The sequence below is a fragment of the Anomaloglossus baeobatrachus genome, chromosome 2, assembly GCF_048569485.1.
Source record: "Anomaloglossus baeobatrachus isolate aAnoBae1 chromosome 2, aAnoBae1.hap1, whole genome shotgun sequence".
Taxonomy (NCBI): domain Eukaryota; kingdom Metazoa; phylum Chordata; class Amphibia; order Anura; family Aromobatidae; genus Anomaloglossus; species Anomaloglossus baeobatrachus.
Window position 1 is genome coordinate 553,718,615 of NC_134354.1, and position 144,179 is coordinate 553,862,793.

General features: G+C 42.6%; 1 protein-coding gene and 3 long non-coding RNA genes across 4 annotated transcripts; 3 read left to right on the forward strand and 1 right to left on the reverse strand.

Moving 5' to 3' along the window:
• The first annotated feature begins 2,600 nt into the window (after nucleotides 1-2,600).
• Nucleotides 2,601-85,946, forward strand: LOC142289895 (uncharacterized). The gene is made up of 5 exons (XM_075333836.1): nucleotides 2,601-2,858; nucleotides 3,557-3,707; nucleotides 3,810-4,858; nucleotides 85,351-85,758; nucleotides 85,852-85,946. Exons 1-5 carry the CDS (start codon nucleotides 2,672-2,674, stop codon nucleotides 85,944-85,946), a joined length of 1,890 nt encoding a protein of 629 aa, XP_075189951.1. The 5' UTR covers nucleotides 2,601-2,671.
• Nucleotides 85,947-95,867: 9,921 nt separating this feature from the next.
• Nucleotides 95,868-96,523, reverse strand: LOC142290380 (uncharacterized). Its single transcript, XR_012750280.1, has 3 exons — nucleotides 96,443-96,523; nucleotides 96,268-96,355; nucleotides 95,868-96,186 (listed from the first exon to the last, which is right to left on the reverse strand). It is a non-coding gene; the product is annotated as an uncharacterized LOC142290380 (long non-coding RNA).
• A 7,744-nt stretch (nucleotides 96,524-104,267) lies between these two features.
• LOC142290381 (uncharacterized) lies at nucleotides 104,268-105,059 on the forward strand. Its single transcript, XR_012750281.1, has 3 exons — nucleotides 104,268-104,348; nucleotides 104,436-104,523; nucleotides 104,605-105,059. It is a non-coding gene; the product is annotated as an uncharacterized LOC142290381 (long non-coding RNA).
• A 3,980-nt stretch (nucleotides 105,060-109,039) lies between these two features.
• LOC142290382 (uncharacterized) lies at nucleotides 109,040-109,790 on the forward strand. The gene is made up of 3 exons (XR_012750282.1): nucleotides 109,040-109,120; nucleotides 109,208-109,295; nucleotides 109,377-109,790. It is a non-coding gene; the product is annotated as an uncharacterized LOC142290382 (long non-coding RNA).
• The last annotated feature ends 34,389 nt before the right edge of the window (nucleotides 109,791-144,179 follow it).

The window sequence follows — 144,179 nt, forward strand, 5'->3', positions numbered from 1 at the left end:
AGTGCAACGCTAAATAATTTACCTCCTCCCAAGGTGGAGAATAGGTGTCACAAATGTAATCACATATATAATACAGAACACATATTAGTAGTGGCTTTTTTGGTCACTACATATATTTGTCATGAGAGTACCTTCAACTTGTAGACAAACATCTTGGCTATCTCATACATAAATTTGACTTGCAACTATTTAGCATATAATAAGTTATGTAGATTCTTGTCATGTCACTGCATTGTTACTGTTTTACTCCTAAAAATATAAATGTAAAATTTTATATTTTGTTAGTATTTTGTAAATCTATTTGGCTTTCAACACTGCCTGAAAGCTGCTGGACATGCTCTCATTCAGATTCAAGCATTTCTAGACCAAAATCTCTTCTACATGTTTCCAAAGTTGGTGCATACTAGTCGACCTTCTTGGGTATGAATATAGCTTTTCCTTAAACTCTACCCACAAGTGTTTGATTGGGTTGAGGTCTGGGGACTGTGAGGGGTTATCCAGCACCTTTACTTCTTTGTCATTGAACCATTTCTGTGCCAATCAGAGCCTAGTCTATTGACGTTCGTCTCATTTCTCCAAATCACTCATTTCCAATCTTTTACAGTTTACTTTTCATACTTGAGCCAATGCTTTTTATAATGAGATGGCTTCTTCACACTTTTTCATGCCGCCATCCTAAACTTGGGTGACCTGTGTCACCCAGTGCTTGAATAGACAATGGTGATCTCAGTACTACGAAGCTTACGAGCAACCTCCACTGCTGTGTTTGTCGTGTCAGAAGAGATAGACCTTGCTGAGAGCCGACTTGTTGACGCTAATATTTTGTCTGGACATCCACATCTTCCCTTTTGAACTTCGTTACATATTCTTTCAATTGTGATGACACTCACATGATGCAGTTTGGCAACTTTCTTGACCGAGAGACCACTATTGATGAGCTAAATTATAAAATTTCTATTTTTTGAGGGAAATCTTCATCAAGGCTTTTCCTTGATTCAGTTCAGTTACTTTCACTTGGGATTCAACCTAGAAACATGATTAGTGAATGAGAAAACAGGTTGTAATTTGTAGCATACAGGAAGAAAAAGATTTTCAAACACGAGTAGCGGAACAGTAACAATGCAGTAACATGACAAGAATCAGCATAACTAGTCATATACTAAATAGTTGTAAGTAAAATTTATGTATGCGATAGCCAAGATTATTGTCTATAAATTCAAGGTAGTCTCATGTTTAAACCTGCAGTGAATGGTGAGATTTGGAGCATGAAATTAAGAAATTCAAAACATTATCTTTCTACTCTTCACTACTCCTCAGTGAGTGCCTCTACTACATGTGAAAATTTTATATATATATATATATATATATATATATATATATATATATATATATATATACCTACTTCTAGTCCACCATGCTGCAAATCAGTTTCAGGATGTGGGAAATCTTCTTATGGCATAGGCAATCTTTATGTAGAGCAACTTTTTTCAGAACCTCAGAGAATTTTTGCCATCAGGTGCCATGATGAACTCTCAGTGACCAGTATAAGGCCTCTCTCACACATACGTGAAAATCACGTACTTGCCGCGACATATGTATTTTTCCTGCGTGTTGCGTTTGGTAAGTACGTGTCTCCGGTACATGCAGGCCACGTGTGTTCTACGTGTCCTATCCACGATAACACACGGAGAACCGGTAATTTGAATACTCACGTGGTCCTTGCTGCTGTCCAGGGTACTGGTCTTCGGCTCCAGCCCCACCCACTCCCCGATGATGCTGCTTCCGGCCGAGCAGAGGGGTGGAGATTAGCACCCATGACATCATGCCCACCTCTCCATAACACGCTCATAATGAGCGGCGGTCGGCAGCAACTGTTTGCAGCGGAAGATTCTGCAGGGCTTATGGAGGTGAGTATGTGTCACATGTTTCTCCGGCGTGTGTCACACGGGACCGCATCCACACTACCTCCGTGTGGTACGGTTGCGGGCCGTGTGACACCCGTGATGCCGGAGAAAAATGGACATGTCGGAGTCGGAGTGAGGAACACATGGACACACGTAAGTACAGAACGGACACACGTTCTGTTCCAAAATACTTTCGTGTGTCCAAACCATTAGGAATACATAGGCCCACATGTGTACATGTCTCCGGTACCTGAGAAAACTGTCAAACATGTACCGAAAGCACGAACGTGTGACAGAGGCCTAAGGCCTGCGCCACACATCCGTGCCTCCGGTACGTTTTTGGCATTTTTTGCACGTACCGGAGACACGTGCTGATGTTGACATACTATTTTTAATCTAAAAAGCCTCACGTCAGTGTTTGCGCACGGAGCGTGTGTCCGTTCCGTGCGTACGTTTGAGCGTGTCGAAAAAGCGCTGACATGTCCGTTTTCCACCGGCATCACGTCCTCACAGATCCATTAAATCCTATGGGTCCGTGTTTACACGTACGTGATACGGATGGCCTCCGTATGCTATCCGTGTGGTCCGTGTCCGTGTTTTAATTAGAAAGTTTGTTACACTCTGAAATACTTTCAGGTGGCGTAGCTAACATATTTTTTTGCACAAAACTAACTGTGCATTTGCAGAAGGAGTGAGCAAGCAAGAAGTTGTAGTTCTGTGTATTGCAAGATCTATTTTGAGCAAACTTTCGTCTTCGAAATATAATAATGGCACCACGGGTGGACACGGAGAAACTTATAACAGCTGTCGAGACTCACCCACCATTATGGGATACACGTGTAGATGGTTACCATGACCGACTGACAGTTGAGCGCCATTGGAATCAAGTAGCTGAGGAAGTGTACCCCAATAATGCATGGTCTAGATGTTCTCCTGCAAAGCGTGCTAAATATGGTAAGTTGTTGTATTTTTTTATAGTTATTTATTTAATATCTATATTTGGATTTGTTCATACTTGCAAACTGTGATTGTTTTGGCATAGTTATGTTGTCTTTTAGTGTAAAATCCTATGAGAAGAATTGGTATATGTACTACTCAATATATTGAGTTCCTGTACACTTTTTTCATAGTATCACCAAACTTTCATAAGTGTCAAAAATCAAAGTATACTTAAATTTGTAATCTGACTTGGAATTCTTCATGAATTTACTTAATTAACTGATTAAACTGTCATGTGTTTTAAAATTCCCTGTTGTATTAGTCTAAATTTAGTATCACAATTGAAAATCTTGTTTTGTTTTTTTTTTAAAATAAAATTGTTTAAAATGACATGTCAATATCATTACCTACATGTATCAAATAATATTTCTAGTAATTTATAGCCAAATGTCATTGCAAAAACACCAAATTATAATTTAAATATAGATGACAATTACTTAAAATATAATTATTCAGAAATATTATTTGGTTATGTGTGAATGTCTAAACATGTTTTTGAATGAAGAATATCTAAATAAATTATATTTCATCCTAAGTATTTGACCAACATAATTGTGTTAAATTGTATATTACATTTCGCAAACATTATTTAAATTAATGTGTGCAGATTTATGGAGAATGTTGCAAGTGACATATTTTTTTATTTTCCACAGTTGACTTGGTAAAAAGGCGTTGGCGTTCAGCCCGTGATCAGTACCGAAGGGAGTACAACCCTATACCATCCTCATCCAGCCAAGGCCGCAAACGCAGATATGTCTACTATGAACAAATAAGCTTCCTAGCACCCATCTTAGAAGTTACACAGTAAGTTTTATTTTTTTTGAAAAAAAAAAAAAAAAACCCCCCTGAAGATAATTGGACAAAGATAAATGTTAAGATTGTAATATGTTTTTTCATTTCTTATAGAACGGAGGATAATCTTGACGAATCAGATGATGAACCAACAGCAGGTCCCTCTGCTACAGCCACCTCAGCATCAGAACAAGAACCTGCCAGAGAAGACATTGAAATTCCTGAGACTCAACAAGATGCAGCAAATGATTCACATGAGGGTGGGACAGAGAGTGCACAAACCAACACCCAAGGCTCATCAACGCAACAAACAACCACACCAGCTACACAATCAACACAAACAAATGTACTTCCACGTTTTGCACCACAACCTCTACGTGCAAGAAGAATCCGCAGACCTGAGGAAATGAGATCCTTACCGGAAATAATTGACACACGCATTATTCACATAATGAACACTTTAATTCCAGAAACAGATGCCGAGCGTTTTTGTCGGTCTTTATCTACTAGCTTAACCAAAATTCCTTCAGATAGGCAGGAACGTGTAAGAGCTGCTATGCTTACCCTACTGTCAGCTAGTCAGGCAGAACAGGAACCAGTGAGAGTGTATGAGGCCATAGAAAATTGGCGTACCATTATGCAACAACATACAGTCCCAAACACAACAGACAATCAAAATACAATTTCAACACAAACAACAATGGCAACTGTAATAGTCAATAATCCACTATTACAACAATCTGGACAACCTTCAATTGCTTCAAGTACGTTATTCCCAACACCAATTAGACAAGGGTATGTTGCAACCAATACTGGTGCCTTAAGCACAGTACAAAGTGCTACCTCTCAGCAACCCATGAACTATATGAATTTACAACCAACTCAAACTACTAGTTACTTTACTCAACCCACAAATATTGGTGGTTTACCTAATTTGTTTCCAGGTTCAACATACCCACAATCATTCATGATGCCTCATTATCCAATCTCAACTATGTTACCTACACCACACTTACAAACATCAGTCAACTATCCTCAAGGTCAACAACATACACACACACAATACCCAATTACCCATGTAGATCCACAGGTGTACTCAACCACAGGCAATGTGTTGGGACAAACCAGCATGCAACAGACTGTTCCACACACTACTGTAGCTAGTAATAGGAATGTTGTTCAGCAAACAACTGTTTCCATTCCTGAAAATACGATTTCTGAGGCCACACAAAACAACATACTCAGCAACACTCAGGTTACTTCACTAGAAGATCTTGTTGACTTGTGATGCACATTTTTGTTAATCTTAACAATCAAACAACAAATCTGATGAATGTGTCAAAATGTTAAAAAAGAGGGATTTCCAAAAATGTGCAAACTCAGAGTTGAAAAGATTTTAAAAACATGTGTGATTATACTTAGTGACGGATCACATATATGTTTTATGGCCTTTATTTTTTGAATTTTATGAACACATTTTTACCCAACCAATTTGATGGTTAGATTAGTTCTAATATTCTGAAAACACAGTTTACAATTTTTTGGTCTATGTCAATGTCCAACATGATAGCAACTTAATTGGCCGACATTTTTCAACATTGTAAGCAATGCACACATTTTCTTTACAATTACTCTTGTATGTAAAGTATATTTTGTATGTTATGAAGAATAGCATCAAAATTTACATTTAGAAAAATTTAACACAAAATGAACAATATGTACATTTTTAATGTGGATGTGAAAAAATAACATCCTTACTTTATGGATTAATATGCTTATTCTTAATAAAAGATTCTGTTTTTGAAGAAAAGAAACATGTTTATTATTGATATTTATTAATAATATTGCATTTTTTCAATAGACGATTAACATTATTAATGTTGTAAGTTTGAAATAAGTTTCCTAAAACATGATAGTAACACAGAAATGTACATACACATACATACAACATTCAGAAAACCATGTTGCTAACAGAAATGTCAGTTTATGATTAACGCATTTGCCCTTTAATACTAGTTCGATTTAAGCTCTTAGATGTTGAGAAAAATTAACCAAGTTCCTATAATAAAAAAAATTTATATTTTTATCAACAAAAAACCATCACAATCTTAACAATCAACACTATTATTAGTATCATCAAAACAATTAAAGTAATCAGTAAATAAATTTCTAATTTGTAAACCAGATGTCACGGAATTATGAGACATAGGTTCACCTGTGGGATTAACAACATGGTTTATCTGAAATTCATCATCCACATAAGTTCCTCCTTCATGTATCCGACAGTAATTGTGAAGCACTATGGTAGCCTTGAGTACAGATGTGACAAAGGTTGGCTGCAACTGAATCGTTGTCTGATAAATGCGCCATTTGTTAGCTAAAATACCAAATGCACACTCCACATAACGTCTTGCTTTAGTTAGCCGATTATTAAAGTACTGTTTCCTGTCATCAATGGATCTCCTTGGATATGGTCGCATAACATGTTTGGATAATGCAAATCCTGCATCTGCTACCATCACATATGGTGCCAACGGTCCAGATGTACCAGGTAGGGCAACTGGAGGGGGGATCAATAATGAATTTTCTTGCAGGCGTTGGGCTAATCTTGATGAACGAAAAATACGGGCATCTGAGGCACTACCATAGGCCCCAATGTCTGCATAAATAAATCGGTATTCTGTGTCAACCAATGCCAAAATAACAACGGAAAAAAACTTATGAAAATTGAAATAACGTGACCCAGAGTTTGGTGGCTTTTTAACTCTGAAATGCTTGCCATCCAAAGCTCCTATGCAGTTAGGAAAGTCAACAGAGTCCTTGAAGCCCTTAGAGATTTTCAACCAATCTTCTCTGTTTGGCTGAGGCATCATTTCTTCTTTTAAATGTTGCCATATCATGTCGCATGTGTGACGTACTATAACGGCAATGGTTGATCGACCCAACAAAAAATCAAAATGTAAAGCACTAAAAGATTGACCAGTCGCCAAGAATCTATGAAAACAAGACAAACAATGATTTTCAATTAACACTATGTTTTTTTAAATTAAAACAATCATAAGAAAACACAAACATTGAATCAAAAATGAGATTAGATCAATAAAGATCAATTACACATTTCAATGTGAAAAATAACACATTTACACAAATTACAAAAATAACAAATATAATACCTCAGAGTCACCATAAATCTCTCCTCTGGGGAAATGGAAAGCCGCATCCAAGTGTCCTGATGTTGCAAATGAGGTCGTAAAATATTTAGTAAGTAATCAAAACTCTCAACTGACAACCGGCAGTATGAAAAAAACTTATCTGGGAAATTCCGTAACTCAAAAAATAAAGTATGGAAATGACCATGCATAGGCCGCATCATCATTAGTGGATGCACCCACAATCTGGTTCTTCTTACATTATCATATTGCAACATGTGGCGTCGAACGCCAAAACGACGAGATATAATCCAACATAAAAACACTAAGGCCTCCGTGGATAATGGCATTGCGACAATTTTGTCTCAACACATAGGTGCTCCAAGGCATAATACAAGCAGGAAACAGTTTATAGTTAACTTATATTTATGTCCTAATCACATACACCTATGTGTCATTTAATTCCAAGTAATCACCATTATCTCAATGTGTGAAACATGTGAAACACGCACAAAAAACGGACTGCACACGGAACACACACTGACGTATTTCACGCACAGGAAAACGCACACACGTACACACGTATGACACACGATATGCATACGGACACCACACGGAGGGGAAAAACGGACTGCAAATACGGAACACGGACACAAAAAACGGACTACACCAAACGTACGTTTTTTACACGTGAGTGTGGCAGAGGCCTAAGACAGTGTGTGAGCGATAACAACAAATTCAACACACCTGCTTTTTTTTCCACACCTCAGACTTTGTAACACTGAGTCACATGAGACCGTGGAGGTAAAATGGATAATTGGGCATGTTTGCCATTTTCATTTAGGGGTGTACTCACTTTTGTTGCCAGTGGTTTGGACATCAATTTCTGTGTGTGTTGAGTTTAGAAACCAAATTTACACTGTTATACAAGCTGTACACTGAATACTTTACATTGAATCAAAGTGTCATATCTTTAGTGTTGTCCCATAAATATATATAATAAAATATATACTAAAATGGGAGGGGTGTACTCACTTTTGTGATATACTGTATATGTAAATATATCTACATATTAAAAAATAAAATTATGTTTGGGAGAATAACTTTCAACATTTTTGTTCAGCACATAGCTTATTTTACTTATTACTTTGCAACTCACACCAGAATCAATTACATTGTTCAGTTGGATAATAGCTATTATTGCCGTACATTATATTAATTTAAAAATAAATGAGGTCTTGCTTGTACAAAAAGAAAAGAAACAGTTTTGCCATAAATGTCAGGAAAAGGTTCTGTGGAAGTCAAGAATCCAGTTACAAAAAAAGTGTTAGAATTGGGCATTTATTGCTTTTGAAATAGTGAAAAACTGTTGGCACTTAATGGAAATGAAGAGAGACTCAATCTTAACTACGTTGGAAAATAAACTTTTACATACTAGTAATAGTTGCCAGCATGACTCCGTACAATTCACACTCTGTGGTGGCAGAACAGCTCTTTCTGAGTGATTCTGTTTAGCAAGGGTGTAGGTTCATGTCTCAGCCATGTTTGTATAATCATTAGTAATTATTCTGCACCCTAGTTGTTTATTCTTTATATAATAGAGCTTTTTAACTACCCCATTACTTTGGCTCATGGAAATAAACTCTACCGTTCCTTGAGCATTATACCGTAATACTGAAAAAACAAAGTTACTAGTTTCTTGGTAATAGCAAGACCAATGCCTTGTGATATACATCGTATATAGGATATGACAACAAATCAATCATCACCATGATTATCAATGATTTGGTCATAGAATTAATTTATGGCTCGCTTATGGTTATGACTCAGTGGTTCCAAGTACATATGTCATCCACTCACGCTTCTCTTCAGGAGGAAAGGAGAAATAAATGAAAGATTGTTTAGGGAAAAATCTAATGAGAATGTTCCAGAATTCAATTCTAAAATAAAATTTGAGAAAATAAAAGTAGATTTGCCAAGGGTGGCGTCACACTCTACGATATATCGGGCGATATGTCATCGGGGTCACGGATTCCGTGACGCACATCCGGCATAATTAGACATGTCGTAGCATGTGACAGCTACGAACGACTGTGAACGAGCAAAAATACTCACCTTATCGTTGCTCATTGACACGTCGTTCATTTTGAAAATGTCGGTCCTCCTTCTGTGCACCGGTTGTTCATCGTTCCCGAAGCAGCACACATCACTCTGTGTGACACCCCGGGAACGACGAACACAGCTTACCTGCGTCCCGCCGGCAATGCGGACGGAAGTAGGTGGGCGGGATGTTACGTCCCGCTTATCTTCGCCCCTCCACTTCTATTGGCCGGCCGCTGTGTGACGTCGCTGTGACGCCAAACGTCTGTCCCCCTTCAGGAAGAGGATGTTCGCCGCCCACAGCGATGTTGTCCGGGAGGTAAGTGCTTGTGACAGGGGGTTAACGACTTTGTGCGCCACGGGCCAGTAATTGGCCGTGACGCACAAACGACGGGGGCGGGTACGATCGCTTGTGCAATCGCACAATAGATCAAGGAATCTTTTTCTGTGTTTTGCTATTTATATGGTACTAGCTGTACTACCCAGCTTCGCCCAGGTTAATAACTGCTGTTAACAACATAGAATGTATTAACAAAAATGTATTCTGCACACAAAAACCACAAAACAAATAGATAGAAATGTAATTATTAAAAGGCAAAAAGTAAGCTAATAGAAGCATTTCACAACATATATTTCAACACCACAGATATTCCACACAGATTTAACTAAATTGGCCAAGTAATGTGCTCCGTCTGTTTCTGTCCCCGTCTGTCTCTTTCCCCGTCTGTCTCCTTCCAGGTCTGTCTCTTTCCAGGTCTGTCTCTTTCCAGGTCTGCCTCCTTCCTCATCTGCCTCTTTCCTCGTCTGCCTCCTTCCTCGTCTGCCTCTTTCCTCGTCTACCTCTTTCCTCGTCTGCCTCTTTCCTCGTCTGCCTCTTTCCCCGTCTGTCTCTTTCCCCGTTTGTCTCTTTCCCTTTCTGTCTCTTTCCCCATTTATCTCTTTCCCCATCTGTCTCATTTCCCGTCTGTCTCTTTCCTGGTCTGCCTATCTCTGTCTGCCTCTTTCTTTGTCTCTATCCCTCTGTTCTTTCCCCATCTGTCTCTTTCCAGGTCTGTCTCTTTCCCCGTCTGTCTCCCCATCTCTTTGTCTGTCTCTTTCCCTTTCAGCCTGTCTTTGTCTGTCTCTATTTCTCTGTCTCTTTCCCCTTCTGTCTCTATCAAGGTCTGTGTCTTTCCCCATCTATCTTTGTCTGTCTCTCTGGCTTTCTCCTCCTTCCCTGTCTGCCTGTCTCTGTCCCTGTCTGCATGTCTGTCTGTCTCTTTCCCCATTTGTCTCTTTCCAGGTCTGTCTCTTTCTAGGTCTCTTCCCCGTCTTTCTCTGTCTGTCTTTTTCACCGTCTGTCTCTTTCCCTGTCTGTCTCTATCTCTGTCTCTTTCCCTGTCTGTCTCTCTGTCTGTCTCTCTGTCTGTCTCTCTCTGTCTCTCTATCCGTCTCCCCACCGACATCTTATTACCTCACATATAAGCTTCCTATACTATGAATGTCGTTCGTTCCTATAGCAACCAATCACAGCTCCTACTAATAACCTGTAGTTCCAGGCTCCATTTAGTTTAATGAAGGCATGTTTTTTGGAGAGTAACTGTAAAGCGTGGGGTTAAATTTTCCTGTCAAAACATAGTCTACGACGTTCCCTGGGTCACATGAGGTGTCTGTGCAAAATTTTGTGATAGTAAATGTGACGGTACGGATACACTTTTTGTTTCACTTTTTCCCCATTATGTAGATAGGGGCAAAATTGATTGGTAAATTGGAGCGCGCGGGGTTAAAATTTAGCCTCCCAGCATAGCCTATGACACCCTCAGGGTCCAGACGTGTGAGTGTGCAAAATTTTGTGGCTGTAGCTGCGACGGTGCAGATGCCAATCCCGGACATACATACATACACACATTCAGCTTTATATATTAGATTTTCTTTATAAAAAAAAATATAAAGAATGTATGGCAGTTTAATGTTATTAAAATTTAGTTTCAGGGATACATTTTGGTGCTGGAAAACAAAACAAATGGAAAAGGGTTCTTTCTGTAAAAAATGTCCCCAAATGCCGTCATATTTTTAAGGTCCAGGGCCAGCTTTCCACAACTGCTTTAGATTCTGTATTTTGACTGCAGCAGGCCATCACTAGAGTTGAGCGATGTTAGAGTTGAATGGTTTCCCAATTTCATGTTCGAGTGATTTTGGGCGATGTTCGAGTCGTTCGACGAACTCGAACGATTTGCTTAAAGTTCGGCAGTTCGAGTTACGTTCGAGAACGGTTCAATCACCAAAAGCGTGGCTTTTCACAGTAAGTATGTGCACATGTTGCGTATCTGCATACATCCTGCGTCCCCAGCATAATCCCTATTTCTTTCCTACTCACCGATCATGGGTGCCTCGCTGCACGGCTGTCACAAAGCTACGGCTTCTTTTCCTCTTTTGAAAATGTCTGCCGCTTCATTATTCAATCAGGTATTCCGTGCCTTCCCCGCCCACCGGCACCCATGATTGGTTGCAGTCAGACATGCCCCCACGATGAGTGACAGCTGTCTCACTGCAACCAATCACAAACGCCGCTGGTGGGCGCGTCTATATCATGCAGTAAAATAAATAAATAATTAAAAAAAAAAATGCAGTCCCCCCCAATTTTGATACCAGCCAGGATAAAGTCACACGGCTGAAGGCTGGTATTGTCAGGATGGGGAGCACCATGTTATGGGGAGCCTACCACCCTAACAATATCAGCAGGCAGCCGCCCGGAATTGCCACATCCATTATATGCGACAGTCCTGGGACTCTACCCAGCTCATCCCGAATTGCCCTGGTGTGGTGGAAATCAGGGTAATAAAGTGGTTAATCATGCCAGGCGTCTCTCCGAGATACCTTCCATGATTAACCTGTAAGTGAAAGTAAATAAACACACACAGTGAAAAATCCTTTATATGGAATAAAAGACAAAAAACACCTAATTTACCTATTTATTAATCCACAAACAACAATCCAGATCCAAAAGTAATGCACACGACGCTTTCAGCTCTGCTACATAAGGATGACAGAGAGCCCCGTAGAACATGAGCACTCTGTGTCCTCTCCACGCAGCACCTGAAGTGAGCCGTGCTGTCACCGGAGACTTCACTCTGCAATGCAGAGGTCAAGATAACCAAATCTTCCAATGTATCTCATTAAAGGCAGTTGCTCAATGGTTAGAGCTACTACCTAGGGAGCATTAGTTCACGAGTTCAAGTCCCAGCCTCCCCGGTAAAGAATTTAATTATTTTTAATTATAATTATTATTTATTTATAATTATAATTTAATTTAGTTTAATTATGCACTGAGGGAGGAGCCGGACATCAGCTGTGAGCCGCGGGACACACCTCTAAAATCGGAGCAGTTCATGGAATGAGGCTGCATTGCTCTCTCCTCTCTCTCATCTCTCTCTCTTCTCTCTCTCTCCTCTCTCTCCTCTCTCTCTCTTCTCTCTCTTCTCTCTCTCATCTCTCTCTCTCATCTCTCTCTTTCTCATCTCTCTCTTTTTCTCTCTTTTTCTCTCTCTCTCTCTTGTTCCTTTTCTCTCTTTCTCTTTTTCTCTCGCTTTCTCTTTTTCTCTCTTTATCTCTCCTCTCTCTTTCTCTCTCTTTTTCTCTCTTTTCTTCTCTCTTTTTCTCTCTTTTTCTCTCTTTTTCTCTCTTTCTCTCTCTTTTTATCTCTTTTTCTCTCTTTCTCCCTCTCTCTCCTCTCTCTTCTCTTTCTTCTCTCCTCTTCTATCTCTCCTCTCTTCTCTCTCTCTCTCTCTCTCTCTCTCTTCTCTCTCTCTCTCTCCCTCTCTCTCTTCTCTGTTCTCTCTTTTCTCTCTCCCTCTCTCTCTATTCTCCTTTCTCTCTCTTTTCTCTCTCCCTCTCTCTCTTCTCTCTGCCTTCTCTTTTCTCTCTCTTTTCTCTCTCTCAGACCTGGCGATGATCAACTGATGCGGTCACCTGACGGCATCAGCTGACACTAAAAGTCGAGCAGTGAGGCCGGCTTTTTATCGCCCGGCCAGCTAAACTATCAGCTGCTGCTGTCGGACAGGAGTCTGCACTGAAGTGTGTGGTTTGTTTTGTTGTTTTTTTTGCACTCATGCATCAGCTGATTGTATAAAAGCCGTTTATACAATCAGCTGCTGTGTCATGTGATCAGGACCTTGAACCTGACACATCATCTGATCGCTTTGCCTTCCAGCAAATTGATCAGATGATATTGGATCCGGATTGGACGGCGCGGGACCCTTGACCCAGGATTACTGCGGAGGGGGGTTCTTTATTTCAATAAAGAAGCAGTCACTAATTGTGTTGTGTTTTATTTCTAATAAAAATATTTTTCTGTGTGTTGTGTTTTATTTCATCTGTACTAGATATTTATGGTGGCCAAGTCTAATATTGGCGTGACACCATGAATTTCGGGCTTAGGGCCAGTTGATAATATACAGCTAGCCCTAACCCCATTATTACCCAGCGAGCCACCCGTCACCAGGGCAGCTGGAAGAGTTGGATACAGCGCCAGAAGATGGCACTTCTATGAAAGCGCCATTTTATGGGGTGGCTGCGGACTGCAATTCTCAGCAGGGGTGCTCAGAAAGCATGGGCATCTGCGCTGAGGATTCCAATCCCCAGCTGCCTAGTTGTACCTGGCTGGATACAAAAATTGGGCGAAGCCCACGTCATTTGTTTTAAAAATTATTTCATGAAATTCATGAAATAATTAAAAAAGAAATGGACTTCCCTATATTTTTGGTTCCCAGCCGGCTACAAACAGGCAGCTGGGGGTTGGGGTCAACCCGTAGCTGCCTGCTGTACCTGGCTTGAATACAAAAACATGGCAAAGCCCACGTAATTTTTTTTGGGGGGGCAAAAAACTCCTGCATACAGTCATGGATGGAGTATGCTGAACATTGTAGTTCTGCAGCTGTTGTCTGCTGCCTGTCTGTATGGAGGACAGCAGACAGCAGCTGCAGAACTACAAGGCTCAGCATGCTCCATTCACTAGTGTATGCAGGAGAGCAGACACCAGCTGCAGAACTACAAGGCTCAGCATACTGCATCCAGGACTGTATGCAGGAGTTTTTTTCCCCCCAAAAAAAAATGACGTGGGCTTCGCCATATTTTTGTATGCTAGCCAGGTACAGCAGGCAGGTACGGCTGCCCCAACCCCCAGCTGCCTATTTGTACCCAGCTGGGAACTAAAAAAATAGAGAAGCCCTTTTTTTAATTATTTCATGAATTTCATGAAATAATTAAAAAAAAAATCGACATGAGCTTCTCCCCATTTTTGTGTCCAGCCAGGTACAACTAGGCAGCTGGGGATTGGAATCCGCAGCACAGGTTGGCCCGAGCTTTCTGGGCCCCTCTGCTGCGAATTGCAATCCGCAGCCACCCCAGAAAATGGCGCTTTCATAGAAGCGCCATCATCTGGCGCTGTATCCAACCCTTCCAACAGCCCTGAAGTCAGGTGGCTTGCGGGGTAATAATGAGTTTATATTAGCTTTGTTTTACTAGCTAGTATTAAGCCAGAGATTCTTAATGTCAGGCAAGTTTGACCCAGCCATTAAGAATCTCCAATAAAGGGTTAAAAAAAGACACTACACAGAGAAAAAATACTTTAATAGAAATAAATACACAGACACACTTAGAGACTCCATGTTTATTACTCCCTCTCATCCCTCCACGATCCATGGTTTTCTGTCTTCTTTCTCCTTCAACCCATGCAGCTCTGCTACATCAGACAGCACAGCATGTGAGGAAGAAGGCTGCTGCTCCCCGTGCAGTCTAATCACTCAGTGAGTGAGCAGAAGCTGCGGGCTGTAAGCGGTGACATCACCACTGACAGGCGGGTTGCTATAGCAACGGGGATCTCCGTTATTCACCGGCTGTGGCCACCAGTCCTTGCATGTGGGCTGACTCTGTAAAGAGCACACACATGGAGGAACGGGGAACCGACCATGTGCCAGAGCATTTCGCTGATACACGGAGATGCTGGAACGATTACCGCGCACCAGAGAGATGCACTGACAGGACCTAGCATGACATCTAGCCATGTGACCAGTCTGTAGCCAATGAGATAATAGACACGTGACTGGTCACATGCTCTTTTGACATCACGATAGGTCCTATCATCAGTGCTGGTTACCGGGAGGATGCAGTGATTATCGGAAGGAAAAGCGGCGGGAGATAGAGTGCAGGACGCGTCGCGGGGACCTATAAGTGTTATGGCAATGTGTATTAACTGTATGTGTACATGTATAATGTGTTTTTAAGTGTTTTGTGTTTGCCTCCCATTGTTTTCAATGGGGTTCGAGTGGTTCGTCGAACGGTTAATCGAACGTTCGTCGAACGGAGCCTCCGTTTGACGAACCGAACCAAACTCGAACAGAAATTCAGCTTTGTTACGATTAAATCAATGTTTTTGAGGGATAAGATAACGTTTTCAGTTATACCATTTTTATTTACATATGATTTTTTGATTGTTTCATTCCACTTTTTTTTATGAGCTGTATGATGAAAGGACATAGTTTTTGCTACATTTTTAATTTTCTTTTTTCTGTTGTGCACTAAAGGGGTTAACTAGTGTAACAGCTTTATAGTTTGGATTGTTCCAGATGTGATAATATTAAATGTGTGTACTTCTTTTTGTATATTATTGTTATTACTTAAATATAAGTAGTTAGTGGTGTAATATTATTTTCATTCTCTTTGTTCTTTATTTTCTGATTTCTTTAAATATTTTTTTAACTTTTTAAACTTTTTTAAACTTTTTTACTTAGACCCTACATGGCACATTAACTTTTTCCAGTCTGATTACTGGTATATTGTATTGCAAAGTACCTACATTGCAATACATTATTCCTGTCACAGAGACACTAACATAAGCCTTTTAGAAGATGCTTCTGGCATGGACTTACAGACTTTCTGTAGCTGGATGACCAAGACAAAAAGTCATAGCTACCTTGGTTTGGCATGGTAACTATTCAGCCCGTGAAATAATGTCACGGGGGTCACGGTCGGGGGGAATGGGAGATCATTCCCTATACCAGCCTCCTAAATGCTGTGTTTAAGGTGTTCAACAGCCAGGGGCAGGCATGCACCCACTCTGGCTGTGACATCCATAGCTTAACTAAAACTTAAGCCGAGCTCCTGGTGGGGATCATATGGGCCCAGCTCCTGTGCTTGCATGATTGCCATAATATACCAGTATGTCCATTTGGGGGAAATCACTGCAAAATATGACATACTGGAATGATAAACTCCAAAAAAATATTTTAAACAATGCTCACACTTTTGGTAGGGATACACTTGTGCTTAAGTTTGATTACTTAAAAAAAATCCTACAGCCCTGCTGACATAGTCCTTTTAAGTAAATATGACTTGAGCACGATCCTCCACAGATCGATCTGCATATTTCTAATTTTAGTGAAAGAAAATATCATTATTTTATTCATTCCATGTGAGTTAATGTCTGTAAAGCAACTAAAGGATTGACAAGTTTACTGAAGAGGTTTCATATACCTTATTGTGTGCAGTTTTGAAAATTGTATCATATTGGGGGAATACCCAATATTTAGACCCCTCAAGTCAGTTCAAAATTGGTAAACTTTAAAAGCTTCTAAAAAGGACTAGAAATAATAGAATTCAAATTGACAAGTAAATTGATTTTCCATTACTTTCCCTGTAAAGATGTGTAACAGTCATATGTCTCCTTAAACTGTACTGAACTCTTTTCAAACTCTATAATACAAACAAGAACTGTTGAGTAGGATAAACGTTAAGTCCAAAAAGTCTATTGCAGCAACATCCTGCCATGGTACTATTGTAGTGTGGCATGTACAAGTCTCAAATATGACTAATTAAGCAGGTTTGCTAAAACCAACCAGTTCGGATAAATTTGTTTATTTTATTGTGTTTTGTGTTTAGATTTAGTTTAGCTTTTTTTTAACCATTTATTGTTAACAAACAAATCCCCTCATTCAAAAAGCCAGATGGGCATACACAGAAAGCAAAAAATCAGTCAAAAGCCTGTACTATGATCTGCAGCATACAGTTGTAAAATTAGATTATTAACCCCTTATGGACGAAGTCAATTTTGTACTTTATGCCCAGGTCATTTTTTGCAATTCTGACCAGTGTCACTTTATGAAGTTTTAACTCTGGAATGCTTCATCGGATCCCGGTGATTCTGAGATTTGTTTTTCTTGACATATTGTGCTTTTATGATAGTGGTAAATTTAGGAAGCTATATTTTGCTTTTATTTGTGAAAAAATCGGAAATTTGATGAAAATTTAGAAAATTTCGCAATTTTCATGCCCTTAAACCAGCGAGTTATGTCACACAAAATAGTTAATAAATTACATTTCCCACATGCCTACTTTACATCAGCTCAAGTTTTGAAAAAATATTTTTGGGGGTTTGGAAGTTAGAAGGGTTCAAAGTTCAACAGCAATTTCCCATTTTTAAAAAAAAATAAAAAAAAAAATACAAAACCATTTTTTTTAGTAATCACATATCATTTGAAGTGACTTTGAGGGACCAAGGTAACAGAAAATACCCAAAAGCGACACGATTCTAAAAACTGCACTCCTCAAAGTACTCAAAACCAGATTCAGGAAGTTCATTAACCCTTTAGAACAGGGGTGGGCAATTAATTTTCCCATGGGGCCGCATGAGAAGTTGGGATGGTTTTAGAGGGCCGGACTAATATAATTAACTTGGTTCTAATAATATATATATATATATTATATATATATATATATCTATATATATATATACACACACACGCATATATACTGTGCGTGTATATAATATATATATATACACATGCACATAATGTATACATACATGCACACACAATCCCCATATACTACATCACTACCCCCGCCACATAATACACCTGTAATATACATCCCTTTACACTACACCTGTAATAAACTACACCTCTATATACTAAACCACTATATACTACATCACTACCCCCCTATATACACCTGTAGTATACTACACCACTACACCCCTATATACACCTGTAATATAACGCATCACTATATACTACACCAGTGATAACCTACATCACTACACCCCTATATACTACACTTGTATTAAACTACACCACTACACCCCTATATACACCTGTATTATACTACACTACTATATACACCTGTATTATACTACACCACTATTATACTACACTCCTATATACTACACCTGTATTATACTACAGCACTACACCCCTATATACACCTGTATTATACAGGTGTATATAGGGGTGTAGTATAATACAGGTGTATATAGGAGTGTAGTGGTGTAGTATAATACAGGTGTATATAGGGGTGTAGTATTATACTACACCCCTATATACACCTGTATTATACTACACCACTACACCCCTATTTACACCACTATTATACTACACCACTACACCCCTATATACACCTGTATTATACTACACCACTACACCCCTATTTACACCCGTAATATACTACACCACTACACCCCTATTTACACCTGTATTATACTACACCACTACACCCCTATTTACACCTGTATTATACTACACCCCTACTTACACCTGTATTATACTACACCCCTACACTACTATATACACCTGTATTATACTACACCACTACACCCCTATATACACCTGTATTATACTACACCACTACACACCTATATACACCTGTATTATACTACACCACTATATAGCACACCACTACACCCCCCATATACCACATCTGTAAAACTACATTCCCATATACTAAACCACTACACCCCAAATATTTGTCAACAATTAAACCCCACCCCCCCATTGCCCCCGCAGCTTACTAGTAACCACTCACCTGTCTTCTTATTGTCCCCTCCTCAGGCACCTCCATACGTTCCCCCCTGCTGAGCAGCTTCTCTTTCACATGCGCAGGCTGCGCCGACGCTGTATTCCTAGGAGCCGCTGCTTCTCTCCGTGCGGCCCCGACTGCTGCAGCGTCTTCTGCTGCTGGGCGGGAACTTTTCAAATGACACACGCGCGCTGTACTGACGATATCAGGGCGCGCGTGTGTCCCAGAGAAAAGCTGCTGCAGGGAACAGAGGAGAGATTCCTGCGTTCCGCTGCCTGCACTGACTGTGCGGAGCTGCAGGACCTGTCCTCTGTTTACTACCCGGCACGCAGCGTGTGATGAGGGCAATCTGACCACGGGCCTCCCGGATCCTGGAGCTCCGGACAACAGGTCAGATTGCCCTCATCAATGACCGGCCAGCAAGGACGCCCTGAGCCAGGCGAGCCGGTCACAGAGAGTAGGCAGGCCGGATGTGGCCCGCGGGCCGCCCCTTCCCCAGGTCTGCTTTAGATGCTCCACAAGAACTAAAGTGATGCGGAATGAAAAATAATAAAAATGATCATTTTACATAAAAATGTGCTCTAGCACAAATGTATTCATTTTTAGAAGAAATTTTAAAACAAAATTGACCCCAAAATGTGTTACCCAAATTCTTCTGAGCACGCTGATACCCCACATGCGGTCAGAAACCTTTGGTTGGACAAATGGGAGGACCCGGAACAGAAAGAGTAATATTTGAATTTTGGAAAGCAAATTTGAATGAAATACAGTAGATTGTAGGGCCCCTAATTTACCAAAACATCATAAACCCCCGCAAGTGACACAGTTTTAGAAACTAGACCTTTCAAGGAATTTATCTAGATGTTTGGTGAGCCCCTTGAGCCCTCGGGTGCTTCACAGAAGTTTATAATATTGAGCTCTGAAAATAAAAAAAAACATGTTTACCACAAAATTGTTATTTCAACCAGATAGCTTTTTTCACAAGGGTAACAGGAAAAAATGCACCAAAAAATGTATTGTGTAATTTCTCCTGAGTATGCCGATACCTTATATGTGGTGGAAATCAACTGTTTTGGCGCACGGCAGGGCTCGGAGGTGAAGGAGCACATATGACTGCACAATTGGCTGGAATCATGAGGGAATGTCGTGTCGCGTTTAAATACCCCCCTAAGGTGCCTACACAGTAGAGCTCCCCCACAAGAAACCCCATTCTGGAAATTAGACCCTTCAAGGGTTTTATCTAGGAGTATGGTGAGCATTTTCAACCGACAGCTACTTCACAGAATTTGATAACTTTAGGTTGTCATATTGAAATTTATTTTTTTTTCCACAAAAATGTTGCTTTAACACCAAGTTTCTCACTTTTTCAAGAGGCGACACTAAACAGTGGACACCACAGGTTTGTTACCAATTTCTTATGAGTGTAGCAATACAACACGTGGTCAAAAACCTCTGTTTGGATAAACATTAGGGCTTGGAATGGAAGGAGCACCATTTTAATTTTGGAAAAGTTGAAATAAATTGCGGGAACCATGTTTGCAGGGCTCCTAGGGTACCTATATAACAGAAACCCCCACAAGTGACCCCAATTTGGAAACTAGACCCCTGAGGGATTTTATTCAGGGCTATAGTAAGCATTTTGAATACACCGGTACTTTGCAAAAATGTTGTCGTAGCAACAAATTTCTCACTTTTAGGCTATGTTTCCACGACCCGGTGACGCCGCATCTAGTACACAGTGCCAGCCCTGCGGACTTCAGCTCTACTCTCCTTGCGGAGAACACTCATGTCTCTACTGCATAAATTGACATGCTGTGGCTCAGGAAGTTGCACTGCAGGTCAGTTTATGCTGCGGAGAAAGAAGCACAGTGAGCAGGAGATTTCTAAAAATCCTTCCACTGTGCTTGTACTGCGCAACAGAGCGTTATGGACACAGCGAAAATACTCTGCATCTAAAACGCTGCGAATCCTGATCATGGGCATACAGCCTAAAAAGCTAGGATGGATGGATGATAAACACATATAATATTCCACCCCCCTGAATATTCTAAAATGGCACCCCTTAGTGACCTTCATGTATCACTAAAGGGTGCTTAGTCTTGTATTTAGCTGAGAAAAAAAAAACAACCAATGTGGGGTTCCCCCCCCATTTTTGGTTGCCAGCTAGGGTAAAGCAGATGGCTGCAGCCTGCAGACCACATCTGGTAGCTTCACCTTGACTGATAATCCAAAACAGAGGGCACACCAGGCTGTTTTTTTTTAATTATTTGTAAATAAATAAATAAATTATTTATTTTTTACCGTTCCCCTGGTGCAGTAGCAAATGGGGTAATAAATGGGGTTGATACCAGCTGTAATGTCATCTGGCATCAAGCCCTGGGGTTAGTGATGTATCGGCGCCACATACCCGACATCACAGTCTGTCAGTAATGAAAAAAAAATAGACGACAAAAAAAAAATTATTTGAAAAAACACTGCCCAAAACATTCCCTTTCTCACCTATTTATTGAAAAGGAAAAAAAAATCGGGGTCCTCTGTAATCCATTTTAGAGGTCCCACGACAACTCTGGACCTTGTAGAATATAGGAGTGTGCTCAGGGAACATATCTTCCATTTTCTGGAAGTGCAGATCCTCCATTTGAGGGGTGTGGATGCAATGATACTGCACCCACTCTCCCCAGGTCCACAGCAGTAGTGTAAGTGCTGTAAGCTCAGCGTCACTGAAGGCAGGATGCTGGCTGACAGCAGCTCTGCGCATGCTGCTGCCATCTATTAAGAAAGAGGAGGAGGAGGAATCACTGAAGATCATTGCTGTGCAAGGTACCGGGGACACCGGGGAAAACTAGGTGGGTTATAGGGGGTGAGCTAGCAGGAACTGGGGAGGAGTTTTCTGTCACATCTGTCCATGGCACATGTGACAGAGATCAGAGTAGGAGGGTAAATGCGGCTTGCACGCTGGTCGTGCGCACCGCCATCTTGGAATATGAGGAAGGGGTTGGTAGTCGAGAGGGCACTTTGGCGACACTAGGGGACTGGAGGGGACTGGGGGAGGAGATTTATCTCCCATCTGACATGTTTAATCATACTAGGTGGGAGATAATTTTTTTTTACTGACGTCGCCATTTACTATGACATGACCATCGATATACGGTGTATACCAATGATCATGTGACTGAGGACCGGAAAAAACAGCCTGAATTGTGACCTCCAGGTTCTCAGCTACCCCTGGTAGCTGAAATACCAGAAATTTTCTGATGCTGGGGGGAGCTATTTACTTTTTTCTACCGCCGTTTTAATCCATACCGTGGTCTTAAAGAAGTTAATACAGGTATGCAAAAAGTTAGATGCATATTTTTTATTTGAATTTTTAAACCATTCTTATACCTCCATTGACAAAATGATCATTATAAAAAATTCTACGTTAATAGATACATACAAAGAATGCAAAATGTGGCAATAGCCCATAATACTGTATCATCATGTGCAGCTGTCAAATTGGATTAGTAAAATATGTATGCAATAAGTTAAATACACATAATCTTTTTAAATTTGTTTTAATATACGCTATTTTTCCTTCCTTAACAAAAAGGCCCTACCTAGAGTTGAGCGAGTACCTGACTATTCATATTCGCTATACTCATAACGAGAACTGTCTAATACTCGTGTATTTGTTCCGAACAGCATGTGCAATGTAAGTCAATGGGAAAAAAGTCTCAATGTAACGAGTAACCCGAAAACTGTACTATTCGTGCGAGTAGCAAATAATGCGGCATTCAGGTTACTTGGTACATTTTGACTTACATTGCACATACTATTCGGAACAAATATGCGAGTATAAGGCTATGTGCGCACGTGTGCGTATTACATGCAGTTACGTTGCGCTTTGTAGCGCAGCATAACTGCATGTGTCCTGCATCCCCTGCATAATCTATGGAGATTGTGCAGGGACCATGCGCACGTGGCGTCTTAGAGCGCAGCGCTTCGACTGCTGCCCGAAGCGCGCGTTCTAAGAAGTGACATGTCACTTCTTCCGTGCGCTTTTCCGGCAGCCCCTGCTCCGTCTATGGCAGGAGCTGCATGCAGAGCGCACGTTCTCTGCCGGCACCATGCGCTTCAGAACGGAGCTTTTCAGCTGCGCTCTGAAGCGCACCTTTTATGCGGTGCAGAGCGCACACGTGCGCACATAGCCTTAGAAAGTACTCGTCATGAGTATTACGAGTATGAATAGTTAGGTACTCATTTAACTCGAGCCTAATCAAAAATGCTACGTTAGTATCCAGATACAAGCCCCAGAAAGCAAAACATGGCAACAGCCTACAATATTATTGTTGTGCATGTGGTATGCAAAAGATTTTTTTTTGTTTGTTTGGTAACAAAATTTAACCCCTCTTTTCCCAGAATAGACATAACTAGAAATGCTAGATTGTTACAAGTTCCAAAAGATAGCATCTGCACTATGGCACTGTATAAGTCTGACTGGTATGGATCATGGTTGCCAACTTAACTTTTTATTTATTCTGCACATCTTATCAAAAAATCACAGACAGAAAATATTATTTACTGACAAATTGGAAATCCATAAAAAATTCTTATAATTGTGTGTTACATACCTAAAGCCCATAGCTCTGACAGACACTGTAAACTGTAAATTATAAATATTACAATCAAAATAATCTGTATAAGATTCTTTAGCTTTTTAAAAATCATGGATGCCTTACATTTTTTTATGAACAAAGCAAAAAAGTTACTTATTTTTATGAAGTATCCTGGAATTTCTGGATGGTTGGCCACCCAAGTATAAATGTAAAACTTTACTAGTAAAATAGTTGTGCAAAAAAAAAAATGTTTGTGACATGTAAACTTTGTGAGGTAGCTATACACAAATTATCTGTTTGAGTTTTGGGGATTTTTTATGTTTTTAAAATTAATTAACCCGGTCTTCTAAAAACTGATTGTACAACCAGTATGTACTTGCTTGGGCTGACACTGATTTCCAATCTTTTTTGTATAAATATTTAGCTTTGTAACATGATGCTTTCTAGTGCATGAAGAGTGATAAAAAAAGGGAATTTGAAATGCAGGAAGCATTCCAGGTACACCATATTACTGATCAATCTCACTAAAGCCCGCTACACACGCTTCAATATATCTCACAATCCGTCGTTGGGGTCAAGTTGTAAGTGACGCACATCCGGCATCGTTTGTGAGGTATCTGCGTGTGACAGCTACATGCGATCAGGATTGAACGCAAAACCGTTGATCGCAAACACATCGTATCATTCTCTAGAATTGAGCGTTTTGTTGCACGAACCTAGTCAATTGTAACGTGTGACATCCCTCATACGATTGTGATGTCTGAGGCTATGTGCGCAGGTGTGCGCTCTGCACCGCAGCTTAAAAAAGGTCTGCTTCAGAGCGCAGCTGAAAAGCTGCGTTCTGAAGCGCCTCACAATGTCTGTCATGCACTAATCTCTGTCAGTCCGTCACTATCTCTGTCCCTCTCTCTCTGTCCATGTCAGTCTATCCCCCTCTCTCATATACTCACCAATCCCCGATCCTCGGCGCTGCACAGCATTCACACTGCTCCGGCGGCTTTTACTGTTTTGAAAAAGCCGGCCGCCCATTAAACAATTTCGTATTCCCTGCTTTCCCCGCCCACCAGCGCCTATGATTGGTTACAGTGAGAGACGCCCCCACTCTGAGTGACAGGTGTCACACTGCACCCAATCACAGCAGCCGGTGGGCGTGTCTATACTGTGTAGTGAAATAAATAATTAAACAATTAAAAAAAACGGCGTGCGGTCCCCCCCATTTTTAAAACCAGCCAGATAAAGCCATACGGCTGAAGGCTGGTATTCTCAGGATGGGGAGCTCCACGTTATGGGGAGCCCCCCACCCTAACAATATCAGCCAACAGCCGCCCAGAATTGCCGCATACATTATATGCGACAGTTCTGGGACTGTACCCGGCTCTTCCCGATTTGCCCTGGTGTGTTGGCAAATCGGGGTAATAAGGAGTTATTGGCAGCCCATAGCTGCCAATAAGTCCTAGATTAATCATGTCAGGCGTCTATGAGACACCCTCCATGATTAATCTGTAAGTTACAGTAAATAAACACACACACCAGAAAAAATCCTTTATTAGAAATAAAAACACACACATATACCCTGGTTCACCACTTTAATCAGCCCCAAAAAGCCCTCCTTGTCCGGCGTAATCCAGGATGATCCAGCGTCGCATCCAGCGCTGCTGCATGGAGGTGACCGGAGCCGCAGCAGACACAGCCGCTCCGGTCACCTCCACACAGCAAATGAACGCGGGGAAAGCAGGGAATACGAAATTGTTTAATGGGCGGCCGGCTTTTTCAAAACAGTAAAAGCCGCCGGAGCAGTGTGAACGCCGTGCAGCGCCGGGGATCGGGGATTGGTGAGTATGAGAGAGGGCTGCTAACTTCAGTTACTCAGGAGATTAGCGGTCACCGGTGAGTCTTCACTGGTGACCGCTAATCAGGGCGCGACACAGACAGAGCCGCAGCATGACCATGAAGTCGGGTGAAGTTCACCCGAGTTCATTCTGACAGTGCGGCTCTGTCTGTGTCTGCTGTCATCTGCCATTCAGCTCTGCTACATGGCTGTCTGTGTCTGCTGTTAGCGGCCATGTAGCAGAGCTGAATGGCAGATGACATAGTAAAAACGCATCCCTACACATTACACACGCTTGTCAAGTCAATAAATAAAAAAAAAAAAAAGGTGCCCAATGCATACGTCACAGAGCACATGATCTAAAGGATCGCACATAACATTGATCAATTTAACATAGACTACTAACGCTCGTGTGACAGCAAATGAACGAGCAACGTGAAATCTCATAGATCCCGTATGCAACCTGGGCGTGTCACATCGCAAATGCGATTGTACAACTAATTGCAACGTGTAAAGTGGGCTTAAGCCTAGCACTGCTGGGGCTTTCACCTCTCACAATATCCATTGAAACACTGAATTATTCATAGATCAACTACTACACTCAGCATTTTCAGTGCTGAAGTTGTACAAAGCAGTCTTTCTGGAGTATTTGTCTAATGGTTTAGCGGCTTTCTCTTCCCATCTACAATGAGAGGTGTATACTCCACGGCTAATTTTCTAGGCCAAACCCCCCCATAAAATGGCAGCTGCTTCCCCTGCCCGTGATATAATAAGGGCTATGATAGTCCTTGCACTGCACCATGTTATATGATAGCTGCAAGGCATTTTAGGAAAGCCTGTCATGCCAAAAATCATGCGAGCCTTTAATTGTTGAAACATTTTTTGACATTTTATACCATTTTATTTTTTAGGGAGGTGAATTGCAAGTTATTTACTGTATATTCTGAACAATATTGCTGATGTAAAGTAGATAAAGTATATTATACAAATTAGTTAATATCTTTATTTTCGTAAATAAACACAAATCATATTGGCTTAAAGTTACCATTAACATATATTACAATGTGTCATGAAAATCAGTCTTGGAATTACTGTATATATTCAATTTTTTTTTCACCCCATGCCTGTTAGATTTGAAAAATTGGCAAATGGTCAGGAATGCCAAAACTGTCTGCATCATAAGGCTATGTTCACACAGGGCGTTTTTGCAGCGTTTTTTTTAGCTGCAGATTTGGCTTGGTTTTATGCAAATCCATGCTAATAAAATGCTGCTTTTTACAGTCCCAGCAAAGTCTATGAGTCTTCTGTAATCTCATGCACACACGCACAAACACGTCAGAAATTTTTCCTGACGGTTTTGTGAAATACCTCCGGTTTTGCTGCGTTCTGAAAATATGTTAATTCTTTTCAGCGCTTTTCCTACAGTTTTTCACCCTAGTGACAGGTAGACTCATAAATACCTTCGAGTCCACCTGTCACTAGATGCCCCGGATAAATTCCGGGTAACTGGCTGACACCTAAATGGTAATGGGGATAGGGATATTGCAGGAGGCACGCTATATTTACCGCATCCCTGGCACAGCTTTACCTCCCGCGGCTCCTCCACTTCCTCGTTCATTCCATATTCACTGCTTTCATCTGTTGCAGTCAGACACGCCCCCAGCATCTGACTGCAACCAACCACAGACCTGGTCTGCAGTCTAGCAAAGAGAATGAATGAGCCGTGCATTCAGTGGTGACCTCACTCAGGCTATTTACGATCACAGGTATCGTCAGCTGTGACCGGGAATCACCTACGTGACGAGACCGCTGATTGTGCGGCTCATTCATTCTCCGGAGCTCACAGCGGGCGGTTCTGTTCTATGGCTGCGCGCTGTGATCTTCAGATGTAGCAGAGCTGAATCATCGTGGGACCTCGTGTGGATTACGTCGGACCTGCAGGGGTGATTATGGTGTTAATAAAGTGGTGAAAGAGGGGGCTTTTTGTATTTTATTTCAATAAAGTACTTTTTCGGTGTTTATGTTTATTTCTTGTCACTTATTACAGATTGGTGTTGGGTATCTCATCGACGCCTGCCATTACAAATCTAGGGCTTAGAAAGGGGAGCTAGCAAAATCTGAGGGTGGCATGCATCATATAAAAAGTGCAAATTGATGTATTTATTCCAACTGTACTATAATGCAAAATGAGATTTTTAGCAAATAATTGATCAATTCTTTGAGCCACCCTGCCACTTCATGACAAATCTCAATAGGGGGTTCTACTCTATATTATGTGTTTCATGTGCCATGCGGCCTCCTAGATAAATTAAAAGCAGAACCATATTGTAGCACACATATCTTTAACCTATATATAACTGATCCCATGTTACAAAAAAATCTAGGGCTTATTCACAGCTATGAGCAGCTTATTACCCTGATTGCCACCCCACCGGGGCAATTCGGGAAGAACCAGGTAAAGTGCTGGTATTGTCGCTAATATTTTTAGGCTGGGTCTCTCCAGCCTGAGAATACCAGCTCCCAGCTGTGGGCTTTATCTTGGCTGGGTATCAACATTGGGGGGACCCAACGCTGTTATTTTTTTTCATTATTTATTTAAATAATTTAAAAAAAAACAGCATGGGGTCCCACTTATTTTGATACCCAGACAAGATAAAGCATATCTGGGGAATGCAACCTGTGTCTGTAGGCTTTATCTGCGCTGCGTAAATTTGGGGGACCCTATGTCATTTTTTTATTTATTTATTTATGTTTTACTGTACAATAGATCCACAGACTCCAGTGGGGGGAGTGGGGGAAGCAGTGAATATGCATGAGGCTAATGAGCAGCACCGAAAGTAGGAGGGGCCGCGGGAGCAGGTATGGATGATCCTAGAATTTAAGGGCTCCTTCCAGGTTAGTGGGCGTGACCAGCTGGGTTAGTGGGTGTGACCAGCAGGGATAGTGAGCTTGGCCATGTTTTTTCCTTTCCACTACCATCATCCATCATGCTTCGCCCCCCTGCCCCCATGTGATAGGGGCCTGCTGAAGACGTCATACCTGGAAAAATACACTCTAGCATCTACCAGAGACTGGTAAGTACAGCGCGGCTGCTCTACTTTTTTTTTTTTCTACCTTTTTTGTTATTACTCGAGTGCCAGATCCAGGTCAATACCGGCCCGGTCCAGCACTCGGGTACTCTTGAACCCTTGCAGGTCTTGACATCACAAAAAAAAATGCTGTAAAAACGCCACAAAAACCCCACCAAAACCGCAGATGATTCCCACGAGACATTCTGCCACAAGGTCAGGTTTTGGTCAGGAAAAAATGCTGCAAAATTGTCCTGTGTGAACATAGCCTTAAGGGGTTAAAAGTGAACTTGCTACCTACAAATCAGTTTAACATTTATTTTTAGACTGCAGATTAAGAGAGAAAAGATGAGGAAAATCTGAGCTCTGATAAATTAAGTTCTTTAATTGAATACTCTAAGAAAAAGAAACTTAACCCTCAATATATTTATATTCTGATGTTCTCAGTTAAATAGATATTTGGGAATTGCAGCAAATTGCATTAGCCTGAATAGAGCCGTCCTGGATCATGCAGCTGGGAAGATACCTGTCTGGAGAAAAATCATACAGTATTGAAATAAAACTGTGGTTTCTTTGACAGGGTGGTGTCTACGTAAGAATTATTAATAATTAATATAGATAATAAATTTAGCCAAAATTGTAATACTTAACACTGAGCTACAAAGAAAGCAAGCTATACAAATGACTGACTTCAGTTGACAATGTCCAAGAGAAATATTCCCTCTCTTATTCTATAGAGGAATATGGTCTATTAATTACCTTTTTCCCTCAAAGTATTCCCTTGCAGATTATAAAAATGTGGGAAATTCTTCTTGCACTCAATTTTATATGTTTTAATTCAGTTTAAAAATAGCTATTGTGATGGCAATATTGACAGAATAAGCTTATAAAATGCAATTTAATTGATTGTGTTCATTGAAGTTGACTGCTAAAACAATTTACAATAATCGTTGTTAAGCTGATTCAGGTGATAGTTTTATTAACCATAAGCCTCCAACAAAGTGAGGCGGAAAAATGAGTCATTCTTGGGCTCCGAGCCTTTTTCCGAGCAGCAGTTGTATTGGCAGTAAATTAGTCTTTACTGGGGCACAGCCATGCAAATATGACTTGTAGACTAGAGGTAAAGAAATATTGATTTATGATCAGGACTTCTCCAGGTTGTCTTATATGTGATAGCTTATCTAGCTAGATTATCACTTGACCTTGCATGGACACTAGTTATGTTTACTTCGCATCAGCTGGTTAAGGGTTTTAATTGTACAATTGTTTGAGATTGTTAGGTCTGGGCAGATGTTGCCCTAGGGTTCAGAAGCTCTGGAAAAGACACCGATAAGACCTTTTATCAAAATACTTTATGGCAGCTTTGGACTGTAAATTAGTCATCACAGTCGTAGAAACCTGCTGAGCTGTGCTTCACTGAAATACAAAATGCACACGGAACAAGGAAGAAAAATAGCTGGAAGAAAACAAAACAAGAAAGAAGAAGAAAACTAAAATGTCCTTTCCCATAATGGAGCAAATATCCCAAGTCTATATATGTATAGGCCTGCAGAATATATTTGGGTTGCTATTCTTGAGTATGTTTTTATGCTTGCAGCTATTTGAACCACATGCTCCAGGCTTGTACTTCTTCTGCAATGATCTAATGCATAATGCAATAAAAGGAATTCTTAGTTCCCAAGCAGAGGAACAGAAGCTGCCTTTACGACTCATCTCTTATAGATCAAAGAGAGACAGACTTTATCTTGTAATGCTAGAGTCCCAAAGCCTTCTATTCAATTTACTCTTGATTATCTACATTTACTCTATATTTTATTCATGCATTTTTTACATACAAGTGTGCATGACGAATTGGCAGTATCTCAATGAAGGAAATATTTTCTGTCTCATAAAATTACAATCTGAGCCATTCAGAATATCCTCTAGATTATTGAAATGATAAGGGCTGAAGTATGTAGCTTGTGTGATTTCCACTGTATTTCAACCTTTATTTGCATTAATCTATAGATATTTTAAAAGAAAGGTGACATTGTATGCCCTTTTATTCTACAGTTTATTAAAACATTTTGCTCAATAAACAGGACTACAAATAATATTTGCACACAGGGTTCTCGCCCTGTCATGTCATTAACTTCGCCAATATTAGACATGGCCACCATGAATTTCTAGTACAGATAAAAAAAAACACAACACACAGAAAAATATTTTTATTAGAAATAAAACACAACACAATTAGTGACTCCATCTTTATTGAAATAAAGAACCCCCCTCCGCAGTAATCCTGGGTCAAGGGTCCCGCGCCATCCAATCCGGATCCAATATCACTTGATCGGTTTGCTGGAAGGCAAAGCGATCATATGATGTGTCAGGTTCAAGGGCCGGAATCATATGACACAGCAGCAGCTGATTGTATAAACGGCTTTTATACAATCAGCTGATGCATCAGTGCAAAAAAAAACAAAAAAAAACCTACACACTTCTGTGCAGACTCCATTCCGACAGCATCAGCTGATAGTTTAGCCGGCTGGGCGGTAAAAATCCAGCTTCACCGCTCAACTTATAGTGTCAGCTGATTCCGTCAGGTGACCGCATCAGCTGATCATCGCCAGGTCTGAGAAAGAGAGAGAGAGAAAGAAGAAAGAGAAAAAACAGAGAGAAGAGAGAGAGAAAATAGAGAGAGAAAAGAGAGAGAGGGAGAGAGAGGAGAGAGAAGAGAGAGAAGAGAGAGAGAGGAGAGAGAAGAGAGAAAGGAGAGAGAGAAAGAAAAGAGAGAGAGGAGAGAGAGAGGAGAGAGAGAAGAGAGAGGAGAGAGAGAAGAGAGAGAAGAGAGAGAGGAAAGAGAAGAGAGAGAGAGAGGAGAGAGAGAGAAAGGGAAAAAGAGAAAAAGAGAGAATGAGAAAAAGAGAGAGAGAAAAAGAGAGAGAGACTGAGAGAGACTATGACTGAGAGAGACTGAGAGAGAGAGAGAGACTGAGAGAGAGAGACTGAGAGACTGAGAGAGGGAGACTGAAAGAGACTGAGAGAGACTAAGAGAGAGAGAGAGAGAGAAGAGAGAGAGGAGAGAGAGAGAGACTGAGAGACTGAGAGAGGGAGACTGAGAGAGACTGAGAGAGAGAAGAGAGAGAGAGGAGAGAGAGAGAGAGCGGAAAAAGAGAGACTGAGAAAAAGAGAGAGAGAGACAGAGAGAGAGACTGAGAGACTGAGAGAGAGAGAAGAGAGAGAGGAGAGAGAGAGAAAAGAGAGAGAGAGGAGAGAGAGAAGAGAGAGAGGAGAGAGAGGGAAAAAGAGAAAAAGAGAGACTGAGAAAGAGAGAGAGAGAGAGTAATGCAGCCTCATTCCGTGAACTGCTCCAAAAGGAGAGAAAGAAAGGAGAGAGAGAAAGGAAAGAGAGAGAGAAAGGAGAGAAAGAAAGGAGAGAGAGAGAAAGGAGAGAGAGAGAGAGAGCGAGCGAGGAGATGAGAGAGAGAGAAAGGAGATGAGAGAGAGAGAGATGAGAGAGAGAGAGAAGAGAGAGAAGAGAGAGAGAAGAGAGAGAGGAGAGAGAGAGAGAAGAGAGAGAGAAGAGAGAGAGGAGAGAGCAATGCAGCCTCATTCCATGAACTCCTCCGATTTTAGAGGTGTGTACCGCGGCTCACAGCTGATGTCTGGCTCCTCCCCTCAGTGCATAGTTAAATTAAATAAAATTATAATTATAAATAAATAATTCTAATTTAAAATTAAAAGAAAATTAATTTTTTTACCAATATCATTTGATCGGTTTGCTGGAAGGCAAAGCGATCAGATGTGTCAGTTTCAAGGGCCTGAATCACATGACACAGCAGCTGATTGTATAAACGGCTTTTATTCAATCAGATGATGCAACAGTGCAAAAAAAAAACAAAACAAACTACACACTTCTGTGCAGAATCCTTTCCGACAGCATCAGCTGATAGTTTAGCCGGCCGGGCGGTAAAAAGTCGGCCTCACCGCTCAACTTATAGTGTCAGGTGACCGCATCAGCTGATCATCGCCAAGTCTGAGAGAGAGAGAGACAAAGAAGAAAGAGAAAAAAGAGAGAGACGAGAGAGAGAAAAAAGAGAGAGAAAAGAGACAGAGGGAGAGAAAGGAGAGAGAAGAGAGAGAAGAGAGAGAGGAGAGAGAGGAGAGAGAGAAAAAAGAGAGAGAGAAAAAGAGAGAGAGGAAAGAGTGAGAGAAGAGAGAGAAGAGAGAGAGAAAAGAGAGAGAGGAGAGAGAGGGAAAAAGAGAAAAAGAGAGACTGTGAAAAAGAGAGAGTGAAAGAGAGAGAAAAAGAGAGAGACTGGGAGAGACTGAGACTGAGAGACAGAGAGAGAGAGACTGAGAGAGAGACTGAGAGAGACAGAGAGAGAGAGAAGAGAGAGAGGGGAGAGAGAGAGAGAGAGGGGAGAGAGAAGAGAGAGGGAACAAGAGAAAAAGAGAGACTGAGAAAAAGAGAGAGACTGAGACTGAGAGAGAGAAAGAGAGAGAGAGAGAAAGAGAGAGAGACTGAGAGAGACTGAGAGAGAGACTCAGAGAGGGGAGAGGAGAGAGAGAGGGAAAAAGAGAGATAGAAAGAGAGAGAAAGGAAAAGAGAGAGTGAGCAATGCAGCCTCATTCCGTGAACATTTCTGATTTTAGAGGTGTGGCTCACAGCTGATGTCCGGCTCCTCCCCTCAGTGCATAGTTAAATTAAATAAAATTGTAATTATAAATAAATAATTCTAATTTAAAATTAAAAATAAATAAAAAATTTTACCGGTACTAGAACTCATGAACTAATGCTTCTGAGCTTCAAGCGCTCTAACCATTGAGCTACTGGCTCTAAATAAAAACATAGGCAGATTTGGTAATCTTAACTTCTGCATTGCAGACTGAAGTCTCAGATTACAGCGCGGTTCAGTTCAGGTGCTACGTGGAGAGGACACAGAGCGCTCCCTGTCATCTTCATGTAGCAGAGCTGACAGTGTCATGTGGATTACTTCGGACCTGGATTGTTGTTTTAGGATTAATAAAGAGGTAAATGAGGTTTTTTTGTCTTTTATTCCAAATAAAGGATTTTTCGCTGTGTATGTTTCTTTACTTTCACTTTCAGGTTGATCATGGAAGGTGTCTCAGGGAGACGCCTGGCATGATTAACTCATTATTACCCCAATTGCCACCGCACCAGGGCAATTTGGGAGGAGCTGGGTGGAGTCCTGGGACTGCTGCATCTAATGGATGTGGCAATTCTGGGTGGCTGCTGGGTGATATTGTTAGGGTGGTGGGCTCCTGATAACGTGGTGCTCTCCATCCTGACAATACCAGCCTTCAGCTGTGTGGCTTTATCCTGGCTGCTATCAAATATGGGGGAACCGCATATTCTTTTTTTTTTTTTATTATTATTATTATTTATTTATTTATTTTAGTGCATGATTTAGAGCCGCCCGCCGGCAGCTGTGATTGGTTGCAGTGAGACAGCTGTCACTCATCGTGGAGGCGTGTCTGACTGCAACCAATGATGGGCGCCGGTGGGCGGGGAAATCACGGAATAACTCATTGAATAATGAAGCGGCAGCCATTTTCAAAAGAGGAAATGCCGCTGAAGATTTGTGACAGCCATGCAGCGAGACACCCGTGATCGGTGAGTAGGAAAGAGAGAGGGATTGTGCAGGGGACGCAGGATGCATGTAGATAGCAATATGTGCACATAGCCCTACTGTGAAAAGCCACGCTTTTGGTGCTCTAACCGTTCTCGAACGTAACTCGAACTGTCGAGCTTTTAGCAAAAAGCTCGAGTTCGTCGAACGTCTTGAACACCCCCCAAAATCACTCGAACATGAAATTGGCGAACCTCGAACATCGCTCATCTCTAATTATGGGGCTTTTTTTTTTTTTTTACCTATTCCTTTTGTGAAAATTTGAAATCTGGGGTGGTAAAGTGGTAGTGCTTTTAGTGGTAAAAATGTAATTATTTTTTGTTCACCGCACAATAGTATAACATTTTGTGACACACTTGTAGCGCCAATGTGATCAGTGCATACCTGGATAAATTCATTGAGAGGCGCAGTTTGTAAAATAGGGTCACTTGTAAGTGGTTTCTATGTTTTGGTATGTCAGGGTCTTTGTCAATGGAACATTGCACCCGCAAACCATTCCAACTAAATCTGAACTGAAATATGGCCCTTGCTTCCTTCTTCACTTTGAACTTTGCCTCATAAGTAGTTTTTGACCACATTTGGGGTACTGGTGTACTCAGGAGAAATTGCACAAGTTGTATGGTGCTTTTTGTCTTGATACCCTTGTGAATTTGAAAAAAATAATTTCTGTGGTTAAAAATGTATTCTTTTCATTTTCACAGATCAACATTATAAAATATGAAGCACCTGGGGGTTCAAGGTGCTCACCAAAGAGCTAGTTAAATTTTTTAAGGGGTCTAATTTGCAAAATGCGGTCACTTATGGGGAATCACTACTGCTGAGGTACATCATTGGCTCTCCAAATGCAGCATGGCATGTGCTGTATATTCCAGACAATTTTGCTTTTAAAAAGTAAAATGGCACTCCTTTCCTTCCGAGCCCTACCGTGCGCCTAAACAGTTGATTTCTACCACATGTTAGGTATCATCGCACTAAGAAGAAATTGCACAACAAATTGTATGGTGCATTTTCTCCTGTTATTCTTGTGAAAATAAAATATTTGGGGTTAAAACAACAGTTTTGTGGTAAAAATGTAATATTTTTTCATGACTCGATGTTATAAAATCCTGTGAAGCACCTAAGGGTTCAAGGTGCTCATCAAACATCTATATAAATTCCTTGAGAGGTGTATTTTAAAAACTGGGGTCACTTGTGGGGTAGCTCCACTGTTAAAGCACCTCAGGAGCTCTCCAAATGCAACATGGTTTTTGCTTTCTATTCCAGATAATTTTGCTCTCTAAAATACAAATGGGCGCCTTCCTTCCTGAGTCCTGCCGTGCACCCAAACAATAGATTTCCACCACATATGTGTTATCAGCATACTCAGTAAAAATTGCAAAAACATTTTATGGTGCATTTTCTCTTGCTTTAGTGCCTGTGAAGCACTAAAAGGGTTAATAAACTTCTTGAATGTGATTTTGAGTATCTTGAGGAGTAACCATTTTAGAATGGTGTCACCTTTGGGTATTTTTTGTCAACTAGGCCTCTCAAAGTCACTTCAAATGTAATGTGATCCCTAAAAAAATAGATTTGTAAATCTTGTTGGAAAAATGAGAAATTGCTGATGAACTTTGAAATTTTCTAACTCCCTAGAAATAAAATTATGTTTCAAAAATTGTGCTGATGTAAAGAAGACATGTGGGAAATAATGGCATTGTGTGACATAACTTTCTTATTTAACTTGATTGTTAAGAGCATAAAAATTCAAACTTTGAAAATTGCAAAAATGTGAAAATTTTCATCAAATTTCCAATTTTTCCACAAATAAATACAAAGAATGGGTCTACATTTACCAGTTTCATGAACTACAGTATGTCATGAAAAACAGTCTCAGAACCACAGGGATCCATTGAAGCATTCCAGAGATATAACCTCAGAACATGACACCAGTCAGAGTTGTAAAAAAAAAAGGCCTTGTTATGAAGGTGAAAACAGTGTGCGTGGTAAAGGGTTAAAAACAATCATGATTCAGTCATGCAAGTCACTGCATTGAGTGATAAATTCTTACAGAAATCATTGTCTGTGAACACAGTTTGCCATACACAATTCTCAAATGCAAGTTAAAGCTCTATCACGCAAAGAAGAAGCCATAAAGTACAGTACAGACCAAACGTTTGGACACACCTCATCTCTAGAACAACTGTTAAGAGGAGACTTTGTGTAGCAGGCCTTCATGGTAAAATAGTTTCCAAGAAACCACTGCTAAGGACAGGCAACAAGCAGAATAGACTTGTTTGGGCTAAAGAACGCAAGGAATGGACATTAGACCAGTGGAAATCAGTGCTTTGGTCTGATGAGTCCAAATTTGAGATCTTTGGATCCAACCATCGTGTCTTTGTAGAAAAGGTAAACGAATGGACTCTACATGGCTGGTTCCCACCGTGAAGCATGGAGGAGGAGGTGTGATGGTGTGGGCTTGCTTTGCTGGTGACACTGTTGGGGACTTATTCAAAATTGAAGGCATACAGAACTAGCATGGCTACTACAGCATCTTGCAGCGGCATGCTATTCCATCTGGTTTGCGTTTAGTTAGACCATCATTTTTTTTTTTCATCAGGACAATGACCCCAAACACACCTCCAGGCTGTGTAAGGGCTATTTGACTAAGAAGGTTCAACAAGTGCTAAGCATCTCTGGAAACTCCTTCAAGACTGTTGGAAAACCGTTTCCGGTGACTACCTCTTGAAGCTCATCAAGAGAATGCCAAGAGTGTGCAAAGTAGTAATGAAAGCAAAAAGTGGCTACTTTGAAGAGCCTAGAATATAAGACATATTTTCAGTTGTTTCACACTTTTTAAGTATTTCATTCCAGATGTTTTAATTCATTGTGAATCTACAATTTTCAGAGTCATGAAAATAAAGAAAACTCATTGAATGAGAAGGTGTGTCCATACTTTTGGTCTGTACTGTATATAAGCACTGTACAGAAATGCTGTCTTCTTCGCTGGGCTAAAGCTCATTGAAAATGGACTGAAGTAAAATTCAAAACTGTTCTGTGCTGAGATGATTCAAAATTCTACATTCTTAATGAAAATTATCATATTTTTGTATATAGACTGCTCCACAGTATCCTTCTTTCACCAATTTATTCTCAAAAATGTTCACATGAAGTTCTGAAGTAGTCCACATTCTTCAAATGTAGGTCAAGCGACTATGGATAGCAGTAAAGAACAGCTATTCACATGCGCTTGGTAGTGACAACAACTCTTACCAGAGCCGCTGGCTGAAGGCTGCATTCAGTGAGGCATGGTGTCGCTGATGAGAGTTGTCATCACTACTCCACATAGTTTTTTCATTTATTTTTTATGTATTTACAAGTACAGTAAACTACACACAAAATTAATTCATTATATATCTGATGGATATCTATGTGCCTTGTGTGTGTAGTTTACTGTATTTGATAATAAATGAATGAATGAATGAATGAATGACTGACTGAATGAATGAATAAAAAAAACCAAAACAATGAGGGGGATCTCTATTTTTGATAACCAGCCAAGGTAAAGCATACAGCTGCCGGCTGATGTTATCAGGCTGGGAAGGCCTAAAAACAGCCCAAAGCAGCTCTAGAAATGATGCATCCAATGACCTTTGCCTGTCTTTTCCTGATTACCCTGGTGCAGTCGCAATCAGGGTAATATTTTTGGGGTTGATGTCTGCTATGTAATGTCAGTTGGCATCAATCCCATGGGTTAGTAATGGAGAGGCACCTATCATACACCCCCACTACTAACCCAGCCCCCCAACACAAATAAGAAAAAAAGGTTTGTTTGAATAAATCACCCACACTACCTCTCATTCACTAATTTATGAAAATATCCCCACGAAGCTCAACTGTCATAGACGACTTTACCTAAATGCAGCTCCAGCGACTGTAAATAGCTGTAAAGTGACAGTTGTCATCATTACCCGGCGCCTGTGAATAGCTGTACTTTACTGCTATTCACAGTCACTGGAGCTGCATTCGTGGAACGGGGACTACAACATACCTTCATAGGAACATCTATGATAATAAATCAGTGAACTTGGGATAGTGTAGGGGAATCTTTATTCAAATAAACTATTGTTTCCTGTGTATTTTTTTATTACTGTGTTAGTAATGGGGGTGTCTGATCTCTCACTACTGACACCAGGTCTTGGTGCCAGCTAACATTACACAGCTTAGTAATGGGGGTGTCTGATAGACATCTCTCATTACTGACACCAGGTCTTGGTGCCAGCTGACATTACACAGCTGCCATCAACCCCAAAAAATATTAACCCAATTGCTACCAAGCCAAGGCAATCAGTAAGAGTCGGGCAAAGCACCAAAATTGGTGCCTCTACAATGAGCTGGTATTTTTAGGCTGGTAAAGGCCAAATAATTATGGGCCTTACCAGCCTGATAATAGCAGTCCACAGCTGTCTGCATTACCTTGGCTGGTTACCAAAACTTTTGGGGACTCCATTCTGTTTTTTTTAAGTAATTCATTGAATTAAACAAAGCTAAAAACACCGTTTAGTGCCATTTGAAAGGCACTATAGAGTTTGCAAGTATACAATATATAATGTACTTCAATAGCAATTAAGCACTGTCTATATCCCTGGTTTAATCTTATTTTTCTCTCCTAGATCAACAACATGTCATTTTTTAAAATTACTTATTTATTTAGTTCCCAGTAGTAATCTGGGAGTCAAAGATGTGTCCATGCATCTTCACCATGCTGTTCCCTTTCCATTTGAGCACTGTTTCCATCCAGTGCAACAAATTTCCTGCCCTTTTGTTAGGGTCTTCCAGAAAAATGCTGGCTTTTCCCATAGATTTCCATTATGCTTGGTACTCGAGTAGAGCCTGTTCGAGCATCTGACCTGCTCGATTCGAATATCATGCACTCAAGCGTTTTAGTGCTCCCTCATCACTAGTAGCCTAGTAAAGTGCTTCATTATACCAGAATACTCCTTTAAGTTAGATGCACTATACTGAGTTATTTGAGGGGAACCATGTTCTGCTATTGCAGAGAGGGGCCACAGTTTCAAACTCTGTCTTTAAAAATGTTATGAGTCTGAGATATTTTTTTTAAGCTGGATAAGCTTATTTAGATTATTGTTAATCCAATTCTTAATCTGTTAGTTGCAAATGCTGAGAGAGTACTAATTCTAGTAGTATGGTGTAGACATATATCACTTTTACATTCATCATGGTTTTGTCGTTTTCTTTTTTTATTGCATGTCCAGAAAAAAATAACGTTGAAAACCCCAGGGGATTTTTGCTATCAGTTTCCTTTTCTACCAGATATTAAGCATTACAATTCTCTCTAAAACTATTTAGAAGTTAGGCAAATACAAGTACAGCATGACATTGTGTCTACTTTAGATTGCTGCAAAATCTAAGGCAGTATCTTGGTATTTTAAGGCTATGGGCATGGCTACTCGATATTCCCAGTTTATTAAATAAGTGTTTAATTTGAAAAATATGCAAAATTCTGTAGCATTGTAGACAATGTAGACACAGATCTGCATGCAGCAGTTAAACATAAAAGGCACATTAAAATGAGTTTCAAAAATTCCATTATGAACTGTTCTAGAAACAGAGAACATGTTGATAAAGATTCTGCTTACTGAAGCTTATAAAATAGGTTCTGGAGCCATACTTGTAAGCATATGTCTAGGAACGGCCGATAGCCAATCCCTTGTTGGCTTTCATTGCTCCTATTTTGTAAGTTTCATTATTCAGCAATGAACAGCCTTTGCGTTTATATAGTGTAGTTCTTTTCATAAGGTTAAGGGTCTATTCACAGGCTCTGAATGCCAGAAATAACAATCACTTTAAATTAGACCTCAGTGCAATGAAGTTGAATTTCATGCTGTCTTTTGAATTCTTGCTGAACAAAGTAATGATTATTTTTCTCCCTGTTCAGTACTGACACTTGCCACATATTCTTGTCTTAATAATCAACCTTTATATTTCAAGGAATGTAAAATATATGTTTGAAAATGTTCTCCAGAGTTTTTCAACTGTTTGGAGTTTGTGACTAAATAGATCCAAGGAAATACAGTGTTAATTAAAGGCAACTTTTTCACATGATTCAGGGTCTTTCATTCTTGAACTGTTTGGAATAGCTGATTTACATAAGAATGGTTCCTCACTGCTGTTCTTGCATAATGTCACAATAACTCTGCTAACGAAGGAACAGCCGGTGAGAAAAACCGGTGAGCAAACAGATTCATTGCTGGGCTTTTTGCGTTTTTACACATTGCTGAATTCTAGTGATTGCTTCAGTCAGTAAGTTCATAGTGTTAATTCTGCTCTGTACACCTTACCATCGATATAAGAGGGGTGAGTGCTATCGCATCTACTGATACCTGCCTGTATCAAAATGGGACATATGCATGATATCTGACCATATATGTGGCAGGTATCCATACATGTAATGTCCCCTGCTCCACTCACCTCTCAACACAGAAGTGACCAGTGTAGAACTAACTTTTCAAGCCAGGCTGTAACACTATGGGATGATGATAATAATGATGAATACAGTTCAATCACTATTAATCTGCATCTACTTATTTTCTACATTTACTGCAGTCTAATCACTTTGTCCTTTGACAAATTCTTACCATTAAACTATAGATATTTACCTATTATTCATTTTGTAGAAGTTGTAATTCAGGTATTTGCTAAATTTAGAAACAAAATGTTCATACTTGCAGAAAAGTGCAGTGCCAGACTTTGCCTGCAGATGGCACAATGACATCTGAAAGTATTAAAAAAAAAAAAGAAAGAAAGAAAAACATTTCAGAAATATCTCACAGCTGTATGAGTTACCACAAAAGAGAAACACCTACTCTCACACGGAGTAATAGAAATTAGAATAAATATTTTGTCATGCAATTTATCCCAAATGCAAAAATACCCAATACATGGTTAGAAACTACTGTTTGGACACACAGCACTTGAGTCAGGAGAAGCTCCATTTGTCTTTTGCAATTGCAAATTTTCTGAATTTTTAAGCTGTCCCCCAAAAAAATCACAATTGACTGTTTTGATACTATACCCCTCAATGAATTAATCAAAGAGGATAGTGACCACTTTCTAACTACAAAAGCATTTATAATGTTATCTATCATGCTTAAATGATGTGGTTTTCTTCCACTAAAATCTTGTTTATCCGCAATGTTTTTATTTGCATAAGGTAAAATGGAAGAAAGAGAACCATTCATTTGTAGCATAATTTTTTTTAACTACTGTATATATCTGGCTAGAAACTATTGTTTGTGACATAGCTGTAGATAATGACATGGTGTTAGGACCAGGTGGACGGGCAGACCCAGGAGGTGGATCCACTGGGCTGAACACCTCACCGAAGGCAAGGTGCCCAGTAGCCGGAGCACTACGGGTAGCAGGACAGTCCGTTCAGAGGAGTGGAGTGTAGAAGTCCCTGGGACCACGGAGTCACTGAAGGTAGTCCGGGTGACGGAGCTCAGGTTCGGAGGCCAAGATGATGTCAGGCAGAGTCCGGAACCGACGGAGCAAGAAGACGGGTCACCACAGGGATCGGAGATGGTATGAACTGACGGGATGGCAGACCGTCACCGTTCGGGGTTCGGGTATCATCAGGACCGGTTGGCGAGGCAGGAGCGGCTCTAGGAGAGAGATAGGTAAGTATACCACAAGACACAAGGAGACCTGACTCCTAGCTTAGCAAAACACGAAGAACAGGCCCCGCCCACTTGGAAAGGATCTCCCTATATACCCTGTACCGGATTCTTCAATATCCTGTTGGAGGACACTGGCCCTTTAAGAGAGGGTCAATGACCGCGCGCCCTAATGCGCATGCGCGAGGCCCGGGTGCCAGAAGCCAAAGCAGGGAGCGGTGAACAGGAGGCAGGAGAGCCGGGCTGGAGCAGAGTTGCCGACGGGCGCCGGGAGCAGGGACCGGGCTGCCTGGGGACCGCAGGTGATGGAGCATGGAAGCTGTGGAGCGGGGGACGCCTGGCAGAGGAGCCGGGGAGCGAGGCAGGGGAGCCGGGGAGCGTGGCAGGGGAGCCGGGGAGCGTGGCAGGGGAGCCGGAGAGCGGGACAGGGGAGCCGGGGAGCGTGACACATGGAACACACATACAAAAATAATACTTTGATTTAATGCCGCTAGGCAAAAATTCATATACCCGAACACGAGGTTCTTGGTTTAACATTGTGATCAGACTCTATGAAGCGCACTGTCTGTCACGTCACGGTGAATCTCTGAGTGGGTCTTAAAGGTGCAGCACCACGCACCAACCACCACTGCACTGACAGTGCACCAGCGGGCAGGTGACCTGCGGCCTCACAACAACTATGCTTCAAGTTTGAGTCCACATGACTCCAGGCCACACCTTCCACAAGCAGAAAACCACCACAACAATGGCTGCCACACAGCACAAATGAAAGGAGCTGGACATCCCTATGAAAGGAGCTGGACATCTCACCTTCCACAAGCTGCTAGTCTTTGAAGTGAGAGCAAAAAATGGAAGAACCCCTCTTGCAGTCTTCTGCTATTTAAAACTCTTTGTGCCAAATGGGAAGAGTGTTGGTTCAAGTAAAACAAAAACAGAGGGGGACAGATGATTCAATGTGACATAGCTGTAGAGAAAGACATATATTATTCGTATTCGAAAATCATACTTTGATCTAATGCCTCTAGGCAAACTTTATATACCTGAAAATGAGGTTCTTGGTATAACATTCTGATCAAACTGTATGAAGGCCACTGCCACATCACGATGAACCTCTGAGTGGGTGCCTAACGTTTTCAAGCCTTAAAGGTGCGGTGTCATGTGCCAACCACAGCCGCAGCGACAATGCACTAGCTGGAGAGTGCAATAGAGGTTCTGCCATTTTTGATCTCAGTTCACAGACTGGGAACTTGTGGAAGATGAGTTGTCCAGGTACCAGTTGTACAGGTGTTTGTACTGTGTGGTGGCCATTGTTACAGTGGTTTTGTGCTTGTCAAAAATTACCCCAATTCACAGACAATTCCAATCAATTTATTAATGTAATCAGCTTAATGGCACTATATATTTTCACAACAAATTATAACATCGGCCATTTTCACAATCATTAATAGAAGAAAATAGACCTCGCAATTCATTTTGAAACACTCTTTAATATAGCAATACCACATATGTGATTAAAAACAACTGTTTAGGCACAAGACTTGGCTCGGAAGTAAGGCCCACAGTTGTTTTTCAGAAATAAGAATGCAGTTGGTGTTACAGAGTGAAAATTGGAAATATGCCATTGCAGTGCCTATACATTGTGCCCAGCCTGTGCTTCTGGCAATAGGGCTGGGGCCAGTACCCAGCACACCCGGGCAAGTACTGGGGTCCTGAACAGACAAGGGGGGGGGCACTCACTGTTAGCAGGGATGGTAATCTATTCTGTGGCCTTTGGGCTATTTTCTGGGGACCCCAGTGCTTGAACCAGCAGCCTCACTGGCTGCTGGTCCTTTTCACCAACACTTCCACACAGTTTTTACTGCAGAATGCTGCATGCACTGAAGTTCATCTGTGTACAGAGCTAGTGTGCAATGCACTTCTGTCCCACAGATGAATCCAGGAGCTGCAGCACCAGCATCCCCTAGTGCTGCATGCCCTTCATAGCTGTATGCCTCCTCTCAGAGCTGTATGCCTCTCCCAGAGCTGCATGCCTCCTAGCAGAGTTGTATACCCCCCACCCCAGTAATGTGTATGCCCCCAGAGCTGTATGCCCCTCTACCAGAGTAATGTGTATCCCCAGAGCTGTATGCATTCCCCCAGAACTTGCTTGCCCCCCAATGCTATGTACACCCCACCCCAATACTGTGTATTCCTCCCAGAGCTGTATTCCTCCTGCCAGATATGTATACCTGCCCCGAGAGCTGTATGCACCTCAACCCCAGTAATATATATGCCCCCATAGCTGTATTCCTTAAACCCTAGTAATGTGTATGCGTATGTATAATAAGTGGTGAGACATCTTTATTCTTTGTATCAATAGGATTACAATTACTGTACATTATTATTATTAGATTTACCCCATTTTGTTAGGATTTACTAATTTTGCACACTAAAAATGTTTTTTATTGTTTTTTTTAATTACCATATTTTAAAACCAATAGCTGTTGCATTTTTTTGCCAATAGAGGGCATTTTTTGCTAGAAGGGTTTACAATTTTATTTATTCCATTTTGGACTATATTGTTTAAACGCTTTTTACTACAGTTTTTGGGAGTCATAATAAACAAATAAATGGCAAATTATGAATTCATTAATTGTTTTAATCTATTTTTTATGATCTTTAATGTGCAGAAAAAGTAATGTGGCTAGGGTTGAATGAACCTGAGCTGTAAATTTTGGGGATTTACTGGACACCTAGTGTCCAGTGCTCAAGTCCGAACATAGACTTTTCTGTACCCAAGTTCGTAGTTCAATGCTGAATAAAGCTTGTTGAGAGGCTTCAGCACAGCTAATCAAGAAGCTTTAAAGCTGTGAGCACTTCTGCAGCCATCACAGCCATGCCATATATAGGCATGGTTGTAATTAGCCTGTGCACCACATGAATTGAGCTGTATAAAAGCTGAGTTGATCATCAGCTAGTTGTTTATAATTAAAAAAAAATAGCAACAAAAAGAGGATAATATCCTCCAAAAATTAAGTATTACTCACAGCAAGTTGGGCTGCAGTGTGTACATTGCCCAGGCCAAAAACTAGTGCTCTACCAGGACACAGCTAAACCCCCACTAAAGTGGAAGCATCACAGGTGCAGGAGAAGCAAATCACACACACAGCTCCATGGAATGGAGGGGGGAGAATGCTAGATGATAAAACTGCACACTACTGGCTTGCATAGAGCGCTGGTAAATGACATCACATGCTCATGTAGGGAAAGCAAAATAACCAGCAAGATGAGCAATACTGAAAGTACAGTCCCTGACAGAAGTTCTGTCGCTTATCCATGTTATGCAAATAAAAGCTTATAACTTGACTTTAAATTCATCCATTGGCTTCATAAATTACTCTTTTGAAAGCTGAAACCCTCCCAAATTTGGATAAGGTTATGAAAATAAAGTTGCTGCAAAGCTGAAATATTGATCATTTAACCCCTTCACGACCGCGGGCAGTAAAATTACGTCCTATTTTAACGTGACTTAACGACCAGGGACGTAATTTTACGGCCTAAACTTCATTTGATTGCCGTGGCCAAAGCAACGGCTTTCAAATGATGTCCCCTGCTGTTTCTTACAGCAGGGGACCTTTGCTTGACCCCAGGGGGATGGCATCGCCACCCCCCATAGGCAATCGATGTGATTGGCTGTTCAAATCTGAACCGCCAACTACATCGTTCGCACTAATTTCGGCAAAAATAATGCCCGAATTAGTGCGATACTGTGAGATCCTGCTATGATCTATTGTAGCAGCTACAGCAGATCATAGCCGGATCTCTAACATGTCGCCTCCAGCCCCTGCAGCACTGATTGGAGCGATCGTGCTATGACGCGCAATCGCTCCAATCAGTGTGCAGTGGGGCGGTCTGATCTGCGGGTGGCCGCCCTCCCCAGGCCTGTCCTGGTCTGGGGACCCTCCCCCAACATGTCTGCAGCGTGGAGTGGCTGGTACTTTTGGTACCACGCCACCGCTGCTGCTGCTGCCGCCGCCGCCTCTGATGTCACCGCCGCTCCTGCTCCAATGGTAAGTATTCCGCTCCCTGCGCGCTCCCGTGAAGGCCCCTGCGCGCTCCCGTGAAGGCCCCTGCGCGCTCCCGTGAAGGCCCCTGCCCGTGCCCCCACCGATCTGCCCCCCTACGCCCCGATCTGCCCCCCGGCATCCCGATCTGCTCCCCACGCGATCTGCCTGCCTCCTCTGTCATCTCTATTCTGCTTCCAAGGTTCCTTCCTTCTGCCTTTGCTTCTCCGCCCCCTCTGCTCTCCCTCTCCCCCCCCTCAGTCCCCCCTCTCCCCATCCCCTTCTGCCCCCCCCGACGTCCTCTTACCTGCCTTCACGGGTCGTCCGAGGTCTTCACTGGCCCGATCACATCTACCTCCATCGCTGGGTCCTTCTGCTGATCTGTCCAACGTCCTGCCTGCTGCTGGTGTAAAGCTGTCTATCTCACTGCCTTCTTGTTCCTCTGCAGCTCTTCTGGTCAGTGATCCTCTTGGTACTGTGAGTATAACTTTTTTTTTTTTTTTCTTGTATCCTGTCCATTTTTACACTTCATCCGTCCATGCGTCCCGCCAAGCGCTGATCCGTTATCTGCATCCCTGCTCAATTTTTGGCGTGACTTTTTTCCGTATTCGTGACGCTTTTTGTATCGCGTCCGTCCGTGCGTCCCGCCGAGCGCTGATCAGGGATGCAGATAACGGATCGGCATCCCTGCTCAATTTTTGGCGTGACTTTTTCCGTATTCGCGATGCTTTTTGTATCGCGTCTGTCCGTGCGTCCCGCCGAGCGCTGATCAGGGATGCAGATAACGGATCGGCATCCCTGCTCAATTTTTGGCGTGACTTTTTTCCGTATCTGCGACGCTTTTTGTATCGCATCCGTCCGTGCGTCCCGCCAAGCGCTGATCAGGGATGCACATAACGGATTTGCATCCCTGCTCAATTTTTGGCGTGACCTTTTTTTTTCGTATCCCCAACGCTTTTTGTATCTCATCCGACCGTGCGTCCTGCAGCGGCCGATCAGTGCACCGCGTCTGTGCGTTTGAAAAGTTAAATGGCGTTCCTTCTCTTCTGAACCCCACCATATGCCCAAACAATTACTTTCCACCACATATGAGGTATCTACGTACTCAGGAAAAATTGAAAAAACATTTTTTCCTGATACCATTGTAAAACAAAGCTACCTAGTTGATACAAAAATGTTGTGGTTAAAAAAAATAATAATTTTCACGGTTCAACGTTATCAACTTCTGTGGAACCCCTGGGGGTACAAGGGGCTCACCAAACATCTAGATAAATTCCTTGAGGGGTCTAGTTCCGAAATGGGGTAATTTGTGGGGGAGCCCCACTGTTTAGGCACCATAGGGGGTCTCCAAACGTGACATGGCGTCCGCTAATGATTCCAACCAATTTTGCTGTCAAATGGCGCTCCTTCTCTTCTGAGCCCCGCCATGCGCCCAAACAATTACTTTCCACCACATATGAGGTATCTGCGTACTCAGGAGAAATTGCACAATACGTTTTATGGTGCATTTTTTCCTGATACCCTTGTGGAAAAAAAAGCTACCTGGTTCAAGTGACAGTTTTGTGGTGAAAAAAAAAATTGTATTCATGGCTCAACATTATCAACTTCTGTGGAGCCCCTTGGGGCTCGCTAAACATCTAGATAAACTCCTTGAGGGGTCTAGTTTCCAAAATGGGGTCACTTGTGGGGGAGCTCCACTGTTTAGGCACCATAGGGGGTCTCCAAAACGTGACATGGCGTCCGCTAATGATTCCAACCAATTTTGCAGTCAAATGGCGCTCCTTCTCTTCTGAGCCCCGCCATGCGCTCAAACAATTACTTTCCACCACATATGAGGTATCTGCGTACTCAGGAAAAAATGCACTATAAATTTTATGGTGAATTTTTTGCTGATACCCTTGTGAAAAAAGCTACCTAGTTGAAGCAACAGTTTTGTGGTAAAAACAATTTTTTTTCTTTTCACAGCTCAACGTTTTAAACTTCTGTGAAGCCCCCAGGTATTCAAAGTGCTCACCAAACATGTAGAAAAAATATTTGAGGGCTCTAGTTTCCAAAATGGGGTCATTTGTGGGGGAGCTCCATTGTTTAGGCACCTCAGGGGGTCTTCAAACCCGACATGGCGTCCGCTAATGAGTGCAGCTAATTTTGCACTCAAAAATTCAAATGGCGCTCCTTGCCTTCCGAGCACTGCCGTGTGTCCAAACATTTGATTTCCACCACATATGAGGTATCTGCGTACTCAGGAGAAAATGCACAATACATTTTATGGTGCATTTTTTCCTGATACCCTTGTGGAAAAAAAAGCTACCTAGTTGAAGCAACCGTTTTGTGGTAAAAAAGTTTTTTTTTCTTTTCACGGCTCAACGTTATAAACTTCTGTGAAGCCCCCAGGTGATCAAAGTGCTCACCAAACATCTAGAAAAATTATTTGAGGGTTCTAGTTTCCAAAATGGGGTCACTTGTGGGGGAGCTCCATTGTTTAGGCACCTCAGGGGGTCTTCAAACCCGACATGGCGTCCGCTAATGAGTGCAGCTAATTTTGCACTCAAAAATTCAAATGGCGCTCCTTGCCTTCCGAGCCTTGCCGTGTGTCCAAACATTTGATTTCCACCACATATGAGGTATCTGCGTACTCAGGAGAAAATGCACAATACATTTTATGGTGCATTTTTTCCTGATACCCTTGTGGAAAAAAAAGCTACCTAGTTGAAGCAACCGTTTTGTGGTAAAAAAAAAAAAAATTATTTTCACAGCTCAACGTTATAAACTTCTGTGAAGCCCCTAGGTGTTCAAAGTGCACATCAAACATCTAGAAAAATTATTTGAGGGCTCTAGTTTCCAAAATGGGGTCAATTGTGGGGGAGCTCCATTGTTTAGGCACCTCAGGGGGCTTCAAACCCGACATTGCGTCCGCTAATGAGTGCAGCTAATTTTGCGTTCAAAAATTCAAATGGCACGCCTTCCCTTCCGAGCTCCGCTGTGCGCCCAAACAATTGATTTTTACCACATATGGGGTATCAGCGTACTCAGGAGAAAATGCACAATAAATTGTACAGTACACTTTCTCTTTTCTCCCTTGTGAAAATGAAAACTTTATGGCTAAAGTAACATTTTTGTGTTAAAAAGTAAAATTTTCATTTTTTCCTTCCACATTGCTTTGGTTCCTGTGAAGCACCCAAAGGATTAATAAACTTCTTGGATGTGGTTTTGAGCAGAGTGAGGGGTTCAGTTTTTAGAATGGGGTCACTTTTGGGTATTTTCTGTCACCTAGGTCTCTCAAAGTCACTTCAAATGTGATGTTGTCCCTAAAAAAAATTATTTTCTAAATTTTGTTGGAAAAATGTGAAATCGCTGATGACCTTTGACCCCTTCTAACTTCCTAACGAAAAAAAATTTGTTTCGAAAATTGCGCTGATGTAAAGTAGACAAGTGGGAAAGTTTATTTAGTAACTATTATGTGTGACATATCTCTCAGATTTATGGGCATATATTTTCAAAGTTTGAAAATTGCGAAATTTTCAAACTTTTTGCAAAATTTCCTAAATTTTCACAAATAAACGCAAAAATTATCGCTTTAAATTTACCACTGACATGAAGTACAATATGTCACGAAAAAACTATCTCATAATCGCCAGGATCCGTTGAATCGTTCCAGAGTTATAACCTGTCAAAGTGACACTGGTCAGAATTGCAAAAAATATCCCGGTCATTAGGGTGTTTTAGTGGCCGGGGGTGAAGGGGTTAATGAACACAGAAAGGTCAGATTTTGGCAAAAGAAAAGTTTTGTCACCTTGTCATATAATGCACCCAATCCTAGTTTACATCCTCCCCTGTGCTCACTAAATGATCGCTTAGTTAGTGGGTGTGTATAAAAAGAAACCGAGCACCCCAGACCATCACTTGAACTGCAACTTGACTTCTGACAACATGCCAAAAATCCACCCTGTGACCAAAGCCTTGATTATCAAGAGGCTGAAGACCACATCTACTGCAGAGATGGCTGGCACCTTTAATGTGTCTCAGTGTCAAGTACAAAGAATTAAAAAAGATTTGAAGAGACTGGAATTGTTTTTGACAAGCCCAGGTCCGGAGGACCCAGCAAGACAATTGCTCAGGCTGAACATTTGTTGGTTAGAAAATGCAAAGCCAGCCCTTCTTCCACTGTAGCAGAGCTCCAAAAGGCCTGGTCATCTGAAGTCCCTGTGTTAACTAGAACAGTTTGTAGGATTCTGTCTCGAAATGGCCTCCATGGTCGAATCAGTGCCCAGAAGCCAGCACTAAACAAAAGGCAATTAAAAAACCTTAAAGTTCCTCCTGGCAAAGAAGATCAAGGTGCTCAAGGACTAGCCAGCCCAGTCACCAGACATGAACATCATTGAGCATGTTTGGGGTAGGATGAAAGAGGAACATTGGAAGAAAGAAAACAAAGAATCTACATGAACTCTTTGAGACGTGTAACACTGCATTCTTTGCTATTCCTGATGACTTCATCAATAAATTGTATGAATCATTGTTGAACCGCATGGATGCAGTCCTTCAAGCGCATGGAAGTCACGCAAGATATTAAATATGGCTCTAATAGCACCACAACTTCATTCACCAATTTTATGTAACATATCTTTGTATTAGAAGTTAATTATTTTTTTGAATTTCCCATTACTTTCTGTGGGCGACAAAACTTTTGTCTTGCCAAAATCTGACCTCTCTGTGTTCAATGATCAATATTTCAGCTTTGCAGAAACTTTATTTTCCTAACCTAAACCAAATTTGGGAGAGTTTTAGCCTTCAAAAGAGTAATTTATAAAACCAATGGATGAATTTAAAATCAGGTTATAAGCTTCTATTTACATAACATGTATAAGCGACAGAACTTCTGTCAGTGACTGTATTGTAAGGACATTCTATAAGGCTAAGTTCACACACTGCGTTTTTTGACGCTGCATTTTTGTGCGTTTTTGGCCGCTAAAAACGCACAAAAACGCACCCGTGTCAAAAAACGCATGCGTTTTTACCGCGATTTGGTGCGTTTTTCACTGCGTTTTGCTGCGTTTTTGATCTCTGCATTTTTCTGCGGTTTTCCAATGCATTGCATGGGTGGAAAACGCAGAAAAACGCAGGAAATAATTGACATATCCATTTTTTTTAAGCTAAAAAACGCAGCTTAAAAAAACAGTTGTGTGCGGACAGCAAAATTGAAAACTCATAGACTTTGCTGGGGAAGCAAAGTCATGCAGTTTTGAGGCCAAAAACGCACCCGAAAAACGCGCAAAAACGCCATGAAAAACGCACTGTGCGCACATAGCCTAAGTGGTCACCTGGCAGCTCTAAAATGGCTATACCAGTCAGACTTAGTGAAAGCCATTTTACTTACCAGATCCCATGGGCTACATTGGCCTTCAACTTTTAACCTTTATAAAGGTGTAAAACAAAGGACTGAACCAGTGAAGCACAAGACTATATCTGGGAGCTTCCAACAGTATAGTGTTAGCAGGGAGCTTTTTTTTTCTAATTGGCTGAAGCAGGGAGATGATAACATTAGATGAACAGCACACTCACAAATTCTATCAGACTAGACAGCATTGCATATCCAGCCACTCAAACTATTTTGGCTTGACAGATCCTGCGTTATCTAGAACTTCTGGTTCCTACACCTCCTTCTTCACTTGTGCCTCCCACAAAGTGAATACTGTGACTCCTGGCAGCAGAAACTGACATGTGACAGCTATCCTTCTTTTCCTCATGATTGTCTTTCTGATAATCAACCACAGATAGCGCCTTGTCGTTGCCATTATCCCAATCATCATCCACATCTACTGCTTTATATACTCTTCCTCCTCTCCATTTGTTGTTTTGTCAGTAAAAATAAATGTGGGTGCTCAATAAATATGCATATGTCACCTATTTGGCTGAAAACTGAACTCCTACTTGTGCAAATTCACCACAACTGATGCCAAATCACCTGGGTTATACTGCCCTTTTGTAAAAGAATTGCATGCACTCAGTCTTTATGAAAGTTACTTTGCTTAGCTTTCTTATTTTTTGGGATCTCGGGCTCAGTGATATCTTACTTTTTGCTTCTTGAGCTGATATTTTTATTTATACCATTTTTCTGTGAATGTTACATTTTAATCACCTGTAGTTGCATTTTTAAAAAAAATTGCGAGACCAAAAACGTAATTTTGGCGTTTGGAATTTTTTTCTTGCCATGCCGTATACCGATCAGATTTATTAATTTGATATAATAATAAATCTTTATATCTATAAACATATTCCACAGCGGTTTACAATACAGGAGGTTCATATACAAACAAGTAACAGTTATAGAAAATACAAGAGCAAAAAAGACAACCCTGCTTGTGAGAGCTTACAATCTACAATGAGGTGGGGTGGGGGAAATAAGGTAAAAATGCTTATTTACAATGACAATCCAGCCATATCAAAAAAATGGGGGATAGATAAAGGCTGCCTGAACCAATAAGATAAAACTTTGAGATACTTTCGGGTCCTGTGGAGTTTGACGACAAGTTATGTTCTGAGAAGTCGTGAAGGGACTGTGTGAATTGAATTTGATTAGGGAGTGAGATAGGTTACCCTAAAAAGATGTGTTTTTAGGGAGCACCTGAAGCTGACTAAGTTGTAAATCCTCCTAAGTTCTTGAAGTAGAGCATTCTAGAGGATTGGTGCAGCTCGGAAGATGTCTTGGATCTGGGTGTGTGAGGTTCGGATTAGTGTGGATGTTAGATGAATGTCATTTGCAGAGCATAGAGAACGGGTAGGGAGATAGACAGAGATGAGGGTGGAGATGTAGGGTGTGCTGTACTGTGGAGAGCTTTGTGGGTGAGAACAAGCAATTTGAATTGGTTCCTGTGATATATGGGTAGCCAGGACAATAACTGACACAGAGCGGAAGTATCCGAGTAACGGTTAGCTAGATAGTGAATCTGGCTACTACATTAAGGATGGACTGTAAAGGAGAGAATCTAGTTAGGGGGAGACCAATTTATAGAGAATTACAGTAGTTAAGGTGGGAGTGGATCAGGGCCAAGGTGAGGTTTTTTTTAAATTTCCTTTGTGAGAAAGGGGCGGATTCTAGAGATGTTCTTGAGGTGTAAGTGACAGGAGCAGGCAAGAGATTGTAAATGAGAAGTGAAGGAGAGATCGGTGTCAAGTATAACACCCAGACAGCGAGCTTGCTGCCTAGGAGTTATCATGGTTCTGCACACAGAGAGGATGATGTCGGGTATAGGACGGTTAGAAGATAGAGGGAATGGAAGTAGTTCAGTTTTGGAAAGGTTAAGTTTCAGATAAAGAGCAGACATGATGTTGGAAAATGTAGACAGACAGTCACTGGTGTTCTGTAGTACAGCAAGGGTGAGGTCAGGAGATGAGGTGTATAGTTGGGTGTCATCAGCATAAAGATGGTACTGGAAGCCAAATCTACTGATGGTGTGTCTAACTGGGGCAGTGTAGAGGGAGAAAAGAAGAGGGCCAAGGACTGAACCTTGAGGGATTCCAACAGTGAGGGGAAGAGGAGAAGATGTGGAGCCAGCAAATCATACACTGAATGAGCGGCCAAAGAGATAGGAAGAGAACCAGGACAGCACAGTGTCCTTTAAGCCGAATGAATGGAGTGGCTATTTCTGAATGTGGTGATAGTAAATATGTGTGTATTTTTAACTGTTTTATTTTCAGTGGGGCAAATGGGGGTTGATTTGAAATGTTAGTTTTTGTTTATTTTTTCATATTTTTAAAAACTTTTCTTTTACATTTTTTATTTATTTTACTATCCCCAGGGATTTTTATTACTGCACGGTATGATTGCTTTTTAATTTCTGCTGATTAGAGCTGAACAGCTCTGATCAGCAGAAATGCAACATTCAGCTCTCACAGGAAGTGAGTCATGGTAGCATCATGGTATCAGCTGACCTCACGCTGCCATTGCAACACTAAGGCACCCCGTGATCACGTCACAGGGTCCTGATAGTTGGCAGGAAATGTCGAGATCCCTGCGATGGCCATTTAAATTGCGCTGTCGGTATTTGAGAGTGCGATCTAAAGGGTTAACAGGCACAGGTAGATCAGATCAGCAGAAATGTGTGGGGATTACCGCAGGCTCACAGCTGGAGGCAACCAAGGACGTAACAGTATTTCCTTACTGTACAAGGGTTAATCATATAAGCCCTTAGCAGTACCCCACGTCAAGCTTGCTGGCGCAAGAGTCAAAGTGGAGTTTTGTGTCCGCAACTAATCCAGGCCATAGGCCCATCCATCTGGTCCGGAAAGAGTCACTTTCATTCCATTCATCTATAAAACCTTTGAAAAATTTATCTTTAGATATTTATTGGTCCAGTCATTGACGCTTGAACTTATGTTTGAGCCATCACCGGCAGGGACCTCTTTTCTCCTGTATCAGTCTGTGCCTTGCACTGTTCATGATATTTGTACTTGTTTCATTATGTAAATAAAACACCATGGATATGGCTCTCTAATAATAAATAATAATAATGTGTCTTGCTCATTTGTGGTTAATTTTCAGCCTACCTTATCTTGGCTATGTCTCTGAGTATTGAACTCTTTCTACTTCTGGCTACTCCAGGGAGCTTGCAGCTCTGGAGTTTGACATCACTGGAGGATAATAGGTTCCTGGTTGCTTCATATTTGATTCTTCTCAAACCTTTGGTAGTTAATGCACATCTTTTTTTATAAACACATTTTTTTGCAACTCTGTTGACTATGTGCAACATAATTTCATCTGATCACACTTTAATATCTTAATAATTTAAAGAGTGCTGCATCTTTCTGTAAGATTTTTAACAATATTTGACTGTTCAGAGTTTGTTTAGTCTATTCTTTGGCTCATTTTGCATAAAGAAAACATGCTGCCTAATAATTCTGCACACCTTAATGAAGGTTGTTGATATCCTTAAAACCGCTTATCTGCTTAACGACTGCGGGCAGTAATATTACGTCCGTGCGATCATAGTGTTAATCCCCACCTACTGCTGCGCACATGTCAGCTGATTTGTACAGCTGACATGTGTGCCTGGCAGGTACGAGTGGAATCACTATCCACCCGTACCTGTTAACTCCTTAAATGGCACTGTCAAATGTGACAGTGCCATATTAACGGTGATAGCGGTAGAAGTTTACTCACTGCCCTATACTGGAAGTCACGTGATGTGATCACGTGGATCCAGTGGTTGTCCTTTTTAGCATATGGTCATGTGATGACTCCTGTAGCTCACATGACTTGGTCCTTTAACCAGCACCCAAGTACAGAAGGTTATAAAAGATGATAATTTTTCCTGATCTGACTGGTGCTGCTCTTATTGGGAGAAATGAATGAGCAATCAGACAGCTGATCCTTATAGCCCCCAGGGTTACTAGTAAAATAAAAAAAAAACTTTAAAAAAAGTTTGGAAAAATTAAAAAAAAATAAAAATAACCTAAAAGCTTAAATCACCCCCTTTCACCCCATTAAAACAATAAAAAATATACACACATTTGGTATCACCGCGCTCAGAATTGCCTGATTTTATCAAAATATAAAATCAATCAATCTGATCGGTACACGGCATAGCAGCAAAAAAATTCTAAATGCCAAAAGTACGTTTTTTGCGCAAAATGCAATAACAGGTAAAGAAAATGTAGCATCTGGGTGAAAATGGTACCATTAAAAACGTCAGCTCGAGATGCACAAAATAAGCTGTCACTGAGCCATAGATCCCAGAAAATGAGCACGCTATGGGTCACGAAAAATGGCACAAAACGTGTGCCACGTTTTTGGAACAGATTCTGACTTTTTTTTAACCCTTTAAATAAAAGTAAACCTATAGATGTTTGGTATCTGCAAACTCACACTGACTTGAGGCTTCACACGAACACATCATTTACCATATAGTGAACACAGTGAATAAAATATCTCAAAAACAATAGTGCACTTTTTTTTGCAATTTTTGCGCATTTGGAATTCTTTTGCTTTTTTTCCAGTACACTAAATGGTAAATCTCATGGTTTCATTTAAAAGTACAGCTTTTTCCACAAAAAACAAGCCCTCACATGATCACATTGACTGAAAAATAAAAAAATTACGTCTCTCGGAAGAATGGAGAGAAAAAAAACGGAAAGCGCAAAAACGGCGTGTCGTGAAGGAGTTGTTACACAAATACACATCATATAATATGCTTCCAGACATTAAGCATTCAAGTTTATACAGCTTGGATTTGTAAAATATGTAAAAAAAAAAAAAACAGATGATATGGTCTAAATACTCACTTGCCTTATAATTGTGCACTCAGTGTAATATGAACTTTAATTTTTTACACAAAATGGATAGGATTTGTCTGAAAAGCTGAAGTGCAGGGAACAGAGAGAAAAACTAAGTTAATGGACATTTTACTGTTCTACAGAGACCTGATGTTTCCCCAGGCATCAAGTTTACCCAGCAATTTCAGAGCTGGGTTTCTGGTTTTCTTCTTCTTTATTGACAAGTGGCTATTATTATTGAATGTGATAGTTTAAAGTCAGGAGTTTGTGTGGTTAATAAAACATGCTGATACATTTACAACAAAGAAAATATAACGTTCACATATAAATCAAGCTAATTTTCCATTTTACATGTCAATTTAATTTCAATGTCAGAGCTACTTTAGAAAATGACTTAGCATACACATTGGACATAGCTGGACAAGGTAACATTAAAAATGTATATTTCATGGAAACTTTTCAGGGTTTCTGACAAGAGACATACAGAGAAAGGTCACCTAGACAAAAGTTTATTTGGCATCATGCCTCGATATCATTATAGCTATTGCATTGAAGCAGCTAAATAAAGTAAAAAATGATTTTTGTGAGCGTCAGTGTCTATTGGACAACAGTGTGCATATTTTATTATAAGAAAACAAAAAGATCTGATAGAAAACACCAACGCTAAATGGTTGGTCAATTTTGGGCATCTGTTTTAGCTATATACATGTATTTTAAAAAAAACAAACCTTTTTGGCCATTGGGTTTCATTACATTTTTTTTAATTATTTCATTGCAAATTCAAATCTAATGTAGTCTGTATCCATAAACCAGCTGAATGGAAGTCAGAAATAAACAGTAAGGCCGCGTGCACACGTATTTTTAAGCCCAAACCAGAAGTAAACAATCAAAGGAAAAATAGAATAGACACATGGCCCCCACTTTATATCGACGCCTGGTTTTTGCTTATAGTGAGATAAAAAAAAATCTCCCCAAATGCTCAACGTGTGCACTTGGCCTTAGGCTGTCAGAATAATCTCACTGACAGATTCTGAAGTTAAAAACTCTTTTTATTACACATTTCCTCACACTATCCAGGACTTCTGTCCAGAAGCATATGACCAGACCAGTCTATTTCTTTTTAAAAGAATAGCAGCTTTTCTAAATGAAATGTTTTACAATTGGAGGAGGCTGCTGAACTAGTCAGTGTTTGTCAGCAGCCATTTTATAGACAGAACTGCTGGTCAGGCCCCCTTCACACATCCGTGAAACACGTGCGTGTTTGGTCCGTTTCTGTATGTACCGGAGACACGGACAAAGATGCACCAATGTTAATCTATGTTTGAGGTCACACGTGCGTTATTTCATAATGTCCGTGTGTCCATGTCCGTGATCCGTATGTGTTTCCGTTTTGCACGGAAGCATGTCCGTTTTCTGCACGGAACACGCACATGCAGACACCATGAAAGTCAATGGTTATGTGCGCACAATACGTGACATGGATAGATCTCTGTATGCTCCGTGTACGTTTTGTGCTTTTTTCTAGTGATGTCGGTCATTCTTTCTTTTCCTGTCTATGTCGGTCAATCTCCCTCAGTCCGTCGGTCGGTCTCTCTGTCTGTCTGTCGGTCTCTCTCTGTCTTGTCTGTCCCTCTCTCGCTGTCTGTCGGTCAGTCTCCCCCCTCTCTCATACTTACCGATCCCCGATCACCGGCGCGGAGCTGCACGGCTGTTCACTAAACTCCGGCGGCTTTTCCTCTTTTGAAAAAGCCAGCCGCTCATTAAACAATCTCGTATTCCCTGCTTTCCCCACCCACCGGCGCCTATGATTGGTTGCAGTTAGACACGCCCCCATGCTGATTGACAGCTGTCTCACTGCAACCAATCACAGCCGCCGGGGGGTGGGACTATACTGTGCAGTTAAAAAAATAAATAATTAAAAAAAACGACGTGCGGTCCCACCCCATTTTGATACCAGCCAGGGTAAAGTCACACGGCTGAAGGCTGGTATTCTCAGGATGGGGAGCTCCACATTATAGGGAGCCCTCCAGCCTAACAATATCAGCCAACAGCTGCCCAGAATGGCCGCATCCATTAGATGTGACTGTTCTGGGACTCTACCCGGCTCTTCCCGATTGGCCCTGGTGCGTTGGCAATCGGGGTAATAAGGAGTTAATGGCAGCCCATAGCTGCCACTAAATCCTAGATTAATCATGTCAGGCGTCTCCCCGAGATACCTTCCATGATTAATCTGTAGGTTACAGTTAAAAAACAGACACACCCGAAAAATCCTTTATTAGAAATAAAAAAACACTAACAAATTCCCTTGTCACCAATTTATTAACCCCAACAAAGCCCTCCATGTCCGGCGTAATCCAATCCACGGACCTCCAGCGTCGCATCCAGCTCTGCTGCATGAAGGTGACAGGAGCAGCAGAATACACTGCCGCTCCTCTCAGGTCCACACAGCAAATGAGGTGAGTAGCGCGATCAGCTGAGCTGTCACTGAGGTTACCCGCAGCCACCGCTGGTATCAAATTGGGGTGGGACCGCACGTCGTTTTTTTTTTAATTATTTATTTATTATTTTAACTGCACAGTATAGTCCCGCCCCCCGGCGGCTGTGATTAGTTGCAGTGAGACAGCTGTCAATCAGCGTGGGGGCATGTCTAACTTCAACCAATCATAGGCGCCGGTGGGCGGGGAAAGCAGGGAATACGAGATTGTTTAATGAGCGGCCGGCTTTTTTAAAAGAGGAAAAGCCGCCGGAGTTTAGAGAACAGCCGTGCAGCGCAGCACCGCGCCGGGGATCGGGGAACGGTAAGCATGCGAGAGGGGTACTCCATTCAGTCACTCTGGTGATTAGCGGTCACCGGTGAGTCCTTCACGGGTGACCACTAATCAGGAAGCGACACAGACAGAGCCGCGGTATGACAATGAAGTCGGGTGAAGTTCACCCCAGTTCATTCTCTACGCGTGACTCTGTCTGCTGTCATGTATCTACGACATTGTGCATCCCAAACACGCATAAATTCACACGGACAACACATACACATGTCAGTTATTTCTCTCACGCATAAACGGACAACCAACACGCACACACGGCTAGCATACGGCATTCACACAGATGGCACACGGACACAAAAAAAGGACACAAAAACGGAAAACGGACCCGAAAAACAGACGTAACACACGTGCGTGTTTTTTCACGGACATGTGAAGGAGGCCTCAGTGTGTGAAGAAAGCTGTACTAAGGCCAGAGTCACAGTTGCGAGAGACTCTCGCGAGTATCACATCGCGTCACCTGGCACGGCCGCACACACTCCTGACAGGAGCAGGTCGGCTGCATGTATTTCTAAGCAGCTGAGATGCTTCTGTGCACAAGGAGGCAGGCCATTTCGGGTGATACGATGCAAGCCTCTCGCAAGTGTGAATCCGGCCTAACAAGGGACAGTGACAGACCAATTTACTTAAGAACTTTTGAGTGTACTCATTCTGACAGTCTAGCAGGAAAGTTTTTAATTCTTTTTTATGTTTTTTTTTAAGCCTCACAGATGATTTGTGGCCACAGACTTCAATAAATTTAAAAGTACAAGGAAACAAGCAGCTTGCACAAGCCAAGTGGTTCAAAATTTTAAATGAAAACACATTGCAAAAATGTTTTTTTATCACAAAATACATGCATTGAACTAAAGAATGGCCCCAAAAGGAGGCTAAAGGCCCAGTCACACAACAATGACAGGGATCGCTGGTAAGTCGCTGGGAGGTCGCTGGTGAGATGTCACACAGTCAGACCTTACCAACGAAGCAGGAACGATATAGGTTGCAGTAGCGACCTGTATAACGATCTCAGCAGTCACTGTGACCCTGTCACACAGTGTCAAACACAGAGATGTGTCCTGCCCAGCAGGACATCACCTTTGAAGAAAATGGCTTGGACCATTCGGCAACGACTAGAGATCTCACAGCAGGGGCCTGATCACTGGTAGGTGTCACACATAACGAGATTGCTAACGGGATCGCTTCTGCGTCACAGAAACCGTGACTCAGCAGCGATCTCGCTAGCGATCTCATTATGTGTGACGGTACCTTAACTCGTTTAAATTAGGAACCTACTATCAAAGCGATTTTGTGCAAAGCAGTTTGACAGGTCTGAAGTTGCCTAAAATGTTTTCACATTTGGCTTTTTCACACTAGTTTCAGCCAGTTCAGTAAAAATGAGTTGACTTGGAGTGGAATAGATTCCTGGGCTTGACACCCCCATGCCATCCCTATGAGACACCACCATTACTAAACTGGAAAGTGTAGAATTAAGAAATACACACACAAAGGGAAAAATAGTTTGTTTGAATAAACACTCTCCAACACTCCCTTGTTCTCCAGTTTATTAATTTAAAAAAAAAAAAACATTCTTTTTGGAAACCTGAAGTATTTATAGATACTCAAAAGACTGAACTCATATACATCAAGTCGGTTTTAGATTACAATGCATTGGCGCTTTTACATTGCAATGCTTTAGTTCTAGAAACTACATGGCCTTTATATTTTTAGGCTTTTGGCCATGGGAGAGATATGATTGATAAATGTTACAGGGTTCCTGCATAGAAAGATGCGGCTTTTCATGGCTGGTGAGCACACATGAATTGATCAATTTGCAGACAGAGTACTTCCAATTTTTTTTAAATGTAGTCTATTTAGCAATAATACAATTTAAAATAATGAATCCATTTAATGTTTGCATGTATCCTAGTGTACGCAGTGTGCTACGGTATTCTATGGAAAAAATCTAGCACTTCTAAAAAATAGACTTTATTCCTTCTGAAAAAAAAAAGATGAAGTCGGGTGCATAACAAATCAAACATGGGAAAACACCATGTAGCGGTTTACGCGTTTTAAGGCTAAATGCCTCGTAATCATAACCTGTGGTCTATTTTTTACAAGTGCTGGATTTTTTCCAGTGGATTTCATCTTTAGCCACTTCACTCTTTTTAGACAGCTGCATTTTTATTTGTCACATATACTGTATTCTGAGGTTTATAGATAGACAGACAGGTACGTAGATACAGTAGATCAATAGATAGAAAGACAAATATAAAAAAAAGTAACAGCTGCAATGTGGCATATTGGGTGCAAGCCCTTTGACACCATTCTGAGGTCCACTATGTACAATATGAAAAAGCAGGTAGCACTCCAAATAAAGTGTTTAACAAAATGAGGGTATTTTTGTTCACAAAAGTGTTATTTTGGCTCCTGAAAATCTGCAGTGAGACTTTCTGAAGCATGAGAAAATGTACAATGCAGTGATATATTAAGAGTGAACAATGAATACATCAATTTACATCAATTAAAATGCAAAAAATAATCTAAAAATTACAGTGCAATATACTAATATCAAGTGCTTATAAGCAATATCAATATCAATATAATTACATAGTCATAATCATATGTGGAAGGAGTCATATTCCTATAAAAATAAGAAACAGGCCTTAATTGTCAAATTATTCAAGCCTCGAAATTCTGTGAATGTTTCTGGGTATGCTAATGCCAAAATAGGATCCATTATTAGTGATGGTCGGGATCTGGACGACTCACCCGATCATTTTGTAAAGATCGGGATCGAGTTAACACGATCTTGCGCCCGATCACCAATCTCAGGCTTTACAGTTATGGTGCAGCGGGAGGCTGTAAAATAAAGAATATAGTTAATAATAAACATTATGCTCATGCTTACAGGTCCCGTAACACGTACTGCAGACTCTGTCTCCCGCCACTTCTACTTCCGAATTCAATCATCGCTGTGCCTCCCGGTAACCAGCACTGACTAAAGGACCATCCGTGATGTCATAGCCATGTGACCAGTCAGATGTGAATTTTGTATTGCATCATTGGTTCCGGACTGGTCACGTGGCTATGACGTCATGCAAGATCCTGTAATTTCAGGAGATGCTCGCCAGTACTCGGTGCTTGCCTGAGCATCTCTGTACTTGGGATACTCAGCGAGCGCCGAGTACCGGCAAGATGCTCGGGCACATGCTCGCTTCCCCTTCCTGCATGTTGGCTCTCTTTACAGAGTCATCCCACATGCAGGGATTGGCTGCCACACACTGTAATGCCACAGCCGGTGAATAGCAGCGCCGGGAATCAGGTGATCGGAGATCATCATTGCTATAGTAACCCACTTGTTAGGTTACTATGGCAACGGTGGCAGCGGTGACGTCACCACTGATCAACCCACAGCCTCTGCTCACTTATTAAGTGATTAGAAAGCATGGGGATCAGAAGCGTCTTTCTCCCCCTGTGCTTTCTGATATAGCAGAGCTAAATCAGTGACAGAAGACAGAAGACCAGGATCGTGGAGGGATGAGAGGGAGTAATAAAGATAAAGTCCCTAAGTGTGTCTGTGTATTTATTTCTAATAAAGTATTTTTTCTCTGTGTGGTGTCTTTTTTTAACCCTTAATTGGAGATTCTTAATGGCCAGGTCAAACTTGGCCTGACATTAAGAATATCGGGCTTAATAACAGCTGGTAAAACAAAGCTGGTATTAACCCCTTATTACTCAGCGTGCCACCCAGCACCCGGGCTGCTGGAAAAGTTGGATACAACTTTCTATTAAAGCGCCATTTTCTGGGGCAGTCGCGGACTGCAATTCACAGCGGGGAAGGGCCCAGAAAGCTTGGGCCACCATGTGGTAAGGATTCCAATCCCCAGCTACCTAGTTGTACCTGGCTGGACACAAAAATTGGGCAAAGCCCACATCGTTTTTATATAATTAAAAAAAGGCTTCCCTATATTTTTTTGGTGCCCAGCTGGGTACAAATAGGCAGCTGGGGGTTAGGGGCAGTCCGTACCTTCCTGCTATACCTGGCTAGCGTACAAAAATGTGGCGAAGCCCACATTTTTTTTATTTTTTTTGGCAAAAAAAAGGGCTTCTCTGGATTTTCCATTACCAGTGAGTTAACACCAAGCAGTGGGGGTTAGCAGCCAGTAGCTGCTTGGATTACCCTTAGCTAGCAATGCATAATGCAGCAGGAGCCCATGCATTTTTTTTATTATTCTGTAAAATAACTAAAAAAATAATAAAAAAAATGGGATTCCCTGTATTTTGATTGCCAGCCAAGTTAACGCCAAGCAGATGGGGTGGCAGCCCCTAGCTGCTTTATCTTCTTTACTATATACTGTGTACCCTTTATATATATATATATATATATATATATATATATATATACAGTTAGGTCCAGAAATATTTGGACAGTGACACAATTTTCGCGAGTTGGGCTCTGCATGCCACCACATTGGATTTGAAATGAAACCTCTACAACAGAATTCAAGTGCAGATTGTAACATTTAATTTGAAGGTTTGAACAAAAATATCTGATAGAAATTGTAGGAATTGTACACATTTCTTTACAAACACTCCACATTTTAGGAGGTCAAAAGTAATTGGACAAATAAACCAAACCCAAACAAAATATTTTTATTTTCAATATTTTGTTGCGAATCCTTTGGAGGCAATCACTGCCTTAAGTCTGGAACCCATGGACATCACCAAACGTGGGGGGTCCTCCTTCTTAATACTTTGCCAGGCCTTTACAGCCGCAGCCTTCAGGTCTTGCTTGTTTGTGGGTCTTTCCGTCTTAAGTCTGGATTTGAGCAAGTGAAATGCATGCTCAATTGGGTTAAGATCTGGTGATTGACTTGGCCATTGCAGAATGTTCCACTTTTTTGCACTCATGAACTCCTGGGTAGCTTTGGCTGTATGCTTGGGGTCATTATCCATCTGTACTAAGAAGCGCCGTCCGATCAACTTTGCGGCATTTGGCTGAATCTGGGCTGAAAGTATATCCCGGTACACTTCAGAATTCATCCGGCTACTCTTGTCTGCTGTTATGTCATCAATAAACACAAGTGACCCAGTGCCATTGAAAGCCATGCATGCCCATGCCATCACGTTGCCTCTACCATGTTTTACAGAGGATGTGGTGTGCCTTGGATCATGTGCCGTTCCCTTTCTTCTCCAAACTTTTTTCTTCCCATCATTCTGGTACAGGTTGATCTTTGTCTCATCTGTCCATAGAATACTTTTCCAGAACTGAGCTGGCTTCATGAGGTATTTTTCAGCAAATTTAACTCTGGCCTGTCTATTTTTGGAATTGATGAATGGTTTGCATCTAGATGTGAACCCTTTGTATTTACTTTCATGGAGTCTTCTCTTTACTGTTGACTTAGAGATAGATACACCTACTTCACTGAGAGTGTTCTGGACTTCAGTTGATGTTGTGAACGGGTTCTTCTTCACCAAAGAAAGTATGCGGCGATCATCCACCACTGTTGTCATCCGTGGACGCCCAGGCCTTTTTGAGTTCCCAAGCTCACCAGTCAATTCCTTTTTTCTCAGAATGTACCCGACTGTTGATTTTGCTACTCCAAGCATGTCTGCTATCTCTCTGATGGATTTTTTCTTTTTTTTTCAGCCTCAGGATGTTCTGCTTCACCTCAATTGAGAGTTCCTTAGACCGCATGTTGTCTGGTCACAGCAACAGCTTCCAAATGCAAAACCACACACCTGAAATCAACCCCAGACCTTTTAACTACTTCATTGATTACAGGTTAACGAGGGAGACACCTTCAGAGTTAATTGCAGCCCTTAGAGTCCCTTGTCCAATTACTTTTGGTCCCTTTAAAAAGAGGAGGCTATGCATTACAGAGCTATGATTCCTAAACCCTTTCTCCGATTTGGATGTGAAAACTCTCATATTGCAGCTGGGAGTGTGCACTTTCAGCCCATATTATATATATAATTGTATTTCTGAACATGTTTTTGTAAACAGCTAAAATAACAAAACTTGTGTCACTGTCCAAATATTTCTGGCCCTGACTGTATATATAAATATGTATATATATATATATATATATATATATATATATATATATATATATATATATATATATATACATATATATATATATATATATATATATATAATATATATATGGCAAAAAATAAAGAGACCACTGCAAAATTGTCAGTTTTTCTGATTTTTCTCTTTATATTTTTGAGTAAAATGTAAATTGTTCTTTTATTTTGTAAACTACTGAAATGACAACACGTCTCTGAATTTACAAGCAATTATTTTCTGAAAATAGTAGTTTATACAAAGAAAGAGCAATTAAACTTTTACTCAAAAATGATCCTATGAAAATTCAGAAAAACTGAAACTTTTGCAATGGTCTCTTAATTTTTACCAGAGCTGTGTATATATATATATATATATATATATATATATATATATATATAAGTACACAATATGTAGTTGTATAAAAATAAATAATTAATTAAAAAAATGATGTAGCACTCTGTGGTATTTTTGATTCTTAGTGCAGATGAAGCAGACGGCCATCTGCCTGACTTTACCTGACTGGCAATCAAAATATAGGGATTCCCATTAACTATTTAATTATTGAAAAAAATAATTTAAAAAAATTGCGTAGGTTCTCTCCGTATTGTGATCACCAGCCAGGTAAACCAGGCAGCTGGGGGCTGGGATTCTCCGCAGACCGTAGCCGCCCCTGGAAATGGCGCATTGTTTCTTATTGCCATTTCCAGGCACATTACCAGGCTTGTCCATCGGCCCTGGTGCTGGGTGGCACACTGGGTAATAAAGGGGTTAATATCAGCTTTGGATTCTCAGATGGTACTAAGCCCCAAATTCATGGTGTCACTCCAAATTAGACAAAGCCACCATGAATTTCTAGTAAACAGTAAAAAAAAAAAAAAAACACAACACAGAGAATTTTATTTTTGTTAGAAATAAAACAAAAAAACATTTAGAGACTATCTTTATTATAAAAACAATTCTTAGTCCAACGTAATCCACAGGGACAGCAATGTCAACTCTGCTTTATCACTCTGTACAGTAACAGTCCATACACAGTGAGAAGCAGAGACTATTGTCAGCTTTGCTATATCGCTCAATACAGAGCAATGTAGCAGATCTGACAGTGAGGGGATGATTGCACTTGCCTCTCGCATTGCATCACCCCGCACCAGACACTCTTAGGACAGGAGCACTTTAGCTGCATGGAAACACATGCAGCTGACCTGATCCTGTTGGAAGATTGTGTGCAGTGATGCGATGTGACACTCGCACAGTGACAATGAAAGTTCAGTTACCAGGACCTTTGATGACATCATAGTCATGTGACGAGTCTGTAGCAAATGAGATAATACAATATTCACACCTGACTGGTCACATGGTTATGACATCATGGAAGGTCCTTTTAGTCAGAGGTGATTATCAGGGGGCACAGCAATGATCGGATGGACGCAGAAGCACCAGGAGTCAGAGTCTGCAGGACGCGTCACAGGACCTGTAAGTATGATCATAATGTTTTTAATAATGTGCTTTTTCTTTTTTTACAGACCCTGGACCCGATCTGTAACACAAGCTTCCCAGGAAAGCTTGTGATCGGGATCGTGTACATGATCACTATGTGATCGGTACGATCCCCAATCTTTACAGATCAGGATCGCCTATCACTATCCATTATTTGTCTTTACCATATAAAGAAAACACCAGGTATTTACAGAATGCTCTCTAAAAGCACATTCCTCAAGCTCTGGGCTCCACCTGTGTCCATGATACTGACATCCTTGTAATCTCCTAGAATACAGCACAAACCTATGTATTAGATTTTGTGGTTTTCATGCATATACAGTATAAAGCTAAAATGTGCACCTAAACCAGTAATAATATATTTTACCAATTATATTTATGACTTAAAAATATTTATATAAGATAATTCTCTAGAGTGCAGAATAAATCAGCAGGTTATTACTGCCACAGAGAATTATGATATCCCCATTATATAAGGCAAATGCTCATATTAGAAAACCCTGTAGAGTACATAGCTACAAGTAAAGAAGGGCAGAAATAGCAAGTGGTTTATGAATAAATCATGACAGTGACGAGAATTATATCTGGATATGGCAAATCTGATTTAACCAGTTAATGACCATTTTCCCCCTTCCAGACGAGACACATTTTCCGGTTTTACCGCAATACATGGGCTTAAGTTTTACATCATTATTAGTGTTGAGCGAGTATGCTTGTCACTACTCGGTACTCGCACGAGTATCACTGTACTCAGGCTACTCGGCGGGAACCGAGTAATCTTGCGATACTCATGCTGTACTCGTGGTCTTCATCCCTGCATGTTGGCGCTCTTTTGAGAGCCAGCCCTCATGCAGGGTTTGGCTGGCAGACCACTGCAATGCCACAGCCCTGTTAGTTGTGGAATTGCAGTGATTGGCCGGCCTGCACAGCGTGACCGAGCCTTTATACCGGCGGGTGTGCTGTGCTCTGCACACAGCCATCCAGACAGTCAGTGCAGGGAGAGTGTTGCTGCTTCAGGGAAAGGTTTGCGGCCCTTTATAGTTATTTCCGTAGCAGGGCTGCAAACAGTGTGACCAGAAGTCCTTCTCGGGACTATTGTAGTTGTATACAGGCAGGCAGGGTATAGCCAGGTCGGAGTACAGGAGCAGAGTCCTTCTCAGGACTATTGTTGCTGTATACAGGCAGGGCAGGCAGGGTATAGCCAGGTCGGAATACAGGCTAGTGACCAGAAGAGTCCTTCTCAGGACTATTGTAGCTGTATACAGGCAGGCAGGCAGGGTATATAGCCATTCCTAGTGGTGACCGTATACCAGCCTTCATCATATCTGGGGCTGGTGTACACAGCCTAAAACAGTCCTGATAGTGTCAGACTTCTCAGTAATTGTCGCTCCTAAAAAACTGTTAGGTTCTTAGTGCGTCCGTGCGTGCATTTAAAAACCGTACGTGTGTGCCTGTCGGTGGCAGCGTACAGGTGCACGTTTTGCACAAACTAGTATATAACGCACAAGTCTAGTGAATAATACACGTCAGTCAGCAGTGTCTGATAGTGTCAAACTTCTCAGTAATTGTCGCTCCTAAAAACCTGTTAGGTTCTTAGTGCGTCCGTGCTTGCATTTAAAAACCGCACGTGTGTGCCTGTCGGTGGCAGCGTACAGGTGCACGTTTTGCACAAACTAGTATATAACGCACAAGTCTAGTGAATAATACACGTCAGTCAACAGTGTCTGATAGTGTCAGACTTCTCAGTAATTGTCGCTCCTAAAAACCTGTTAGGTTCTTAGTGCGTCCGTGCTTGCATTTAAAAACCGCACGTGTGTGCCTGTCGGTAGCAGCGTACAGGTGCACGTTTTGCACAAACTAGTATATAACGCACAAGTCTAGTGAATAATACACGTCAGTCAGCAGTGTCTGATAGTGTCAAACTTCTCAGTAATTGTCGCTCCTAAAAACCTGTTGGGTTCTTAGTGCGTCCGTGCTTGCATTTAAAAACCGCACGTGTGTGCCTGTCGGTGGCAGCGTACAGGTGCACTTGTGTGCGTTTTGCACAAACTTGGATATAACGCACAAGTCTAGTGAATACACGTCAGCACAGCATTGCAAAATGCGCAAGGGCGTTGGCAACGAACAAGGAAGTGGACGTGATGGTGGTGCAGGCAGAGGCCGAGGTCGTGGGCGAGCTCTAATTAAGCCACAACAAAGGGCCACATCTACTCGCTAGCACGTCCTGTCCCAAATTCTTGGGGACCGCAGCAGTACACCGCTCTTGAACCAAGACCAGTGTCAACAGGTTGTTAGTTGGATAGCGATGATGAGACACAATTGTCAGGAAGTCAGGAGGAGGAGCAGGGTGCAGAAGAGGAAGACAACGTGGTGGATGATCCAGTAACTGACCCAACCTGGCAGGAGGATATGCAGAGCGAGGACAGCAGTGCACAGGGGGAGGGAGGCATAGCATCCCAACAGGCAGTAAGAAGCAGGGTGGTGGCCCCAGGCAGAAGTCAGGCAACCGTTCCCCGGAGCAACAACACGACACAAGGTGCCTGTACAAATGTTAGGTCTTCCCGAGTCTGGCAGTTTTTTAAGTTGGCTCCAGATGATTCTAAAAAGGCCATTTGCAACACCTGCCATGCCAGCATCAGCAGGGGTACCAAAACTAGCAGCCTGACCACCACCAGCATGATCAGGCACATGTCAGCCAAGCACCCGACTTTGTGGGATGTACAACAGAGTCGAGGAGCAGTGCTTGCTGATGTCACTGCTACGTCTTCGCTTGTTGTGCATGCGAGCCAATCCCCTGTCCATGCTGCCTGCGAACAAGCCTCCTCCGGCCCTGCACCTGCAGTTGCCTACGCAGAAACAACACCATCATTAAGCACGTCCTTGTCCCAGCGCAGCGTTCAGTTATCCATTCAGCAAACCTTTGAACGCAGGCGCAAATACACTGCCAACGCCCCACATGCCACAGTTCTAAATGCTAACATTTCGCGACTGCTTTCGCTGGAAATGTTGCCTTTTAGGCTGGTGGAGACAGAAGCATTCCGCGACCTGATGGCGGCAGCTGTCCCACGTTACTCGGTCCCCAGCCGCCACTATTTCTCCCGGTGTGCCATCCCCGCATTGCATAACCACGTGTCACAAAACATCACACGTGCCCTGAACAACGCTGTTTCAGCCAAAGTCCACCTAACCACAGACACGTGGACAAGTGCTTGTGGGCAAGGCCGCTACATCTCGTTGACGGCACACTGGGTTAATATTGTGGAAGCTGGGACCCAGTCTGAGCGAGGGACGGAACACGTCCTTCCCACACCAAGGTTTGCAGGCCCTACCTCAGTCAGGGTTTCACGCACACTCTACAGCTCCGGAAAGTCATGCTCCTCAGCCTCCTCCTCCTCCTGCGCATCCTCATCCACTTTACCCTCCACACCAGTCCAAGCTGGAAGCACTGCAGCACTGCCTCGGCGAAGCGGCAACAGGCTGTGCTGAAGCTAATCTGCATAGGTGACAAACCCCACAATGCAGAAGAGGTGTGGACAGCTCTGAAACAGCAGGCAGATCACTGGCTCACACCTCTGAACCTAAAGCCAGGAAAGGTCGTGTGTGACAATGGCCGGAACCTGGTGGCGGCTTTGAGGTGAGGCCAGCTGACACATGTTCCATGCGTGGCCCATGTGCTCAACCTCGTGGTTCAGCGGTTTCTAAAGTCATACCCAGAGCTGTCTGATCTGCTGGTAAAAGTTCGCCGCCTGTCTGCACATTTTCGAAAGTCACCTACTGCTTCAGCCGGCCTTGCCGGCTTTCAGCACCGTTTGCATCTTTCGGCTCACAGACTGGTGTGTGATGTCCCCATGCGTTGGAATTCAACTCTGCACATTTTGGTCAGGATATGTGAGCAGAAGAGGGCAGTTGTTGAGTACCTGCATCACCTAAGCCGTCGGGAAATGGGTCAAACTCCACACATAACACCTGAGGAGTGGAGATGGATGTCTGACCTATGTACCATCCTCCAAAACTTTGAGGACTCCACCAAGATGGTGAGTGGTGATGATGACATTATTAGCGTCACCATACCGCTTCTCTGCCTTCTAAAACGGTCTCTGCTCAAAAACAAACATGATGCATTGCAGGTGGAGCACGATGAGTTGGAGCAAGAAACAGTAGTGGGTGTGGGTGATAACACACAGCCCAGCCTCGTCTCATCACAACGTGCAGTGGAGGACTATGACGAGGAGGAGGATGAAGACATGGAGCAACTCTCCGGCCAAATTGAGGATATGACATGCACACCAGTCATATCCTTGGTTCAGCGTGGCTGGACAGAGGACAGGGTAGATGAGGAGGAGGAGAAGAACAGCATGTTCAGTCATCGTGTTGGTCAGGATACTGAAGTACTGGCTGTTAAGAGTCTGGCACACATGGCTGACTTTATGGTAAGCTGCCTGTCTCGTAACTAGAGATGAGCGAACCGGTCGCGGTTCGGCTCGAGGTCGGTTCGCCGAACGGAGCTCCCGTTCGAGTTCGGTTCGTCGAACGTTCGACGAACCGAACTCTAACCAATAGGCTAGAAGCTAGGGTCACAAGTAGAGATGAGCGAACCGGTCGCGGTTCGGCTCGAGGTCGGCTCGCCGAACGGGGGTCCCGTTCGAGTTCGGTTCGTCGAACGTTCGACGAACCGAACTCTAATTAATAGGCTATAATGGGAGGCAATCACAAACACATAAAAATGCATGATAAATGTACACAAACAGTTAATAAACATTGCCATAACACTTACTGGTCCCCGCGATCCCTCCTGCACTCTGTCTCCTGCCACTAATCCATCCGATGATCGCTGAATCCTCCCGGTGACCGGCACTGCCAGCAGAGAAGCAGGGCCTATCATGACGTCAAAATAGCCATGTGACCAGTCACGTGGCTATTATCTCATTGGCTACAGACTGGTCACATGACTATGACACGTCATGTAGGACCTGCGAGTGCATCTCTCCGGTACACAGTGCACATTTGTGTATCGCCATGTACCGGCGATATGCTTTAGCACACGGTCGACTCCCCGTTCCGTTAGGGACCGGCTGACACAGCCGGTCATTAACGGAGATCACCGTTGCCATAGCAACGCAGTTAGCGGTGACGTCCCTGCTAACCGCGGCTCCGGGAGCACCGTTGCTATGGTAACGCGTCTGTCAGCGTTACCGCTGTTACCGTTAGCAGCACTGATCACTCACGGAGTGAAGGCTGCACGCTGCTTCCCGATTGTAGTGAGGATTGTAGTGAGGATGAGGTGCCCCAGCCCATCAAGTGATGGGCTGGTGCACCTCATCCTCACTACAATCCTCACTACAATCCTGAAGTGCAGTTTCTTCAAATTCATTTAAAGGCACTTGGAGCGCTGAAATTGCTGCTTATAATTTAAGCCTCTATTAAAAACCTCTTATCAGCGCTGGTTTATTGGGGATTTATTGGGCTGACAGGGGGTAATAAAGAAGGAGTCTCTAATGTATCTGTGTATTTTTTTCTATTAAAGTATTTTTTCTCTGTGTGGTGTCTTTTTTTTAACCCTTTATTGGAGATTCTTAATGGCCGGGTCAAACGTGCCTGACATTAAGAATCTCTGGCTTAATACTGGCTAGTAAAACAAAGCCAGTATTAACTCATGATTACCCAACAAGCCACCCGGCTCCAGGGCTGTTGGAAGAGTTGGATACAGCGCCAGATGATGGCGCTTCTATGAGAGCGCCATTTTCTGGGATGGCTGCGGACTGAAATTCGCAGCAGAGGCGCCCAGAAACCTCGGGCTAACCTGTGCTGCGGATTCCAATCCCCAGCTGCCTAGTTGTACCCGGCTGGACACAAAAATGGGGCGAAGCCCACGTCATTTGTTTTTTAATTATTTCATGAAATAAGTGAAATAATTAAAAAAAAAGGGCTTCCCTATATTTTTGGTTCCCAGCCGGGTACAAATAGGCAACTGGGGGTTGGAGGCAGCCCGTGGCTGCATGCTGTACCTGGCTAGCATACAAAAATATGGCGAAGCCCACGTCAATTTTTTGGTGGGCAAAAAACTTCTGCATACAGTCCTGGATGGAGTATGCTGAGCCTTGTAGTTCTGCAGCTGCTGTCTGCTCTTCTCCATACAGACACACAGCAGCTGCAGAACTACAAGGCTCAGCATACTCAGCATACTCCATCCAGGACTGTATGCAGAAGTTTTTTGCTGAAAAACTTATGTGGGCTTCGCCATATTTTTGTATGCTAGCCAGGTACAGGAGGCAGGTACGGCTGCCCCCAACCCCCAGTTGCCTATTTGTACCCGGCTGGGAACCAAAAATAAAGGGAAGCCCTTTTTTTATTATTTCATGAATTTCATGAAATAATTAGAAAACAAATGACGTAGGCTTCGCTCCATTTTTGTGTCCAGCCAGGTACATCTAGGCAGCTGGGGATTGGAATACGCAGCACAGGTTGGCCTGAGCTTTCTGGGCCCCACTGCTGCGAATTGCAGTCTGCAGCCGCCTCAGAAAATGGCACTTTCATGGAAGCGCCATCTTCTGGCGCTGTATCCAACTCTTCCAGCACCTGCCTGCTATACCTGGCTAGCATACAAAAATATGGCGAAGATCACGTCCTTTTTTTGTAGTTTTTTGGCCAAAAAATTAAAAAATGCTTCCCTGGATTTTCTATTGCCAGTGAAGGTAACACCAAGCAGTGGGGGTTAGCAGCCAGTAGCTGCTTGGATTACCCTTAGCTAGCAATACAAAAAATGCAGCGGGAGCCCATATATATTTTTTTCATTATTTATTTAAATAACTAAAAACAAAATGGGCTTCCCTGTATTTTGATTGCTGGACATCACAGTGCTGTAAAAATAAATCTTTAAAAAAAATGACATAGCGCTCCGCGGTATTTTTGATTCTCAGCGCAGATAAAGCAGACAGCTATGGGTTGCCACCCCCATCTGCCTGTCGTTACCTTGGTTGGCAATCAAAATACAGGGAAGCCCATTAATTTTTTCTATTTAAAAAATAGTTAAAAAAAAAATGACGTTAAGTCCCCCCATTTTTGATAGCCAGATAGGGTAAAGCAGACGTCTGTAGCCTGAAAACCACAGCTGGCAGCTTTACCGTGGTTGGGGATCCAATGTGGAGGTCCCCCCAGGCTCTTTTTTTATAATTATTTTATAAATATTAATAATTACACAAAAAAAGTAGGGTCCCCTCCAAATTGGATCACCAGCCAAGGTAAAGCAGACAGCTGTGGTCTGGTATTCTCAGGGTGGGAAGGTCCATAGTTATTGGGCCTTCACAGCCTAAAAATAGCAAGCCGCAGGCACCCCAGACGTGGCGCATCCACTAGATGCGCCAATCCTGGCGCTTCACCCCAGCTCATCCCGTGCCCTGGTGCAGTGGCAAACGGGGTAATAAATCGGGTCCATACTAGCTGTAAAGTCACCTGAGATCAAGCCCAGCAGTTTGTGATGTCATGGCGTCTATTAGATACCCAACATCATAAACTGTCAGTACTAACAAAAACAAAAAATCGACAAAAGAAATTTATTTGAAAAAACAGTCCCCAAAACATTTCCTCTTTCACCAATTTATTGTAAGAAAAAAAATAAAGGGGTCCCACGATGACTCTGGACCGTCTAAAATATGGGGGGGAGACACTCAGGGAATGTATCCCCCATTTTCTAGGAGTGCGGACCCTTCATGTGAGGAGTGGGGGTGCAATGAATGCACTCACTCTCCCCGGGTCCACAGCAGCAGAGTCCATGTCGTAATGGTTGCTACCAAAGCTGCAATGCCCTGCTCATGAGGTAAGGGCATGCCTAATCAGGAGAACTACTGTAGAGGAAGCTCTGCTCACTGGTATATAGGTGCTCAGAGGTAATAATAGATAAAATTAGTGAGTAACCTCGGCACTCTAAATCTCCCAGACTAAGTCAGTAAGTCACAATGGATAGTAATGCAAAATCACTCTTTATTGGTCCGTATTAAGAACATTTTTTTTTTCATAAGCATATATGTTTTTGTCCAAAACAAGTTACAAATGACGTTTCGGCCTGAGCCTTCGTCAGATTGGACTTATCTGCATGTAATCATGAAAAATGACAATAATCAGTATCACATAAGAGTGAGAGAACAAAAATATAAACTCGAACAATGTAGAGGTACAATTGGGATGCAGCAAAAAAATTGCAACACAGCAAGAAATGAAACACATGATACAAATGTCATAATACAGTACAAGGACAATATAGTAATGACAAATATGGGGTCAGAGTAGGCTTAGACAGCTCGGGTACGAAAGAGATGTCAATCATAAAGTAACATGTGCAGTAGGTGTAGAGCTACACTATGCATGGCAGAGCTAATGGGTAGACCGACCATAGAAAAAGAACGGAGAAAAAGTGGAGAAAAAGTGGAGAAAAAGTGGAGAAAAAGTGGAGAAAAAATGGAGAAAAAGTGGAGAAAAAGTGGAGAAAAAGTGGAGAAAAAGTGGAGAAAAAGTGGAGAAAAAATGGAGAAAAAGTGGAGAAAAAGTGGAGAAAAAATGGAGAAAAAATGGAGAAAAAGTGGAGAAAAAGTGGAGAAAAAGTGGAGAAAAAGTGGAGAAAAAGTGGAGAAAAAGTGGAGAAAAAGTGGAGAAAAAGTGGAGAAAAAATGGAGAAAAAGTGGAGAAAAAGTGGAGAAAAAATGGAGAAAAAGTGGAGAAAAAGTGGAGAAAAAGTGGAGAAAAAGTGGAGAAAAAGTGGAGAAAAAATGGAGAAAAAATGGAGAAAAAGTGGAGAAAAAATGGAGAAAAAGTGGAGAAAAAATGGAGAACAAGTGGAGAAAAAGTGAAGAAAAAATGGAGAAAAAGTGGAGAAAAAGTGGAGAAAAAGTGGAGAAAAAGTGGAGAAAAAGTGGAGAAAAAATGGAGAAAAAATGGAGAAAAAGTGGAGAAAAAATGGAGAAAAAGAGGAGAAAAAGTGGAGAAAAAGTGGAGAAAAAATAGAGAAAAAGTGGAGAAAAAGTGGAGAAAAAGTGGAGAAAAAGTGGAGAAAAAATGGAGAAAAAGTGGAGAAAAAGTGGAGAAAAAGTGGAGAAAAAGTGGAGAAAAAATGGAGAAAAAGTGGAGAAAAAATGGAGAAAAAATGGAGAAAAAGTGGAGAAAAAGTGGAGAAAAAGTGGAGAAAAAGTGGAGAAAAAGTGGAGAAAAAGTGGAGAAAAAATGGAGAAAAAATGGAGAAAAAATGGAGAAAAAGTGGAGAAAAAGTGGAGAAAAAGTGGAGAAAAAATGGAGAAAAAGTGGAGAAAAAATGGAGAAAAAGTGGAGAAAAAGTGGAGAAAAAGTGGAGAAAAAGTGGAGAAAAAGTGGAGAAAAAGTGGAGAAAAAGTGGAGAAAAAGTGGAGAAAAAAATAGAGAAAAAGTGGAGAAAAAATAGAGAAAAAGTGGAGAAAAAATGAAGAAAAAATTGAGAAAAAGTGGTGAAAAAGTGAAGAGAAAGTGGAGAAAAAATGGAGAAAAAATGGAGAAAAAATGGAGAAAAAGTGGAGAAAAAGTGGAGAAAAAATGGAGAAAAAATGGAGAAAAAATGGAGAAAAAATAGAGAAAAAGTGGAGAAAAAATGGAGAAAAAATGGAGAAAAAGTGGTGAAAAAGTGAAGAGAAAGTGGAGAAAAAATGGAGAAAAAATGGAGAAAAAATGGAGAAAAAGTGGAGAAAAAATGGAGAAAAAATGGAGAAAAAATGGAGAAAAAGTGGAGAAAAAATGAAGAAAAAATTGAGAAAAAGTGGTGAAAAAGTGAAGAGAAAGTGGAGAAAAAATGGAGAAAAAATGGAGAAAAAGTGGAGAAAAAGTGGAGAAAAAATGGAGAAAAAATGGAGAAAAAATGGAGAAAAAATAGAGAAAAAGTGGAGAAAAAATGGAGAAAAAATGGAGAAAAAGTGGTGAAAAAGTGAAGAGAAAGTGGAGAAAAAATGGAGAAAAAATGGAGAAAAAGTGGAGAAAAAATGGAGAAAAAATGGAGAAAAAATGGAGAAAAAGTGGAGAAAAAATGGAGAAAAAGTGGAGAAGAAGTGGAGAAGTGGAGAAGAAGTGGAGAAGAAGTGGAGAAGTGTTTGTTTATGCCAGATGGGAGATAAATAATTTTTTACCGGCGCTGTCATTTACTGTAACGTGATCATCGGTGCACGGTGTATACCTGTGATCACGTGAGCGGGGACCGGAAAAACCGTCCTGAATCATGATCTCCAGGGTCTCAGCTAGCCCTGAAACCCCGGAGATTTTCTGACGCTGGGGGGCGTTATTCACTTATTTCTGCCTGCTGTTTATAAACGGCAGATCAGAATAAGGCTACATTAACACGACTGATCCATTTTTGTGGTCTGCAAAAAACAGTCCGTTTTTTTTCACGGGTGCATCCGTGTGGCATCCGTTTCCGTTCTGTAGACGGTCCGTATGTCATCTGTTTGTCATCCGTGTGCCTTCCGTTTTTTTTGTGTACTGCAAAAAAACTGAATGAGGGTAAATGCATAAATTTACCCAGGATCCATAGCTTCATCCTACATGAGGCGGTCACATGTTCACTCCAGTGCCATTTTCTACTGCTTTTCACAGCGTAGAGCGCTATGGTGATTTTCTTGTGCTTGTGCACTTCATATCAGTCTTTTCTGTCATTATAATGGCAGAAAGACACATAATGTCCCACTCTCCTGCATTTTGTAATTTTGCACCCTTTGGTGCCTTTCATGTGGCACTAAGGGGTGCTTAGCTTTGTATTTAGCCAAAAAAATGAAAAAAAAAAATGACGTAGGGTTCCCCCTATTTTTGTAGCCAGCTAGGGTAAAGCAGACGGCTGCAGCCTGCAGACCACAGCTGTCAACCTCACCTTGGCTGGTAATCCAAAACTGAGGGCACCCCACGCTGTTATTTTAAATTAAATAAATAAAAAACACGTAGGGGTCCCCCCAAAATTGGATCACCAGCCAAGGTAAAGCAGACAGCTGGGGTCTGATATTCTCAGACTAAGGAGGTCCATGGTTATTGGACTCTCCCCAGCCTAAAAATAGCAGGCCGCAGCCGCCCCAGAAGTGGCGCATCCATTAGATGCGCCAATCCTGGTGCTTCGCCCCAGCTCATCCCGCGCCCTGGTGCGGTGGCAAACGGGGTAATATATGGGGTTAATACCAGATGTGTAATGTCACCTGGCATCAAGCCCTGGGGTTGGTGAGGTCAGGCGTCTATCAGATACCCGACATCACCAACCCAGTCAGTAATAAAAAAAAATAGACGACAAACACATTTTTATTTGAAAAAACACTCCCCAAAACATTCCCTCTTTAACCAATTTATTAGAAAGAAAAACAAATCCAGGTCTGGTGTAATCCAAGGGGTTGCCATGACGATCCACACTGTCCCAGTCAATGAAGAGCAGGATGTTCCCCATTGGCTGGGAGAGCAGTGCAGTGACCTGAGCTAACATCAATGGGTCAGCCCAGGTCACTGCAGGGGATGACAAGTGCTGCTGTCAGCAAGGTACATTACCTGCGCTGATCTCCAGCACACTGACAGCACCTGTCACTGAGTTCAATGACCGGCGCCTTCACACCAAGTATCGCGAGAGGCCCGTGACGTCATCGCTAGTCAGTCTCGGGTCGGAAGCGAGAGAAGGTGATGTGACAAGCGGCGGCCATGGAGGACAGTGACAGCGCTGATGTCGGGATGGCGGGACTTCATCACCGCAGGTAAGCCGAGCGGGACCGTGTGTGTGTGTGTGTGTGTGTGTGTGTGAACATGCCGCGGGCAGGAGGGGGCGGAGCGAGCTGAGCAGGGAAGTGTGGGCTTCCTGCACGTAACTAGGATAAACATCGGGTTAATAACCAAAGCGCTTTGGTTGGATACCCGATGTTTATCTTGGTTACCAGCTTCTGGCAGGCTGCCAGCGATGGCTTCTGCACACTGTAGCTGTAAAAAGCCCTGCTAGAACCGTTCTCGAACGTATCTAGAAATATCGAGCTTTTGCAAAAAGCTCGAGTTCTAGTTCGATCTCGAACAGCCCCCAAAATCACTCGAGCCTAGAACTGGAGAACCTCGAACCGCGAACCGCGCTCAATTCTACTCGTGACCCTCGCGTTAAGAACATCTTGGCCGACAATCATTACTGGTTGGTAACACTGTTAGACCCACGCTACAAGGAGAACTTTATGTCTCTTTTTCCCGAGGTGGAGAGGTCAGCCAAAATGCAGAAGTTCCGGAAGGCCATAGTCACGGAAGTAGGCAAAGCATTCCCATCACAAAATGCTAGCGGCATAGGTCAGGAATCAGTGGACAACCAAGGCGTACAGCCGAGAGGGGCACAAGTCCAATCCGCCAGAGGTAGGGGAACAGTCTTTAAGATGTGGGACAGTTTTCTTAGCCCCTCATGTACCACAGCCCCTGAGGTGCGGGGTAGTGCCACAAGAAATCCTAAGTTTGCCCAGATGCTCAAGGAGTACCTTGCAGATCGAACAACTGTACTCCGACATTCCTCTGTGCCTTACAATTATTGGGTATCCAAGCTGGACACTTGGCATGAATTGGCTCTCTACGCCTTGGAAGTTCTGGCCTGCCCTGCCGCTAGCGTTTTGTCAGAGCGTGTTTTTAGTGCCGCAGGTGGAATCATTACAGATAAACGCACCCGCCTGTCAACTGAAAATGCTGACAGGCTGACTCTGATCAAGATGAACAAGGGTTGGATTGGGCCAGACTTCACCACACCACCAGCAAATGAGAGCTGAATTTAAAGTTTGTAACGGGAATTTGCCATGTACCTCCAGTCACCCATGGGTACACACTTCTGGACTTTGGATAATCGCTGGACTGCTCCTCCTTCTCCTCATGCGCCACCATTATGACCGTTACAATAGTTAGGCCGTTGTTTCAGGTATACCCCCAGTGGTAAATCTTTTCCCCCATTCTTTGAGAATGGACATTACAACGACAGGAGACCCGATCCTTTGCAATGGGAACAATGTTTTGAGGCCCTCATGCACATCTCTATCCAGGGACAATGTGGAGACTCCCATTTTTTGGCTGCCCTGCCAAAGGGCTATACTACAATAGACCCACATCCTTACAATGGGCACTTCAGGTTTACAGGCCATCATGCACGTCTCTATCCAGGGACAATGTGGAGCCTCCCAATTTTTGGCTGCCCTGCCAAAGGGCTATACTACAATAGACCCACTTCCTTACAATGGGCACTTCAGGATTACAGGCCCTCATGCACGTCTCTATCCAGGGACAATGTGGAGCCTCCCAATTTTTGGCTGCCCTGCCAAAGGACTATACTACAATAGACCCACTTCCTTACAATGGGCACTTCAGGTTTACAGGCCCTCATGCACGTCTCTATCCAGGGACAATGTGGAGCCTCATAATTTTTGGCTGCCCTGGCAAAGGGCTATACTACAATAGACCCACTTCCTTACAATGGGCACTTCAGGTTTACAGGCCCTCATGCACGTCTCTATCCAGGGACAATGTGGAGCCTACCAATTTTTGCTGCCCTGCCAAAGGGCTTTACTACAATAGACCCACTTCCTTACAATGGGCACTTCAGGTTTACAGGCCATCATGCACGTCTCTATCCAGGGACAATGTGGAGCCTCCCAATTTTTGGCTGCCCTACCAAAGGGCTATACTACAATAGACCCACTTCCTTACAATGGGCACTTCAGGTTTACAGGCCCTCATGCACATCTCTATCCAGGGTCAATGTGGAGCCTCCCAATTTTTGGCTGCCCTGCCAAAGGGCTATACTACAATAGACCCACTTCCTTACAATGGGCACTTCAGGTTTACAGGCCCTCATGCACGTCTTTATCCAGGGACAATGTGGAGCCTACCAATTTTTGCTGCCCTGCCAAAGGGCTTTACTACAATAGACCCACTTCCTTACAATGGGCACTTCAGGTTTACAGGCCATCATGCACGTCTCTATCCAGGGACAATGTGGAGCCTCCCAATTTTTGGCTGCCCTGCCAAAGGGCTATACTACAATAGACCCACTTCCTTACAATGGGCACTTCAGGTTTACAGGCCCTCATGCACATCTCTATCCAGGGTCAATGTGGAGCCTCCCAATTTTTGGCTGCCCTGCCAAAGGGCTATACTACAATAGACCCACTTCCTTACAATGGGCACTTCAGGTTTACAGGCCATCATGCACGTCTCTATCAAGGGACAATGTGGAGCCTCCCAATTTTTGGCTGCCCTGCCAAAGGGCTATACTACAATAGACCCACTTCCTTACAATGGGCACTTCAGGTTTACAGGCCCTCATGCACGTCTGTATGCAGGGGCATTAGTGAACCTCACAATTTTGGACTGCCCTGGCAAAGGAAAATACTACAAAGACTCACTTCCTCAAAATGGGCACATTAGACTCAAGAGGCCTTCATGTACGTCTCTTCTCAGGGACATCGGAGTGCCACACAATGTTTTCACGTAAAATCTTTTATGTAATCTCAAAAAGTAACATACACCAGCTCTATCTCACTATTGGGTATGTGCCCTTAACATTTCCACCATGAAAATTCATTTTGGTGTCATTTAGGAAGGTTTTCTGGCGAGTCTGTAAAAATGGCATAAAACTCAGATAAAATTGTTCACAGCTGTGACTTTTGAGTGATAAATGCTTCAAGGGGTCTTCCCCATGCTGTTGCCATGTCATTTGAGCACTCTTCTGAGACTTTTGTGACATTTTTAGATTTTCTACATGCTGCCGGGGGGTCATTTCATAAAAATACTCGGGTCTCCCATAGGATAACATTGGGCTCGGTGCTCGGGCCGAGTACACGAGTATCTTGGGATGCTCGGCCTGAGCCTCGAGCACCCGAGCTTTTTAGTACTCGCTCATCACTAATCATTATATAACCTTTTTTTCCTGATATCAGGAAATCTAAAGAAAAAAACAGAATGTCTATTTTTTACATTTTTTTTCATGTGATTACAATGGACCATTAACAACATTTTAAATTGTGTTCCCATTTCAATAGAAAATATGCTATATACTAGAATTTTTTTATATGGACGTGGCTAGAAACAGCAATTTAGAATAGTGATGTATTTTTTTATTATTTTCCTTAGCTTTTTTTAATTCATTTAGTTCTGTAATTTATTTTGTACATCATGACCCCCTTAATGTTTTTAAAACCTTTTACTTGGAGCAGGCAGTTATGTGATCGCAAGTATGTGATTTGCATACTTTTGGCCACCTTCTTGACGTGTACAGCTTTGCTCAATACACTTGTATTAAGCAAGGCAGAGCACGTCTATTATGTATGGCAAATTGCATCGGAGATCTTGATAGCATGCAATATGTGCGCTGTCAGAATTCACAAGTCTGTAGTCACATATAGTGATTGCAGACTTGAACCTTAAGCCTGGACAACCCCTTTACGTAATATAGTTAACAAAATTGAATTAAATTAATTACTTTAGTTAACTACTTTAAGTTATAGAGTTAACTACACAAGTCTCATATACCCATCAGATACACTGATTTATAAGAATTATAAACCATCAGATAACAAATGCCATTCCTCCATAGTGTTCTATAGGTGTGACGCATTGTTTATCAGTTTCATCCCCACACAAGAGAACCTAAATTAAATATGACCACGTAGATCAATGATTGTGTAGGTGTTTCCTAAGGTTAATTTCTAGGACTCCTGTGGTTTCCCATCTATACTCTTGTCCTGGATAAACTCCTAGAGTCCCACAGCTTCCGGTATCATCTTTATGTTGATATCACCTCTTTACTAAGCAAAATCATGCAATGTCTGTCTGCTATTTCATCCTTCTCTTCTGCTCAATTTTGGATATCCTTCCACGAGCTTCTTATAATAGTTGGTAGGATTTTGGGCCCATTCCTCCTGACAGAACTGGTGTAACTGAGCCATTTTGTAGGTCGCTTTGATCGCACCTGCCTTTGCAGCTTTGCTCACACATATTTAATAGGATTGAGATCAGGACTTTGTGATGGCCACTCCAAAACATTGACTTTGTTATCCTTAAGCCACTTTGTAACCAGTTTGGCATTATGCTTTTGATCATTGTCAATTTAGAAGACCCTTTTCCACCCAACCTCTAAGTTCCATGCTGATGTCTTGAGATGTTGCTTCAATATTGCCACATAATTTTCTTTCCTCATGATGCCATCTATTTTGTGAGTTGCACTAGTCCCTCCTGCAGCAAAACAATCCTACAACATGATGCAGACACTCCCATGTTTCACAGTTGGGATGGTTTTCTTAGGCTTCAAAGCGTCTCCCTTTTTCCCTCAAACGTAATGGTGGTCATTATGGCCAACTAGTTCAATTTTAGTTTTGTAAAACCACAGGACATGTCTACAAAAATGAAGGTCTTTGTTCCTGTGTGCATTTGCAAACATTAATCTGGCTTATTTATGTTTCTTTTGGAGTAATGGCTTCTTCCTGGCAAAGTTTCCTTTCAGCCCATGTTGTTACAGTACTCGTTTCACTGTGGATAATGACACAATTTTACCAGCTTCCACCAGGAAGGTTTAAATTTGCATTGATGCCCCTGCTGGACCCACACTAACATTTTTACGCCTAACTATACCAGGATCTCCCCCTTCATGATTTCCTAGTCCACTGCCTGCTCAGTATTTATTGAAACAAACTATTTTTTTCCCTGTGTTTCTTTTTTTAACTTTACACTTATAATGTTAGTAATGGATGTGTCCAATATACACTTCTCTATTACTAACCCTTGAGCTAGCTGCCTGCTAACATTACACAGCTTACATCAACTCTCTAACCTGTTATCCAGATTGTTTCCGCACCAAGGAAATTGGACTAAACCAAGTAGAGTGCCAGAATTGGCGCATCTAATGTGAGGCACTAATTCTGGGGCAGCTGCAGGCTGTTATTTTTAGGCTGTGAAGGGCTAGATAACCATGGGCACTAGATCCACAGTTTCTCACACACAGGGACATCAGTACATCAGTAACTCAGTGACATCACCTCGCGTGAGAAATTCTGGGTCTGGCGCTGATCAGAAGTTACCTCTAGAGTCAGTACTGGTCAGCGCCAGACCCAAAAAAATTTTCATGTATAATGATGTCACTGAGTTACTCACATCATGAAATGAGAAATTTTGTTCCTGTCACTGACCTAGAGTGAACTATGGAGCTTCGTTCTCTGAACAAGGCTTCATTGGTTGGAGCACAGTTTTGGTTGATGTTGTGGGACCACTACACAATGGATTACATTGGATCTTCATGGTAATGTGGTGAGACTTTATTCAGATAAACTATTTGGCCCTGTGTATCTGTGTGTATTTTTACATGACAGTTACTTGATTAGTAATGTGGGTGTCTGATAGATTCCTCTTCGTTACTAACCCCTGGTCTTGATTTCAGCTGAGTTTGCAAAGCTGACATCAACCCCCAAAAATATTACCCCAGTTGTCCCTGCTCCCTGCACACATAGCCAAACTAAACATCGGGTAATTAACCCGATGTGTACTGTGGTTAGGAGTGCAGGGAACAGGGAGCTGGCACTAGCAGTGTGAGAGCGGCGAACGCTGGTAACGAAGGTAAATATCGGGTAACCAAGGGAAGGTCTTCTTGGTTACCCGATGTTTACCGTGGTTACCAGTGTCCGCAGAAGCCGGCTCCCTGCTGCCTGCACACGTAGCAGAGTACACATTGGGTAATTAACCCGATGTGTACTGTGACTAGGTGTGCAGGGAGCCAGCGCTAAGCGGTGTGCGCTGGTAACCAAGGTAAATATCGGGTTGGTTACCCGATATTTACCTTAGTTACTAAGCGCAGCATGCTCCCATGTGTAGCGACGCTCCAGCGATCCCTGCCAGGTCAGGTTGCTGGTGGGATCACTGACGCATCGCTTAGTGTGACATCTCACCAGCAACCTCCTAGCAACTTACCAGCGATCCCTATCAGGTTGTATCGTTGTTGGGATCGCTGGTAAGTTGTTTAGTGTGACTGGGCCTTTAGAGTAAAGTCAGAGAACCAAAGAATCAATGCATTTTGTGTCCTAAATGGGGCTTTACACGCTGCAACATCGCTAATGCGGAGTTGTTGGGGTTACGGAATTTGTGACGCACATCCGGCCGCATTAGCGATGTTGCTGCGTGTGACACCGATGAGCGATTTTGCATCGTTGCAAAAACGTTCAAAATCGCTCATCGGTGACATGGGGGTCCATTCTCGATTATCTTTACTGCAGCAGTAACGATGTAGTTCGTCACTCCTGCGGCAGCACACATCGCTATGTGTGATGCCGCAGGAACAAGGAACCTCTCCTTACCTGCCTCCCGGCCGCTATGAGGAAGGAAGGAGGTGGGCGGGATGTTCCGGCAACTCATCTCCGCCCCTCCGCTTCTATTGGGTCGGCCGCTCAGTGACATCGCTGTGACGCCGCACGGACCGCCCCCTTAGAAAGGAGGCGGTTCGCCGGTCACTGCGACGTTGCTGGGCAGGTAAGTATGTGTGATGGGTCTGCGCAATGTTGTGCGGCACGGGCAGCGATTTGCCCGTGTCGCACAACAGATGGGGGCGGGTACCCACGCTAGCGATATCGGGACCGATATCGCAGCGTGTAAAGTAGCCTTAAGGGTAATAACATTTTTTTTTGTTTGCTTTATAAGCAGTGTTTGGGGTTATCTCCACACAAGCAGTCACTGTTCCCCAGGGACAAAAAAGACAAAGCCAAGATGGCTCGTGGAAGCAATATCATCAAGTCATATCATTCAAAGACCATTGAGGTTTGGGCTATCTAAGGATTCCAGCTGGTGGGAAAACAATGCAATCCGGTGTTGGACCTGTTTTCAAGCAGCAGAAGGACGAAGGAAGAGACAACACTGAGCAACATGGCTGCCGGACGAGTGATTATCAACTTCACCACAGTGAAACACCTAAGTAAAAATAGCACATTAAACCTTGTAATTCCCAACACATATAAGTCCACAGACATGCTCTGGTCCACTTTGCTGGACCAGGCATTGATAAGTTCTACATCAGTAGAAGTATTTTTCAAAAAATAAAAAAATCAGCTCTATATGCTTGGTAAGCTAGGAATCATTGTGCAGAGATTCTACAAATTTTCACTGCCAATGCTGTCTACAGACAAAAGTGGAAGAGACAGAGCAAGTTAAAATTGAGAGAGAAGCAGATCTCCATGCTTGAGTCACAACAACTGCTGGAGATGAAAAAACATTCTGATGATATTCAGAAAAAGCTGACTCAGTTTAATGGTGAGGTCAAAGAAAAGAATGCGACAATTGATCAGTTGAATGTCAAACTTGCTGCTAGTTCTAAAAAGATCACTAGTATGCAGAATATCATCAATGATTTTTCAAGCATGTTGCCTTCCTTATTGTCTGAGAAACCAAGGCCTGATTCTAAACCAGTCTTGCCCTATATTGGGCAACAAAGGGGGAGAGATAGAATAAATGATGGATATAACAAATGTAAAAGTGAGCATGTGATTTCTAAAAGTAAGAAATAATGTAAAAGTAAAATAGTTAAAAGTTCTCAATACTAATGGAAGAATTTAAAAATTCTAAAGAGAACAAACCATGTACTTTTAGATACCCAAAATCAAGCATGGCATGTGTTAGATGCTATGCCTGTAATGGATAAGGTCACATTGCCAGGTTTTGTAAATGGTCAGGGACTAAAATAGAGAAGGAACATGGATCTGTTTGGACATATTTCCAGGAACTGTAAGTCCAGCATTATTGTGAAGGAGGTTAGAAATGTACAGTGCCTTGCAAAAGTATTCGGCTCCCTTGAAGTTTTCAACATTTTCCCACATTTTAGGCTTCAAACATAAAGATAAAAATGTAATGTTATGGTGAAGAATCAACAACAAGTGGGACACAATTGTGAAGTTGAACGAAATGTTTTGCTTATTTTAAACTTTTTTAAAAAATAAATAACTGAAAAGTTGGGCGTGCAATAGTATTCGTCCACTTTAAGTCAATACTTTGTAGCGCCACTTTTTGCTGCGAATACAGCTGCAAGTCGCTTGGGGTATGTCTCTATCAGTTTTGCACATCGAGAGACTGAAATTCTTGCCCATTCTTCTGTCACACTCCCGATGCCTCGGCACCACTCCTTACCCACTGATCCGGTCGCACCATACTAGCAAAGCTCCGTACCCACTGATCCGGCCTCACCGTCATTGCACCGCTCCTTACCCACTGATCCAGTCCACGTGTTCGCTGGTCATGGCTGCCGCTCCCACTCGTGCTCTCTTGTGTCCTGTCCCCAGTCTCATGTGTCTGACTCTGAGTCCTAGACTCATGCTTCTGTATAGGGTTGGGCCGCGCCCACTCACCTGGTCTTATGGGCCCAGGACTGCTGAAGCAGGATATGACATGAGGCTGTGCTGGGTATATAAGACTGGCCTTTCCATGTGGGCGAGGCCTGATCAACGTGTCTTGTAAGCCTTGTCTTGAAAGCTAGATGCTCAGGTCCCCTGGTGCCGTGTCCTGCTATCACCTGTGCCGGCTTCCTGCACTGTTTCCAGGAACTCTGAAGTCTCAGTGACTCTGTTCTACCCGTCCCCTGTGGGACGCTGTCCTTGCCACGCTAGTGCTCCAGCTACCGTGCACCCAGGCCTCCGGTGGGGTGCACGGCCCAGTGGATCCACCACCTGGACCTAACATCTTCCTTTGCAAATAGTTTGAAATAAGTGAGGTTGGATGGAAAGCGTTTGTGAACAGCAGTTTTCAGCTCTTTCCACAGATTCTCGATTGAATTCAGGTCTGGACTTTGAGTTGACCATTCTAACACCTGGATACGTTTATTTGTGAACCATTCCATTGTAGATTTTGCTTTATGTTTGGGATCATTATCTTGTTGGAAGACAAATCTCCGTCCCAGTCTCAGGTCTTTTGCAGACTCCAACAGGTTTTCTTCAAGAATGGTCCTGTATTTGGCTCCATCCATCTTCTCATCAATTTTAACTATCTTCCATGTCCCTGCTGAAGAAAAGCAGGCCCAAACCATGATGCTGTCACCACCATGTTTGACAATGGGGATGGTGTGTTCAGGGTGATGAGCTGTGTTGCTTTTATGCCAAATATATCGTTTGGCAATGTGCCCAAATAGTTTGATTTTGGTTTTATCTGGCCAGAGCACCTTCTTCCACATGTTGGTGTGTCTCCCAGGTGGCTTGTGGCAAACTTTAAACAACACTTTTTATGGATATATTTGAGAAATGGCTTTCTCCTTGCCACTCTTCCATAAAGGCCAGATTTGTGCAGTGTACGACTGATTGTTGTCCTACGGACAGACTCTCCCACCTCAGCTGTAGATCTCTGAAGTTCATCCAGAGTGATCATGGTCCTTTTGGCTGCATCTCTAATCAGTCTTCTTGTTTGAGCTGAAAGTTTGGATGGACGGCCGGGTCTTTGTAGATTTGCAGTGGTATGATACTCCTTCCATTTCAATATGATCACTTGCACAGTGCTCCTTGGGATGTTTAAAGTTTTGAAAATCTTTTTGTAACCAAATCCGGCTTTAAACTTCTCCACAGCAGTATCAAGGACCTGCCTGTTGGGCTCCTTGGTCTTCATGATTCTATCTGCGCTTTAAACAGAACACTAAGACTATCACAGAGCAAGTGCATTTATACGGAGACTTGATTACACACAGGTGACTTATATTTATCATCACCAGTCATTTAAGACAACAGTGGATCATTCAGAGATCCTCAATGAACTTCTGGAGTGAGGTTGCTGCAATGAAAGTAAAGGGGATGAATAATATTGCACGCCCCACTTTTCAGTTATTTATTTTTTAAAAAAGTTAAAAATAAGCAATAAAATTCGTTCAACTTTACAATTGTGTCCCACTTGTTGTTGATTCTTCTCCATAACATTAAACTTTTTATCTTTATGTTTGAAGCCTGAAATGTGGGAAAAGTTTGAAAAATTCAAGGGGGCCGTAAATGTAATGTAGTTTTTGGTAACTGAAATAATGGTTAGATCTATGAGGCCTAGACAAGCAGTAAGATAAGTGTAATCTAAGTTGTTATGTGAGTTTAAATGTGAATCCTGCCTTAAGGCCCCTTTACACACTGCAACATCGCAAACGACATCGTTGTAACATCACTGGTTTTGTGACGTAATAGCGACCTCCCCAGCGACATTGCAGTGTGAAACACATCAGCGACCTGGCCCCTGCTGTGAAGTTGCTGATCACTACACATCTCTCAGGACCATTCTTTGGTCCTTTGTTTCCCGCTGTGTAGCATGATCGCTAGAAAGTCTCAGTGTGTAAAGGGGCCTTTACAGCGACTTTGTTAGTGACTTCCCTTTCAAAAAGCTGCTTTACAACGTCCCCAATGACTAGCTAGGTTGTTCTGCAGGTCCGTATCGCTGTTGCGTCGTTTTCCAGGTTTGCCTGTTTGACAGCTCACCAGCGACTCACCAGGGACTTTTTAGCGATCCCGGCCAGGTTGGGATCGCTGGTGGGATCGCTAGAAAGTCTCAGTGTGCAAAGGGGCCTTTAGACTGTTGCTTTCTGTCTGTATTTTTTCTATCAGACATCCTATTAAATGTATGCGCTTGTACATTTTTGTTTTAAGAACAGGAAATGTAAATTGCTTTGTCCTCTAAGTTGGGTAGATGCAAGGGTCGGATGTTAATTCTTTTATATTGCAATAGATGGCTGGAATGTAGATTGAGAAACTGTTTTTTCATATTTTCCTCTACAGTCATGATGTGAGCTAAAACAGGCAGAGGGGCATGCATGGATTAACCATTATGCTTAAACCTTGAAGCTTGGAGAATAGCATATTGCTTATTTAAATCTTGATGTAGGAGACAGATAAAAACAGTGTATCTAAGTTTGTTTGTTTTTATAAGGACAGTACAAGTTAGTAGGCTGGATAGAGAATACAGAAAAAATGGACTAGGGACAGACTAAGGAATATTGCATGTATTGTCTGGGATCAAGATATACTAAAGGTTAATATGGGGAGGTGACCCTGATAGAACAGCTACATCCACATATATGCTATAGAAAGAGTGAGTTTTGTGAGGCAGTGGAGCATAAAATAAAACGTTGTGTGTATTATATACTAACTGCACCTGGAGAAATCCCAGACTTTTTCTTTTTAAGATGCTCTCGAAAGTCCCGTGTGAGTTTGGCAATGAACAAAAAAAATCCCCTTTGAGATTTCAGCCATAAAGAGAAAACTTATAGAGTTGGAGACTCATGCCACCAGCCCCAACAAGAAACATGATACAACACACCATAAAGACTTCAGCGTCATGGTGGGAGGGTGGGAGAGTTTGTTCACTTATAGCCCCAAAATTACCTCACTCTTTTCATATTTATTACATTGTCAATGTCCTCTTTGTTGTGATCATTATCATTTATACTGGACTGCCTCAAATTTTTATCATTATATACTGGACTGCATCAGATTTCAGAAGTACCAAAAGACTGACTACTTAACAGCACAGGGATAAGGCTGAGCATTAAACAAAGCCAGAGATGGTGTCTAAAGGACTAAAGATTAATCCAGTCGTTAACCCCGGATCTAATATATATTGCACATATAAATATATGTTAATGTTGTGCTTGTTGTGTATGTCTGGGTATTGCACCCCTACTAATTTTAGAAGTATGCATTTGGACACTTTAGGCATAAGTGCAGGTGTTCGTGCATTTATCACCAGAAGTTAATCCATATACACATGGGTCAATGATCTGCATGTGCCTTCTGAAGTAGGAGATATTTGGTATTTTTATCTTCAGTCTCTAAATGCACTTGAAGAAAAGTTATATATTTTGTGTAAAAAAGTTGTTTGTGTCATGTTGTGTGAATGAGAAAATAGATTAAGATTTTTTAGTTACAGCTCCCCTCATTTCATAGTTATGTTCCACTTCAACCCTAGCAATTGGTGATGCTATTATGGGATAGATTGAGAGTTGATTAAATGAACTGTGTTTCTATCCATCAGTTAACTTGGGTATCACTGACATCATGCCCCACACTAAAAATTCAAACCTGCTGTGCATAAACCTATGTATGTATTCATGGATGAATCTTATCAATGGTAAATCTGGCAGGGTAAGGGGTGTATAATTATGTGGGTTACCTACGGTCTATCTGGGTGGAGCCCTTCTAGAGTCTGACTAGTAATAACAAACTTTGGGAAGATGGATACTATAGGATTCACAATGATGTAGTTCGTAAAATCACACCAGGAAAGAATGACTGCCAGGGTGAGGGTGTATAGACAGGCCATGAATAATGATACCCCAGAATGGGGGAGGGGCTCCACATGATCAGGCCCAATAACTGGATGTGACACCAGGCAGTCCCAACACACCAGCATGCCAGGATGAAGACGGTATATTCTGTGGATGGACATGGTTAAGGTACAGCAGGGAGGAGTTACCAGAATGGATGATGTTTAGATACTTAAGTATAATACTTAATTCCATCCTGAACTATTATCAGTTATAGGGTTGAGCAGACACATATTAATCCAGCACAAAACTTCCCTCATAATTCAATAATTCATAATTGTCATGTTCTCGACAACAGTGGGATTGTAGCAGGGAAGTTAATTGTGAAATAATATATGATAATATATACCACTATCTTGTGCTAGAAGGGGGATGGTAGAAAATAAAGGAGACCATGTGTTTGAATCCTCAGCCAGGTTGGGAAGAGTCTCCAACACTTGACTGTACACATGCCCCCATGGACATCACAGGTTACAGCCAATCATAGGGAAAATTAATCTTGGTCACAGGCCCCTTTTTAAGGTGTCCTCATACCCTGTGAGGCCCCTTTTTGCACTCTCTTCCTCTCTGGCTGGCTACACGCAAGGACAGGAGAACCAACATGACTGAGTATAGATAGTGTTAAATGTTGGATGGGATTTTATCTTGTGTGAGTGCTATAGTCTTTGGGGTGGTATGATATTGTAGGTTTAAATGTGTATTTGTAAAGATATTATTTACTGGTGTATCCTGTATTGTATGTGTGTATAATTTAGTACATGCTTTTACATGTGCTAGTATTATACTGTGTATTAAGTGTAGTCTTGTTAATGAATAATAAACTTGTAATATTTTATTATTGCAAAAAATTATCTTAAGTCTACACTTGTTTGGGATACACCAGGTAGATAAAGTAAGCAATAGTAACAGTGTAATTATACGCTTGGTAATATATACAGTATATATGTGATATTGGGAATAGATCTTTTGTGCAGGAATAAGTATGTTTCCTGCCCTTCTTCCCCTTTCACAAAGGTAAGCCTAGACCTTTTGCACATTGGCAGGAATTATTCCCACTTGTAGTATAGTAAAGAAAGGCAGTCTTCCTTTCTCCTTTTACACCTGTACAGAATTAAAACACAATTATAATATAGCAAGAAGGCTCCATACCATATTCTAGCCTGCTCCATGTCTTACAGTAGGTACAATGCCCTTTTGTGCTTTACTTTTACTTCTGTGAACTTAGAGATAATGTGATGTGCTAAAAATATCCAGTATTGTCCCATCTGTCCAAAGGATATTCTCCCAGAAGCTTTGTGGTTTGTCGATATTCATTTTGGCAGGTCCAGTCTCATTTTTATGGTTTCCTTTCAACTGTAGTTTCCTCCTCAATAGTCTTTCATGAAGTCCACTTCGGTCAAGACGGTCAAGAGGTTGTGGACGTCTTCATCCCAAAGCCATTCAGAGGTGTGCAATCTGATATTGATGTACCTTGACCTTGGAGTTTGCCTCTCATCTCTTTGGATTTTGTCTTGGGCTCTTTGACTACCACTCATCATTCATATCTTCAATTTGTCATCAATTATACTCTTGCTGCCATGTGCAGAAATTGGTTAAAGTTCCATAAACCTTAGACTTCAAAATAAAATATGCAACTGTAGTAACAGGAATATCAATGGTGTTTTGAAACAATTTAAATATTTTACCTTTACAATGTTTGTCTATAATTTTCCTTCTAATTTCCCAAGACAACTCTCTCCTCAGCTTTGTTTGCTCTATGTTCTGTGTGGTACAAACCATGATACCTATTCAAATGATTTTTATTAGGTTTTGTAGTTAACAAATCTTAAAATCATGCATTACAAAATTTAAGGACATATAGATAGTAATAACAAGGTTAAGAAAATGCACATATTTTGACCCTCCAGTTTGTTAGTGTTGATACATCAAGCAGTATATTTTGTTGGTCAAATCAATTGCTTATGAATTAACTTTTTGAAAAACATAACTAAACAACAAATAAAATTAACAACTTCCTGACATGGATTCCGTAGACAGTCCAGCAAATTTGTGAGATCAGTAACATATAATTCTAGTGAGTTTTAGATCAGGGAGGTATCAAAGACTAGAGCTTCAAGCCTGGAATTATTAGTGAGCTTGTATTTCTCGAATATAGTTAGTGTTTTCTTAACGTCAGTTGGGCCATGATATCAAACCATGATACCAAACAGCCCACTGACTACTTTTTAAACCTTTAAATATGAAGACAGACTAATTACAAGTTTGTAGACACCTGTGTGTCATGCGATGTTCTACTCTGAACTCACCAAGTGACATTGCAGCATGGACTCTGTTCACACTGCAGAGTCGGACTGACAATCTGGTGACTTTTAGTTGTTAAGCCAGAGGTGGGCATTAGCTGTTTCTTGTTCACTGCTCATCAGTCCAGTAGTATTTAATTCCTGCTGGCTTGAAAACTACTGGTAGGAGCTGCAGTTGCTCATAGCCACTCACAGCCACCTCCACCCTTGACAAGGTGCTGGATCCAGCTCCTCATTGCTGATTATTGCTTCAGCAATTCCAGTCTTTAGCATGTCATCCAGTTTGTGGTGATCTGTTGTTATCTTGTGTGATGTAGAAATTTCCCTTTTGTCAGATTGATTCCTCTCTGTATCTTATTTCTTCCTCTGCACATGTTGTCTCTTACCTGTGTCTGACTACAGTGTGTATGTGTTTTGGTTCTCCTTTGTCTGCGTTATTTATTGAGTTTGTTACTTTGGTACCGGCTTTCCCCAGGAGTGAGGGAGAGGGTGGGTTAAACCAAGGTTCAAACAGGAATTAGGATCATGATGGCGGTCCAGACATCACTACAATAGGGCATACCTCTGGGATAAGGGGAAGAACAGGGTTCTTAGTCTGAGAGCCAGTCTAGGTGCCTCTGCTTAAGTTACTTATCACTCCCATAACACTGTGATGCTAATCACAGGACACAACTTAATTTAACATATCACTGTGGCCAAATTATTTTCAATCATTTCTAGGGGTACCATTATTTTTATCTAGTCTATTTCTATTTTTTTTCTGTTGAATCTCAATTCAAAAGCTAAGTCTGATTTTCATTAGTTGATATTCAGTAAATTTAGGTTGCAGCAGTGGTAGAGCCAATAAAACATAACTTTTAATTAGCAAAAGATAAAATATGAACATTGATACAAAATGGGGTACAAATAAACATCAAATCCTGCAGGATTGTACAAATGAACAATATTGCACCTGCCCGCAGCTATTTAACCCAAATGCAATTGTGCTGGAAAAAAAATGGACAGGTGGGTGTTGTGAAACTTAAAAAAAACATGTGCTAAACACAATAAATACTATATTGCAAAAAATATCTAATATATAAAGCTGAATGTGTGTGTGTATGTGTGTGTGTGTGTGTGTGTGTGTGTGTGTATGTCCGGGATTGGCATCCGCACTGTCGCAGCTACAGCCACAAAATTTTGCACGCTCACACTTCTGGACCCCGAGAGCGTCATAGGCTATGTTTCGAGGGGAAATTTTAACCCCGCTCTTTACCGTTATTCGCCAAAAAAACTGCCTCCATTAAAGCGAATGGAGTTGGGAGCCACAGTGCAGCCAGAACTTCAGAAGAATGCGCAGCCACGCCCTTATATGGAATGTTGGCGTGTCACAAAGCAGCCAGGGAAAGAGGCAGACACAGACAGGGAAAGAGACAGACACAGACAGGGTAAGAAACAGACATAGACAGGGTAAGAGACAGACACAAAGAGACAGACAAAGAGAGACTGACAGGGAAAGAGACAGACAGGGAAAGAGAGGGAAAGAGAAAGACAGGTTAAGAGACAGACACAGACAGGTAAAGAGACAGACACAGGGAAACAGACAGACAGGGAAAGAGAGGGAAAGAGACAGACAGGGAAAGAGACAGACAGCGAAAGTGACATAGATAGACAGACAAGGAAAGAGATAGACAGACAGACAGACAGACAGGGAAAGAGATTCAGACAGACGGAGAAAGAGACAGAGAAAGTCAGAGACAGACAGGGAAAGAGACAGACAGACAAAGATAGAGAGACATAGAGATATATACAGAGGGGGAGACAGACAGAGAATTGGAGAGAAGCAGAGAGACAGTTACTATCCCAGGCGTTAATATATTCTATTTATACATTCTATCCCAGGAATGTTAATACATTCTATTTTGTTAACAGCAGTTATCAACCCGGGCGAAGCCGGGTAGTACAGCTAGTATCAAATAAAGTTGAAATGCATGGCTGATGGTCCATTTTTATGGAATTTTCATGGAATAGGAGCATAAGGGTATTGTGTAGATTTGCTAAATCCCCCACTCTGGGCACCTTTCCATGAGATTTTCAAGACACAGATGGATGACATGATACATGTTGAGATTTTTCCAATAATTTTGTCCGTCTAGGCGGTGGTCTGTTTTTGGTTTATCAGTGTGAAAATTTCATAATAATGGACCATCAGCCATGCATTTGCACTTTATTCATATTTTATCTATTGCAGATTAAAAGTTATAGTTTATTGACTCTACCCCTGCTGCAACCTTTTACATTTGGCAGATTTACCACTTCAATATTTTAAATTTTTTTGTGATTTAATTCAGTAAATTTAAATTTAAAATCACTTTTGTTAGTCTCAAATTATTAGTGACCATTACGCGTTCTTCTTAAAAGGGTACCAACAATGTTTTTCCATATGTTTATAAACAATGGTATGCAAAGTTTTAGGCAGGATATTCAGCTTTTTTTCTCAGTACTAGTTTTATGCAATATTCAATATTGTTTTTGCTTGTGTTTTTGGACAAGAACAATGCATCTGGATGATACATTAAAATCTATAAATTAATAGATAATTACAACATGCTCTGTGCATGCAATCCTGGTATATTTATATTTTATATTTCTATACTAAATCATCTAGTTTTTTTAACAAGTAGAAGAAGTCTAAAAAAAAGTATGTAAACATTATTGTTTTCAGGTTTACTAAACAGTATACGGTAAACGAATGTTTTTGTTAAAAGTAAAACTTTTCAAGTTAATTTTTTTAATATTTATTCAGTATTTTAACAATGGGCTATGAATAGACTAAAAATGGGCTATGAATGTCAATTAAATACACACAACTTTCCACCATTTATTTTTATAGTGCTTATTATAAAGCTACTCAGGACAGCAGTATTGCGCAATAGGGTCACCATATGCGAGAAAAAATTCTTTAAAATTTAACTTTTAATTAAATTATTCATAAAAATGAGGATAATCCTCACTGACAAACAAACAAACAATACAAGAATAGGTTTGGCCCCTCCTACTTTTCAAGAGTTCAATGCAAACCACAAGTAGACTATTACCGCTAATATAAAGTGGAACTTTTTGCCCATGAATCAGGTGCCAGTTTCATAAAGTCCACTGATAAATAAAGAATTGGAATTATCTCACCAAATTCTGATATACCACATATTAAATTCGAATGGGTTCAGGCATCCTCCTGGCGGAACCTCATGATTATGAAATTGTACCTCCCAACGCGTTTCGTTAGAAAAGCAAACTCATCAGGGGAGCTTATAATTGTGGCAATTACATCTCAGATCTCATAAAAAATGAGTCCAAAAAGTTCATCATATGCTGAAACAAAACAAATATAGAGTAACAATAAGTATCAGCATATCAATGGTTAATCACACAATCATATGTGGAGAAACTCACCAAAGATCATAGACTCAAAACAGGAGTCATATGTGCGGTCAATCCAATTCAGGTCCCACAAGCCATGGACCTCACTTGCAATGGCATGCTGAAATACATTTATAGATAAACAGACATCAGCATGTCAGGAACGATTCATTCCATGACAGCATGCAGACAGAGCAGGGGGACTCACCACATGGCAGGAGCGGCCGTGCTTCTCGCTCTAACAAGAGAGCCACCGCAGACTGTCAGGGTTTAAATGTTCCCACCCTGCACCAGCGTGTGACGTGGTTTCCGCCCATTCCGGTCACATGACCGCAGAGGAGCACACCACGTCATGATGTTTACACTGTAGCCGTGGTGATGTGCACCTCCCCTCAGCAAGTCATGTGACAGAACGTCACACAAACAAGGGAAACAGCCCGATATTAAACTGCAGGCACACAGTATCATTCCGGCTTGCATGCAGATTCAAAGAATCGTCCAATCCTCCAGCATTCATTCACAAGTAATCACTAGGAGGGTATTGTTTGTACAGAACAGACTGCTCATGACTCAGTGATTTATATCCGCTTATTTTGAACAGTCGGTTTCACCAGTGTATATCACAAGCAGTATAATGGTGATTGCATACCATACTCAAAAGGTCACAGCCATACCACCACAATAATCAAAGACATACCCGTGGAGAACAAAAGCCCCACTTTAGAAGGATGTCACCCAGAAATATGGGGACCTCAAAAAAGCTCAAAATCAATATTATACTCAAAGGGCAAAATAGCAAAGGGGCTCCGATGTCATACTAATAGTCAGATTAAAATAACCTACTGAAGAGCTAGCAATAAATTGTGCCCATATCGATCACAGCAAACCTCCAAAACCTATGAGGTTCATCAGGGGAACCTTTAAGAATACCAATCAGAAATAGAATTAGAAACCGCCACATAGATATTAGCCTGACCCTACTTAAACCAAATTTCAGGGATGGCCCTACCTATCACGTGGGGGTCGGCGCCGTAAGACAGAACGATGTGTGGGCGCCCCCACTCGGCCGACATCTCACCCTCCTAACTAAGCTCACCCTACAACACCACTAAATAAAGGGTGCGAAAGAGAGTTCTTCATTTAAACCATTAGGATGAAGTGTTTTCAACCAGAAAATCCATCTGGATTCTTGCTGCAACAGTCTCTTATCCCAGTCCCCTCCTCTAGGTGGAGGCCTGATGTGATCGATACCCTGAAATTTCAAAACAGTGGAGTCTCCATTGTGTACTTTATTAATGTGCCTCGCCAATGATGTATCATTATTAAGTCTAATGTCCCTCAGATGTTCTCCTATCCGTCGTCTTAGTTCCCTGCGAGTTTTACCTACATACTCCATATTGCATATACAGGTCGCCTTATATATCACACCTCGTGTTTTACAATTAATAAACGACCGGATGTCATACTCTTTCTTGGTCACTTGACTGTGGAATTTGTTTCCCACTATGATGGAGTTACAGGCAATACATCCGTCACATCTAAAACAACCCTTCAACGTTGGTATAGCCTCAAAAGGATTTTTTGGGGCGAGATAGCTGTGAACCAGCCGGTCCTTCAGCGATCTCGCTCTCCTATACGTAACGGATGGCCTGTCTGTAAGAAGGTCTCCTATATCACCATCCATTTTCAATATGGGCCAATACTTCTCAAGGATGTCTCTTACATCCCCCGCTCCATTGTTGAAAGTTGTTATAAATCTCATCACATCCCTGCCCTCGTCCTTCACCAATTTTTTAGGGGGGTATAGAAGATCTGTTCTTTTAACCTTCTTTATGTCAGCAGCCGCTCTACTTATCACTTGTTCTGGATATCCTCTTTCAAGAAATCTTTTCTCTAGATCTTTAGACTGGTTTTTGAAATGCAATTCATCAGAGCAGTTCCTCCGAATTCTGGCGAACTGTCCCTTAGGGATGCCCCTCTTCAAACTCAGGGGGTGACTGCTTTCCCATTTTAGTAACGAGTTAGTTGAAGTCGGTTTACGATAAGTACTCGTTACCAGGTTGCCTCCCAAGTCTTTCTCGATCAAAAGGTCCAAAAAGGATAATTTTGACTTATTCATCTCAAAAGTGAAAAAGAGACCCAAGTCGTTTTTATTCAAATCATCCATAAACCTCTTTAGTCCAGCTTCATTGCCTTTCCACACCATAAAAATATCATCAATGAATCTATACCAGATTCCGATGTTCTCATTGATGGACTCACGGTCCTCTCTGAAGACCACTGTTTCCTCCCACCAGCCCAGGAGCAGATTTGCGTACGACGGGGCACAGGGGCTCCCCATCGCTGTGCCCCTGAGCTGGTGGAAGGTGTGGCCATCAAAGGAAAAAACATTGTGTGTCAGGCAAAACTTGAGGATATCCATGATAAAACCAGTGTGTTCTTCACACTGTATTCCCCTGCCCTTCAAAAAATATTGGGCCGCCGACAAACCCAAGTCATGGCGTATGGACGAGTACAAGGATTCAACATCAATACCCACAAGGAGCGTCTCTTCCTCAAATGTAAGTCCTTCCACTTTTCTCAGCAGGTCAGTTGTATCTGACAGATAAGAGTCCAAGCCTAAAACAAATGGCTTAAGGATGTTATCCAGATAAACACCAAGATTCTGTGTCAGATTATCGACACCAGAAATTATAGGTCTACCTTTCAGGGGGTTAGTCCCTTTATGCAGTTTGGGTAGGCTGTAAAATGTAGCCATCACTGGGTGCCTTGGGAGGAGGAAGTCAAACTCAGACTTACTGATCAGTTTCTTCTCCAAAGCAGTCAGGAGAATCAATCTCAAATCCTTCCAATACTGTTGTGATGGATTGGACTTCAGTCTCACATAACTATTTTTGTCCCCTAAGATGTTATAACACATTTCAAGATATTTTTCTCGATCCATCACAACAGTGTTCCCCCCTTTGTCAGATTGCTTAATAATTATATCAGTCGCCTTCCCCAAAGCGTTAAGACTCACCATCTCCTCCTTAGTCAGATTAAATTTTACCTTATGGTTGGGTTTCAACCTTTCCAACTCCTGAGAGACAAGGTTACAAAAGACATCAATTGCACTGAGATCATTCTGGATTGGTGGCATTCTAGTACTCCTCAGTTTGAGATCTGTGAAGGGACCCTGACCCGTTAATTCAGGTCCCATCACATCCAAACTATATAGGAGTCGGACATCTTCCAGGATGTCATCCTGAATACCTAGATCAGTGCATGTCTTTTTGTTATCCCTAATGAAGTATTTCTTCCACTTCAGTTTCCTAATGAAGAGATTGAGGTCCTTAACGCTTTCAAAGCCATTGTAATCTGTCGTCGGCACAAATGAGAGACCCTTACTAAGCACACTTAATTCGATGGTGGTAAGTACCCTGTTGGAGAGGTTAACTACTTGCTGGTGTCCGGAGGATTCTGATAACCTCCTCGGTTCGTTCGATTTCTGAGGAAATATTCCCTCGGCTCTAAAAAATGGCCACTCTGATAAGGTTGATTAAACCTGCCCCTCCCATTCCCAAAGTTCTTTTTCCTTCTACCTCTAGCTCCTATATTTCTTCCTTCGGAATCAGATACATCAGTATCCGTTGTGGAGCACTCGGTCTCACTGGGTTTCACAAAACGTGGCGGGGCAAAGTTATATATTTTATTTTCCCTAAAATCTTGCAGATCTCTATTATAGAATTTATGTTTTTTATCTTTCAAATGATACTGATATTTTTCAATTGTATTCTGCAGAACTTTTTCTTTACCTGAAAATTCTGATTCTTTTGAAAAAGTATTAGTCATTTCTATCTGTTCTTTAAGTGCTATCTCTAGATCTGCAAGATTCTTTTTCTCTTCATCTAAGAGTAAGGTCATCAACCTTAGAGAACTCTCAGTGGCTTCTTTCTCCCATTTTGCAGCCAGTTCCTGGCTTCTATATCGGTAACCCGGCTGAAGGGAGATCCTCAGATGCCTAGGGACAATCCTATCACGAAGATAAACCTCCAGAGACTGTACTTCCCACCAAGAAGCTGTCCTGTTTTTGTAAATTTTAGTTAGTTCACGAAAAGCCCCATTAAGGGTAGGAGTATATTTTTTCTGTACGAAAGTTTTCTCTGAGAAAACATCCTTTGCTTCATTTGCCCAGGAGCCTATATCAATACCTGTACTCAGGAAGCCCGCCATACCAAATCAATATATTAAATAGCCACTGGGTTAAATACACAGATTAACAGTTCAGGACAGCAGTATTGCGCAATAGGGTCACCATATGCGAGAAAAAATTCTTTAAAATTTAACTTTTAATTAAATTATTCATAAAAATGAGGATAATCCTCACTGACAAACAAACAAACAATACAAGAATAGGTTTGGCCCCTCCTACTTTTCAAGAGTTCAATGCAAACCACAAGTAGACTATTACCGCTAATATAAAGTGGAACTTTTTGCCCATGAATCAGGTGCCAGTTTCATAAAGTCCACTGATAAATAAAGAATTGGAATTATCTCACCAAATTCTGATATACCACATATTAAATTCGAATGGGTTCAGGCATCCTCCTGGCGGAACCTCATGATTATGAAATTGTACCTCCCAACGCGTTTCGTTAGAAAAGCAAACTCATCAGGGGAGCTTATAATTGTGGCAATTACATCTCAGATCTCATAAAAAATGAGTCCAAAAAGTTCATCATATGCGGAAACAAAACAAATATAGAGTAACAATAAGTATCAGCATATCAATGGTTAATCACACAATCATATGTGGAGAAACTCACCAAAGGTCATAGACTCAAAACAGGAGTCATATGTGCGGTCAATCCAATTCAGGTCCCACAAGCCATGGACCTCACTTGCAATGGCATGCTGAAATACATTTATAGATAAACAGACATCAGCATGTCAGGAACGATTCATTCCATGACAGCATGCAGACAGAGCAGGGGGACTCACCACATGGCAGGAGCGGCCGTGCTTCTCGCTCTAACAAGAGAGCCACCGCAGACTGTCAGGGTTTAAATGTTCCCACCCTGCACCAGCGTGTGACGTGGTTTCCGCCCATTCCGGTCACATGACCGCAGAGGAGCACACCACGTCATGATGTTTACACTGTAGCCGTGGTGATGTGCACCTCCCCTCAGCAAGTCATGTGACAGAACGTCACACAAACAAGGGAAACAGCCCGATATTAAACTGCAGGCACACAGTATCATTCCGGCTTGCATGCAGATTCAAAGAATCGTCCAATCCTCCAGCATTCATTCACAAGTAATCACTAGGAGGGTATTGTTTGTACAGAACAGACTGCTCATGACTCAGTGATTTATATCCGCTTATTTTGAACAGTCGGTTTCACCAGTGTATATCACAAGCAGTATAATGGTGATTGCATACCATACTCAAAAGGTCACAGCCATACCACCACAATAATCAAAGACATACCCGTGGAGAACAAAAGCCCCACTTTAGAAGGATGTCACCCAGAAATATGGGGACCTCAAAAAAGCTCAAAATCAATATTATACTCGAAGGGCAAAATAGCAAAGGGGCTCCGATGTCATACTAATAGTCAGATTAAAATAACCTACTGAAGAGCTAGCAATAAATTGTGCCCATATCGATCACAGCAAACCTCCAAAACCTATGAGGTTCATCAGGGGAACCTTTAAGAATACCAATCAGAAATAGAATTAGAAACCGCCACATAGATATTAGCCTGACCCTACTTAAACCAAATTTCAGGGATGGCCCTACCTATCACGTGGGGGTCGGCGCCGTAAGACAGAACGATGTGTGGGCGCCCCCACTCGGCCGACGTCTCACCCTCCTAACTAAGCTCACCCTACAACACCACTAAATAAAGGGTGCGAAAGAGAGTTCTTCATTTAAACCATTAGGATGAAGTGTTTTCAACCAGAAAATCCATCTGGATTCTTGCTGCAACAGTCTCTTATCCCAGTCCCCTCCTCTAGGTGGAGGCCTGATGTGATCGATACCCTGAAATTTCAAAACAGTGGAGTCTCCATTGTGTACTTTATTAATGTGCCTCGCCAATGATGTATCATTATTAAGTCTAATGTCCCTCAGATGTTCTCCTATCCGTCGTCTTAGTTCCCTGCGAGTTTTACTTACATACTCCATATTGCATATACAGGTCGCCTTATATATCACACCTCGTGTTTTAATTAATAAACGACCGGATGTCATACTCTTTCTTGGTCACTTGACTGTGGAATTTGTTTCCCACTATGATGGAGTTACAGGCAATACATCCGTCACATCTAAAACAACCCTTCAACGTTGGTATAGCCTCAAAAGGATTTTTTGGGGCGAGATAGCTGTGAACCAGCCGGTCCTTCAGCGATCTCGCTCTCCTATACGTAACGGATGGCCTGTCTGTAAGAAGGTCTCCTATATCACCATCCATTTTCAATATGGGCCAATACTTCTCAAGGATGTCTCTTACATCCCCCGCTCCATTGTTGAAAGTTGTTATAAATCTCATCACATCCCTGCCCTCGTCCTTCACCAATTTTTTAGGGGGGTATAGAAGATCTGTTCTTTTAACCTTCTTTATGTCAGCAGCCGCTCTACTTATCACTTGTTCTGGATATCCTCTTTCAAGAAATCTTTTCTCTAGATCTTTAGACTGGTTTTTGAAATGCAATTCATCAGAGCAGTTCCTCCGAATTCTGGCGAACTGTCCCTTAGGGATGCCCCTCTTCAAACTCAGGGGGTGACTGCTTTCCCATTTTAGTAACGAGTTAGTTGAAGTCGGTTTACGATAAGTACTCGTTACCAGGTTGCCTCCCAAGTCTTTCTCGATCAAAAGGTCCAAAAAGGATAATTTTGACTTATTCATCTCAAAAGTGAAAAAGAGACCCAAGTCGTTTTTATTCAAATCATCCATAAACCTCTTTAGTCCAGCTTCATTGCCTTTCCACACCATAAAAATATCATCAATGAATCTATACCAGATTCCGATGTTCTCATTGATGGACTCACGGTCCTCTCTGAAGACCACTGTTTCCTCCCACCAGCCCAGGAGCAGATTTGCGTACGACGGGGCACAGGGGCTCCCCATCGCTGTGCCCCTGAGCTGGTGGAAGGTGTGGCCATCAAAGGAAAAAACATTGTGTGTCAGGCAAAACTTGAGGATATCCATGATAAAACCAGTGTGTTCTTCACACTGTATTCCCCTGCCCTTCAAAAAATATTGGGCCGCCGACAAACCCAAGTCATGGCGTATGGACGAGTACAAGGATTCAACATCAATACCCACAAGGAGCGTCTCTTCCTCAAATGTAAGTCCTTCCACTTTTCTCAGCAGGTCAGTTGTATCTGACAGATAAGAGTCCAAGCCTAAAACAAATGGCTTAAGGATGTTATCCAGGTAAACACCAAGATTCTGTGTCAGATTATCGACACCAGAAATTATAGGTCTACCTTTCAGTAGGTTATTTTAATCTGACTATTAGTATGACATCGGAGCCCCTTTGCTATTTTGCCCTTTGAGTATAATATTGATTTTGAGCTTTTTTGAGGTCCCCATATTTCTGGGTGACATCCTTCTAAAGTGGGGCTTTTGTTCTCCACGGGTATGTCTTTGATTATTGTGGTGGTATGGCTGTGACCTTTTGAGTATGGTATGCAATCACCATTATACTGCTTGTGATATACACTGGTGAAACCGACTGTTCAAAATAAGCGGATATAAATCACTGAGTCATGAGCAGTCTGTTCTGTACAAACAATACCCTCCTAGTGATTACTTGTGAATGAATGCTGGAGGATTGGACGATTCTTTGAATCTGCATGCAAGCCGGAATGATACTGTGTGCCTGCAGTTTAATATCGGGCTGTTTCCCTTGTTTGTGTGACGTTCTGTCACATGACTTGCTGAGGGGAGGTGCACATCACCACGGCTACAGTGTAAACATCATGACGTGGTGTGCTCCTCTGCGGTCATGTGACCGGAATGGGCGGAAACCACGTCACACGCTGGTGCAGGGTGGGAACATTTAAACCCTGACAGTCTGCGGTGGCTCTCTTGTTAGAGCGAGAAGCACGGCCGCTCCTGCCATGTGGTGAGTCCCCCTGCTCTGTCTGCATGCTGTCATGGAATGAATCGTTCCTGACATGCTGATGTCTGTTTATCTATAAATGTATTTCAGCATGCCATTGCAAGTGAGGTCCATGGCTTGTGGGACCTGAATTGGATTGACCGCACATATGACTCCTGTTTTGAGTCTATGATCTTTGGTGAGTTTCTCCACATATGATTGTGTGATTAACCATTGATATGCTGATACTTATTGTTACTCTATATTTGTTTTGTTTCAGCATATGATGAACTTTTTGGACTCATTTTTTATGAGATCTGAGATGTAATTGCCACAATTATAAGCTCCCCTGATGAGTTTGCTTTTCTAACGAAACGCGTTGGGAGGTACAATTTCATAATCATGAGGTTCCGCCAGGAGGATGCCTGAACCCATTCGAATTTAATATGTGGTATATCAGAATTTGGTGAGATAATTCCAATTCTTTATTTATCAGTGGACTTTATGAAACTGGCACCTGATTCATGGGCAAAAAGTTCCACTTTATATTAGCGGTAATAGTCTACTTGTGGTTTGCATTGAACTCTTGAAAAGTAGGAGGGGCCAAACCTATTCTTGTATTGTTTGTTTGTTTGTCAGTGAGGATTATCCTCATTTTTATGAATAATTTAATTAAAAGTTAAATTTTAAAGAATTTTTTCTCGCATATGGTGACCCTATTGCGCAATACTGCTGTCCTGAACTGTTAATCTGTGTATTTAACCCAGTGGCTATTTAATATATTGATTTGGTATGGCGGGCTTCCTGAGTACAGGTATTGATATAGGCTCCTGGGCAAATGAAGCAAAGGATGTTTTCTCAGAGAAAACTTTCGTACAGAAAAAATATACTCCTACCCTTAATGGGGCTTTTCGTGAACTAACTAAAATTTACAAAAACAGGACAGCTTCTTGGTGGGAAGTACAGTCTCTGGAGGTTTATCTTCGTGATAGGATTGTCCCTAGGCATCTGAGGATCTCCCTTCAGCCGGGTTACCGATATAGAAGCCAGGAACTGGCTGCAAAATGGGAGAAAGAAGCCACTGAGAGTTCTCTAAGGTTGATGACCTTACTCTTAGATGAAGAGAAAAAGAATCTTGCAGATCTAGAGATAGCACTTAAAGAACAGATAGAAATGACTAATACTTTTTCAAAAGAATCAGAATTTTCAGGTAAAGAAAAAGTTCTGCAGAATACAATTAAAAAATATCAGTATCATTTGAAAGATAAAAAACATAAATTCTATAATAGAGATCTGCAAGATTTTAGGGAAAATAAAATATATAACTTTGCCCCGCCACGTTTTGTGAAACCCAGTGAGACCGAGTGCTCCACAACGGATACTGATGTATCTGATTCCGAAGGAAGAAATATAGGAGCTAGAGGTAGAAGGAAAAAGAACTTTGGGAATGGGAGGGGCAGGTTTAATCAACCTTATCAGAGTGGCCATTTTTTAGAGCCGAGGGAATATTTCCTCAGAAATCGAACGAACCGAGGAGGTTATCAGAATCCTCCGGACACCAGCAAGTAGTTAACCTCTCCAACAGGGTACTTACCACCATCGAATTAAGTGTGCTTAGTAAGGGTCTCTCATTTGTGCTGACGACAGATTACAATGGCTTTGAAAGCGTTAAGGACCTCAATCTCTTCATTAGGAAACTGAAGTGGAAGAAATACTTCATTAGGGATAACAAAAAGACATGCACTGATCTAGGTATTCAGGATGACATCCTGGAAGATGTCCGACTCCTATATAGTTTGGATGTGATGGGACCTGAATTAACGGGTCAGGGTCCCTTCACAGATCTCAAACTGAGGAGTACTAGAATGCCACCAATCCAGAATGATCTCAGTGCAATTGATGTCTTTTGTAACCTTGTCTCTCAGGAGTTGGAAAGGTTGAAACCCAACCATAAGGTAAAATTTAATCTGACTAAGGAGGAGATGGTGAGTCTTAACGCTTTGGGGAAGGCGACTGATATAATTATTAAGCAATCTGACAAAGGGGGGAACACTGTTGTGATGGATCGAGAAAAATATCTTGAAATGTGTTATAACATCTTAGGGGACAAAAATAGTTATGTGAGACTGAAGTCCAATCCATCACAACAGTATTGGAAGGATTTGAGATTGATTCTCCTGACTGCTTTGGAGAAGAAACTGATCAGTAAGTCTGAGTTTGACTTCCTCCTCCCAAGGCACCCAGTGATGGCTACATTTTACAGCCTACCCAAACTGCATAAAGGGACTAACCCCCTGAAAGGTAGACCTATAATTTCTGGTGTCGATAATCTGACACAGAATCTTGGTGTTTATCTGGATAACATCCTTAAGCCATTTGTTTTAGGCTTGGACTCTTATCTGTCAGATACAACTGACCTGCTGAGAAAAGTGGAAGGACTTACATTTGAGGAAGAGACGCTCCTTGTGGGTATTGATGTTGAATCCTTGTACTCGTCCATACGCCATGACTTGGGTTTGTCGGCGGCCCAATATTTTTTGAAGGGCAGGGGAATACAGTGTGAAGAACACACTGGTTTTATCATGGATATCCTCAAGTTTTGCCTGACACACAATGTTTTTTCCTTTGATGGCCACACCTTCCACCAGCTCAGGGGCACAGCGATGGGGAGCCCCTGTGCCCCGTCGTACGCAAATCTGCTCCTGGGCTGGTGGGAGGAAACAGTGGTCTTCAGAGAGGACCGTGAGTCCATCAATGAGAACATCGGAATCTGGTATAGATTCATTGATGATATTTTTATGGTGTGGAAAGGCAATGAAGCTGGACTAAAGAGGTTTATGGATGATTTGAATAAAAACGACTTGGGTCTCTTTTTCACTTTTGAGATGAATAAGTCAAAATTATCCTTTTTGGACCTTTTGATCGAGAAAGACTTGGGAGGCAACCTGGTAACGAGTACTTATCGTAAACCGACTTCAACTAACTCGTTACTAAAATGGGAAAGCAGTCACCCCCTGAGTTTGAAGAGGGGCATCCCTAAGGGACAGTTCGCCAGAATTCGGAGGAACTGCTCTGATGAATTGCATTTCAAAAACCAGTCTAAAGATCTAGAGAAAAGATTTCTTGAAAGAGGATATCCAGAACAAGTGATAAGTAGAGCGGCTGCTGACATAAAGAAGGTTAAAAGAACAGATCTTCTATACCCCCCTAAAAAATTGGTGAAGGACGAGGGCAGGGATGTGATGAGATTTATAACAACTTTCAACAATGGAGCGGGGGATGTAAGAGACATCCTTGAGAAGTATTGGCCCATATTGAAAATGGATGGTGATATAGGAGACCTTCTTACAGACAGGCCATCCGTTACGTATAGGAGAGTGAGATCGCTGAAGGACCGGCTGGTTCACAGCTATCTCGCCCCAAAAAATCCTTTTGAGGCTATACCAACGTTGAAGGGTTGTTTTAGATGTGACGGATGTATTGCCTGTAACTCCATCATAGTGGGAAACAAATTCCACAGTCAAGTGACCAAGAAAGAGTATGACATCCGGTCGTTTATTAATTGTAACACACGAGGTGTGATATATAAGGCGACCTGTATATGCAATATGGAGTATGTAGGTAAAACTCACAGGGAACTAAGACGACGGATAGGAGAACATCTGAGGGACATTAGACTTAATAATGATACATCATTGGCGAGGCACATTAATAAAGTACACAATGGAGACTCCACTGTTTTGAAATTTCAGGGTATCGATCACATCAGGCCTCCACCTAGAGGAGGGGACTGGGATAAGAGACTGTTGCAGCAAGAATCCAGATGGATTTTCTGGTTGAAAACACTTCATCCTAATGGTTTAAATGAAGAACTCTCTTTCGCACCCTTTATTTAGTGGTGTTGTAGGGTGAGCTTAGTTAGGAGGGTGAGACGTCGGCCGAGTGGGGGCGCCCACACATCGTTCTGTCTTACGGCGCCGACCCCCACGTGATAGGTAGGGCCATCCCTGAAATTTGGTTTAAGTAGGGTCATGCTAATATCTATGTGGCGGTTTCTAATTCTATTTCTGATTGGTATTCTTAAAGGTTCCCCTGATGAACCTCATAGGTTTTGGAGGTTTGCTGTGATCGATATGGGCACAATTTATTGCTAGCTCTTCAGTAGGTTATTTTAATCTGACTATTAGTATGACATCGGAGCCCCTTTGCTATTTTGCCCTTTGAGTATAATATTGATTTTGAGCTTTTTTGAGGTCCCCATATTTCTGGGTGACATCCTTCTAAAGTGGGGCTTTTGTTCTCCACGGGTATGTCTTTGATTATTGTGGTGGTATGGCTGTGACCTTTTGAGTATGGTATGCAATCACCATTATACTGCTTGTGATATACACTGGTGAAACCGACTGTTCAAAATAAGCGGATATAAATCACTGAGTCATGAGCAGTCTGTTCTGTACAAACAATACCCTCCTAGTGATTACTTGTGAATGAATGCTGGAGGATTGGACGATTCTTTGAATCTGCATGCAAGCCGGAATGATACTGTGTGCCTGCAGTTTAATATCGGGCTGTTTCCCTTGTTTGTGTGACGTTCTGTCACATGACTTGCTGAGGGGAGGTGCACATCACCACGGCTACAGTGTAAACATCATGACGTGGTGTGCTCCTCTGCGGTCATGTGACCGGAATGGGCGGAAACCACGTCACACGCTGGTGCAGGGTGGGAACATTTAAACCCTGACAGTCTGCGGTGGCTCTCTTGTTAGAGCGAGAAGCACGGCCGCTCCTGCCATGTGGTGAGTCCCCCTGCTCTGTCTGCATGCTGTCATGGAATGAATCGTTCCTGACATGCTGATGTCTGTTTATCTATAAATGTATTTCAGCATGCCATTGCAAGTGAGGTCCATGGCTTGTGGGACCTGAATTGGATTGACCGCACATATGACTCCTGTTTTGAGTCTATGATCTTTGGTGAGTTTCTCCACATATGATTGTGTGATTAACCATTGATATGCTGATACTTATTGTTACTCTATATTTGTTTTGTTTCAGCATATGATGAACTTTTTGGACTCATTTTTTATGAGATCTGAGATGTAATTGCCACAATTATAAGCTCCCCTGATGAGTTTGCTTTTCTAACGAAACGCGTTGGGAGGTACAATTTCATAATCATGAGGTTCCGCCAGGAGGATGCCTGAACCCATTCGAATTTAATATGTGGTATATCAGAATTTGGTGAGATAATTCCAATTCTTTATTTATCAGTGGACTTTATGAAACTGGCACCTGATTCATGGGCAAAAAGTTCCACTTTATATTAGCGGTAATAGTCTACTTGTGGTTTGCATTGAACTCTTGAAAAGTAGGAGGGGCCAAACCTATTCTTGTATTGTTTGTTTGTTTGTCAGTGAGGATTATCCTCATTTTTATGAATAATTTAATTAAAAGTTAAATTTTAAAGAATTTTTTCTCGCATATGGTGACCCTATTGCGCAATACTGCTGTCCTGAACTGTTAATCTGTGTATTTAACCCAGTGGCTATTTAATAAATTATTATAAAGCTACTTTAGTTGATGAGAAACAAAAGCAATGAACCAGATCGCCTTTTTGACTTTATAAAGTCTTTGGAGTGACAAAAAAATATTTGTATTCATTTTATGTGACAGTCACTAGGTGAGTTTTCAATGTCCTTTTCTTCCTAAGCCAAAAAGATAGCTGTTAGCTTTATTCCAAATTTGTTTCCCCTTGAAGGAAAACTTGCATCATGACTCACATAAAAAGGAATATCAGGTCAAAATATATATCTCTCAGATCGTAAAAAAAAGCTAAATTCTGAAATTCTTTTGCTAAATTCTGAAATTCTTTTACAGAAAGCAGAATACATCCCTAAAAAACCCAACAACATATGGCAAAGACAAAACGTTTTTGCTTCATTAACTTCTTTACAGATTCTACTTTTTTTTACTTAATTGTAGTAATACATTTTATTATTTGTGCTGCTACAGAAAATAATGATGAGAGTTCAATAATGTACTGTAGACTCATTTTTTCTAGGTTAATTAATAATGTGTACACTCTGGCAAAATATTTTAAATATGTTTTAATCCATTTCTGACTTATATGATGAAAATTCTTCTTCCTTAAATACATAGCAACACTTGTGATACCCAGGAATAGAAAAAAAATACTCAATATCTCGTATGGCGATGTTCTGTCTTAACATTTTGGTTACGCTCCTCCAACCTGCACAATGACTATTGTCCAGATATGAGCATGCCTAGAAAACCCTCATGTAGAAGTCAATGACTTTTAACCTGTGCATTGTAGACTATGGTCCTTGTGGCTTATGTGAAGTCTTTCTTTAAAAGCTTTTAAAAGAAGTTCCAACAAGATGGGATCCCCGTTATTATGTAAAGAAAAGTAAATAACCTACAATCAGAAGATAACATACATCAGAAAAAAATATGTATTATTAACAGGATTTAAGGATTTAATTGTATGATAACACCATATAATCGGGAAATGTTTCAATGTCTACAATGGTATATTAATGTAATTCCATTATTGTTCGTACAGGTCTACATATTTCTGAGACATCCGTCTCCTTCCTCAGGACACAAAGGATGTCCCATTGATGCCCTGAGGAAGGAGAGGGATGTCTCTAAAATGCGTAGACCTGTACGAACAATAAAGGAATTATATTAATATACCATTGAGTATCAGCGCGGTATATACCCAATTTCCACCTACGTCCTACTACATACTCTACATTTCGAAACTGCAGCTAATACCACTACTGAATGTGTTACATAGGGGTTGTGACTTTCACAACCTGAAAAGGTGAGTGTACCATGATCCCTTTGTGTCTTATATCCATAATGAGTAAGACCCTATTGCGCTCTCTCTTCCACAGCATTTTCTAACCAGATTTTAAAAGAACCTGTTATATGATTTATTCTGCCCGGACCACAGGCAGCTTGACTTTTACGCCAATCAGATTGCAGCCATGTTAGAATTGACACAGCTTTTCAGGTAAAACATACTTTTAAAAGCTTGCTAAAACCAAGTGTCTGGAACGATTTATCCTATGAAGGTCCCCGTCAGCTTTCCTATGATCCAATACCCTTAACTGATAGGTCTCTTCATATGTGCATACATTTGGAGATTCTTGTCATTCAAGGGCTTTCCGTTAGCATGAATCAGATGACTCATCGCTTCTACGTCAATGCATCACTTTTTCAAACACATTTGAATAAGTTAGGTAAAGTAGTTGTAGAGTTTTTGTATGCAAAGCATTACTCATTTGGTCTAACAAATGTCAATCACTACCCTTTCAGTTCTTGCACTTGGCATAACACAATATACAGTATTAGCGATTGTAATCCATTTATTGATTTTCTAAGCACAAGCTCACTCTGAAAGTACTTCCACAACATTAAAGATGCCTTTGTTACTGATAAGACAATAATAATAATAATAATAATGTTCGGTAATTATATTACAATGTGATGCATTCAATCTATTTTTGGCAATACTTACATGGCTCAGGCATTGATCCACATTAAAGCCATGTACATGAGCAGCTACATGGGGATAAGCAGTTAATAGTATTTATTGTTCAGCAAACACAATTTACATAACATTATTTAATATTTCTATATGTGCTTTAACCCCTTCATGACCTAGGACGTACCAGTACATCCTTGGTCGTGTTCCTGACTTAGAGGAGAGCTCACATGCTGAGCCTGCATCTTTCCTTGCACATATGCAGCTAAAAGGCATGGATGGATCCACCTGTACTTGTTAAAGTGAATTTGTCAACAGGTTTTCACTACCTCATCTGAGAGCAGCATAATGTAGAGACAGAGACCCTAATTCCAGTGATGTGTGAGTTACTGAGCTGTTTGCTCTCATTTTGATAAAATCAATGTTTTCTCTGCCGCTGATCCAGCTTTTATACAGAGCTCACGGATATGCTGGACTACCTGACAGCAGGCCAAGTAGTCCTCTAACAATAATCTCCAGCTGATTAAACAGTGATTTTATCAAAACTAAACTAAGCAGCCCAGTAAGTGAAACATCTCTTGAATCAGGAATTCTGCCCCTATGTTTAACTTCATGCTAAATCAATGGTAAATATAGATTGATATAATTTGCATTTATTTATGAAAACATTGAAAATTTAACAAAAAATGTGAATTTTTTTTAAATTTAAATTGTATGCCCTTAAACCAGGTCATATACAAAATTATTAATAAATAACATTTGTCACATGTCTACTTTACACCAGCATCATTTTTGAAACATATTTTTTTCTGTTAGCAAGTTAGAAGGGTTAAAAGTGGAGATGAGTAGAGATGAACGAACTTGTTCTAAAAAGGTTTTCCCAATTTCAAATTCAGTGTAAGGTTCTCTCGGCTCAGGCTTGGATGGAATTAATGCTTTTTTTTTAACCTTATTATAACTTTTGCTAGGAAAGTGGGGCTGTACGATGAGCATGGGATGTGTGTGGATGTTTCATTAGCCAATCAGGGTGCAGAAAACATCCACAATGTTCAGACACAAGGACTTGTTTCATTGGCTGCCTTAGTCATATATCCTTCCGCATATAAAATGTGGACATGAGGCGTTGGTGCCATTTTATAATTGCTACAGATTAGGTATGGTGCTACCGCCACTGTTGCTTGACAGTTAGCTTAGCTAGTGGTTTAATTTTAGGTAGTTGAGATAGTTAAGAAGGTGATAGTGTAAAATAGGGAAGTGCAGGTTTATGCAGTGTAGGCAACGTTGTGTGTCACAAATCGGCATTTCATCATCTAGTGATTGCAATTCTGTGACCCTTCCAAAAATTGCTATTTCAGCATCTAAATAGTGCAACATCTCTTCTCCCGCTCCAAATTGCTATTTCAGCAACTAATTAGTGCAAAATCTGTTCTCCAGCTCAAAATTGCTATTTCAGCATCTAAATAGTGCAAAATCTGTTCTCCCGCTCCAAATTGCTATTCCATCATCTAAACAGTGAAAAAATCTGTTCTCCTCCCACTCCAAATTGCTATTTCAGCAACTACATAATGCAAAATCTGTTCTCCAGCTCAAAATTGCTATTTAAGCATCTAAATAGTGCAAAATCTATTGTCGAGCTCAAAATTGCTATTTGAGCATCACCGCCCCTTGATAAAGGCTTCACTGACGAAATGTGTGTTGGGCTTCACGCTGCTTTCCTGCTGCTCCCTGTCTGCTTTCCACAAGGTATTTTTGAAATTGGCATTATTGTATCTTTGTATTTGGTTTCATGCTGCCTCTTTCTTCTGATTGAACAGTGCAATACACCCCTTTCAACCTTTCATCTTGTAGTGTATCTTTTGCCCATTATAAATGAGTTCTCTTGAGATTTATTGAGGGATCTGTACATCTGTATATCTGCTGCAGTTGGGTATACCTACATGGTGTGGTTGCCTTGGGTATCGCTATATGCTGCTATTTGAGCATTGTGCAATATACTTATCCATCCTTTTAGTCATATTGACCTATTTTTCCTTCTAATAGTAAAGAATTTTCTTTGGGTATCCTTATTGCTGCTGTTTGGGCACTGTGCAATAGGCTTATTCACCCTTATATTCATATCCTCCCAATTTTTTTCTATTGCTGTCAGTAATAGAGATGAGCCAGCCTCTAAATGCTCGAGTTGGGTTTGGTTCGTCGAACGGAGGCCCCGTTCGAGTTCAGTTCGGCGAACCGTTCAACGAACCTCTCGAACCCCATTGAAAACAATGGGATGCAAACACAAAAAAACACATTATAAATGTACACATACAGTTAATAAACATTGCCATTACACTTACAGGTCCCCGCAACACGTCCTGCACTCTGTCTCCTGACGCTTTTCCTTCCGATAATCGCTGCGTCCTCCCGGTAACCAGCACTGATGATAGGACCTTCTGTGACATCAGAAAAAGCATGTGACCAGTCACGTGTCTATTATCTCATTGGCTACAGACTGGTCACATGGCTAGACGTCATTGCTAGGTCCTGTCAGTGCATCTCGTTTGTGCATCCCTGTGTACCGGCGAGATGCTCTGGCACATGGTCGGCTCCCCGTTCTGCCTCCCCGTTCCGTTATTCACCGGCTACCACAGCTGGTCAATAATAGAGATCACCATTGCTATAGCAATGTGCCTGTCAGCGGTGATGTCACCGCTTACAGCCTGCAGCCTCTGCTACTCATTGAATGATAAAGACGGCACGGGGAGCAGCAGCGTCTTCCTCCTATGCAGCGCTGTCTGATGTAGCAGAGCTGCATGGGTTGAAGGACAAAGAAGACAGAAGACCATGGATCATGGAGGGATGCAAGGGAGTAATGAACATGGAGTCTCTAAGTGTGTCTGTGTATTTATTTCTATTAAAGTATTTTTTCTCTTTGTGGTGTCTTTTTATTTTAACCCTTTATTGTAGATTATTAATGGCCAGGTCAAACTTGCCTGACATTATTAATCTCTGACTTAATACTAGCTAGTCAAACAAAGCTAATATTAACTCATTATTACCCAGCAAGCCACCCATCACCAGGGCAGCTGGAAGAGTGGGATACAGCGCCAGATGATGACGCTTCTATGAAAGCACCATTTTCTGGGGCAGCTGCGGACTGCAATTAGCAGCAGAGGGGCCCAGAAAGCTTGGGCTAACCTGTGCTTTGGTATCCAATCCCCAACTGCCTAGTTGTACCTGGCTGGACACAAAAATGGGGTGAAGCTCATGTCGATTGTTTTTTTAATTATTTCATGAAATTCATGATATAATTAAAAAAAGTGCTTCCCTATTTTTTTTGTTCCCAGACGGGTACAAATAGGCAGCTGGGGGTTGAGGGCAGCCGTACCTGCCTGCTGTACCTGGCTAGCATACAAAAATACGGTGAAGCCCACGTCATTTTTTTGGTGGGCAAAAAACTCCTGCATATAGTCCTGGATGGAGTATGCTGAGCCTTGTAGTTCTGCAGCTGCTGTCTGCTCTCCTGCATACACTAGTGAATGGAGCATGCTGAGCCTTGTCGTTCTGCAGCTGCTGTCTGCTCTCCTTCAAACAGACAGACAGCAGCTGCAGAACTACAAGGCTCAGCATACTTCATCCAGGACTGTTTTTTGAGTTTGGTCCCCAAAAAAATTATGTGGGCTTTGCCATGTTTTTGTATGCTAGCCAGGTACAGCAGGCAGCTACGGGCTGCCCCCAACCCCCAGCTGCCTATTTGTACCCGGCTGGGAACCAAATATATAGGGAAGCCCTTTTTTTCAATTATTTCATGAATTTCATGAAATAATTAAAAAAAAATGACGTATGCTTCACCCAATTTTTGTATCCAGCCAGGTACAACTAGGCAGCTGGGGATTGGAACCCGCAGCTCAGGGTGCCCAAGCTTTCTGGGCACCCATGCTGCGAATTGCAGTCCGCAGCTGCCCCAGAAAGTGGCGCTTTCATAGAAGCGCCATCTTCTGGCGCTGTCTCCAACTTTTACTGCTGCCCTGGTGACGGGTGTCTCGCTGGGTAATAATGGGGTTAGGGCTAGCTGTATATTATCAACTGGCCCTAAACCCGAAATTCATGGTGTCACGCCAATATTAGACATGGCCGCCATGAATTTCTAGTAGAGATAAAAAAAAACACAACACACATAAAAACACAACACAATTAGTGACTACATCTTTATTGAAATAAAGAACCCCCCTCCGCAGTAATCCTGGGTTAAGGGTCCCGCGCCGTCCAATCTGGATCCAATATCATCTGATCGGTTTGCTGGAAGGCAAAGCGATCAGATGATGTGTCAGGTTCAAGGGCCTGAATCCCATGACACAGCAGCTGATTGTATGAACGGCTATTATACAATCAGCAGATACATCAGTGGAAAAAAACCCCAAAAACTACACACTTCAGTGCAGACTCCTGACCGACAGCAGCAGCTGATAGTTTAGCCAGCCGGGTGGTAAAAAGCCGGCCACATCGCTCGACTTATAGTGTCAGCTGATTCCATCAGGTGACCGCATCAGCTGATCATCGCCAAGTCTGAGAAAGAGAGAGAGAAAGAAGAGAGAGAAGATAGAGAAAGGAGAGAGAAAAGAGAGAGAGGAGAGAGAAGAGAGAGGAGAGAGAAAGAGAAGAGATAGGAGAGAGAAAGAGAGAGAGAAGAGAGAGAAGAGAGAAAAGAGAGAGAGGAGAGAGAAGAGAGAAAAGAGGAGAGAAGAGGAGACAAAAGGAGAGAAGAGAGAGAGAATAAAGAGAGGAGAGAGAGAGAAGAGAGAGAGAGAAGAGAGAGAGGAGAGAGAGAGGGAAAAAGAGAGACTGAGAAAAAAGTGAGAGAGAAAAAAGGAGAGAGAAAGGAGAGATAAGAGAGAGAGGAGAGAAAGAGAGAGAGGGAGAGAAAGAGAGAGAGAAAGAGAGAGAGAAAGAGAGAGAAAAAGAGAAAAAGAGAGACAGAAAAGAGAGAGAAAGAGAGAGAAAGAGAGAGAGAAAAGAGAGCGAAAGAGAGAGAGAGGAGAGAAGAGAGAGAAGAGAAAGAGAGGAGAGAGAAGAGAGAGAAGAGGAAAGAAGAGAGAGAGAAGAGAGAAAGAAGAGAGAGAGAAGAGAGAGAGAAGAGAGAGCGAGAGAGAGAGGGAAAAAAAGAAAAAGAGAGACTGAGAAAAAGAGACAGAGAGAAAAAGAGAGAGAGGAGAGAGAGGAGAGAGAGAGGGAGGGAGAGAGAGAGAAAGAGAGAAAAAGAGAGGGAGAAAGAGAGAAAGACAGAGAGAAAAAGAGAGAGAGAGAGAAAAAAAAGAGAAAGAAGAGAGAAGAGAAAGAGAGGAGTGAGGAGTGAGAAGAGAGAGAAAGAGGGGGAAAAAGAGAAAAAAGAGAGACTGAGAAAAAGAGAGAGAGTGAAAAAGAGAAAAAGAGAGAACAGATAGAGGAAAAAGAGGGAGGGAGAGAGAGAAAAAGAGAGAAAAAGAGAGAAAAGGGAGAGAAAGAGAGAGGAGAGAAGAGAGAGAGAGAAGAGAGAGAGAGAGAAAGAGGGGAAAAAGAGAGAGTGAGAAAAAAGAGAGAGAGAAAAAGAGAGAGAGGAGAGAGAGGAGAGAGAGAGGGAGGGAGAGAGAGAGAAAGAGAGAAAAAGAGAGAGAGAAGGAGAGAAAGACAGAGAGAAAAAGAGAGAGAGAGAAAAAAGAGAAAGAGAAGAGAAGAGAAAGAGAGGAGTGAGGAGTGAGAAGAGAGAGAGAGAGAGTGGGAAAAAGAGAAAGAGAGACTGAGAAAAAGAGAGAGAGTGAAAAAGAGAGAAAAAGAGAGAAGAGATAGAGGAAAAAGAGGGAGGGAGAGAGAGAAAAAGAGAGAAAAAGAGAGAAAAGGGAGAGAAAGAGAGAGGAGAGAAGAGAGAGAGAGAAGAGAGAGAGAGAAAGAGGGGAAAAAGAAAGACTGAGAAAAAGAGAGAGAGAAAAAGAGAGAAAAAAGAGAGAGAGGAGAGAGAGAGAAAGAGAGAGAGGGGAGAGAGAAAAAGAGAGAGGAGAGAGAGGAGAGAGAGGGAGAGAGAAGAAGAGAGAGACATGTCATAAGCTGAGGGGAACATAAGGCCCCTAAATGGATTTTCAGAGCCCAAATTGTTCCCCCAACTCTCCATAACCCTGATCCCCTCCCACCACACTTACTGTATTTCTCTTGCTTTGGCAACACTAATTGTATTTTGGTCCTGCCAATAAAGAATATTTGAATTTGAATTTGAATTTGAATTTGACAGGAGAGAGAGGAGAGAGAGGGAGAGAGAGAGACAGAGAAAAAGAGAGAAAAAGAGAGAGAGAAAAGGGAGAGAAAGAGAGAGAGGAGAGAAGAGAGAGAGAAGAGAGAGGAGAGAGAAAGAGGGGAAAAGAGAAAAAGAGAGACTGAGAAAAAGAGAGAGAGAAAAAAAGAGAAAAAATGAGAGCAAAAGAGAGAGAGAGAGAGAGAGAGAAAGAGAGAGAGAGAAAAAAAGAGAAAAAGAGAGACAGAGAGAGAGACAGGGAGAGAGAGAGAGAAGAGAGAGAGGAGAGAGAGCAATGCAGCCTCATTCCGTGAACTGCTCCGATTTTAGAGGTGTGTCCCGTGGCTCACAGCTGATGTCCAGCTCCTCCCCTCAGTGCATAATTAAAATATAATTATAATTATAAATATATAATAATTATAATTTAAAATTAAAAACAAAAAAATCAAAAAAATAAATTAAATTCTTTACCGGGACCAGATCTCGTAAAGTTATCGCTTCTTAAGCGAGCGCTCTATCCTCTGAGCTACTGTCTCTAATGAAAAAGATAGGCAGATTTGCTAATCTTGATGTCTGCATTGCAGAGTGAAGTCTCTGGTGACAGCGCGATTCACTTCATTGCTATGTGGAGAGGACACAGCGTGATCATGTTCTACGGTGCTGCTGCATCTTCATGTAGCAGAGCTGACAGTGTCGTGTGGATTACGTCGGACCTGGATGTGTATTTAGGGTTTTTTTGTCTTTTATTCCAAATAAAGGATTTTTTGCTGTGTGTGTTTAATCATGGAAGGTGTCTCGGGGAGACGCCTGACATGATTAAACTCATTATTACTCCGATTGCCACCGCACCAGGGCAATTCGGGATGAGCTGGGTGGAGTCCCGGGACTGTCGCATCTAATGGATATGGCAATTCTTGGTGGCTGCTGGGTGATATTGTGAGGCTGGAGGGCTCCCCATACTGTGGCGCTCCCCATTCTGACAATACCAGCCTCCAGCTGTGTGGCTTTATCCTGGCTGGTATGAAATATGGGGGAACCGCATTTTTTTTTTATTACTTATTTATTTATTTTACTGCACGATATAGACCCGCCCGCCGGCGGCTGTGATTGGTTGCAGTGAGACAGCTGTCACTCATCGTGGGGGCGTGTCTGACTGCAACCAATCATGGGCACCGGTGGGTGGGGAAAGCACGGAATACCTAATTGAATAATGAAGCGGCAGCCATTTTCTAAAGAGAAAAAGACGCCGCAGATTTGTGACAGCCGTGCAGCGAGACGCCAGTGATCGGTGAGTGGGAAAGAAAGACGAATTGTGCTGTGGACACAGAGCGCATGCAGATAGCAATGTGTGCACATAGCCTTACTGTGAAAAGCCACGTTTTTGTTGATCGAACCGTTCTCGAACCTAATTCGAACTGTTGAGCTTTTAGCAAAAAGCTCGAGTTCGAGCTCGAGCTCGAACACCCCCCAAAATCACTCGAACATGAAATTGGCGAACCTCGAACATCGCTCAACTCTAGTCAGTAGCACTGAATTTGTTTATTACATGCTTCATTTTGTGGTTAGTGGATGTTTTTTTATGGGCAATTATTAACTTATTCCTGATATAATAATTCTGATATAATTGATTATTTATTTTTTTCTATGAATTCTATTTGTTTCTGATATTTTTGGTTAGTGGCAATTTTTTCACTACTTTTTGTGTATCAATTTTTCTGCTTGTTTTCACCTGTGTTCTTTATTAATAAAATTTAATTATATGGACACTTGATCACAATCTGTCTTTGCATATTCCTCCTTGTTTTCTGATTTGTCCATTATTTATTTGTCCATATATATCTATATGGATGATTTACTAATTTATATCTTCTTATGAATGTTATCTGTAACTAACCATGCATTTTTTTTTACTATACTTATTTTTGCAGCACCTAAATAGTCAAAATCTGCAATTTCAGCATCTAAATAGTGCAAAATCTGGTCTACAGCTCAAAACTGCTGTTTCAGCATGTACATAATTTAAAATCTGTTATCCAGCTCCAAATTACTATGTCAGCATCTACATAGTGCAAAATATGTTGTCCAGCTCCAAATTGCAATTTCAGCATCTTAATAGTGTAAAATCTGATCTCCAGCTTCAAATTGCTATTTCAGCATCTAAATAGTCATTCATTTAGTGATAGGTGACTGACAGGGGTGGGACTAAGATTGTGAAACAGCTGGTTAAGAGTGGGAACGTGAGTGGGAAATTCTAAGGTCATGACGATAAGGGAAAAGGTGTTGTGGTCGACATGTACATGGCGTAGGTGCTAATGTTCGCGAAAGCTCTACTGAATAAACAGTGGCTCAACTTATCTTAAAACAACTGACAACTTCTGTTAATGGACGGGCTACTTAACTCCCTTTCTTTGGCAGGCACACAGTGGTATGACTTGTAGATGAAGACCAGAAAAAGCATGTGCTACAGTGGATGGCAAGTGCTACATAAAGTAGTCTCTCCTCCTCTTCCTCCACCTCAACTTTACTTACAGTACACTACTAAGAGGTGGCACCCCAATTAACCATGTTTCCTCCCGCATCAGGTATACTCCTATTACTCATGCACCTCTTCATTTGAAAACTATAGTATCTGGGCCAGACCCTGTCTGATGCATGCCCCATGCCTCACTGTTGGGCCAAAATTCTATGGGTACTGTGGGGCAATTTATTCTAGTGTCCAGGTGTCTGCCTCAATTTTTTGGAAATGTTTTGTGTCCTAGTTGTGTCTTGTCTGTAGTGGCTGGAGTCTCAGAGTAACAGGCCTCCTCCTGTCACTGCCTCACACATTTCCCTTATATTGTATGAGGGTCTCCCATACTTTATGATTCCCTCTCAACCACAGCACACATTTTAATTAGAAAAAAATCATATAGTCATCTAATCCAGGATCCTGGCGAGACTACTGGAAAAGTGTTAATGGGTTAACTCTCTGTCATCGTTGCATCACAGGCACAGTAAGTTAGAATCCCACACAATGACATCCCCTTGTCAGGATTTTGATTTTCTGAATGTGTACTGGTGCCTCAGGCACTGCACCACACAGCAATTTTGTAGACTGCAGGCATAAAGTGAACTGCGGTCGACAAAAAAGAGTTTGGTAGTGCAAAGAGATCATGTGTTCCTGCCTTACTGCAGAGTTTAGCTATATCGATGTTTGGAGCATGCTAATATAGTTAAGAGTAGCAATAGCTCCGAGTAGGCCTTTCTGAATGAAGGACCTGGGCGATCAAACATTCTGCCCCCGTAGCTATGCTGCTGACCTAAAAGTATGATTTTGTAATTCTTCACTGAAGAAAAATGCAAAACTTTTGGTTTTACGCTTATATTTCATGAGCTGAACTCTATGACTTTTTTTTAAGTACAGAAAACGGTCTTTTCTCTGAGATATTGTTCACAAATTCGTCTTAATCTGAGTTTGTGAGCTCTTCTCCTTTGCCAAGATAATCCATCTACCTCACATGTGAAGCTTATCAAGATGCTGATTAGACAGCATGATAATTGCACAAGTGTGCCTTAGGGGTACTTCTCACATAGCGAGATCGCTGTTGAGTCACAGTTTTTGTGACGCAGCAGTGACCTCATTAGCGATCTCGCTGTGTGGGACACTGAGCAGCGATCTGGCCCCTGCTGTGAGATCGCTGCTTGATGCACACACTGCTGGTTCATTTTTTTATTGTTGCTCTCCCGCTGTTAAGCACACATCGCTGTGTGCTACAGCAAGAGAGCAACAATCTGAATGTGCAGGCAGCAGGGAGCCGGCGTCTGGCAGCCTGCGGTAAGCTGTAACCAAGGTAAACATCGGGTAACCAAGGTGGTTACCCGATATTTACCTTAGTTACTAGCGTCCGCCACTCTCATGCTGCCAGTGCCGGCTCCCTGCTCCGTGCACACGTAGTCAGATTACACATCGGGTAAATAAGCAAAGGTTTGCTTATTAACCCGATGTGTACTGTAGCTCAGAGTGCAGGGAGCAAGCACAAAGCGGTGTGCGCTGGTAACCAAGGTAAATATCGGGTAACCATACCCGATGTTTACCGTGGTTACCAGTGTCCGCAGCTTCTAGACGCCTGCTCCCTGCAAGCGCAGCATCTCTTCCACGTCGCTGCTGGCTGGGGGCTAGTCACTGGTCGCTGGTGAGATCTGCCTGTTTGACAGCTCACCAGCGAGCAGGTAGCAAAGCACCAGCGATCTTGACCAGGTCAGATCGCTGGTGGGATCGCTGGTGCGTCGCTAAAGTGTGACGTACCCTTAGGCTGGCCACAATAAAAGGACACTCTAAAATGTGCAGTTTTATCACACAGCACAATGCCACAGATGCCACAATCAACAGTATATCATATACAAAAAGCAAAACTTCAGTGTATGTGCACACGTAAAGTATTTGGTGCAAACATTTCTACACTATTTCTGCATCTCTTGGCAGTCAAAACGCAGTGACATAAATGCATGTTTTGTGACTTTTTTATGTGTTTTTGCCTCATGTTTTTGGTACAGATTTTTCTCATACATTTGTGTAAATAAAATCTGAAGCAAAAATGCTGAAAGAATTGAAATGTTGCAGATTTTATTCTGCACCATATCTGCATGGAGAAAATACTCAACATGTGCCTGAGACTTCAAGAATCCACTCACTTTGCTGGCATCAGGAAACCTTTCATGTTTTGTTACAAATATGCACTGGAAAAAAACAAAAAAAACAGCAAGTCTGCATCGTGTGCACATAGCTTTAAACTCTTGATCTTTTGGACAAAGTTCATTCAAATATTACATTTGTTCCTAATTAGTTATGAAAATGGCTCTATGTAAAGCAATGTATGTATCTATGTATGCAAATATAAGAACTGAGAGAGGGCAGCCTTATTTCGTACCATTATGAATTAAGACTTTTTGAGAAAGAAGAAGAAACATGAGGTTATTTGATAACAGCATTCAGAGAGCAGAAAGGGGCCCAGATTACTTGGAGAAAATCTCTCAAAAACCCACAGCATTCAAGGGTCACGAATGAAAAAGAAAACAGATTTGGTGGACAAACAGTTTTTCTGTATCAAGGTTTCAAAATAAACAAAAAAGGCCTAGTTCTACATCTATCTATTCCCACCTTGTCATTATGTTTGAAATTTTTTAGATAGAAACTTAGCCTATTTGCCATCATGTTTGTATAGATCTTCAGAACTTCGTTAAATAGGGAAATTGTGCGGTAGTTAGCACAATCAGCTGGATTTTCAGGAAGCTTGACAAAATGGAGTTAAACATAGTGAGCATGTGTGGATTGAAGGAAGTTTAGAAATGTTTATTTATTTTATATATATATATATATATATATATATATATATATATATACATGGCTGGCTTTAGGCATGTGCGACTCGTGCGGTCGCACAGGTCGTCAACAGCCATGCTTCAGGGGGGGGCGCAGTAGAGAGGTAAGAAGTCATAAATTTCCTGTCTCCTCCGGTCCCAGTACTGCATTTTTACTGTAACTGCCACTGGTTAATTACTTACCTTTATGTAGCCCCTGGCCAGCCCACCATGTTCACCGAGCCCCAGTCACAGCTGTAGCAGAGGAGCCCGGGGGTGTTGCTCCAGCCACAACTGCAGTCTGCACATGACTAAGGTGCGTGCAAAATCCTTCTTGGGCATTGCATGCAAATTAGCCATGTGGTGGGGGAGGCACTGTGAATGGAGCAGAGCAAAAAGGTGGTGCGTCATCGCGCAGCCCATTGTGATGAGGTCATCACTCTGCACCTCATCACAGTGCTGCAGGCCACGCAGAGCTGGCGAGCGTGCGGCATCCGGCAGGGAGAGGTAGGCACTCTATGAGCCGAAGATTGCCGGGGGTGGTGGGGGAACCCGCTGACTCCAGCCACGGGGGTCGGGAGGGCAGCTGACTCCAGCCGCGGGGGGGTGCTGACTCCAGCCGTGGGGGGCGGGGGGGGCGCTGACTCCAGCTGCAGGAAGTGGGGGGGCACTGACTGCAGCCCCTGCCTTGCTTTAGCTGGATGTGTGGAGGGCACGCATGCAGCTGAAATGCATCGCTGCTCAGAGAGGACGCTGCAGGATGTGGGAGCCGGGGAGGGTGAGTAAAATGTTTTGTTTTTTTCTTATGCAGTAGACAAGTATACGAGGAGAGAACCAGGAAAGGCACATATACACAAGAAGGAGGAGATATTTACCAGGAAGGGGACAAAAACCAGGATGGGGACATATATAGCAGAATGTGCCCAGGAGGGGAATATATTTACATCAGGAGCAGCCTAGGATGGGGATATATATGCTGGGAAAGGGACAAATAAACCATGATGGGAACATATATACCAGGAGGAGGACATATATACCACGAAGGGGACAGAAACCAGGATGGGGACATATATACCAGAATGTGCCCAGGAGTGGGATATACATACCAGGTGCTCAGACTTGGACATATATACCAGGATAGGGACAAATAAACTGGGATGGGGACATGCATACCAAGAGGGTCCCTGGATGGGGACATATATACCTGGAAGAGGACATTTATGCTAGGAAGGGAACAATAAACTGGGATGGGGATATGCATACCAGGAAGGGCCCAGGATTCAGACATATATACCAGGATTTGGACATATATACCAGGAGGATATTATACAGAGAGACAATGTGTGTGGGGGATAGTATACCAAGGGGTAGTGTGTGTGGGATGACATACAGAGGAGCATTTTGTGTGTGAGGATATATATAAAGAGGGGCAGCTTGTGTGGGGGATAGTTTACAAAGGGGCAGCATACATGAGGGATATTACACAGAGGGTCATTGTGTGTGTGTATATTATACAGAATTGCAGTGTGTGGGGGATATATAGAGGGGCAGTGTGTGTGTAGGATGCTACACAGAGGAGCAGTGTGTGGGATATTATACAAATGGGCAGTGTGTGTTGGTATTTACAGAGGAGCAGTGTACATGTGGGGACATTATACAGAGGAGCAGTGTGTGGAAGGGAATATATTGAGGAGCAGTGTTTGTGGGGAGATATTATACAGAAGAGCAGTGTGTGGGAGGATATTATACAGAGGAGCAGTGTGTGGGAGGATATTATACAGAGGAACAGTGTGTGTGGGGGATATTATATTGATAAACAGTGTGTGTGGGGAATACTAAACAGAGGAGTACAGTGTGGGGGGATACTATACAGAGGAGCAAAGTGTATGTGGGGATATTATACAGAAGACCAGTGTGTGTGGGGGGTATTATGCAGAGGGGCATTGTGTGTGGGGGATATTATACAGAGAAGCAGTGTGTGTGGGGATATTATACTGAGGAGCAGTGTGTGTGGGGGATATTATACTGAGCAGCAGTGTGTGTGGGGGGATAGTATACTAAAGTGCATTGTGTGTGTGGGGGATAGTGTACTAAGGTGCAGTGTGTGGGGGGATATTATACAGAGGAGCAGTGTGGGGGGATATTATACAGAGGCGCAGTGTGTGTGGGATAATACGCTGAGGAGTAGTGTGTTTGGGGGGATATTATGCAGAGGAGCAGTGTGTGTGTGAATATTATACACAGGGGCATTGTGTGGGTAAATTCTACTGAGGGCCATTGTTTGTGGGGGATATTATACATGGGGCAGTGTGTGTGAGAGAGATATTATACAAAGGAGCAGTGTGTTTGTGGGATATCTGACAGAGGGTGCGTGTGTGGGGATATTATAGACAGGGATATCGTGTGGGGGTACACTGAGGGGCAGTGTGTGGGGGAATATTATAAATAGGGGCAGTGTGGGAGAGAGATTATGGCAAGGGTTGGTGTAGAGACTATATCATGGAGAGGGGAAATGTAAGGGGTGTATTATTAATTTTCTAAGGGAAAAGCTTTATTTTCTGGAACAACTTCAAAGGTGCTAACACTTTTGGCCATGATTTTGTGTGTGTGTGTGTGTGTGTGTGTGTATAGACACACACACACACACATATACATTTTCCAAGAATGGTGGCGAGTGTGGAGGGCTTGAGGGGTGGATTCAGAGCTGGAGTGGGGTGTAATATCCATGGATACGGCATAAATGTTTAAAATCATGAGACCTCTAAAAAAACGAGATCAGAGGTGATGGATTTGAGATGCAGATTCTCCAGCACAAATTTGTAATTTATTGTACATTTGAAGAGATCAATTTTTTTAGGCTATAAAAAAATGGCCTCCTGTCCCCATTTTTTTCCTGGGAAACTGGGTAAAAAAACAGTAGGGGGGGCACCAAAGGGCAGTTTTGCACAGGGCACCATTCAAGCTAAGGCCGGCCCTATATATACAGTTAGGTCCAGAAATATTTGGACAGTGACACAATTTTCGCGAGTTGGGCTCTGCATGCCACCACATTGGATTTGAAATGAAACCTCTACAACAGAATTTAAGTGCAGATTGTAACGTTTAATTTGAAGGTTTGAACAAAAATATCTGATAGAAATTGTAGGAATTGTACACATTTCTTTACAAACACTCCACATTTTAGGAGGTCAAAAGTAATTGGACAAATAAACCAAACCCAAAAAAAAAATTTTAGTTTCAATATTTTGTTGCGAATCCTTTGGAGGCAATCACTGCCTTAAGTCTGGAACCCATGGACATCACCAAACGCTGGGTTTCCTCCTTCTTAATGCTTTGCCAGGCCTTTACAGCCGCAGCCTTCAGGTCTTGCTTGTTTGTGGGTCTTTCCGTCTTAAGCCTGGATTTGAGCAAGTGAAATGCATGCTCAATTGGGTTAAGATCTGGTGATTGACTTGGCCATTGTAGAATATTCCACTTTTTGCACTCATGAACTCCTGGGTAGCTTTGGCTGTATGCTTGGGGTCATTGTCCATCTGTACTATGAAGCGCCGTCCGATCAACTTTGCGGCATTTGGCTGAATCTGGGCTGAAAGTAAATCCCGGTACACTTCAGAATTCATCCGGCTACTCTTGTCTGCTGTTATGTCATCAATAAACACAAGTGACCCAGTGCCATTGAAAGCCATGCATGCCCATGCCATCACGTTTCCTCCACCATGTTTTACAGAGGATGTGGTGTGCCTTGGATCATGTGCCGTTCCCTATCTTCTCCAAACTTTTTTCTTCCCATCATTCTGGTACAGGTTGATCTTGGTCTCATCTGTCCATAGAATACTTTTCCAGAACTGAGCTGGCTTCATGAGGTGTTTTTCAGCAAATTTAACTCTGGCCTGTCTATTTTTGGAATTGATGAATGGTTTGCATCTAGATGTGAACACTTTGTATTTACTTTCATGGAGTCTTCTCTTTACTGTTGACTTAGAGACAGATACACCTACTTCACTGAGAGTGTTCTGGACTTCAGTTGATGTTGTGAACGGGTTCTTCTTCACCAAAGAAAGTATGCGGCGATCATCCACCACTGTTGTCCTCCGTGGACGCCCAGGCCTTTTTGAGTTCCCAAGCTCACCAGTCAATTCCTTTTTTCTCAGAATGTACCCTACTGTTGATTTTGCTACTCCAAGCATGTCTGCTATCTCTCTGATGGATTTTTTCTTTTTTTTCAGCCTCAGGATGTTCTGCTTCACCTCAATTGAGAGTTCCTTAGACCGCATGTTGTCTGGTCACAGCAACAGCTTCCAAATGCAAAACCACACACCTGTAATCAACCCCAGACCTTTTAACTACTTCATTGATTACAGGTTAACGAGGGAGATGCCTTCAGAGTTAATTGCAGCCCTTAGAGTCCCTTGTCCAATTACTTTTGGTCCCTTGAAAAAGAGGAGGCTATGCATTACAAGGCTATGATTCCTAAACCCTTTCTCTGATTTGGATGTGAAAACTCTCATATTGCAGCTGGGAGTGTTCACTTTCAGCCCATATTATATATATAATTGTATTTCTGAACATGTTTTTGTAAACAGCTAAAATAACAAAACTTGTGTCACTGTCCAAATATTTCTGGACCTAACTGTATATATATATATGAAAACTCTTTCAAGCCTGGGGACTTTCCATGCGGGAAATAGTTTACCATAGTCTTTATTACTTAAGGGGTATAGGGTGCATTCAAGGATCTCAACACCTCAGAACACAAAGACGTCAATTGTCTTATTTTTGCTTAACACTAGAAGTCCCAGAAATTTCGAGCTCCCCCATGAAGTCACGAAAGACGGTCAAATAACAAATACAATACACTGAATAGAACTAACTAGAAACTAAAGGCCCCGTCACACTAAGCAACATCGCTAGCAACATCGCTGCTAACGAACAACTTTTGTGACGTTGCTAGCGATGTTGCTGTGTGTGACATCCAGCAACAACCTGGCCCCTGCTGTGAGGTCGTTGGTTGTTGCTGAATGTCCTGGGCCATTTTTTTAGTTGTTGCTGTCCTGCTGTGAAGCACAGATCGCTGTGTGTGACAGCGAGACAGCAACAACTAAATGTGCAGGCAGCAGGAGCCGGCTTCTGCAGAGGCTGGTAACCAATGTAAACATCGGGTAACCAAGAAGCCCTGTCCTTGGTTACCCGATATTTACCTTTGTTACCAGCCTCAGCCGCTCTCACTGTCAGTGCCGGCTCCTGCTCTGTGCACATGTAGCTGCAGGACAAATCGGGTTAATTAACCCGATGTGTGCTGTAACTAGGAGAGCAAGGAGCCAGCGCTCAGTGTGCGCTGCTCCCTGCTCTGTGCACATGTAGCTGCAGCACACATCGGGTAATTAACCCGATGTGTGCTGTACTAGGAGAACAGGGAGCCAGCGCTAAGCATTGTGCGCTGCTCCCTGCTCTGTGCACGTGTAGCTGCAGCACACATCGGGTAATTAACCCCATGTGTGCTGTACTAGGAGAGCAGGGAGCCAGCGCTCAGTGTGCGCTGCTCCCTGCTCTCTGCACGTGTAGCTGCGTGAGCTGGTAACCAAGGTAAATATCGGGTTGGTTTCCCGATATTTACCTTAGTTACCAAGCGCAGCATCTTCCACGCGGCGCTGGGGGCTGGTCACTGGTTGCTGGTGAGCTCACCAGCAACTTGTGTAGCCACGCTCCAGCGATCCCTGCCAGGTCAGGTTGCTGGTGGGATCGCTGGAGCGTTGCAGTGTGACATCTCACCAGCAACCTCCTAGCAACTTACCAGCGATCCCTATCGTTGCTGGGATCGCTGGTAAGTTGCTTAGTGTGACTGGACCTTAAATGGCTAAACTCAATGGAAAACAACAACCTCCTGTGGTGCGACAGTAATGGCCTTAATTACAGAACAAAAGACGGTGATTATAGGATGTTAGCTAAAATCCTTCAGGTCATTCCACCCGTCTCTGGGTTCCAAAGGTAGAAATGTTAAATGACCCCTCTCTGGGACTTCTAGTGTTAAGAGATACTCATTTGTTTAAGGTTTATATATGAATTGCCCTGTGAGTCTCTGAGAGCTTGGGTAGTAAATTATGCAGATGTGTCCCTTAAATGGGAAGCTTGGTGGGATTGTGAATTATTGCTGTTTAGCATGTCAACATTTTTTTAAACTTATCAATAAAAATATCCTTCAGTTTTCCTTATATTGTCACAATTTTTTCAATGATCGTTTTGGAGGACATCTGACAATTTTTTTATTAAAATTATTTAAAGCATGAATTTTTCTTTGCATTTCACCACTAGTAATATACTTACAAGTCACCAGATTCTGCTCTTGTGACCCTAGCTTCTGGTTGGCCAGAAGTTGGAAGCAACAGACGCAATCTGTCAGTGTAAAGGCTGCTTTAGTTCTGCGACACACATCTTTGCCGCCGGGATGTGTTTGCCATTTTTTACACGTACCGGCGGCACAGAGACACGTACAGCAATGCTACCCTATTGTAGCAGGCACACACACGTAAAACCACACGGAACGTGTGTCCGTGTGCGTTTGTACGTGTGTGCGTTTTTCTACACGCTGACATGTCAGTGTTTTCTCCGGCAGCACGGGTGTCACACGGCCCGCACCCATACCACAGGGGTGTAGTGTGGATGCGGTCCGTGTGACACGCACTGGAGAAAACACACGTGTCAGTGAAAAAAAAAAAAACCTTAAGTTACCTTCTCCTGCCCTCCTGTCTCTGCCACTGCTGCCACTTGCTGCCGACCGCCGCTCATTATTCTCATTTAATATTCACTTCACTGCGGCCGGCAGCAGCAGCAGCGGGGAGACGGCAGGGCTGGAGACAGAAGATCAGCACCACGGACAGCAGGAAGGACCACGTGAATACGTAAATAACCTGTTCTCCGTATGTTATCACGGATAGCATGCGGAGAACACACGTGGCCTGCACATACCAGATACACGTACTTACCTGCACTCAACATGCAGGGAAAATACGTGTCTCTCGGCATGTGCGTGATTTTCACGTGAGTGTGTCGGAAGCCTTAAACGTAATGACATCGCTAGCAATGTCGCTGGTGAAAGCACCCGCCCCCGTCGTCTGTGCGTCACAGGCAAATCGCTGCCTGTGACGCACAATATCGCTAGGACGAGTCACACTACTTACCTTAGAAACGACATCTCTGTGGCCGCTGAACAACCTCTTCTTTAACCCTTTAACGACTGCGGGTACTAATATTACATTGTAGCGGTCATAATGTTATTGCCCGCTGTTTGCTGCCAGCAGCATGCTGCGATCGGCGCACATCTCAGCTCATTTTCACAGCTGAGATGTGTGCCTGCTGGCACAAGCAGAATCGTTATCTGCTCATGCCGTTTAACCCCTTAAATGGCGCTGTCAAAATGTGACAGCGCCATTATAATCACGATCACGGTAAACATTTACTTACCGCCCAATACCGGAAGTCACGTGACGTGATCACGTGACTTCCGGTAGTTGTCATAGTAGCACAAGGTCATGTGATGACTCCTGTACATGCCATAAATTACTTGCAGTTTCACTCAGCCCGGAGCCGAGTGAAGCAGAAAGTGAGCGTTTCTGCTGTTTATAGCTGTGTAGCTGTGATCAGCAGATAGGGCACAGTGATCGGATTGTTGATCGCTATAGCCCCCTAGGGAGACTAGTAAGATAAAAAAAAAGTAAAGAAAAAAAGTTTTAAAAAATTAAAAAAACCTAAAAGTTCAAATCACCCCCCCCTTTCGCCAAATTGAAAATTAAAGGGTTAAAAAAATAAAAATATACACACATTTGGTATCTCCACGTTCAGAAACGCCCAATCTATAAAAATATAAAGTCAATTCATCTGATCAGTAAACGGCATAGCGGCAAAAAAATTCCAAACTTCAAAATGACGTTTTTTGTCGGCACAAGTTTTGCGCAAAATGCAATAACAGGCGATAAAAAAGTAGCATCTATGCAAAAATTGTACCTTTAAAAACGTCAGCTCGAGATGCAAAAAATAAGCCGTCAGTGAGCCATAGATCCCGAAAAGTGAGAACGCTACGGATCATGGAATATGGCGTAAAATGTGCGCCACTTTTTCCCGACAAACTTCCGATTCTTTTTAATCCCTTATACAAAAGTAAACCTATAAATGTTTGGTGTCTACGAACTCGTACTGACCTGAGGCATCACACCCACACATCAGTTTTACCATATAGTGAGGAAATATCTCAAAAACAATAGTGCTATTGCACTTTTTTTGCATTTTTTCTGCATTTGGATTTTTTTTGCCATTTTCCAGTACACTATATGGTAAAACTTATGGTTTAATTTAAAATTACAGCTCATTCCGCAAAAAATGTGCCCTCACATGACCATATTGACTAAAAATAAAAAAGTTACGTCTCTCAGAAGAAGAATGGGGGAAAAAAAACGGAAAGCGAAAAATCGGCCGGTCGTGAGGGGGTTAAGGGGGCAGTTCGTTCGGCGTCACAGCGACGTCACCATGCAGGATCATTTACCCATCTGTCTCTTTCCAGGTCAGTCTCTTTCCAGGTCAGTCTCTCTGTCTGTCTTTCTGTCTGTCTCTCTGTCTGTCCGTCTCCACACCAACATCTTATTACCTCACATATAAGCTTCTTATACTATGAATGTCTTTTGTTCCTATAGCAACCAATCACAGCTCCCACTAATAACCTGTAGTTCCAGGCTCCATTTACTTTAATAGAGCCATGTTTTTTGGAGAGTAACTGTAAAGTGTGGGATTACATTTTCCTGTCAAAACATAGTCTACGACGTTCCCTGGGTCACATGAGGTGTCTGTGCAAAATTTCGTGATTATAAATGTGACGATGCAGATAAACTTTTCGTTTCACTTTTTCCCCATTATGTAGATAAGGGCAAAATTGATTGGTAAATTGGAACGCACGGGGTTAAAATTTCGCCTCACAACATAGCCTATGACACACTCAGGTTCCAGAAGTGTTAGTGTGCAAAATTTTGTGGCTGTAACTGCGATGGTGCGACAGATGCCAATCCCGGACATACACACACACACACACATACAGTCATATGAAAAAGTTTGGGCACCCGTATTAATGTTAACCTTTTTTCTTTATAACAATTTGGGTTTTTGCAACAGTTTTTTTAGTTTCATATATCTAATAACTGATGGACTGAGTAATATTTCTGGATTTAAATGAGGTTTATTGTACTAACAGAAAATGGGCAATCCGCATTTAAAGAAAATTTGACCGGTGCAAAAGTATGGGCACCCTTATCAATTTTTTGATTTGAACACTCCTAACTACTTTTTACTGACTTACTAAAGCACTAAATTGGTTTTGTAACCTCATTGAGCTTTGAACTTCATAGGCAGGGGTATCTAATCATGAGAAAAGGTATTTCAGGTGGCCACTTGCAAGTTGTTCTCCTATTTGAATCTCCTATGAAGAGTGGCATCATGGGCTCCTCAAAACAACTCTCAAATGATCTGAAAACAAAGATTATTCAACATAATTGTTCAGGGCAAGGATACAAAAAGTTGTCTCAGGGATTTAAACTGTGAGGAACATACTAAGAAAATGGAAGAACACAGGTACAGTTCATGTTAAGCCCAGCAGTGGCAGGCCAAGAAAAATATCAGAAAGGCAGAGAAGAAGAATGGTGAGAACAGTCAAGGACAATCCACAGACCACCTCCAAAGACCTGCAGCATCATCTTGCTGCAGATGGTGTCAATGTGCATCGGTCAACAATACAGCGCACTTTGCAGAAGGAGAAGCTGCATGGGAGAGTGATGCGAAAGAAGCCGTTTCTGCAAGCACACCACAGAGTCGCCTGAGTTTTGCAAAAGCACATTTGGACAAGCCAGTTATATTTTAGAAGAAGGTCCTGTGGACTGATGAAACAAAGATTGAGTTGTTTGGTCATACAAAAAGGCGTTATGCATGGAGGCAAAAAAACACGGCATTCCAAGAAAAGCACTTGCTACCCACAGTAAAATTTGGTGGAGGTTCCATCATGCTTTGGGGCTGTGTGGCCAATGTCGGCATCGGGAATCTTGTTAAAGTTGAGGGTCGCATGGATTCAACTCAGTATCAGCAGATTCTTGACAATAATGTGCAAGAATCAGTGACGAAGTTGAAGTTACGCAGGGGATGGATATTTCAGCAAGACAATGATCCAAAACACCGCTCCAAATCTACTCAGGCATTCATGCAGAGGAACAATTACAATGTTCTGGAATGGCCATCCCAGTCCCCAGACCTGAATATCATTGAACATCTGTGGGATGATTTGAAGCGTGCTGTCCATGCTCGGTGACCATCAAACTTAACTGAACTGGAATTGTTTTGTAAACGGGAATGGTCAAATATATCTTCATCTAGGAACTCATTAAAAGCTACAGGAAGCGACTAGAGGCTGTTATTTTTGCAAAAGGTGGATCTACAAAATATTAATGTCACTTTTATGTTGAGGTGCCCATACTTTTGCACCGGTCAAATTTTGTTTAAATGCGGATTGCACATTTTCTGTTAGTACAATAAACCTCATTTCAATCCAGAAATATTACTGAGTCCATCAGTTATTAGATATATGAAACTGAAATAGCTGTTGCAAAACCCCAAATTGTTATAAAGAAAAAAGGTTAACATTAATAGGGGTGCCCAAACTTTATCATATAACTGTACATACATACACACATTCAGCTTTATATATTAGATATATTAAAATGAGGCGTGCACAATACATACCCCTGTGGCATCAACTGTTAACTGTGACCCAGTCCTAATGTTTTCCAGTAATAACTAGTGATGAGCGAGCATGCTTGTCACTACTCGGTACTCGCACGAGTATCGCTGTACTCGGGCTGCTCGGCGGGACCGAGTAATCTCGCGATACTCGTGCTGTACTCGTGGTCTTCATTTCTGCATGTTGGTGCTCTTTTGAGAGCCAGCCCTCATGCAGGGATTGGCTGGCAGACCACTGCAATGCCACAGCCCTGTTAGTTGTGGAATTGCAGTGATTGGCCGGCCTGCACAGCGTGACCGAGCCTTTATATCGGCCAGCGCGCTGTGCTCTGCTCACAGTTATCCAGACAGTGAGTGCAGGGAGATTGTCGCTGATTCAGGGAAAGCTTTGCGGCCCTTTATAGTTAGTTCCGGAGCAGGGCTGCAAACAGTGTGACCAGAAGTCCTTCTCAGGACTATTCTAGTTGTATACAGGCAGGCAGGGTATAGCCAGGTCGGAGTACAGTAGCAGAGTCCTTCTCAGGACTATTGTTGCTATATACAGGCAGGGTATAGCCAGGTCGGAATACAGGCTGGTGACCAGAAGAGTCCTTGTCAGGACTATTGTAGCAGTATACAGGCAGGCAGGCAGGGTAGTGGTGACCGTATACCAGCCTTCATCATATCTGGGGCTGGTGTACACAGTGTAAGGCCTCTGCCACACTCACGTGAATTTCACGCACGTGCCGAGAGACACGTATTTTCCCTGCGTGTTGTGTGCAGGTAAGTACGTGTCTCTGGTACGTGCGTGACACGTGTGTTCTACGTGTGGTATCCGCGATAGCACACGTAGAATCAGTAATTATTATACTCACCTGGTCCTTCCTGACGTCCGCGGTGCTGTCCGTGGTGCTGATCCTCGGTCTCCAGCCCTCCCGTCTCCCCTCTGCTGCTGCTGCCAGGCAGTGAAGTGAATATTCAATGAGAATAATGAGCGGCGGTCGGCAGCAAGAGGCAGCAGCGGCAGAGACAGGAGGGCTGGAGAAGGTGAGTTAATGTTTTTTTTTTTTTTCACTGACACGTGTGTTTTCTCCGGCGCGTGTCACACGGGACCGCATCCACACTACACCCGTGTGGTGCGGGTGCGGGCCGTGTAACACCCGTGCTGCCGGAGAAAACACTGACATGTCAGCGCTTTGAAAATCGCACACACGTACAAACGCACACGGACACACGTTCCGTGTGGTTTTACGTGTGTGTGCCTGCTACAATAGGGTAGCATTGGTTAAAGTGTCTCCGTGCCGCCGGTACGTGTAAAAAATGACAAACACGTGCCGGCAGCACGGATGTGTGGCACAGGCCTAAAACAGTCCAGATAGTGTCAGACTTCTCAGTAATTGTCGCTCCTAAAAACCAGTTAGGTTCTTATTGCGTCCGTGCTTGCATTTAAAAACAGCACGTGTGTGGCAGTCAGTGGCAGCGTACAGGTGCGCGTTTTGCACAAACTATTATATAACGCACAAGTCTAGTGTATAATACACGTCAGTCAGCAGTGTCTGATAGTGTCAGACTTCTCAGTAATTGTCGCTCCTAAAAACCAGTTAGGTTCTTATTGCGTCCGTGCTTGCATTTAAAAACAGCACGTGTGTGGCAGTCAGTGGCAGCGTACAGGTGCGCGTTTTGCACAAACTATTATATAACGCACAAGTCTAGTGTATAATACACGTCAGTCAGCAGTGTCTGATAGTGTCAGACTTCTCAGTAATTGTCGCTCCTAAAAACCAGTTAGGTTCTTATTGCGTCCGTGCTTGCATTTAAAAACAGCACGTGTGTGGCAGTCAGTGGCAGCGTACAGGTGCGCGTTTTGCACAAACTATTATATAACGCACAAGTCTAGAGTATAATACACGTCAGTCAGCAGTGTCTGATAGTGTCAGACTTCTCAGTAATTGTCGCTCCTAAAAACCAGTTAGGTTCTTATTGCGTCCGTGCTTGCATTTAAAAACAGCACGTGTGTGGCAGTCAGTGGCAGCGTACAGGTGCGCGTTTTGCACAAACTATTATATAACGCACAAGTCTAGTGTATAATACACGTCAGTCAGCAGTGTCTGATAGTGTCAGACTTCTCAGTAATTGTCGCTCCTAAAAACCAGTTAGGTTCTTATTGCGTCCGTGCTTGCATTTAAAAACAGCACGTGTGTGGCAGTCAGTGGCAGCGTACAGGTGCGCGTTTTGCACAAACTATTATATAACGCACAAGTCTAGTGTATAATACACGTCAGTCAGCAGTGTCTGATAGTGTCAGACTTCTCAGTAATTGTCGCTCCTAAAAACCAGTTAGGTTCTTATTGCGTCCGTGCTTGCATTTAAAAACAGCACGTGTGTGGCAGTCAGTGGCAGCGTACAGGTGCGCGTTTTGCACAAACTATTATATAACGCACAAGTCTAGTGTATAATACACGTCAGTCAGCAGTGTCTGATAGTGTCAGACTTCTCAGTAATTGTCGCTCCTAAAAACCAGTTAGGTTCTTATTGCGTCCGTGCTTGCATTTAAAAACAGCACGTGTGTGGCAGTCAGTGGCAGCGTACAGGTGCGCGTTTTGCACAAACTATTATATAACGCACAAGTCTAGTGTATAATACACGTCAGTCAGCAGTGTCTGATAGTGTCAGACTTCTCAGTAATTGTCGCTCCTAAAAACCAGTTAGGTTCTTATTGCGTCCGTGCTTGCATTTAAAAACAGCACGTGTGTGGCAGTCAGTGGCAGCGTACAGGTGCGCGTTTTGCACAAACTATTATATAACGCACAAGTCTAGTGTATAATACACGTCAGTCAGCAGTGTCTGATAGTGTCAGACTTCTCAGTAATTGTCGCTCCTAAAAACCAGTTAGGTTCTTATTGCGTCCGTGCTTGCATTTAAAAACAGCACGTGTGTGGCAGTCAGTGGCAGCGTACAGGTGCACGTTTTGCACAAACTATTATATAACGCACAAGTCTAGTGTATAATACACGTCAGTCAGCAGTGTCTGATAGTGTCAGACTTCTCAGTAATTGTCGCTCGCTCCGAAAAACCAGTTAGGTTCTTATTGCGTCCGTGCTTGCATTTAAAAACAGCATGTGTGTGGCAGTCGGTGGCAGCGTCAGGCTCCATATTGTCCCTGGATAGAGACGTGCATGATGGCCTGTAAACATGAAGTGCCCATTGTAAGGAAGTGGGTCTATTGTAGTATAGCCCTTAGGCAGGGCAGCCAAAAATTGGGAGGCTCCACGTTGTCCCTGGATAGAGACATGCATGAGGGCCTGTAAACCTGAAGTGCCCATTGGAAGGAAGTGGGTCTATTGTAGTATAGCCCTTAGGCAGGGCAGCCAAAAATTGGGAGGCTCCACGTTGTCCCTGGGTAGAGACGTGCATGAGGGCCTCAAAACATTGTTCCCATTGCAAAGGAGCGGGTCTCCTGTCGTTGTAATGTCCATTCTGCAAAGAATGGGTGAAAAAATTTACCACTGGGGGTATACCTGAAACAAAGGCCTAAGTATTGCAATTTGTAACGGTCATCATCATGGTGGCGCATGAGGAGAAGGAGGAGCAGTCCAGCGATTATCCAAAGTCCAGAAGTGTGTACCCATGGGTGAGTGGAGGTACATGGCAAACTTTAAATTCCGCTCTCATTTGCTGGTGGTGTGGTGAAGTCTGGCCCAATCCAACCCTTGTTCATCTTGATCAGAGTCAGCCTGTCAGCATTTTCAGTTGACAGGCGGGTGCGTTTATCTGTAATGATTCCACCTGCGGCACTAAAAACACGCTCTGACAAAACGCTAGCAGCAGGGCAGGCCAGGACTTCCAAGGCGTAGAGAGCCAATTCATGCCACGTGTCCAGCTTGGATACCCAATAATTGTAAGGCACAGAGGAATGTCGGAGTACAGTTGTTCGATCTGCAAGGTACTCCTTCAGCATCTGGGCAAACTTAGGATTTCTTGTGGCACTACCCCGCACCTCAGGGGCTGTGGTACGTGAGGGGCTGAGAAAACTGTCCCACATCTTAAAGACTGTTCCCCTACCTCTGGCGGATTGGACTTGTGCCTCTCTCGGCTGTACGCCTCGGTTGTCCACTGATTCATGACCTATGCCGCTAGCGTTTTGTGAGGGGAATGCTTTGCCTACTTCCGTGACTATGGCCTTCTGGAACTGCTGCATTTTGCCTGACCTCTCCGCCTCGGGAATAAGAGACATAAAGTTCTGCTTTTAGCGTGGGTCTAACAGTGTTACCAACCAGTAATGATTGTCGGCCAAGATGTTCTTAACGCGAGGGTCACGAGACAGGCAGCTTACCATAAAGTCAGCCATGTGTGCCAGACTCTTAACAGCCATCACTTCAGTATCCTGACCAACACGATGACTGAACATGCTGTCCTCCTCCTCCTCCTCCTCATCATCTACCCTGTCCTCTGGCCAGCCACGCTGAACCGAGGATATGACTGCATGTCATATCCTCAATTTGGCCAGAGAGTTGCTCCATGTCTTCATCCTCCTCCTCGTCATAGTCCTCCACTGCATGTTGTGATGAGACGAGGCTGGGCTGTGTGTTATCATCACCCACACCCACTACTGTTTCTTGCTCAAACTCATCGCGCTCCGCCTGCAATGCATCATGGTTGTTTTTTGAGCAGAGACCATTTTAGAAGGCAGAGAAGCGGTATGGTGACGCTAATAATGTCGTCATCGCCGCTCACCATCTTGGTGGAGTCCTCAAAGTTTTGGCGGATGGTGCATAGGTCGGACATCCATCTCCACTCCTCAGGTGTTATGTGTGGAGTTTGACCCATTTCCCGACGGCTTAGGTGATGCAGGTACTCAACAACTGCCCTCTTCTGCTCACATATCCTGACCAACTTGTGCAGAGTTGAATTCCAACGCGTGGGGACATCACACACCAGTCTGTGTGCCGGAAGATGCAAACGGCGTCTTAAGCCGGCAAGGCCGGCTGAAGCAGTAGGTGACTTTCGAAAATGTGCAGACAGGCGGCGAACTTTTACCAGCAGATCAGACAGCTCTGAGTATGACTTTAGAAACCGCTGAACCACGAGGTTGAGCACATGGGCCACGCATAGAACATGTGTCAGCTGGCCTCGCCTCAAAGCCGCCACCAGGTTCCGGCCATTGTCACACACGACCTTTCCTGGCTTTAGGTTCAGAGTTGTGAGCCAGTGATCTGCCTGCTGTTTCAGAGCTGTCCACACCTCTTCTGCATTGTGGGGTTTGTCACCTATGCAGATTAGCTTCAGCACTGCCTGTTGCCGCTTCGCCGAGGCAGTGCTGCAGTGCTTCTGTGTCGCCCTGGACAAGCCAGGGGCCACAGAGCACAACACTTAAACACCCCACACTCCCTGCAGGCATATCATAGTCAAAACACAAAATCCTTGTTGCCTTCCCCAGGGGCTGTTGTCCACACCAGGGTGTGGAGCCAGGCGGTTGGTCTCCACCCACCGAGGAGGAGGGAAAACACAGGCAGTGAGAGTTAAGCTAAGGAAGTGGAAGGAGGAAAGTAGTAGACAGGAGAAAAGTGACAGCAAAGAGCCTGAAGTTGGTCCGGGTGTGTGGCCCGGACAGGACAGCAAGGTTGGCAGGATGTGGTGACCGTCTGCAGTGGAGGCCGATTGGAGTCTGCCGTAAGGACCGTGGACGGGTGGTGACCCGGCCGTACCGGACCGGTATACAAAGAGAAGCCAGCACCATTGGCAGAGGACTTTCGGATCCCGGCAAGGCTTGGTGTCGCCGTGAATTTGCCAAATCCGTTAGTGAAGGGAACCTCAGGGTTTCCAAACAGCCAAGTCCAGATAGAAGGCAACCGTACAACCGTGAAGGGGAGACACAGCCACCGCCAAGGGCAACCGTCTCCCAGGGCCAGCGCCTGTGGGCAAAAGGGGCTCCTCCGGCCCATATCCAGGTCGGGGAGCGGGTTACCGTTGGGAAACCATCACTACCAACACTTAACTTAGGTGCAGGGAGAGACAGTCATCACTAACCTGCAGGGAGGAACAACCGCAGCCGTCCGAGTGACCCGTCCATCCAGCCACTTGTTTAACCGTGAACTGTGTCATCATCATTGGGCTGAGTGAGTACCTCCGTGCCGTGCGGCACAGCGCTGCCCCTGCGACCCTGCACCTCATCAGGCCCCGCAACCCGCCTGTCATCCATGTCTACCCCATCACCAGGCCCCGGGACAACCAACCCCCCTACCCACGGAGGGGAGAAATAACAACAAAGCTGCTCCCTGTCACAGGCTCCCGGGATCCCCGTCCAGAGCAGCGGTGGTGTCCACACAATCACCACAACCGTGGGTGGCGTCACGGACAATATCCCCAAAACCCAAACCACCCCTTTTCACTCACGGGCGAGTAGCGCCGCTCGAGTCCCCGGGATCCGGCCATCGCTCGAGCCAACGAGCAGCAGCAGCCGTAGAGCAGCGTCAGCCGGACCCGAGCAGTGGGAGAGCGCACCGTCCCCTCCTCCGCCCGCGACACTTCCAGCTTGGGACTGGTGTGGAGGGTAAAGTGGATCAGGATACGCAGGAGGAGGAGGAGGCTGAGGAGCATGACATTCCGGAGCTGTAGAGTGTGTGTGAAACCCTGACTGAGGTAGGGCCTGCAAAACTTGGTGTGTGAATGACGTGTTCCGTCCCTCGCTCAGACTGGGTCCCAGCTTGCACAATATTAACCCAGTGTGACGTCAACGAGATGTAGCGGCCTTGCCCACATGCACTTGTCCACGTGTCTGTGGTTAGGTGGACTTTGGCTGAAACAGCGTTGTTCAGGGCACGTGTGATGTTTTGTGACACGTGGTTATGCAATGCGGGGACGGCACACCGGGAGAAATAGTGGCGGCTGTGGACCGAGTAACGTGGGACAGCTGCCACCATCAGGTCGCGGAATGCTTCTGTCTCAACCAGCCTAAAAGGCAACATTTCCAGCGCAAGCAGTCGCGAAATGTTAGCATTTAGAACTGTGGCATGTGGGGTGTTGGCAGTGTATTTGCGCCTGCGTTCAAAGGTTTGCTGAATGGATAACTGAACGTTGCGCTGGGACAAGGACGTGCTTGATGATGGTGTTCTTTCTGCGTTGGCAACTGCAGGTGCAGGAGTGGAGGAGGCTTGTTCGCAGGCAGCATGGACAGGGGATTGGCTCGCATGCACAACCAGTGAAGACGTAGCAGTGACATCAGCAAGCACTGCTCCTCGACTCTGTTGTACTTCCCACAAAGTCGGGTGCTTGGCTGACATGTGCCTGATCATGCTGGTGGTGGTCAGGCTGCTAGTTTTGGTACCCCTGCTGATGCTGGCATGGCAGGTGTTGCAAATGGCCTTTTTAGAATCATCTGGAGCCAACTTAAAAAACTGCCAGTGTCAGAGTTCCGGGTTTTCCAGTTTTCTTTTGAAAGAGCTTGCCCTTTGTTAACATGGAGTTTTCTGTTCTGTTGCCCTACTTCCTGTCCATCTGTTTAAAAGCCGCCCCTAAAGCTTAGTCCAGTGCCTGAGTATACTGCTTCCTGTGTGCTCCTGCCCTGCTGCTTTTGGTTCCTGATTGTTATTCGGATCCTCTTGGAAAACAACCGACACCGACTCTGGACTTCATCTGGTATCATCTAGCTGTGCCCGGACTCCGTTTGCCGTCTTTGGTCGGCACTTCTGCCCGGTTCCTTCCGTTTAATACCACTCTGGACTCACATCACGTACGGACATTTTTGGACTTACCTATTGCCCTTTTGTGTCCCGGCTGCTGCGCATTTAGGGCTTCTGGGGTGATTGCCAGACAGTCCCTGTATAGGGGTTCGCTCTTGGTGGTCTCCCTGGGGGAGTCCGGTGCGCGGTCCCGGGAATTCCCTTTCGCTCCGTCCCTGGAAGGTATTTCCTGTATTTATGTTCTACTGTGTTTTTGTTCCGTTTATGTACATATTTGCTGGTTGCATATTATAAACGTCTTGCACCAAGAACTCGTCTCTGGTTGTCATTGCCCTAACGCAATCGAAATCCTCAATACATACAATAGTATTACAGCCAGACTCGGGAAGACCTAACATTTGTACAGGCACCTTGTGTTGTGTTGTTCCGGGGAAAAGTTGCCTGACGTCTGCCTGGGGCCACCACTCTGCTTCTTACTGCCTGTTGTGATGCTACGCCTCCCTCCCCCTGTGCACTGCTGTCCTCGCTCTGCATATCCTCCTGCCAGGTTGGGTCAGTTACTGGATCATCCACCACGTCGTCTTCCTCTTCCGCACCCTGCTCCTCCTCCTGACTTCCTGACAATTGTGTCTCATCATCGTCCACCCCTTGTTGAGACACGTTGCCAACTTCGTGAGAACGTGGCTGCTCAAATATTTGGGCATCTGTACATACAATCTCGTCATGGCCCACTTCAACAGGAGCTGGCGAGAGGCCAGAATTTGTGAATGGAAACGTGAACGAACAGCTCTTCCGAGTGTCCAAGTGTGGGATCAGTAATGTCCGTGGACGTGTACTCGGCCTGGTGGTAGGAAGGAGGATCAGGTTCTGAAATGTGCGGTGCAGTATCACGGCTACTGACACTTGACCGTGTGGAAGACAGAGTGTTTGTGGTGGTGCCAATCTGACTGGAAGCATTATCCGCTATCCAACTAACAACCTGTTGACACTGGTCTTGGTTCAAGAGCGGTGTACTGCTGCGGTCCCCAAGAATTTGGGACAGGACGTGCGAGCGACTAGATGTGGCCCTTTGTTGTGGCGAAATTAGAGCTTGCACACAACCTCGGTCTCTGCCTGCACCACCATCACGTCCACTTCCTTGTTCGTTGACAACGCCCTTGCGCATTTTGCAATGCTGTGCTGATGTGTATTCACTAGACTTGTGCGTTATATCCAAGTTTTTGCAAAACTCACACAAATGCAGCGGAAAGCTGCCACCAACAGGCACACACGTGCGGTTTTTAAATGCAAGCACGGAGGCACTAAGAACCTAACAGGTCTCTATCCAGGGACAACGTGGAGCCTCCCAATTTTTGGCTGCCCTGCCTAAGGGCTATACTACAATAGACCCACTTCCTTACAATGGGCACTTCAGGTTTACAGGCCATCATGCACGTCTCTATCCAGGGACAACGTGGAGCCTCCCAATTTTTGGCTGCCCTGCCTAAGGGCTATACTACAATAGACCCACTTCCTTACAATGGGCACTTCAGGTTTAAAGGCCCTCATGCACGTCTCTATTCAGGGACAACGTGGAGCCTCCCAATTTTTGGCTGCCCTGCCTAAGGGCTATACTACAATAGACCCACTTCCTTACAATGGGCACTTCAGGTTTACAGGCCATCATGCACGTCTCTATCCAGGGACAATGTGGAGCCTCCCAATTTTTGGCTGCCCTGCCTAAGGGCTATACTATAATACACCCACTTCCTTACAATGGGCACTTCAGGTTTACAGGCCCTCATGCACGTCTCTATCCAGGGACAACGTGGAGCCTCCCAATTTTTGGCTGCCCTGCCTAAGGGCTATACTACAATAGACCCACTTCCTTCCAATGGGCACTTCAGGTTTACAGGCCCTCATGCACGTCTCTATCCAGGGACAACGTGGAGCCTCCCAATTTTTGGCTGCCCTGCCTAAGGGCTATACTACAATAGGCCCACTTCCTTCCAATGGGCACTTCAGGTTTACAGGCCCTCATGCACGTCTCTATCCAGGGACAACGTGGAGCCTCCCAATTTTTGGCTGCCCTGCCTAAGGGCTATACTACAATAGACCCACTTCCTTACAATGGGCACTTCAGGTTTACAGGCCATCATGCACGTCTCTATCCAGGGACAATGTGGAGCCTCCCAATTTTTGGCTGCCCTGCCTAAGGGCTATACTATAATACACCCACTTCCTGACAATGGACACTTAATGTTTTGAGGCCCTCATGCACGTCTGTATGCAGGGGCATTGGTGAACCTCACAATTTTGGACTGCCCTGGCAAAGGAAAATACTACAAAGACTCACTTCCTCAAAATGG

Coding starts and splice junctions, on each gene's coding strand:
- LOC142289895 (XM_075333836.1), top strand. CDS start 2,672: ATGGCACCACGGGTGGACACGGAGAAACTTATAACAGCTGTCGAGACT. Junction 3,708..3,809: donor CCCATCTTAGAAGTTACACA/GTAAGTTTTATT, acceptor CATTTCTTATAG/AACGGAGGATAATCTTGACG. Junction 4,859..85,350: donor TCCACACACTACTGTAGCTA/GTAATAGGAATG, acceptor ATCATTGTGCAG/AGATTCTACAAATTTTCACT.